The sequence below is a fragment of the Cucumis sativus genome, chromosome 7, assembly GCF_000004075.3.
Source record: "Cucumis sativus cultivar 9930 chromosome 7, Cucumber_9930_V3, whole genome shotgun sequence".
NCBI lineage: Eukaryota > Viridiplantae > Streptophyta > Magnoliopsida > Cucurbitales > Cucurbitaceae > Cucumis > Cucumis sativus.
The window spans coordinates 7,455,121-7,574,989 of record NC_026661.2 but is presented as its reverse complement, the minus strand read 5'-3'; the positions used below and the strand labels follow the sequence as shown (position 1 = coordinate 7,574,989).

At 36.4% G+C, this 119,869-nt stretch overlaps 1 protein-coding gene and 1 long non-coding RNA gene across 4 annotated transcripts; one reads left to right on the top strand and one right to left on the bottom strand.

Annotated features, from left to right (window-relative positions):
* Positions 1-46,546: 46,546 nt before the first annotated feature.
* On the top strand, positions 46,547-48,450 carry LOC116404973. 2 transcript variants are annotated; one of them, XR_004217998.1, is made up of 3 exons: positions 46,547-46,940; positions 47,036-47,159; positions 48,030-48,450. It is a non-coding gene; the product is annotated as an uncharacterized LOC116404973 (long non-coding RNA). The 2 variants fall into 2 exon arrangements; XR_004217997.1 differs by lacking the exon at positions 48,030-48,450 and having other exon boundaries at positions 47,036-47,376.
* A 6,013-nt stretch (positions 48,451-54,463) lies between these two features.
* Positions 54,464-113,447, bottom strand: LOC116404971. Of its 2 annotated transcripts, XR_004217990.1 has the most exons (4): positions 68,660-68,688; positions 56,381-56,439; positions 56,086-56,273; positions 54,464-54,984 (listed from the first exon to the last, which is right to left on the bottom strand). XR_004217990.1 is itself a non-coding variant. In XM_031888434.1 (3 exons), coding segments are annotated over exons 1-3 (579 nt in total). In that variant the 5' UTR covers positions 113,403-113,447; the 3' UTR covers positions 55,921-56,272. The 2 variants fall into 2 exon arrangements, 1 of the variants encoding a protein (XP_031744294.1); XM_031888434.1 differs by lacking the exons at positions 54,464-54,984; positions 68,660-68,688 and adding an exon at positions 112,884-113,447 and having other exon boundaries at positions 55,921-56,273.
* Positions 113,448-119,869: the final 6,422 nt, after the last annotated feature.

Sequence of the window (119,869 nt, the reverse complement as noted above, 5' to 3'; positions counted from 1 at the left end):
AAAACCACAAAGTAGGTTAGTTTTGAACGTGGAAGTAGCTCTTCAAGTTCTATTGCACAAATGGAAGAGCGTGTCGAAGATTTTGACTTTTGACAAGCTCCAACATAATCAGTTATATTTCAAGAAAGAGAAAAGTGTTTTTGCTAAATAGCGTATCAATTTTCTAGGTCACATCATCGAATGTAGAAAGATTTGAATGGACGAACATAAGTTGTAAGCTATTAAGGAGTGGAGAGCCCCCACTTCCGTGAAAGAGTTACGTTTCATCCTTCAATATATTCTAAAATAGGGTTCACCTACTATCCTCTAGACTCAGTACCGGGAGAAAGAAATAGATGGAAAAAGAAATGGGCTTGGTAATTTTTTTCTATGTAAATAAGAAAAAGAAATCCAATTTGGTACAAGAGCCCAAATTCAATAGCCAGCCCATCAAATGAGGTCAACGACCCTATTTATAAGGATTTTCCATGCAAAATTGCATGTCCATGGAATACTAAAAGCCCAACAACTCAAAGCTCTATTTCTAATATGAAATTCGATGGCTATAACACATATACTTGTCAGTTTCTCTCTCTTCTCCCAATTCGAACAATTCGACTTATTCCATCACACTGTTTTAAGTTTATTCCATATGAGCTAGCAAGGGAACCTAATGGACCTATATATCATGGACTCCAATGATTCAAGATTAATTGACAAAATTCTTATAGACTGAGTTAATCAACATTCGTTAACTAACGGGTCATTCATGTATGTACTGGAACGATTCAGAATCACCTCGTTTGTACTAACTACAAAGCGGCGGCATCCACAATTTCTCTGAAAAAATCTGGGTTACTACAACGTCACCACGATGTACAATTTTCCTGATAAGATGGTACTTACGTTCGATATGTTTTCCCCATTTACGGCTTTTAGGTTCTCTTGAATTTGCAACTGCACCACTGTTGTGACAGTATAAAGTGATTGATAGATGCATATTTGGAACGACTTTCAGATCTGTCAAGAATTTTCTTAGCCATAATGCTTCTGTTGTTGCTTCAAAAGTTGCTACGTATTCTCCCTCCATTGTGGAATCAACTATACAAGTTTGTTTTATGCTTCTCCAAACTACTACTCTTCTATTTAGAGTGAATACTAATCCTGATGTAGACTTTCTAGCATCTTTATCAGTTTGAAAATCATAATGAGTGTATCCAGTAAGGATCAAATCTTTTGTACCATACACGAGAATGTAGTGTTTTGTTCTTCAAAGATATTTTAGAACATTCTTAACGGTTGTCTAGTGATCACGTCCAAGATTGGACTGATACCTACTGACCATCCCTACTAAGTAGCAAATGTCAGATCTAGTACACAACATTGCATATATCAAACTTCCAACAGCGGAAGCATAGGAAATTTTTCTCATATCCTCAATTTCTTGAGGTGTCTTAGGACATTGTTCCTTTGACAAATGAATTCCGTAGATGTATAATAGCATACCCTTTTTGGAATTCTACATTTTATATCTAGACAACATTTTGTCTATATAAGATGCTTGAGACATGGCTAGTGTTTTGTTCTTGCAGTTCTGTACAATTTGGATCTTAAGAACGTATTGTGCATTTCCCAGAACTTTCATTTGAAATTGCATAGCTAGCCATTTCTTGATATTAGTATGAAATCCTATGTCCTTTTCCAATAAGTAGAATATCATCTACATACAAGACTAAGAATACTACAATGGAATTGACGACCTTTTTTGTAAACATAAGGTTCGTCAACCTTTTGTATCAAAGCCATAAGATTTGATCATAGTATCAAATCTTATATTCCAGGATCTAGATGTTTGTTTTAATCCATAAATGGATTTTTGAATCTTACAAACCTTTTGTTCTTGATCTTGATCTATAAACCCCTAATTGAGTAATATAGATACTCTCTTCAAGATTGTCATTCAAAAAAAGTTGTCTTGACATCCATCTGCCAAATTTCATAATCATAAAACGTGGCGATGCATAAGACTATTCTAATTGACTTTAGCATGGCAACGATAGAGAAAGTTTCTTCATAGTCTATGTTAGAAAGAGACATGCGCAGTGGAAAAATGGAATACAAAATTCCCCTAATTGCACCTATTTAACTTGCAACCCTAAATTAAAAGAATTAGGGTTTAGGAAATATTATACCTTTGTATCTATTCGAATATGAACGTCTATACCTCTCACAAAATTCCAAAAGTTTTTGAAACCAAAATGTAACACCTTAAACTTAGGATTTGGAATTCGTATCTCCAGCATTCTCTGCATCCCCTGCCACCTGGCAGCATCATCCTTACTATTCTTAAAAACTTATTAGAATGAAATTCCTCTTCACAAAACAACACGAAATCTTTCAGCATGCTTTTCCTCACTCACATGCATCCTAGGAAAATTTCCAAGAGGTCACCCAACATAGAATTTCTTCAAGCTAAGCACGCTTAACTTTGAAGTCCCTATAATCGAGCCACCGAAAAAAAAAGGTTCACATTGTTGGTATAGGTATTAAGTTTTAATTCTTTTCAGTCTTTCTTAACATGACTTTCATGTCCTCAAGGTGCACCTTGTCGGTATACTTGTCGATTTCTCTCTCTTCTCTCAATTCGGACAATTCGACTTATTCCATCACAGTGTTCTAAGTTTATTCCATATGAACTAGCAGGGAAACCTAATGGACTTATATATCATGGGCTCCAACGATTCAAGATTAACCATGATCAATAAGTTAATCCTTCACATGTTATTCGTAACCTCGAATGGATCAAATTACTGTTTTATCCTTGAGACTACATCTTATTTCTTAAGTCTCATTGATCCACTATTGAACAATTGGTTTAAGGTCCAACCTATAAACTTAATCCCTCTCGGGCTAATGTGAGGGTGGGGCCCCTTGTTCAAGACATGGATTTAGTGCTTAAGAGAACAACCTATCTACTAACCCTAAAACAGGTAGAAGTGAATTTTTTCTTGCATCCTATGTTCCCAGCCATTCATCTGATCTTACCCTTGAAATAGGAGGCTTATTGGGAAACGTTGATGAGATACCCTCACCTATGCAGATGTAACCCTAAAACAAGTAGAAGTGAATTCAGTCTTATGTAAGTACTTTATAGTGTTTAAGAGAACAACCTATCTACTAACCCTAAAACAGGTAGAAGTGAATTATGTCTTGCATCCTATGTTCCCAGCCATTCATCCGATCTTACCCTTGAAATGAGAGGCTTATTGGGAGAACGTTGATGAGATACCCTCACCTATGCAAATGTAAGGATAATCTCATGTGAACAGGAGTTCATAGTTAGCTTAGGATTAAGATTAAGCTACCTAAGTCATCAATAAACGAAATAGTCAGTTCTAAACAGTAAACGGTGTTTAACGTAAAAGTGACTATTTCATGGATCAGTCTTATGTAAGTACTTTACATAGGATGCCCCCACTTTCATGTCTCTACATGAACAATTTAGGATCACCTCGTTTGTACTAATTACAAAGCGGGTCACATCTGTAGTTTCTCTAAATAAGGCACTATAGACTATTGAGGCTATATACTCGAACTTGATCCACATTTATGTCTCGACATAAAGTTCAAATGTATTAAAAAATAGCATCAAGACTTAGTTTATTGGATTTAAGATTATAATTTTTAATTTTTCAATAATGATTTTATTGAACTGAATATGATAACAAACTACGAGTTTTAGGACATAAAATCCCAACATATGTATTTTTGCCTCTAATAATAATGTTGAAAGATGTTTATTGATGTTGTCTCTTTGATTTGGAGTCGCCATGTAGGAGTTTCTCTGATTGTGAGTTTCGTAAGAAATTTACATAACCACAAGCCTACCCTCCATATACAGTTTGGTAAGCACATTCAGAGCCTAAGTGAGGAGGTTCGTATTGCTAAAGAGTCCATGGATAAAGCTCAGAGAAAGGTTGGGCAAAATCCTATGTCTGATGTTTTGAGTCGCAAGCAGGTCTTGCCATTGAGGCCTTTTGGACGGCTGTTAAATTGGAGGAAGCCTTCATGTGTTAGAAGTCCAAGAGGTTTGTGAGTTTCCTTAGAACTTGTGTTACCTCCTCGATGTTCTCCATTATGATTAATGGCTCTTTCAAGGGTTTTTTAATGGGAAGAAAGGTTTGCGGTAGGGTGATCCTTTATCTCCTTTCCTTTTTATCATGGTGATGGAGGTCCTCTCTCGTATGTTAAATCGGCCTCCTCCGAGCTATCAGTTTCACAGGCATTGTGAGAAGGTTAGCTTAACTCATCTGACCTTTGCTAATGATCTTATGATTTTTTGTGCTATGATTATTCCTCTTTGAGTTTTATTAACGAGACTATTCGAAAGTTTGGTGATCTCTCGGGGCTATTTACTAATCTTAGTAAAATTTCTATGTTTGTTGTAGGGGTTAATAGTGATGATGTTTATCGTTTGACTACCAGTTTGGGTTTTGTCCTCAGGCATCTCCCTGTTCGTTATCTTGGGCTTCCTTTACTTTCTGGAAGGTTACGACCTACTGATTGTGCTCTCTTATTCAACGTATTACTAGTCAGATTCATTCTTGGTTTGCTAGAGTTTTATCATTTGCAGGTAGATTGCAACTGGTTCAATATGTGCTTGATAATCTTCAGGTTTACTAGGCTAACGTGTTTGTGCTGCCTGTGAGTGTGCATCATGAGGTTGATAAAATCTTGAGGTCTTATCTTTGGAGGGGTAAGGAGGAAGGTAGAGGAGGTGTTAAGGTGGCGTGGGCTGAGGTGTGTTCCTTTTGAGGAGGGTGGTCTTGCTATTCTTGATGGGTCTTCTTAGAATGTTGTGAGTACTATGAAGAATCTTTGGTTGTTGCTGACTAGTTCGAGTTTTCTATGGGTTCCTTGGGTGGAGGCTTATATTCATAAAGGAAGGTCATTGTGGGAGGTCGATTCTTGTGTTGGTCGGTCTTGGTGTCTTTGCGTTATCATGTGGAAACGAGATAGTCTAAAAGAGCATGTTCAGATGGAGGTTGGGGATGGTAGGCATTGTAAACTGTGCCTGGATCCGTGGTTGCAGGGTGGTCCTATCCTTCAACAAGTTGGTGAGAGAGCGCTTTATAATGTAACGAGTAGATAGGAGGCTAGGCTCTCTAAGTTTATTGGTTCGAAAGGGGAGTGGAGGTGGTCGAGGGTGTCTTTGGATTTGATTAATTTATGGGATAGGGTTCAAGTTGTAAGTTCGTGTCCTAATGTTGGTGATAGGTGGGTTTGGGTTCTTGGTCGTCATAGTGGTTTTTTGATTGCTAGTGCATGGGATACTATTCATCCTCGTAGTGTTAAGGTTCGTTGGACAGGTTTCTTGTGGGGTGGGGATTGAGAGTCTCGTTATCATTTGTTTTTTCATGTCCTTTTGGGTGTGATATTTAGTCTCGGGTCCTTCAGGTTATGGCTTCCTCTCACAGGATTGGGTATTGGAGGGTTGAGTTGTTTGGGGTTTGTCATTAGAGTATTGGTAAGGGTGTGAGAAGGAAGTTGTGGTATGTTCTCTGGTGTGCTACGATTTATTTTATGTGAAAGGAGCATAATCATTGTCTCCATGGTGGTCAAGCTCGTGAGCTCATTGTTCTGTTTCAGCTTATTCCATCTTGTATCAGTGCTCGTGTTGTTTATTTGCGTGAGGATGCTCATGGTATTATTTAGCTTGTTTTCTTTTGATTTTTGTTTTATCTGCTTGTTCTCGGGCTGTGGGGTTGTTTGGACTTTTTATGTTTTTGTTGCTCTTAATTTTGTTGGGTTTATTATTGTTCTTTCTTTTGATACTTTGGATTCTTCCTATTTTTGTGAGCATTGTCCGCTCTTGTGAGGTCATCCTTGTTGTATTATGATATTAACTTTTCAAAAAAAAAAGAAAGATAATGCAATTCAACTTTAGATAAAAACATGATTCGAATTTTCATTTCAAGAAAATACAAGGGACAGAACTTTTCTTTCACTATTTCAATTACTAGAATCTAAATTTCAATTCTCACTTTTTTATTTTGAATTTACAAGCCTCTTTTTTCTTTCTTTGGTATGAAAGGTGGCAACTAGGCCTTGCTAGAACGAGTGGGGTAACCTTTCTATGGTTCTACACTTAGTTTCGAAGTTCGAAGTTTTCCTCCTACAGTGGATCATCGCTATTGATTTTTCTACTGTTAATTCGACCTCCCACGAATTCTCTTCTTCTAAGGATTCACTTTTCTTTAAGGCTCTGCACTCTACTAAAAAGCCTTGATCTTCTTCCCCCAATGTTTTCATAAACTTCTTAAGAGACCTGACCTTGGTTAGGCTCGGATCTCCTTGGATTATCACCTTCTTCCCAACTTCAAGGGTAAAAACTCATTCACTACCTTCTAGTCTCCCAGCATTAACTCAACATCTTCACAAATTACCTTCCCTTTGACTACAGTGCCCGAGCCCAAAATGACTCCATAATTCGACGTTTCTCTTGTACTCAGTTGCAACTCTTTCACTATTTTTTTTAAATGAAATTGCGTGTGACTCCACAATCAATTAGTACTATAGCCACCTTCCCTTGTATCATCTCTTTTACCTTCATTTTCCCTAGGTTGGATAATCACCACATAATTAATGGATAATTCCACCATCACTTGACTCTCCTCTACGATCTCAGGGGCATTCAATTCTTTCTGATCAATTCCTCCTTCTTCAATAATTTCATACTCCTCGCCTTCTTCCTTGACAACAATCATTCGCAATTCCCTTTGCTCTTTCATCTTGCATTTGTGGTCATGAGAATATTTCTCATTACAACGAAAGCACAATCCCTTCTTTCTAGATTGAAATTCAGCATCAAATAAGCGCTTCGTCTGTCCCTTTTTCCGTACTTCCTCTTTTGTTGTTCCTCGTAGAGTAATAGTTCTCATCGGCCAATTCATTCCTCCTTTACTTTCTTCTGTATTCGCAATGGTATTAGCCTTGGTGCTATTATGGGAGTTTATCACCTTTTCTCCAGAATATCCAGAAAGATTTGCTTCCTGACGTATATCTTCCTTGTTCTCTACCTTTTGCGCGATTCGTATCATTTGTGCTAATCCCTTCGACTCACATAAATCCATCTCGCGTAGATCCATAGTTTCAATCCCGACATAAATGTCTCTTTTACCACCTTCTCTAATAGGTCCGACAAAGGAGCTACCCACTTATCGAATAAATTTTGATATTCCTCTATCGTTGTCTTTTGTTGAATTTGCAAGAACCTTACATACAGCGATTCCTCCCTAACGGATCGAAATCGCACCAATAATCTTTCCTTCATATTCACCCAATCTACAAAGTTCTCTCGTTCTTCTTGAGAACGGTAAAAGTTCAATGCTAGTCCCTTAAAACTAATAGTGGATACAGTCATTTTCTCAAATTCAGTAAGTTTATGAATGTGCAAATACCTCTCTACGCGAAACAGCCAAGAATCAGGATCATCTCCATTGAATATCGACATCTCCACCTTCTTAAACTTATTGCAGTCACTATTACTTTCATCATCTATTTTCTTTCCTTCCTTCCTTGTTTCGTTCTCCCATCTTGGTCACCCTTCGCCTTCGTCCACATTCTTCGTCGATGAATTGTGCATTGTTGTCGATTCCATAATTCGTAACATCATCTGATTCTACCTCTCCATATTTTTGGATATTTTGGCCAACGTCTTTTCGATCACCAGTATCTTACTAATCTCTTTCTTAATGTCCTGTATTTCCTGGTCAAACGTCTCCATCTCTTCGATCCGAGTCTGAACCATTTGCATTCTTCTTGCCCAAGATCAATGCTCTAATACCAATTTGATGGAAACCAGTCTTGGAATAAAATTGCTACTATATTATTAATGATAGAATAGGAATGAAATCCTAATTACAATATGAAATCCCTCTCCTGTTATCCTCTCTCTCAAGGAAGAATAGAAATTCACTTTCTCAAACAAAACCTAACTTTCCCGCCACGATTACTTTTTATTTATACTAACAATAAGGTAACTAACCCTTCCCTTTACTAACCCTCACATGCTATTCATGTGCACGTGATATTTTTTTTTTAATTTCTTTATCCCTCTTCTGCTGTACAGATGTAATATAGGGGGTCTATCAGATTCCTCCTCTTTTCAAAGCCTCCAATCAAACTCAATGCTAAGTTTGACTGCTCCCTTCAGAGTGACGACCCTCATTTTCCCCCTTCCGTGGTTTGGGGAGGATTCCTCCTCTTTTTAAAGCCCTCAATCAAACTTGATGCTATGTTTAGAACGCTAAGAATAGGTGGTTTAGTTTTGGTTAGGCCAAAAGTGAAATTTTCCCCCACAAGCACTAATAGTTAGGGAACTCAACACATTCTACTTGACTTAATCGACTTGACTCTCTAATTTTTATGAGCTTTTTTCAATGCATATTGCATATGTTTTTTTTATAGTTGTTGATTGTCTCACATTTTTATGGTTTGCATTTACAAGCCCCTTTTTTCTTTCTTTGGTATGAAATATGGTAATAGGCCTTGCTAGAACCGGTGGGTAATCTCTCTATGGTTCTACACTTAGTTTCAAAGTTTGATTACTCCCTTCGAAGTGACAACAAGCCTCGTTTTCCCCTATTGTGGATCAGAGAGGATTCCTCTCTTTTCAAAGCCCACAATCAAACTCAATTAGAGTAAAAAGGAAAAATTTTCATCTCGGCGCGTGTACCTCACACGCATCTCTCTAGGATTTCCAAGTTCTCTCACTCGGCTGGTGAAGGAGGCGAACGGTTGGTGAGTGCTGCGGCCAGCAAGGGATCAAATTCGAAGGTAATTCGTTCAATTTTGGCAGATTGAATGTGAAAACTAATGTCATTTGGTATCCATTTCGAAATTGATTACAATTGATCAATTGAACCATTACGAATGATATTCGTTTTGATTCGGGAGAATTAACGTCTGTCCAGAAATTGTTTAAATCGGTTTCCAAGCTGAATTGATTTGAACTATCTTGAAAGTATTGCGTGTGGTACAAAATCGATTTATTGGCTATCAGTTCTGGGTTTGGAGACTGTGATTTAATTCACTCGCTGGAGGGATCTCGCATGAATCTCCTCGGTTGAATTTCAATTCTTTTTTAGTTCATTCATGTTCCCAAATTGGGCCGAAAAGATCATCACGGGTGTTGGGTTGATGTCTTAAGCATGAAACAATGAAGAAATTATCCAGTGACATTGAGGAGGTGAAGAAACGCGATGTCAAGCCTTCAACGCGTACATGATATGGCGGCGAACGACCGAAGGGCGGCGACTGCAAAGGCTGACCTAATTTCTGTGAGGAAGAAATGGTCGGACATGAGTGGACCCGAACCGGTTTACGTGAACCATGAAACATATAGAAATCGAAATACAGGAAATGGACCGAGCGGAGATGGTCCCATGAAGATTGTTGGCCCAAAGGCGTGTGGACCGATTGTTTCGAATGAAAACTTGATGAAGCCCAGTGAGCCGGTAAAGGGTGAAGCCGAATGGTGTGTTCACATTTACGAATGGAATTGGTCATGGATCTCTGGTTGATGGGCCATCGTTGAATGATGGGCCGTCCATCTCACACGAAATTGGGATCTCACAGAAGGAGTGCTTACCTGCTGGTGCTTCATGTGTTCAGCATGTTGGGCAAATTGCAGCGGCCGAAGGATATGGACCTCGACTGGATGCTATTGCAAGTGCCCCAAAGATTGGGCCGGTTGATGGGCATTTGAATGATGGGCCAGCCATTAGAGAACCGTTTGGTACTAATTCCAATGGTAGGCCGCCTGTTTCGATTCGTGGGCATGAGGTGCAGAAATCTAATAATTCTAGAGGTGCAGGCAAAAATTCATGGGCTTCCTTATTTGGCTCAACAAGAGGTTTCTCTATGACCTATACACCTCTGACTACCGTGGGAGAGAAAATTGTGGTGACCCCGTTTGAAGAAGTTATTAGTTAAGGAGTTAGAGTGTGGGAGAACTCCCTCGTCAGCCAATTAATTGATGCAAAATTGTGTATCTAGTCATCTATCGTCTTATAGAGAAGATTTGGGGTAGAATTGAAATGCCAACAATTACTCTGATGGAGAATGGGCTCATCTGCTTTCAATTCAAACATCTGAAGTCAATACAGTGGATCTTATCCCGTGGCCCATGGCACCTTGGAGGCAAACCTATGCTCCTCCGCAAATGGACTCCAGGTATAGTTCCTGAATCCTTCGTCTTTGATTCAGTTCCTGTTTGGATAAAGTTAGGGAGGATTCCGTTGGAGCTATGACGGATGCTGGTTTGGCTGTGGTAGCGAGTGCAATAGGAAAACCTCTTTTAGTTGATCTTGCTACTAAAGAGAGGCGTCGTCTTTCTTATGCCCGTATATGTGTGGAATTGAATGTGGACAATATTATGCCTGCCGAAGTAACAGTCAACCTTAGAGGAGAGGAATTTATTGTAACTGTCACTTATGAGTGGAAACCGAAAAAATGTAACTTGTGTAGATCTTTTGGACACTTGCAGAACACCTGCCCTAAGAAAAGAGGCAATGAAGATAGTAAAAAGGAAGCTGCAAGTAAAGAGGTTCCTGTTAAAGAGGTTGTTCCTACTAAAGAGGTGGTTCCAGATTGTGGGGAGTATGGAGATGTTGTGTTGGAATCCTTCCAACACATGGAAGAAGGAGAAATTATTACCCATAAACTTCCTGAAAAGGTGGAGGTGAATCGGGAGGAATTTACCCCAGTTGACAGGAAAAATAGGGGAATGATCTCTATTCGGGACAGAGGGAAAAGGGCAGAAGTGAGTATCACTAACTCCTTTAAGAACCTCATGGAGGTGGATAAAGGAGATAAATGGCTTTTATCTATAGTGGATGGCTCCCCTCCTCCCTTACGAGTAGATGACTCTTCTATGGTCCTTTTGAGTACTACAGGTGATGTAATTCCTATGGGAGAGGCGGCTCCCATATGACCTCATGGTTAGTTGGTGTACGTGGAACGTGCGGGGCCTTAAGAGCCCTGTAAAGTGTAGAGCGGTGAAGGACCGGGTATGGTCTTGGGTGATTTTAACACCATCAGACTCCACTCTGAAGCCTTTGGGGGTGCTCCGAACGTGGTGGATATGGAGGAGTTTGACATGGCTATTAAAGAGGCGAACCTTGTTGAACCCGCGGTCCAGGGGAACTGGTTTACTTGGACTAGTAAGATACATGGGTCGGGTTTGATGAAGAGACTTGATCGTATCCTAGTGAATGATGAGGGGCTTAGTACATGGCCTAACATGAGGGTTAACGTCCTCCGTGGGGTATTTCTGATCATTCTCCCATACTTGTCGATCCTAGTAATCAGCGAAGCCAACAAGTGGTCTCTTTTCGTTTCTTTAACCATTGGGTTGAAGAAGCGTCCTTTATGGATGTTGTGTCCTCTACTTGGACCAAAGATACTAGAGTTTCTCCAATTGTGAATATTGTGAGGAACTTAAGAAATCTCAAGTCGATTCTTCGCAGACATTTTGGTAGGCATATCCGGACCATCAGTGAGGATGTTCGTCTTGCCAATGATACCATGGACCGAGCTCAAAGAGAGATGGAGACGAACTCTCTGTCGGAGGAGGCGAGTAATCACGCGAGCTTAGCCACGGTAAACTTTTGGAAAGCGGTTAGAGTGGAGGAAGCCGCTATGCGCCAGAAGTCGCAAATCAGATGGTTGAAGCTAGATGACCAGAATACTGCCTTTTTCATCGATCTGTTCGATCAAGGCAGAGCAGCAATGCTTTGAGATCAGTTATTGACCCAGATGGAAATCGGTTGACTAACTATGATTAGGTGACTCGGGTGGTAGTGAATTATTTCAAAGATATATGGGTTCTCAGAATATTAGCTATAGAGAGCTCTCTACTAGTATTGAGGAGATTGTTCAGTTTAGATGGACTGAGAAGTGTTGTCAGGCCCTCCAGTCGCCTATTGGTAGGGAGGAAGTGAGACTTGTTCTGTTCTCCATGGATGGTGGAAAGGCTCCAGGCCCCGATGGGTATTCAGTTGGCTTCTTCAAAGGAGCTTGGACGGTGGTTGAAGAAGGTTTCTGTGATGTCGTCTTACACTTCTTTGAGACCAATTACTTCCCTCAAGGGGTGAATACGACTGCTATTACACTTATTCCTAAAAGGAATGGTGCTGATCGATTGGAGGATTTCAGCCCTATATCTTGTTGCAGCGTTATTTATAAGTGCATTTCAAGAATATTGGCAGATAGGCTTCGTGTGTGGCTTCCTTCTTTTGTTAGTGGAAATCAGCCAGCTTTCATCCCTGGGAGGAGTATTATTGACAATATTCTTCTTTGTCAGGAGCTTGTAGGGGCATACCATTTGTACAGAGGTAAACCTCGGTGCACTATGAAGGTTGACCTTATGATTTTGTTAATTGGGATTTCCTCTTTGGCCTGCTGATTGCCATAGGTACGCCTTTAAGATTTGTGAGTTGGGTTCGAGCGTGTGTGACCTCTCCGATGTTCTCCATTATGATTAATGGATCGTTGGAAGGTTTTTTCCATGGGAGGAAAGGACTTAGACAAGGTGACCCTTTATCCCGTTCTTATTTGTGATGGTCATGGAGGTGCTTTCTCGCATGTTGAACAACCCACCTCAGAATTTTCAATTCCACCAGTTTTGTGAGAAGGTCAGATTAACTCATCTTACTTTTGTAGATGACCTGATGATCTTTTGTACTGCTGATAATCATTCTATGAGTTTCAGAAAAGAGACTATTAAGAGGTTTGGTGAGCTTTCGGGACTGTTTGCTAATCTTCCTAAAAGCTCAATTTTTCTTGTCGGGGTTAATAGTTCGAAAGCTTCTCGGCTTGCTGCTAACATGGGTTTTTCCATTGGTCATCTCCTTGTTCGTTATCTTGGGCTTCCTCTCCTCTCTGGAAGATTGCGGAGCTCTGATTGTGATCCCCTTATTCAGCGTATTACCAGTCGTATTCGGTCTTGGTCTGCTAGAGTGTTATCTTTTGTAGGTAGACTTCAGCTTGTTCGCTCAGTCCTTAGGAGCCTTTAGGTTTATTGGGCTAGTGTGTTCATGCTTCCTATGAAAGTCCACAGAGACGTTGATAAGATCTTGAGGGCTTATCTGTGGAGAGGTAAGAAGGAGGGAAGAGGTGTTGCTAAAGTTGCCTGGGATGAGGTTTGTCTTCCTTTTGATGAAGGAGGTCTTGATATTCGCGATGGATCTTCTTGGAATATAGCAAGCACGTTGAAGATATTATGGTTGCTACTTGTTAAATCTGGTAGTTTGTGGGTTGCTTGGGTGGAATCTTATATCCTTAAAGGGAGATCGCTGTGGGAGATCGATGCTGGGTGGGTCGATCTTGGTGCTTTAGGGAAATCTTGCGTAAGCAGGATATCCTTAAAGCTCATGTTAAGATGGAGGTGGGCAATGGAAGGAAGTATAGAGTGTGGTTGGTTCCATGGATTCAGGGTGGGCCGATTATCCAGCAGTTTGGGGAGAGGGTGATCTATGATGCGGGTAGTCGGTGGGATGCGAGGTGGATTTCATGGGTCGGGATGGTGATTGGAGGTGGCCACTTGTTTATTTGGATTTGATGGACATTTGGGATAGGGTTCAGGGAGTGAGGCCGAGTCCGAGTGTTGAGGATAGGTGGGTTTGGGTGCCGGGGAGTCATGATAGTTTTTCGATCACCAGTGCGTGGGAGACTATTCGTCCTCATAGTAGTAGGGTTGGCTGGTCGGGTTTACTATGGGGTGGGGAAATATTCCTAAGCACTCCTTTTGTGCTTGGTTGGCCATCAGGGATAGGTTGGGTACTAGAGGTAGGTTAAGTCGGTGGGATAGGTCGATTCCTTTATCGTGTTTGCTTTGTGGAGGGAACTATGAGTCTCGTGATCATTTGTTTTTTTCTTGTCATTTTGGGTGGGAGATTTGGTCGAGGATCCTTTTGCTTATGTCATCTTCTCATAGAACCGGTTATTGGGGGGTTGAGTTATCTTGGATTTATAATCAGGGTATTGGGAAGAGTGTGAGGAGAAAACTGTGGCGCCTTCTCTAGTGCTACAATTTATTTCATTTGGCAGGAGCGAAATCATCGTCTTCATGGAGGTGCTATTCGGGAGCCTCTGGTTGTATTCCAGCTCATTCGGTCGTGTATTAAAGCGCGTGCTGCTTCTTGGTCGGATGGTGTTCATGGTCTTATTTAATGTTCTTTTCGTTTGCTTGTCCCCGGGCTGTGGGGTTTCTCTTCTCTTTATTAACTTTGTTGTCTTTCTCTCTTCTTCTTGTCCTTTTAATGTTTGGAACACTAGTTGGTTTCTTTTGGTTTTAGTTATTGTTCCCGAGATGTGGGGTTGTTTTGGGTACTTATGGGTTGTTTTGTCTAACTACTTGTTCTGTGAGTGTTGTTCGCTCTTTTGTCTTGACCTCAGGCTGTGGGTCCACATTGTTGTTGTATAATATTATCATTACCTTTTCAAAAAAAAAAAATCAAACTCAATGCTAAGTTTGACTGCTCCCTTCGAAGTGACAACAAGCCTCGTTTTCGCCCTACTGTGGATCGAGGAGGATTCCTCCTCTTTTCAAAGCCCTCAATCAAACTTGACGTTATGTTTAAAACACTAAAAATAGATGGTCTAGTTTTGGTTAGGCCAAAAGCGATGTTTTCCCCAAAAGCTCTAATAGCTAGGGAACTCAACATGTTCTACTTGACCTAACCGACTTGACTCTGCATTTGTTATGAGCTTTTTTTAATGCATATTGCATTGATTGTCTCACTTTTGTATGGTATGCATTTACGAGCCTCTTTTCTTTCTTTGTTATGAACTGCGGTAACTAGGCATTGCTAGAACCGATGGGGTAACATTTCTATGGTTCTACACTTAGTTTCTAAGTGTGATTGCTCACCTCTAATTTTCAAAACACTTAATTTCTAAGCACATACAATGTTCACCTAGAAAAAATTGAAAATTGTTGTAGTTAAGATCAAAACTAAATAGTTATGAAATAAGACATAAGAGATTTGATTTTAACAACCTTCCCGTTGTACTTGGGATCCACTCTGGCTTTGTGCTGGAAAATTGGTTTGGAGCTGATCGTAAGCTTTCGGTTGCTCTTTATAACCTTTAGATACTCTTCAAAGCTATAAGCTTTGCTTCCTGACGAAGAATCTTCTACTATTACAATACATAAGAAAATTCTATTTCATAAACCCTGTATCATAATTGAGGCTGATAGAATGATTATTCTATAACCCTACCGATAGTTTCATTCTTAACATTCATAGACACGATGCATGGCAGCTATCCAATTCTATTTCATGTTCTCGAGAATGGCTCGGTTTAACAATAATGTTAATTTTTGTTTTCTATTTTAAAATAATAACGCTGCTTACTAATCTTTTTTTTTTTTCATTTGGCATTCTACTTTTTCTACTTAGCTTTCTTTCCCTAGTGATAACAAATAACACGGGTGATAAAAAACTTAATCACTCACTTGTTTCAGCCACCGAAAGCCCTTCTGTTCATTGAACTCTCAATTTCATCGAGACTAATTTCTCACTCAAACATGGTCTTGCATTCTCTAGAAACGTCCTACAAACAAAAATGAAGAACAAAAAACTACAATAAGGTCTATGAAAAAGTTACAAAGGAAAATCTCAAAAACTGATATGTAAGTCATAACAACCTTAAGTCCTCTTATCGTGGGTTAAAATGCACGTAAGGTTTTTCCAAGAGTCCGAGCAACTAGCATGTAAATAAGTTAAGTCAACTAAATTTGCTATAAATTTACTCGTATTAACATTATCATTGTTATAGACTTGACAACTTCAAATTTATCAATATAAAATATGCTTTAACAAAACGTACCTTGAGGTTCCTCCAACCTCATTAAAAAAGCAAATAATCCAAAAATTTAACAAATTTATAGTGCATATTATGTATATCAATTGATCACAACAAAAAATAAGATCGAACAAATACCCATGAGTAATATTTAGCCACCAAATGAATAACGATGAAAACCTGAAAACAAAATCGAGAAAAAAAAGGAAACAATTCATCAACAAAACAAATTTAGGGGACTAAAAAATTGCTTACCTTATTACACACTTCAAAATATTAAGAAAAGTGGAGGGAAAAAACCAACCAATAATCAACAAATAAACTTCAACACAAATAGCCATAAATTTTCTTCTTTAAAGGTATCACAAATAAGTCCATCAGTAATAACAAAATAAAAAAGGGCAATGTGCAATTGAATTCTGCAGTCGTAAAGCTATGCTAAAGGCAATATGAAATCAAACTTGAGCACTAACAAGAAAATTTGCAAAACAAAAATTACTAGACATCATTAACTAAAGTACCAACACAACAATGAATGTGTAACCTCCGCAAGAGCAAACCCGAATGGAGAAGAACATGAAGAAATATATAAATAGAAGAAACATAAAAGACAAACATGAAACACATGGAAATATACAAAGGGGATAAATAAAAGTACAATTATAAAGTGATGAAGCACAAATATAGGTATCAACAGAACCAGAATACAAGTCTTACCCTATCTCGACTGTCGAGGAGTGTTAACCAACCGTCGGAAGGTTGGTTTTATTTTTTAGAAAAAATTAATGTTGTCTGAATTCTTTTCCAAGCCACTAACCAGCCCCTCCTTATCTATGATCGGCGATCAACTCCTCAACATCTAATTACATTTAAAAGAGTGATGCAAACATTGTGTGAAATCCCAAACCTTTGATGGATCCCACCATCACTCTCTTTCTATCCCCTTCAAAACCTCATTATTTTCAAGAGAGGCCTCAAAGCTTCTTCCAATTAACATAAAAGAAGAATGAAAGAGAAGGAGAGAAAGGGAAAGTGGTTCAAAAGCTATGGAAAAAAAAGTAAAAGAAAATGGTCTACTCATTGGCACATCCTACACAGATGATAATGTTAGGGCCAGGCAATGAGAGACAGAATGCTTTTGGAGCCTTCTCCTCTACTTTCGAAGATTTTAACAAACTAAAATATGCAAATGTTACAAGAAAGATCTTTGGAGATTTGAAATAATCCAAAATAAAGAAAAAGGAAAACCCCAATATATACAAATTTCAGAATCTAAAACTTGAAAAGTGATCGAATGATGAGATATGTTTGTACAATCAATTATAGAGACAGTGAAATATTAAAACAAAAATGAAACGTATCAAGATAAAAAGAATAGCAACTAGTATTATGACCTTTGTATGTCTTCAAAATACAAACATCAAAATGAATCAAGAGATCTACCACACAAATAATGGTATCAACACAAATAAAGCAATTGTTTTAGTAACAATATTTGAGTACAATTAAACTAAGCATGCTATTGTCCTTGACAAATTTACATTCTTCTAATCGAACAAAATCTGACCTTTAAATAGTGATAGAAACTGAAGATGAAAGCAAGTTTAGCTACAACTTCAGACCGTGATATATATGACGAAACCTATAAAAAAAAGAAGAGTACCTAACTATATATACACAGAGGAGATCTGATGCTTACTAGCATATCAGAGGCTCAATCGATTTAAATTTAATTGAAAAACAATCCCTATATTTTAATGCATACACATTGAATAGCCCCTGTTTCAATCCAATTTACAAAACTACCTCCATAAAATTACATAATGGGGGAAGTTCGACCGGATGCACTGTGCTTTACCAGAACCACATGAAATTATTGGAACATAGTTCATTCAATTAACTTTCTATTCAATAAATGAAACAAATGGAAAGAGGACAATTGAATATTAAATAAAGATGGAATTAATTGGGAACTCACGGAGTAATGCGATTTGTTCGGGGCTCACCACTGGAGTTGGAAGAGAGACAAGGATTAGAAAGGAAAGGAAGAGGAGCGTCTGATAATCCAGCGGATTCTTTGATGAGTGTACTAGTAGTAGTAGTGGAGGTTCCAAGGACATTGAAGTCAATCCGGTGAGTGAGGGAATCTAGAAGGTTGAGGTTGAAGAGAGTAGAAATTGCAACCAATATCGGTGACGATGGTGGGAATCGAAATTGCGAGGGAAGAAGAAAAGAGCATCACAGGTCGAAGTAGAGGAGGAATCAACACTGGAGAAAGGAGAAAGATGAGGAGAACCTGCCATTAATGGAAGAGGGAGGAAGTGAGAGAGAAAGGAGGGAATTAATTAATTAAAGAGAATTAGGGTTTGAGAAGAGAAAGGGAAAATGGAGTGTACGAAAAGAAGAAGAAGAAGAAATGGAAAGGACGCGCTAAGAGAAGAAGATGGAGATGGATCGGTGAAATGGGTATGATAGGGTTTCTTCCTTAAAGAAACGGAAATTGAGAGATAGGCCTTAGGGTTTTGAGAAGAGAAAGGAAAAATGGAGTGTACGAAGAAATGGAAAGGACGCACTAAGAGAAGAAGATGGAGATTGGATCCGCGACTAAGAGAAGAAGATTCAGATGGATCCGCGAAATGGGTATGATAGGGTTTCTTCCTTACAGAAAGGGAAATTGAGAGATAGGCCAAAGAAGACAAGAGAGCAAGAGAGAAGGGGGGAGGAGAGGGAGGAGAGGGAGACTTGGCCCTTAGAGAAGAGGAGAAAGAAATTTTAAATGAGAGAGACTGTACATGTAGGGTTTTTATTAGATTTTTAAGCCATTTACAAATTAGATTTCGATAAATCGATAATCATATTCTTTTACAATATAGGACTAAAAAAGATAACTAATATATATATTATATATATATACATACAACAGTATTTAGTTAAATTACAAAAAAAAATTCTTTTGAATTTTGTAGTTTGTGTAAAAAAATAACCTTAAACTTTGAAATGTTAAAAAAATTGTTTTGAACTTTTAAAAATTATTCAGAAATACATCTACATACGTAGGATGAAGGTATTGGCATGCTTCTCTAAAAAAACTTTCCAAAAAGATGTTGTGTGACTTTTGAAAAGAAAAATTACAAATGGTGTCGTTTTTAAACAAATTAGATATATCGAGTTATATTTCTTTAATTTTTTTCCTTTTTTCACATATTATCAATCACATCTTACTTTTTCTTTTTTCTTTGGAACCCTGCAAAAATAACAAAAACATTTATAATCACATGACTCATGTCACTACATTTTCTAAATTTTAAAAGTAGTAAATTTAAAAGTTGATAACCTATGATTATCGTTTGATAGTCATCTAATATCACTAATTTTGTCATATTCTTAATATCCAAATAAGGTTTCTTGGTAAGTCTAGAGTCAAACGTGAGGACTTATACTAAAAATATATTTATTTTGAAATTATCTTAAGGTGATTAATAACATACGCCTAAGAACAATAGCGGTATCATCCACTTGTAAGGGGGGAGGGGAGTCATCCACTATAGATAAGGTCCACTTGTCTCCCTCACCCAACTTCATAAGGCTGCCAAAAGAGTTAGGCATAATCACATCCACATGTTTACCCTTCTCTCGAACATAAACCAACTCTCTTTTCTTCCTAATAACGAGTAATTTCATCTCAATTACCTACCTCCTTTTCCTTAATATGCCTAATGGTGGAGCTATTAGTCTTACTTTCCTCCAACTATTTAAAGTCTAACACCACATCAACAAGACACAATTGTCCGTTCCTCCTCTTTGTTTGAAACCACCTTGCTCACATCCTCCTCTTGATGAACTTTATTTTCCACAATCTTAGGACACTTACCACTAGAATGCCCAAAAGACCGGCACAAATTACACCTTCGAGGCTTCCACTCATAATTCACAGCCATAACGAAATCCTCTCCCTAAGGTGAATTGTAAATCCAGCAGGCATAGGAGAGTCCACATTTGATTCAACACATACTCAAGCATGTGACAACCTTCGTCTTTCCTTAGTAGCTAGATCTAAAGATAGAGGTTTGCCTATAACACTAGCCACAACAGTCAATCTGACATCTGTCCATAACTCCATTGGAATCCTACCTAGTTTAATCCATATAGGAACATAATAAAAACAAGGATTTAGGGACAATACCTGAAGTCCTTACGGAGGAGCATACTTTTGCCAGCAAGATGTCGCGATCAACGAGATAGGATCCATTCAACAAGTTTGGGCATCTGAATTGGAAACAGATGAGTCCGTTCTCAAGAATTATAATCGTTGGCATTTTAATTTATCAACAATAACAACGAGCTAAACAAATCCTCTATCCAGGACGCACTAATGAAAACTAAAATGTAAAATAAGTACGAAGTAATTAATTTAAAACAAAATACAAAAGAAACCCACAGTAAGTTGACAAAATGCTCACAATAAGCTTCAAGATGAGTGAGAGGGAACACCAAGAGAAACATGAATAGCCTTGCTAACTTTTCACTACTAGCCAACTACATATTTTTTACAATACGTGTTAGGGAAATCTTCCCTTTGCAAAACAGACCAATATATAATCAATCATTGGCTCCTTATGGGAAAATACAGAAGCCCTATACATGTATGTTTCAAGCCTGTGTTGAACAACTTTTAATTCCCTAAGATAAGGAGATTTATCTGAAGGTTCGAGAATAATGACATGTCCTAAACTAACCACCATTTCGCAACAGTGAACCAGTTTGATCGTTAGGGACAACTTTTGATAATAAGTGCACAACCATGCCCCAATTCCAATGTTGCCCAAAAGTAAAGGCCTTTCTTCACAAGGCTCCATAAAAAAAAAGTTCGACTTTCACATAAAGATCTTATTTCTTTTTTATTGCTCCAAGAGATCTAATAGATCTATTTTCGCCACGCAAATCCCTTATGTTATCATGGAAAATGTGTTGGTTGTGCTCAAACCAAATCTCTGCTTGCAACACTTTTATCAAATTAACCCATATTGTTTTTCTTAAAAAAAAAAAGGATATGAGTCTCACTATTATTAATATTGAAAAATGAAGAGACAAAGTTCAATGTCATGAGGATTATACAAAGAGCAATAGGATGGAGGATCAACAGACGCACCTGGACATCTCAACTAGGTTGACACCCCCTTAGCGCCCTCATCACATCCAAAAAGCGCACAAGAATCAAAACCAAAAGCCACAAATAGAAGGCTTTTTTTGTGTTTGTTTTGCCTTGGACATTACTCCTTTGTTATGGATTTTAGCTTGGTTGGATATGTGAGGGTGCTATGGGGGTGTCAACCTGTTGAGATGCCAAGGTGCACCCCCTGATCCATGGTTACATGTTCCTTGTATAACTCTCTTGTACTATGAGCTTTTGTCTAATTATTATTATTATTTTATTATTAATAAAGAGGTTGTCTCCTTTTCAAAAAAAAAAAAAAAAAAAAAACAAAACAAAACAAGCACAAATATAAAAAACCAAACAAAATGATAAAATAATATGTCCAAAACAAAATCATAAATCATAGTAGCAGGTCGAGAACAAAGAAGAATAAGCCTTGATGAGCAAAAAAATCCCAACAAATATTGAATGTTTGGAGAAGACGGAACCAACTTTTGATACAAAGACATAGTCAATTAAAAGGTGCTAAATATTTTTCATGTTATCAACACAAATGGGGCAGACATGAGGTGAGAGGACATGGGAGGGAAGTTTTCTTTGAAGTACTAAAGCACAGTTTAATTTTCCAAACAACGTAATCCATATGGGGATATTTATCCAAAGAGTGAGCTAAATAGCCCAATGAGTGATTGTTTTATAAACATCGTTTTGAAATAACAAGTATTTAACAATTAACTCTTAACATAAATGAAATCAAACTCAAACAACTTATCTCAAACTTTCCCTCTCAGTTGCTAAACCTAGAATGGTCGAGACGAAAAACAATAAACTAGGCATAGAAGCCCTATCCCGTGATACGATACTTACGAGATGAAACTCTAGGCATCAATTGTGCCCTATCTCGTTATAACTACAATGAGATGGAAAACTAGGCATTCGTACAGGGTCTCGTCCCTTGAGATGGGAAACTAAGCATCTTTAGAAGTCTTCATCTCTTATCTAATACCAATGATGGAAAGCTAGGTATTTACTGAATATCCAAATCAAATGACCTCTATGCACAAGAAAATCTCTCCCGAAGGGTTGCTATATATCTTAGAATATTTTAGGTATAGACTAAAACATGCTAATATTATTTTCAAGCTTAAACATTTTGAAAACTTAGCACAATCATGATTGCTTATAATTTTCATTAGTAAATTCATCAATAAAAACATTTTTACCAAAATGTTTCTAAATTCATGCTTTGGAAATACATTATAAGTCAGTATCCTCAAATATTCAAACATCAAAGCATGCTTGAAACATTTGATAGTAAATTCATGTTTAGAAATCAACTTTAAACTCATTTTTGTCACTTATCGAGAGTAGCTTGGACCCTTGGCTTATAAACTTGTTCTATCTCCTTCAGATCTAAAATATCAAAACTTTGCTTAAAATTTCCAAAAACCACAAAAACAGCCCAAAGACATTAGCTTGCGTACAAAATATTGTGGCAGAAGTTGGCAGGCGCGCGTAGGGCTTGCCTTGCCATGTCTCATTCTAACCTCATGTGCAGCGTGTCACAATCACAACTTTTCAAACACGGAACAGACAATTGTGCGGCACTTGTTGTAACTCGATGAACACGTCAGTTGTATGAAATTCGATACGATGTAGCCTCCCTACAGGTTTTAAGAGAAATTGGTTTTATTAAACATGAGAGAGAAAGGAAAGCATTGGAAACATCGTTAAAAAAAACTTTGAAGACTGTCCATTGCAAAGAGAGCTTAAATAGCAAAGAGTACCTCTGTGATGAGATTGGTTTGTGGAACCAATTGGGATGGGAAAAAGTTTAGAGATATTTGAGAGAAACTCTTTTCTTTTTGCAAAGAGCAATAGCGTTAGCCTTATTTTTTTCTTTTTTATTAATTCATTTTTTTAAGAAAATTGTTTTCTTCTAGATATTATAACTCTCTTTCCTTCTAGGAATAGAAAATGAAGTAGAAGAGAACCATGAGATTCTATTAATTTACAAATAATTAAATTAATATATATATTTCAAATCTACTGATTAATTAAACATTAATCAATTAGTTAATAATTAATGAAATCGAATTTAATTAAATAATATTAAACTAAACTATTAATTAATTCTCCAATTAACTAATAACACTAAATTATTTATCTTATATTTAACTTAAATTAAATTTGAATCATATTCAAATATAAGTTTCTCTCAATAATTTTAATATGAATCCAATTCACATTAAATTAATATTTGAACTCATTCAAATATTTTATCTCTCATAAATTAATTTTGAATCATCCCAAAGTTAAATTTATATAGTAAAGTTTGATAAACTTTATATTATAATGTATCACTATACATTATACTAATTCCCAAGTTAAATTTAAACATTTTAAATTACAACCAATATAAATAAATTTAAACATTGGTTAAACTCATTAACCACATTAATCAATATTCGTTAGCTGTGTGTACACTCCATTAAAAACTCACAACTGAACTCTTCTCACTAAAAATATATGTCTGTGTCCACGAATATAGACCAATAATAGTAAGTTAGTCCTTCACGAGTGTTTGTAACACCAGTTGGATCAATTTACCGCTTTACCCCTATGTTACCTCTAATCCTTAAAAACTAGTGCTCCTCTAATGAACTACTTGTTTATGGTCCTACTAATAAACAAAAACCCCTCTCATGTCATAGAGAGGGTACGAACCCTTTGTCCAAATTTTGGAGCCACCATTTAAGCTAACATTCATCTACTTACCCTAAAGTAGGAAATGAGTGAATTCTATTTTGTTTAATTATAATCCCAACTCCCCACTCAGTCTTGTCCCCAAAATCACTACTACAAAAATAGGCTCTCTTGACGGTTGTAGTTTTCCTTTCTTGATGTTTTTAAATAAAAAAACCTCAAGAATTTTTATGAAAGGCCAATTTTCAACTTCTTGACGTTTATTAAACGTCAAGTAAGATGTATTTTTTCTTGACGTTTAAAAAACGTCAAGAATGTTTATGAATTCAACATTCTTGACGTTTTTTAAATGTCAATAATATATAGTTTTCCTCGACGTTTTAAAAACGTCAAGAAATTTATAAAAAATTCTTAACGTTTTTAAAATGTTGAGATAATTCTAAAAAGTTCTTGACATTTTTAAAAACGTAAAGAAATTTATAAAAAATTCTTGACGTTTTTAAAACGTCAAGATAATTCTAAAAAATCATTGATGTTTTTAAAAACTTCAAGAAATTTTAATTTGTTTTTGAGTCTTTAAAAACATCAAGAAATTTCTAAAAAATTATTGTGTGAATATTCTTTTACAAAACGCAACGTTTCAATTAGATCACTTCCCCTTTTTTTAATTAAACCTAATTCGCCGCGACTTTGTCCCTTCTCCACCCGAAATCAAAAGTGTCGTTCACCTAACCTTCCCTTCGCGTTCATCTGTGCATTCATCTGCGTTCATCGCCGAAAAAGACTTCCCTTTGCGTTCATCAGCGTTCACCTTCATCCATTTGCGTTCATCGTCCGTCACCGTTTGTCTGCTTTGCGTTCCCTTCACCTTCGTTGATTTGCGTCTGTCTGTTCACCGTTCGAAATGTGTAAACACATTCTCTGTTTGAAAACGAGTAAACACGTTCACCGCCCTTCTGTCGCATTCCACTTTCGCTAAACCTCTATTCGTTTCCAAATCCTTCATGGTTACTCATTCATTTTCTTCCCTTTCTAAAGGTAATAATTTTCCTTTTTTCCTTTGTGATTAAAATTTGTAATTTGTTATTTAAAATTGGAATGCAAAATTAAAGAAGAGGAAATGTGCCTTAGAGAATGGAAGAAAGGTTTTGCATTTAGGCTTGAAAAGGGGGGATACAAGTTATTATAGTTGTAATATATAATATTTTGAACAAGGCTACAAGCATGCAAATATGATTCATTGGTTAGTTTAGGGATTGGAAAAAGAAGGATTGTGGAGTTTGTGATAATATTTTGGTACACTGGAGCTGGAAACAGAGAATATTAAAAAAAACACATACTATTATACACAGTATTATAATAATACGAATCACTAGCTTTTCTTCTTCGTTTTCTTTTTCTTCTCCTTGAATTTTTGTTATGGGTGTTGTATTCCATTTTGTGTTTTAGATTGTGAAGTATGGGGTAGCTAAACTCTTAATCCTAGGGATAGATGTAGACAAAGTTTATGAATTATTCTTTGTAATGCATCTGATTATTTGCTCTTCATCTTTTCATGTTTTTATGTGAATAACGTTCATAATATCTTAATCACAGATTAATTGTTGATTGGCCATGAACCTTAATCTTTGCATGACTAGAGGTTATGAACTTGGAAAGAGATAATTAAGGATCCTTGAGGAGGTTGTTGAAAGAAGTGGACCTAAAAACTTTTGTTTGTTAATAAAAAGAAAAATGAACAGAGATTCATCTTCGTCATGGTCTTGATGTTTAATTTAATTTAAATTGTGTATGAATTTTTAATTACGAGAATTTTAATATGTTGCAAGAGCACTATAGCCAAGGTATAGAGTGAGGGAGATAAGGTTTATATGTCTTAGAGAATGGAAAGATGGAATTTGTGCTAAAATCATTAGTGTTCCAAATACAATTATGAATTGGGTATAGTTGCATTCCCCCTTCTGGATTGCATAGCACATAAATATACTCTCATGGATTGCATAGCACATAAATATACTCTCATGGATTGCATAGCACATAAATATACTCTCATGGATTGCATAGCACATAAATATACTGTCAAAAACACAAACTTGATTTAGTTTCATTCACACTTGTACACCAACATGTTTCAAGTAATGATCATATATTAAAAATCATTTTCAAATTTGGTAATATAAAATGGAAGAAGTGAGACCTTGAGGTTTTGACCACCAATACTATCTAACTGATGAGTTTATGATTTTTGTTTTCTATTGTGTTCTTTCCTTAAGCTTTAACTTGTTTTAGGGCAAGATGGTGAAGGTCTAGTCCACAACCTTTCCAAGAATTTAATGATGTTTGGGTTGACCCAATTATTGTTATTGGACACCGTTTGATGGTAATTGGTTGTTATGGTTTTTAAGTGTGTTTTGATATCTTGTGTTAAAAGTCAGAAAAGTTTGTTAAAGATTAGGTGTTTTTAAGTTTGTCATTCCACTTTAATTCTCACCAGTACTTGCTGAATGGAAGCCTCTTGTCTAAGACAATTCGAGTGGAATAACTCTTGTGACTACCACAACATTTGGGAACTCACCAAATGTAAGACTATTCCTTTATCCTAGCATTTGATCTCTCTCTATAATTTGGTTTGCTATCGTAAGTTTCATTAAAATAAATGCTGATAATTCAACTCCAATGTTCTTATTTTCTTAACTCCCATTCAGTCAGTTAGAATCAGAACTCATTTATTTATCTTGTCTCCATAATTTGGATTCAAAGATTCATCACAATAATCTTCTCAACAACATTCTTGAAAAGGTATTGAATTTTCAACTGTGTGACCTTTATACACAAATTTCTTCAAAGAAATTTACATTCTTTAGAGTTTAGAGCTTTGAATTCTAGTACAACTTATAAAGCTTTTGATACTTGTTAGAATTTTTTGCTTGGTGCGGATAAAACCTTATTTACATTCTTTCTTTCCTGCATGTTCTCTTTTGATATTTGTTAGACTTTTTTGCTTGGTTGTCCTTAGTGTTTTCCTCTTTAGCTGAAATTTTTCTATCTTGAAAAAAAAATAGAGCTTTAAAATTCAACTTTAACTTTATTTGATACTATCTTAGTCCATACTTATTTTGGTATTTCTTTCCTTTCTCACAAACAAATCTAAGAGGTTGCCTTCACAATATGGCCACATTAACAATATGGCAACCTTTTTCATTGCAAAACATATTAGAGGTTGGTTACTTAGTTAGCCTTATTGGGTAAATAATTGACATTTAGGTACTTTTTAGTTTGTATATTTATAGATGCCAAATCGATATGTGAATTTTAATTGTTGCTTATTTGAAACATTGCAACCATTTGATAAAATGTTGCTATGTGAATCCATCTTAACTTGATATATTATTTTATTTTGGTTTAGGTTGTGGAATCCAAGTTTGTATTTGAAGTCAAATTCATCCAAGATCATTGAGTTTCAAAGCTTCTTTAATTAAGATTTTGTTTCTTGAACTAGAATTGTAGTCTTGTGATTTTTGGAATAGCATAGTTGGATTGGTTTTGTAATTTTGGTTTTGTAGATTCATCCAAGATCACTGAAGTAGTGTTTTGTATATGACAATATCGAACAAACATGTAAAGTTTTCGAAATGTTCATACATATATGATTAAATGTTAATATATGTTAAAGTTTTGGAATTGTACTCGTGCATATTTATGAGATTGTTGGGCCACACTACAGGAATTATAGAGACAATACAGGAACAAAAATATAAATAAATTATAATTTAGAAAAAAAATGAAACAAGCTTGACGTTTTTTAAATGTCATAAACAAATACATTCTTGACGGTTTTTCAATGTCATTAACAAGTAAATTCTTGATGTTTTTTAAACGTCATAAACAATTGTGTTCTTGACCGTTTTTAAATGTCATAAATTACATTCTTGATAGTTTTTAAATGTCATGAATACTCATTCACTTGACGATTTTTAACTGTCATGAATATTTGTATACTTGACGTTTATAAACTATTAAGAATCGCTATTCTTGACGTTTTATTAACCGTCAAGAACTTTGACTTTCTTGACGCTGGCTTCAACGACGGTTTTAAAACCGTCAAGAATAGTGATTCTTGACAGTTTAAAAACGTCAAGAGAATCTGTTTTTGTAGTAGTGAATGATAAGCTTATTGAGTCGGCGATCTAGCCACTCTCACTCGTACAAATCAAAGGACAATCTCTCGTGAACAAGAGTTCATAATACACTCAAGATTAAGACTAAGTTATCTAGGTCATCCTAGTGAAATAGAAACCTAACTAGTTAATGTAGTAACACCAAGTGGTTACTATTTCACGATCTGGTCTATTGCAATCTCATTGCATAGGATACCTTCACTCGCATGTCAACTACATGAACACATTGGATCATTGTATTTGTATCAAATACAAAGTGAGTCGTATTCATAATGTTACCATGATAAAGGTACCCAGTCTTATCCCTATACTATAGACCCTTTAAGCTGATCTCGAACATTGATCCCTGTATGTCTCTACATACTATTCAATACTTATTAAACAGTTTAGGATGTTAGTTTATTGGATTTGAGTTATTAAGACAAAACTAATAATATAATCAATAACAAATATTACAATAATAACACTTTATTAACAATGGTCAATGGATTATATTTACAATCTACGAGTTTTAGGACATAAATTCCAACAAACTCCCACTTGGACTAAAACTCTAGTCTCTTTGGGATGTTCATAATAAAGTAATCATCTAACATTGAAAATGGTAAAATGTACAAGTGTATTACATAAAATGTGTATATACAAATACAATAAACTAGGGCATCCTCATACCCATTACACATCTGCCACTTTTCCTAGATTACCAAATGTACATAACTCGCAGATCTAGACTTTCTAGAAGACCCTCGAACACTTTAGCCATGAGAGTCTTTGTAAATGGATTAGTAATATGCCCCACTATTATCACAATATAAAGTGATGGGGCATGTTCATGTTTGGAACAACTTCCAAATTATGCAAGAACTTCCTTAGCAAAACTGCTTCTTTTGCTGCTTCACAAGTAGCAATATACTCAACTTTCATAATAGAGTGTGTAATGATGCGTGGCTCAGGCTGCTTGATCATGCCAGGACATGCTTCTTGCATGTCCCAAGCCTAAATAACCTCTTTCGCTCAAAACACACGCTCATCTCACCTTGTCATTCTGGCAATCAACCCACCCTTGGCCTTGCCTAGAAATATGATTTTTCTACCAGAAACTTAACTCGACTTTGAAGCTTAAATCAATAAGATTCCTTCTACAAACTTACTTAGAATGTCTTCACTAGCTTACCACAAAGTGTCACTACCAAATTCCAAGTATTGAGTTATGTAGCTCCAAAATACTCTACATTGTTCAAGTTTTTTTTTTTTTTTTTTCTGAAAATGACCTTTGAGTCTTTCTTCACTTCAATGCCTTTCTTCCTGGTAGCCTTTCTCCTGATACTACACTCAATTTAGGAGATTTTTGAAGTAGAGTTACCCAATTAACACAAGTTGATTGTTAACATAATTCATCCAAAGTTGTACATATAGTGATCCTTGCATGCTCTTTGGTTGACACTTTTATTCTCACCTCTTACGCCTATACTTGCCACTTTCCACCTCATGCAAGACACTTATTTGGCAAAACTTAGGTATCTTGTATGTTGTCCACTTGTACTCTACCGCACATCTTACCTCATATTGCTTAAGTCATCCTTGGACGCATATCCCTTTTTCTATGAGGGTTCTTTAGTAAATTCTTACTGCCAAGATTGCCTAAGACTTTTTTTTCTCGCCTAATCTCCCAAACATCCCTCAATGCCTTCAACAAACCATGCCATCCTGACTAGCATTTGGTTGAATTGCCCCATTGGCCGCATGGCCTATGTCCACATAGCCCACCTCTTTGTTGCATGACATTCCTTATCCACGTTCTAACTTCTTTAGAGTTTCTTGACATTTCTTAGATGCTTAGCTTCCTTGCCTAGCGCATACCCTTGGTCATATAGCCTTGTCTTATAGAGGTTGTCTTGACACCTTTCGGCCATACCACATCTCAACCTTTGGCCACCCAACATGTCTCTTTAGAGGTTCGCTTGACACTTTTGGCCGCCTAGAGTATGCAACATGCCCTAGCCAACACTTAGCCATATTTCAAACACCCTTTAGGCCTTTCTTTGTTACGATGACACTTTTCTTTTGTCATCTTAAAAATATTAACACATCTTCCATAACACTTCAACTAAACTATTTAATCTTAAACCATCTTTCTCCTAACATCAACCCCTAATGTCCTATTGAGTTCTTTAGATGAATTAAGGATTATTGAGTATCGGGGTTTACACGCGAGATGTAAGTCTTCCTCCTTGGAATTACGTATAGTAGTGTGCGGAGGGAGAGGAATGTGATGCAGGTCTTCCTCCTCAACTAACAATGCCCTTTTGATCGGGTAAGGGCTTGTTCGGTCAGGTCGTGAGGTGAAGGATGTTGTTATAATGATGGGGGATTTGGTGGTGAGAGGATAATAGACATGCGAGAGGACTTGGGTAAGATTGATGAGGGGGAGGTTCAATTTTTGGATGAGGACTGGAATTGAAGGATTTGGATTTTGGAGGAGGCGATGAGAGAGTTAAGGGTCGGATTGCAAGAGCTTTAGGGTCGATGACCAAGATGTTTATTAATAACATGTGTTTGATACATAATTACAACACTTTGACCAAACAACCAATGCTTAACTATTTTCAAAACGTCTGGTCATCTCGCTGCAAATCCTTCAACCTTCTTCTCTACTTGGCCTAAACACCTCATCTTGGAAGATGAATTTTTGAAAGAATGTCTAAAAGACTAAGGTTTTATGAAATCCTTTTCGCAATACCTTTTCATAAACATCATTTCGCATAAACAACATCAAATAATTTTATCTCGCATAAACCTTTCTTTATCCTTAACATACTCATAACATAACAATTTCACATAAACACACATTAGTTAACATTCATTCCTTTCACCAAAGATTTTGAATTGTTCTCTACACTTTGATGTAGAACATCTCCCTTCTTGATGTTTCTTGAGTTTTATCCTAGAGGAGGGGTTTGAATTACCATTTTTGTAGTTTAGGATTAGTTATTTGAATTACCAATTTTGTATCTTGAGTTAGTTATAACTAACTCAACTCCAAGTTAAACTAACTCAACCCCAAGTTAGTTTAACAACTCTTGTAATCTCCAGCCTATAAAAAAGCTTCTCATTTTCATTAATAAGACATAAAAAAAAAGAGGCATTATACATAAAGATTTCTAGCTTTGCAATTACTGCATCAATTGGTATCAGAGCATGATCCTAGCTCACTCTTCCCTAAAAAAACTTGGATCCTACCACTCTTATCCATGGACGCGGAAGCCTCCTTCAACCAACGCTTGCAGTTGGTAGAACAAGCTATTGAAGAACTTCGAAAAGGGCAGTCGGATATACAACAATCGTTAGTAGAATTAACAAACCTTTTTACCCGATTTCATGTCCAACCTTTAGAAGAAGCAATTTAGCCCCCAAGAAACCCAATTGCAGGAAACACAAGAAAGACAAGAAAGACCAATAAACTCTGTTGTAAACCAAGAACTACTAAGAAATCAACCTATTCACATCCACAATAATCGATTGTATGGAAACAACGTACCTGGAAATTTCTTAAGCGATTCTGACTCTTCCGATGAAGACAACTTGCTGAACATTCATCAAGAACCTCAACAAAGGCTTGGACTTCGACCATACTTTCAAGAAGATCAAGAAATACGTATGAAAGTGGATCTCCCTACCTTCAATGGTCGAATTGACGTGGAGAAGTTTCTTGATTGGATCAAGAACGTAGAAAATTTTTTCGACTATGCCAATACACCCAAACACAAGAAGGTTCGATTAGTTGCTCTCAAACTTTAAGGTGGCGCAAGCGCTTGGTGGGATCAATTACAAAACAATAGACGATTATTCGGTAAACAATCTAAAGATTAGCTGAATATCTTATAAAAAGATGTTGCCGTAGGCTTAGTGGTGACAGGTGAGAAAGTAAGCTGTGTCTTTTATGACTCTTAAACGTTGAAGTCAATCAATGAGTTCCAAATGCAATATTGGAAGTTTTCTTAAATATTTTGATGCTTTTGCATGTTATGAAAGAACTTGGTTAGATGTGAGAAAGGGGTTTATGAGATTAGTTACTTACTATTCCCTTTTTCACTGTCATTGCTACTCAGTAGACATGCTATGGGCTCGTGTTTCTGTAGAATATAATTCAGATGCTCTTTCTCTAGATTATAATTTATATGTTCTCTCTACAAATTTGAAGTAATTTCTACTGCTTTTGCTAATATTCTCTAAAGCTTATTCAAAATGTAGTTGTTTAATAACTGTTCAGATTTAAAATATATTATAGAGTTAAATTTAACACAGTTAATCAGCTTAAGCATTTGACTCTGGTGTTCTTAAGATATAAATTCAAATCCCTATAATTTTATCATGTGGATCTTTTCAATCTTCTCACATACTGTCTTCATTTCATAATCTTGCCTACTAGTGCGTATCATCAATGAAATTACCATAGGAGTCCACATGTGGTAATTATGGATCTAGCACGATATACTGCGTATCATGTTGTTGGAGATCATTTTAAATGATTAACCAGTCTATTGGTGGTTTGAGTCTTTCCTTTTGAATCTATAGGTTGTTCAATGGTCTAATATTAACTGTGTTTAGATTTATGGTAATTTTCATTCTTTTACAGCCTTAATAACCAAGAAAAGGTGTGCTTTGATAATCTTTTCTTTCTCTTCGGCAGGTTGGTAATGTAGAAAGGATACATGTATACTATGCCCATGGACTAGATAGCCCAACCTTTGTTCGCCGATGTTATTGGCTCCTAGATAAGTATGTTATGGTTGAAAGAAAATTGTTAAATTTCTTGCTACCAGTTGTTTCAGTGGGGTCTATCCCCATCATGCCACAAGCAAAGAAAAATGAAATTAAACAGGAAGTATATCGTGTTCTACTTATATAATTTATGACTTGCTTCTGCTTTTTGTTCAGGACCTTTGAACACATTGTCCTTGTTTATTACCGTGAAACACAAGAGGTTAGGTTCAGCACAATGCATCTGCAGTTACTGAAATATTATCTTGAGACAAACTTTTATCATTGGACTACTACATCTATTTAAGATTTGCTAATTTTTCCTCCATGGTTGCAATATTAGAACTTCATCCAAAATAATGTTGTCATGTGTGTCTTTAAATTTTTACTGGCAGTCTGGCACCATATAGATCTAGTAGTTGTGCATGCATGTCTTCCTCTCTATCCTCCATTGAAAAACTCGATAATTATCTGTTTGTGTTTTATTTTGATGATTTAATCCAACATTTATTATGGATAAAGTCAGCCATAAAATACATATGTTTACTACTGCTCTTTGTACATTTTAAATACTAGATTTCTTGATGATTGTTGTCTTTAAGTTGCTCTTAATGTTGTTGCATATCGAGAAATGCACTGTAATTTCTGTACCAATTTTATCACTGCTTTTAACTAAATCTTCAAAAATCAAGGCACCACCTGGATGTAGAGTGCTATATGGTGATTCAAGTGTTGAGAGTTCTCTTTCTTCTGCTATCCATAAATTTATGGAATGGAAAGGCAATGATCATGACACTTTTTTTGTCAGATAAACACTGGTTTCATATGCTTCAACTCTGTGGTGCTTCACAGCACACGGATAAAACTTCCAAACATTCTGCACCCAATATTACCATAATGCATTTGGACATTTCATTAACAACTTCTTACAATTAGCCTTTCTATATTGAAAATAATTCGTTGTCTTAACTTCCTGTTGCTCCTAGTTTCAGAATTTTCCATCCACATCGTTGAACTCAAATTCTGGTTCTGTCTCTAACCATCAACTCCGTGGCTTTTATCGGAGGAACTTGATTCCAAGGCTACTCATGTTTATTCTCTTGGTGAAAATGAATTGTCAGGTGATACTGCCGAACCTGTCAAAAATAAATGAGTCATAGTTTGTTTGATCATTCATTTTCTAATCTTTCTTCTTTATATTTAATTAGTTGTTTAATTTCTTAAAAAAGAATTCTGGTTTATTTATAGTATATTTGGTAGTATGCATGCCTCAGCTCCTTTAATGCATGTCTCTTACAGTATATTTGGTAGTCTTTTATAATGTTACACCCTTTTTTTTAATTCCTAAAACCTTTTAACTTTCCAAATTTTCATTCATTCTTTTAGAAAATTATTTTCATTATTTTTTTATGGTTACAAAACCATCCATTAACTACATTAATTAGACAATTCACTCCAATAATAAATAAATAACTTTTTTGGATCTAAGGTCTTTTCTCATTCTACAAATTTAATTTACTATATAAAGGTTATTATGCTAATTGAAAAATATATTTCTCTCAAGTATGCAATGACAGAAAATTAGGTTATAACTATATAAAAATATATTTTTAGGTATTATAATTTTTTTAAAAAAATTATATTTTAAATTTTTAATAAAACCTTGCATTTGGGGATTCACATGTTGTTACTTGTCGAACCAAAAAAGATAAATTCGTGGTGAAAACTCTTTAAAAGCCCAATTCGTGGAAGGAAAAATTGAACTGTGGCGTTGAGTTATTTTGTTGTTGAAGAAGATCGGTAAAAAACCCACAGCATTAAAACTTCTTTTTGTTTCTTTAAGTATATTTTAGATTGCAGCGTATTTTCTATTTGGGTTTAGTTAGGGTTTCTCTTGTTTATTCCAAGATATGCATGGATAATTCATGTTCGACTATTTGGAAAGAGGGATTTATGTAGGCACGGGTATTATATTATGGTTTTGGAAGTGTCGAGATAAATTAAGGACTTTTTTAATCTTCTTCAAACAAACCTATACGAAGGCGAAGAATAATTTGTGCTTGTATTTTAGTCGGAATAAGAAGAAACATGAAGAGAATGCCCACGAGGAAAATGACCATGAGAAAAAGTTGTGTATTCCTCCATCCATAACTGAGCTCTCTAATGTGTATTCCTCCCTCCATAACTGGCTTACTTTGGACTGTTTGGATAGAAAGAAACAATAGAATTTTTAAGGATAAATCAAGGTTTATTGTTAACTTGTGGGAAGACATATGTAACTTGATCGGAGTTTGGTCTAGGCGTCATTCATCTTGTAACCAATATGATGTTAATTACTACCAACTCTTAACTTTAAGCTTTGTTAGATTAGGTTGTTCCGGGCTTCCCTCTAGCCTTCAACCTTGTAACTTTAACTCATTTGAAAAACGTCAAGAATGTTTATATATTCAACATTCTTCAAAATTTTCAAACGTCAAGTAATATGTACTTTTACTTGAGATTTTAAAAACGTCAAGAAATATCTTAAAAATTCTTTATGTTTTAAAACGTCAAGAATTTTTATAAAAAGCCGGAGAAGAGTTATTTTTTAAATATCTTGATGTTTTTTAGACGTCAAGTAAGATCGTTTTTCTTGACGTTTTAAAAACGTCAAGTGTTATTACTATATATTATATATATATATATATATATATAAAAGAAATATTGGGTTGAATCCTTCGAAGCCCTAGACTTGTCTCTACCGCATTCGAAAATGCCAAGTTCTCTCAGAGGATCTCTCACTTCTGCCGTGTTCACCGTCCGTCCGTCCGCGTTCACCACGCCCTCTCCGAAAATGCGTACTAGATCCTTCGCTTTCAGTCGTTCACCATCCACTGAGTACGAGATCCCTAAGACTTCCGCCATCTGCCATCTCTAATACTCTGAAATCGTCGTCCGTTGTCCCTCAAAGTTGTCGTCCTTCTCTACGAAAATGTCGTCCTTCTTTCGAGTCTTCATTCCCCTTTATGTCGTCCTTCTGTATTTAGAGGTTATACTTCATTCCCCTAAAACTTCCATTGGTTTCCATATTTCAAGAATTTGAAATTTTTATAGGATATTGCTAGTGGAAATTAAGTCAATTCTGTTTGCTCCCAACTACCTCCTGATTATGCTGTCTGGTTGGGAGAAATAAAGTCTTTGTCATATTTTAAGGTAGTGTATGTTAACCAACACTTAGTGCATTTTCGTGTTTATGAGCTTATTTTAGTTAATATGTTTTTGTAGGAAAAATATGATGTCAATATGGCATATTATACGATGAAATTGTAGTCGTTTAACACAAAATTTTGAGGTTCTTTTTCAACTAATTATGCTTTATCTAATATATTTTTCCAAATCTTAAAAAAGAACTTTTGATTTCATTGGAGTTTATCATTAGAGGCATTACTATATTGGCTGCCTCTCAGTGGGCTATAGGTTTTCCAATGGTCATTTGAGACTGATTGATAATAGCAAAAGTTAGAGCTTAAGAAGAAGGAGCGAAGAAAGTAGTGAAGACAAAAGAAGAAAGAAAGCTGAGTGAAAAACGAAAATTGACAAGGTAGAGATGTGACATGAAAATGATGATGAGAAGTGAAGGAGGCACGACACAATACTGGTACACAATGACAAAGCCTTGATAATTAAAAAAAGGATGGTGCCAAGAAAATTTAAATACAAAAAAAATGAAGGTTCTTGCAAGTGTATTGAGTGAATGGGAGAAAGAATGGATAAAAAAGGTAGAAAGAGAGAAAGAGAAGTCAAGGTAGAGATACATAGCTTTGTATATAGAAATTTTATGTTTATACTCCATTATACGTTGTGGAGAATATAACATCCTTATATGTTTGATTCAATTTGAATGATGCAATTATTTATTTTTCTCCAATAATTCTACTTTTAGAAACTAAATTTTGAAAGCCTACTAATTTTGCAGAATTAATTCGAGACCCCACTTTTGCTCCCCTTCCTACCTACGGTTACTTTTTGCTTAAACTTTAAAAGTTGTTTGAAAATTTTTGCTGAAACTTGTAAAATTTGTTTGAAGTTCGTATATCTCTCACATATTGCAAGGTTTCTTAATTATTTTATTGAATTTCCTCTAGAAATGCATTCAAACATGAGTTGACATTATTGGAAAAGATTCGTCACCCTAATGTAGTTCAGTTTTTTGGTGTCGTTACCCAGAATTTGCCTATGATGATTGTTTCTGAATACCATCCGAAGGTATGGATATATTTTCTTACCCTTTATTTTATTCTAATGAAAATTATTTCATCATGTTTCATTCCAAGCATTTCATTACATATTTTGTTCATATATGATGAATGGTGATTAGTTTTTGTATCAACTTATTCCCTCTTTCATGTATATTTCATCTTCCAGGGTGATATATATCAATTTATTCCCTCTTCAATTGATTCTTGTTTTTACTCTTGGCTTATAGGTTGCTACATGATCGTATATTAGGAGCAAAATTGTGCAATTAGTTTATAGTTAGGGAGATTTCAATAGTAAAAAGCAAAGAGAGTAAATGGTAACAAAATCATATTGTTCACATGAAATGATAAAATAATCATTACACATTTACAAGAACAATAAATAAATTATGTGATTTTCGTGAGAAAAATGAAGAAGAAATAACTTCTAACAAAAGTGAATATAAATTAAAGGAGAATATAAAATTGTTGAAAATATTTATTTTCAATAATTTGGAAGTTCTTTGGCTATATATAATGAAAGAGAGCCTTTCCAAGGTGTGATGCCTGGCGTCAACAATGACGCGCTTAGCACAGATACGGAACCGGACACCATCTTCTTGGTGTTTGTCTGTGCAAAAGCCTCGAGTGGCTATGGTCTTCTTCTTCTCTGTGAGGGAAATGGTTGAAGTTGCTAGACTATTTCAATTACTATGTGAGAGGTGGCTGAATTTTATTGGACCTCTCTTCTTGGGCTTACTTTTTACAATTGTTTAACAATCTCTCTCCGAATATACCTTCGTCCCCTTAGCTGCTTTCCACTTTGGTAAAATCGCCAAAGCTTTATGTGTACATTGCAAGAGACAGAGGAGCAAGGCAAAATAAGGTTATTGGAACAAGGCGAAAGTTATCATTGCTAGCTGCAACTTTCCTCATTCTTCTCACCCTCCTTCAAACCATATTGTCTGCTATGTATGCATTTCCTAGCTAGCCTTCCCCGGCATATTCTATTTTAGCTTTTTTCCTCTCCAGTTTCTGTTATGTATTTTTACTGAATATTGATCTCCTTTTTGCTATCAAGATAGTATACCATACATGCATGTGTAGGACTTTAATTTTATCCCTTATATTTTATAATTTGTCTTACTACTGTTATTGACTGATATACCAATATACATGTGTAAAGTATTGATCATATAATTAATATTAAATTTATTACATTCACTCATCAATTTAAGTTTTTTAGTCAATGTATGTTCATGATGTACCATGGTCATATCATAATAGAATAGATCCAAGATTATATATGTTCAAACCAACTGGTGATTTAATTATCAAAGATATTATGATTTTGTCCAGTTTTTTTTCAGTCACTACTAGAAAAATGGATTTTAATCAAGACATTGTGTCGTTGAAAATAAAAGAAAAAAGAGGTGGGATGAGGTACATTGTGTTGTTGAAAATAAAAATATGGATTATTTCTTAAAATTCTATTGATACAATTTAATTTATTTCAACACAATTTTTGCGTCATTAATTAACGACAATTTTTTTGTCATTAAAAACATTTTCAAATGAAAAAACCTCAAATTTCAAAATTTTATAATTTCCCTCTCTCACGCAATTACAACAAAGTAAAAACCTCAAATTTTCTCTTAAGCAAAAACGATGTCGTCGAATGAAGTCTTAATGCAATTTTTTTCTCACTCTACCAAAAATGCAAAAAAATTCTCGTCGAACGAAGTGGGCTACCGAGTCGTTATGAAGAACCCTTGCCTTCCAATTTTTTGCCACTTGCCGTCGTCGATTCCACACTCCAACCACTGTTGTCGTTGCTGCCACAACAAGCCTTCGCCGTCGAACCCACCAATCTAGCCACTTTCGTCGAATAAATTTATTTAGAAATATAAGTTTTAATGACACTTGAAATCAAGAAAAAGGGATATGAGGGAATAAAATGTGTCGTTAAAAATAAAAATACAAAATTTTTCGTGACACAAATTGAGTTTTCATCCCACATCGTCGTTGTCTTTCTCTTTCGCAAATGCTCTCTGGCGACGTTCCCCCCTCTCTATCAATTACTCTTCACGACTTTTCCTCTCTCTCAAAATTAAGCTCTCCGCCCACCGTTTGAAGGAACTCACCAAATTTGCAAGTAATTGAAGAATTTGTGGTCCATGAGATCGATTAAGTCCATTTATGAGTTAGTTTGATTAGATTATGTCACATATACATGTATTACAATTAAGGGACACTTGCGAAAATGGCAAAATAAGTTATAATAATTAAGTCCATCGAACACATACTTTATTATTTGAGAAAGTGACAAGAACAAAGACCAGCTCACACATCAAGAGGTAAAATGTCACAAATGCCCTCGTTATTGATGTACATTTGATACACCTTATACACGTTTGATACACCTAATACCCCTTGATACACTTGATACTTCTTGCTGATACACTTGATACATTTGATAGTTATAATTCATGCACTCGGTATTCATTGATACACTCGATACTTTTTGATACACACCTGAAACATCTTCATATACATAATACTTCTCGTTCCACATAATACTTCTCGTTACACATGATTCTTCTTGATACACTTGATACCCCTGAGGCCTTGATACACTTGATTAGTTTGATACACTTAAAGACTTCACTTATAAGTTTGATACGCTTGATACACCACTAATAAACTTCTTATACTTCATTGGTACACTTAACAAATTTGATATGTTTGATGTACATGCACTACAAGAAATTTACCCTTTCTCGATGACAAATATCGTCAGTAAATCTTCAAAAACTCATCGACTTTTCTTTTGCCAACGAAATTAAGCTGTCAACACACACGTCACGTAGGTCTGTCCGAAGATCCTCTATCGATGGCAAAAAATAAACTGTCAGCAAAAATAGGAACTATCAATGAAATTGAACCATCAGTGTGCGTGTGTGTGTGCGCTCGCGTGTGCGCATGTCCACATGTGCTTGGGTGTGTGTATGCGCACATACATGTGTACGTGAGTAGGTGTGTGCGTGTTTGCATGTGCATTTGTGTGCGTGCAGTTTGGTGTACGTGTGCATGTGTGCGTTTGTGTGTGTGTGCCTACGTTTGTGTGTGTGTGCGTGTGTACACGCGTGTGTGTGCGTGTATGGGTGCACGCGTGTGCAAGTGTATGTATGTGTGTGCGCGTGTGATTGTGTGTGAATAAGTTGATATTTTTTAATGTTGAGTTTCTCCCAATTTTAAAACAATAATTTAATTATCTTGATATTCAAGCCATTAATATTATTGTGAGATAAAGAGAGTGAATAAGTTGATATTTTTAAATTTTGAAATTCAATTAAAGTTATTTTGATACAAAATCTATTGTTGAGATTATCAAATTCTGAAAAATAATAATTTTGTTATGTTGAAATTCAATTTGGTTATTTTGAAATTCAAATTCAATTAGGTTATTTTGAAATTAGTAAGATTAAATAAAGTTAAAGTCTTGAATCCATTAGTTGAGTCCCGAGATATTAAGAAAAAAATGATATGAGTTGATGTATCTTTTTCAGGTAAAAAATAATTAAAAGCTGATAAATGCATAATATAAATTAATTACAACATAGAAACAAAATAATTTTAGTTGGAGAATGTGGATATTTTGGTATTTTATAAAATATTATGCACGTGCAAAAAATGTTATTTGCTAAAATTAAAAAAAAAATAGTTTTGCCTTTTTTCAAAATGACCCATAAAAATGTTGCTATATCTCTTATGACAGAGTGTATATCTACTGGTTCATATTCGACCTGTTTGTTGCTAATATAATTGGATAAAATCGCATTATATTGAAATAATTACACGAATGACACTTTTAAGCCAATATTGATAGAAATTATAGTTCATTTAATGTTATTAAGTCAAATGAACATTGTTTAAAAGTCCTTCTAAACACAATTAATGTAGTTGTTTTTTAATTTTAACTCATTTATACATCTTTATGCATGCATGTGCGTGTGTACGTGTGCGCGTGTAGGTAGGTGTGCATTTGTGTATGTGCGTGCGTTCGTGCGAGTGTCGTGTGCATGTGTGTGTGGGTGTGTGCATGTTTGTATGTGTTTGTGCGTGCGTGTGTGCTTGGGTGTGTGGGTGTGCTCGCGCGTGCGTGTTTGTGCACGTGTGCGTATGTGTTTACGTGTGTGCGTATGTGTCTACGCGTGTGTGCGTTTGTGCATGTGTGTGTGCTTGTGCGCGTGTGGATAGGTGTGTGTGTGCATGCGTGCGCGTGTGCATGTGTGTGTGCGTGCGTTCGTGCGTCTGTGGGTGTCTATGTGTAGGTGTGCGTGTGCGCTGTGTGTGTAAGTGTGCATGTGTACGTGTGTGCACAGTGCTTCTGTGCTTGTGTGCGAACAAGTTAATATTTTTTAATGTTGAGTTTCTTCCAATTTTAAAATAATAATTTAATTATCATGATATTCAAGGCATTAATGTTATTTTGAGATAAAGATAGTGAACAGGTTTTTTTTTTTTTGAAATTCAATTTTTTTTAATACAAAATCTTCGTTGAGACTCTCAAATTCCGAAAATAATTTTGTTATTTTGTTATTTTTGAAATTCAAATTTAATTAGGTTATTTTGAAATTAGTATGATTGAATAAAGTTATTAATATGTTGAATTAATTAGTTGAGTCTCGAGATATTAAGAAAAATATTATGATATGAGTTGATGTATCTATTTCAAGTAAATGAAATTAAAAGTTGATAAATGCATAACATAAATTAATTACAATGTAGAAGCGAAATAATTACAGTTGAAGAATGTTGATATTTTGGTATTTTATAAAATACCATGCACGTGCAAAAAATGCTAGTTGCTAAAATTCAAAGGAAAAAGTAGTTTTGTCATTTTTCAAAATGACCCCTAAAATGTTGTTATGTCTCTTATGACAAAGAGTGTAGATCTACTGATCCATATTCGATTTGTTTTTGTTGGAAAAATTGGATAAGACCGCATTATATTGAAATAATTACACGAATGACACTTTTAAGCCAATATTGATAGAATTATAATTTAATCAATGTTATTAAGTCAAATGAACATGGTTTAAAACTCTTTCTAACATAATTAATGTATTTTTTTTAACTTAATTAATTTACACTTCTTTGTGTGTGTGCATATGTGCGCGTGCGTGTGCGTTGGGTGTGGTGGTGCGTGTGCGTGCGTTGTGCACGTGTGCTTGTGTGTGCGAACAAGTTGATATTTGTTAATGTAAAATTTCTCCCAATTTTAAAATAATAATTCAATTATCTTGATATTCAAGCCATTAATGTTATTTTGAGATAAAGATAGTGTACAAGTTGATATTTTTTAATTTTGAAATTCAATTAAAGTTATTTTGATACAAAATCTATCGTTGAGATTCTCAAATTTCGAAAAAAATAATTTTGTTATTTTGAAATTGAAATTTAATTAGGTTATTTTGAAATTAGTAAGATTGAATAAAATTAAAATCTTGAATCAATTAGTTGAGTCCCGAGATATTAAGAAAAAAGTTATGATATGGGTTGATGTATCTTTTTCAGGTAAAAAATAATTAAAAGCTAATAAATGCATAACATAAATTAATTACAACGTAGAAATGAAATAATTATTGTTTGAGATGGTGAATATTTTGGTATTTTATAAAATATCATGCACACGTGCAAAAAATTCTATTTGCTAAAATTTAAAAGAAAAAGTAGTTTTGTCATTTTTCAAAATGACCCATAAAAACGTTGCTATATCTCTTATGACAAAGAGTGTGCATCTACTGGTACATATTCGACTTGTTTTTTGTTCGTAAAATTGGATAAGACTGCATTATATTGAAATAATTACACTAATGACACTTTTAAACCAATATTGATAGAAATTATAATTTAACTAACGTTATTAAGTCAAATGAACATGGTTTAAAAGTCTTTCTAAACACAATTATTGTAGTTATTTTTTAATTTTAATTCATTTATACATCTTTGTGCATATGTGCGTGTGTGCGTGCGTGTGCGCGACTGCGTATGCGCGTGTCCACGTGTGCGTGGGTGTGTGTGTCTACGTGTGCGTGGGTGTGAGTGTCCACATGTGCGCGTTTGTGCGTGTGCGTGTGTGTGCGTATACGCGCGTGCGTGTGTACGTGAGTAGGCGTGTGCGCTTTTTGTGTTTTTCTTCCAATTTTAAAATAATAATTTAATTATCTTGATATTCAAGTCATTAAAATTATTTTGAGATAAGGTTATTTTAATATAAAATCTATCGTTGAGATTCTCAAATTCTAAAAAAAATAATTTTGTACTTTTGAAATTCAATTTGGTTATTTTGAAATTCAAATTCAATTAGGTTATTTTGAAATTAGTAAGATTGAATAATGTTATTAAAATGTTGAATCAATTAGTTGAGTCCCGAGATTTTAAGAGAAAAGTTATGATATGAGTTGATGTATCTATTTCAAGTAAAAATTAATTAAAAGTTGATTAATACATAACATAAATTAATTATAACGTAAAAACAAAATAATTATAGTTGGAGAAGGTGAATATTTTGGTATTTTATAAAATACCATGCACGTGCAAAAAATGTTGTTTGCTAAAATTGAAAAGAAAAAGTAGTTTTGCCATTTTTCAAATTGACCCCTAAAAACGTTGGATTTTTGTGTATTCCCTTGGGCTTTCTTGTTCAATATTTAGTCAAATTGCAGTATACATAAAATTTGTGTTTGTTACGTCACAAGATTTCATTCACTATTTGTGTGTATTATTTTATATTTTATACAGGAGACTCCGTTTGAGTGTTGAGCTAGTAATGGGAGGGACTACCGTTGACCCCAAAATTACAAGGTTTCATGTTGCTTACTGGATCATTAATGATTCGTCTCTATCTTTGGCTCATCGAGTGGTGGAGTTGGAACCCCCTGAAAGTGTAGATTTAGACTCTCTACCGTTGTCAAGAGCTGTTAAGTATGCAAAAATGGCCTTGAGAAATCCTATAAACTCTCTGAACAGGAGACATTCTAGTGTAAGATGAAATGCTCAAGTCCTTGAAGAAATTGAGGACACAACTCCAATTCCTAGCATGCTTTCTCCCTAAGACTATGCTGGTCCTAGCCGGGAGTGGCATTTACATCCCAGAAAGACACACATGTATCACCTCGTGTTGGCACTTCCATTGCAATGCACAACTCTGACATATATAGTGCTGACATTTCCTTCCTTAAGCTTGAAAAAATGTGATTTGATGTCCATAAAAAATTAACTGAGCAGTTAGATATTTTCTAATACGTATCTCACGTAATTTGATGCTCATTGATACTGCATTACTGTGTCAGGAACGTGTTGATGTAAAATCTTTCAGCTTTGATGGATCTTATTACAAGCTTTCAACTCTTCTTAGCACGACTTCTGACAGAACAAAGGTTTGATATATCTTTACACGATCGCATATCACATATGAACGATCGCATATCCCATTTGAAATATCGATCACCCTTCGTAAAACAACCGTTTAGATATTCTACACGATTGTTTGCTTAAGGATACACGATCATTTTGTAACTATTTTTTTATTATCCATTTTTCTTTCTATACTAGAATCAGAATCAATTGTTTGATGATATTAACAACATGTATGATGATCTTCGTGATGATTCTAGTCATCACAATCTGGACAAGAATGATGACCATCAAAATAACAAACATGTGATCATCCATGAGAATCCATCTGTTCAAGAGTCACATCTTCAAGAATCTACTGTAGAGACTCAACAGTTAGTGTTTAATTCATTAGTTACTGCTTTATATTGTTTAAAATTGCTTAGATTATAAATAAACAACAATAATTTTTTTCTTTTCTGTGTAGGGAACAAAAATGAACAACGCCTCAACATCAAGAGCAGTCAGGCAGTGATATTAGCATAGATGGCAGAGATGCACATTTGATATTAACTATAAGTAATATAGCAGAAAATATGGAAGGTCATACTCAAACAGAAAAGGGACTGCTAGAAATGATTGAAAATCTTTCGTTGGTAAGCCAACCACTTCCACTTTGTGAGATGCTACGTTAACTACTGTCAAAGGTCTTGCATTAGTTTAATTGGTATGTGTGCCCTAAAGGGATAAAAGCTCTTGGCAGTGAAAGACTTTACAAAACCATTCATCAATTTTAATTTGAAAATTCCAAAATACCAGTACATTGACAATATTTAGAATCAAAGTTCTAAATAAAGAACTAAATATGCTTTTAAATTAAAAGATACATAGAACTTACTCTTGTTGACGTCTCTGAATCTATAATCCACCGAATTGGGGACACCACCCGTTGGAGACCTTCCTATCTTCGAATACTAAATGTTAAATAATAATAATATATAATAATAATAGAATTAATGTTATTATTAATTTAAAATATCAATTCTTTATTGATTCACGTGCAACCCCATCTCTTTCTCCTTCACTCTTCCTCTTCCCCGTGCCCACCGCCGCCTGCCTCCCTTAGCCATTTTATATTACTCTTGGACGTCAGCCGACCACGCCGTCACCGATCGCTTCGTCTCCATTGAAGCCAAAACACCGTTCGTCGTGAGTTCGAACTCTCGGCATCGCGTCTCACCTCTGTTTTCCAGCCAAGCTGTGATTCATTCGCGCGTAGCTCCTTCGACGTTCGCGCCACCACATTATGCTTCAGGTGACGAGGAACGTTACCGATTGACCTATCATCTCACGGCGTTGTTACTTAGTTGAAGCAGTCGTCGAGCAGACCTGAGCCGTCGCGTCTGTCGAAGTGCCGTCGCGCGGCTCTTCACCTCCAGCCATGGGTTGTAAGCTGAAGTTTGTTTTTCGTTTGTTGATTAGATCTGATCTATTACACGCGTCGATTCTAGTTATTCGAAGTTGTTGCCCCCATTTTACTCTAATTTTTGGGATTTTTGTGGTAAGTTGTATTGGTGAGTGTGGTGGTTTTACATTGTAATTATCCTTGGGTTGTAGTTTTGGATAATTAGTTAAATTGTTAATTGATTCTTGAAGTTAGCGTTTGAGTTCTTTGGATTCACAACTAAATTGTAGATTTGTTGGAGTTCGATTCGCCAATACTTTGATAAGCTAGAATTTACATTGAGGAAATTAAATGAAAGAAAGTATTGTGAAAGTAATTGAGTTCCATATTCTTAGTATTAGGTTTCCTTCGTTTGAGAAATTTGAGTAACATTAAAGTAAGGGGTTTCTATTACTGGACTCTTTGAAAGTTTTGAAATGTGTTGACTGTTTGGATCTCTGGACTTAGTATGGTTTACTAATATATGTAGAAGTAGATATGATGACAAATGTATTGTAACGCCCCAAACTCGAAGGTAATTTATTTTAAGAAAATTATTCAATTTGTACAAGATTTATTTTTTGAAGAAAATATGTTGAAGGGGAAAAAGAAGATTTGAAAATGTGATAATATAATTATATATATATTTATTTATATTTTAGTTTTATTATTTAATTTAAATAAAAGAAAAGAAGAAAAATTTTCCTTTCTTCTTCCTCCCGCGCGCAACCCCTTTCCCCTTCATTTTCTTTTTCTATTTTCTCCTTCACCGTGCCCTACCTCCAGCCGCACCCTTCAACCGACCACCATCGCTCTCCTCCTTCTTTTCTTCTCCGATCCACGGCCGCCCCCCTATTCTTCTTCCATTTCTCTTTCTTTTCTACCATACCCAGCCGCCGCTGCAACCGTCGGTCGCCATCTCTGTTCGCGAAGCAAGCCGTACGCGTCGCCTTGCAGTTGTCGTCCAGATCTGCGTCGCCGTGCCCCGTCCTAATCGCCTCTGTCTCCGTCGAAGCCAAGCCCAGCCGCCGCCCATTCCTTTCCTCTCCGTTCGTGAAGCCCGGTCGCCGCGTCAGATCGTCGATCGATTTTGAGGCAGCGCACGTCTCCTTCCAGCCGCGCGTTTCCTCTTCTTCCAGCAGCGTGTTCTTCTTCCAGCCGCAATTCACAACCGACGTACACTCTAATCTGCTTGTAGTTCGATCGTCGCTGCCGCCGTTTTTGTTGTGAGTTCTCTTATAAGTAAAATTGATAGTTTCTGTTTGATGGATTGTTAAGATAAAATATCAAATGAAACGTTTGGTTAATACTGTTCTTGAAGGTGTTGGAAGTGACATTGGGTCCCTCGTGTTCATAACCGAAATTGTGAATTTTGGAGTTTGGCTCGCCAATACTTCGTATCTTTCGTGGGATATAGTTTGTTTAAGAAATTGAGCAACCTTGAGGTAAGGGATTTTCTACTGGACTCAACAACAAAATTAAGATATAATGACTAATTAAGATGTATTGACTGTATGGACCGTATTATATTATTTGAACTGAGTAGAGATGACTGTTATGATGTATGTTTGGACATTGACTTAAAGTTTAATGTTTGCTGTGTTTGACTGGGAGAAATTAATACATATATGTGCATGGGTTGATGTGGACTGTGGTTGAGTATATGTTGTGACTGTCTGGTTATGTATGTGTACAAGGATAAGGATGTGGAAACGACTGAATCTCGTAGATGTTGCTTATATAAAGTGTGGATTTGATTAGTAGATTGATTGTTGTCTAGACTGAATATAATATCTACTGTTATGTTGTGTGCTTGTGAACGGAAGAAACGTCGTGGTTGTGCCCTTGGTGACTGAGGAGGAGGTTATGATTGTTTAGCTTGTTAACTGATGTAATGATATGCTTTTTACTGACCTTGGGCTAAATTAGAGTAAGACGACTGGTTGAGGTTAAATAAGGAGTTTACGTGATGAGAATGTTTAACTGATTTGTGAATGACTGTTAAGATGTTTAGAATGGACTGAGGGAAAAATTGTTAGCTTTTATTGGGATGTGTGCCTTGTAGGTGTCCCACGGGATCACCAATTATTCTGCACCTTCGGGAGCATTAGACTGATATGTGTTTCTGCAGAACACTAGACTGAAATGTACGTCCCTTGGGCGTTAGACTGAAATGTGCATCCTACGGATCACAAGACTGCGACTGTACAGGGTGTCCCAATAGAATGTTAACAATTTATTTTCCCCTGACGGGACTAGTAGAGGGTCTCTTACTGGGTATTTTTATACTCACCCTCCTTATGTTTAATTTTCAGGCAAAGGTAATAAAGACGGCAAACCGGCGAGGGGCAGGAAGGAAGCGTGATTGCCATAGGGGTTATTTTAAATTGCTTATGCTAAATGTTTTGTTTCACGTGTTTTGTTTTAGTACTTGAGATTGTTTAGAAAATTTTATAGTTGAACTGTATTCACGAATTAGTAAATTTTTCTTGAAAGTGTTGGTTATTTTAAACAGGGCCCAGATATAAATTTTTGTTTTCTTGAGACTTTGAAATTGTTTGAGATTGAGATTTTGAGTAAACTCAGGTCTTTATTTGAAATTAATGACTTCGACTTACCTAGAAAAGTTGGGTCGTTACATGTATATTATGCCAGACTGGTATAGAAGTAGATACGATGGATAATGTATTTGTAAACTGAGAAAGGTGTTATGTATATATATATATCTTGACTGTCTGGTGTGTTGTTATAGTATCAACTGATTTTGTGATAGATTGAATAGATTGAACGTAAGTGTGTTAAGTTGGATTGATGATATGATGGAGTAGTTTGACTATACTAGGAATGGATTGATTAAATGTTTATAACGGACTAAGGGAAAATTGTTAGCTTTGTCGATTGGGTAGTGTGCCTTGCAGGTGTCCTACGGGATCACCACCTGTTGTGCATTCTTCGAGAGCACTAGAATGACATGTGCATTCTTCGAGAGCAATAGACTGACATGTGCATTCTTCGAAAGCACTAGACTCATGTGCTTCTGCAGAGCACTAGACTACATGTGCTTTCTGAGAGCACTAGACTAATATTTGTGTCCTTTAGGGCATTGGACTGATTATGTGTATTCTACATGATCACAAGACTTTTAAAGTGCAGGGCACCTCCAATAGGAAGTTAACAATTTTATTTTTCTTCTAACAAGATCAGTAGTGGGTCTCTTACTGGGTATGTTTATACTCACCCTTTTATGTTTAATCTTTTTCCGCGAAACTGCCATAGGGAAATGTCCTTCAAATTGCTTCTACTTTATATATTTTTTTATTTTGGTTTTCTTTAGTAATTGAGACTGTTTTGGGTTTCATGATTGAACGATTTTATGTTCTTGAACTTTCTTTATTATCGATACTTTTACACTTTCAAAATTTTATTTGAAATAGAGCCCGAATAAAAACTCTTTAATGTTGTTAAAAAATATATTTTTTTAAATTATAAAGTCTTATGGTTAAAGGACGAATCTAGTCTTAAAGTAATAACTTCAGCTTAATTCGAAAAATTAGGTCGTTACAATCTATTTTGCAGAAAAGAAAATCATCGATTTTATTTTGGTTAAGAAAATGTTTTTCTTCTACATATTTATAACTCTCTTTCTTTCATTGAGTAAGACGGGTAGGAGAAAATCATAGGATTCTATTAACTTAAAAAATATTAAATTAATAGAAGTTTCAAATCAACTAACTAATTAACCATTAATCAATTAGTTAATAATTAATTAAATCATATTTAATTAATATTTCATTTAAATCTTATTGAATGAATATCTCTCCAATACCTTATAGTTTTATATTAATTTAATTAAATCAAATTTAATTAAATAATATTAAACTAAACTATTAATTAATTAATAACTAAATTAAATATTTTATATTTAACTTAAGTTAAATTTGAATCATATTCAAATATAACTTTATCTCATAATTAATAATTTTAATATCAAACAAATCCACATTAAATTAATATTTGAACTCATTCAAATATTTTATCTCTCATAAATTAATTTTGAACTTTATCTAAAATTAAATTTATATAATAAAGTTTCATTAACATATAAACTTTATATTATAATGTATCACTATATATTATACTAATTATACTAATTTCCAAGTAAATTTGAATATTTCAAATTAGAACCAATAAATATAATCACATTATCATTTTGTATCATCCATTTGTATTCAATCATACTAATTGGATCAACCTAATACATAAAACAAATATAGATTAAAAAAAAAGCATGCACAAATAGAGACAAATAGACATTGATAGCTATCTATCTCTATCTATCTGAAACAAGCACACATAAATTGTTATATTTCTCTATCGGATGGACAAAAATAGAGTCTATTTATATCTACCTGAGATACAAACATTAAAAAAAAAAAAAAAACCTTACCAATAAAATTCTTGACTTTTCATGTTATTCTAAATGCAACACGTTCTCACCCAAGAAGTCAAACAACTCTTCATTGTAAAAGTAGCTTTACTTCTTTCATCAAACCACTTTTGCAATACATCTCTAAGATCTTTAAAAACTAAATTTACACTGTCTACACAATTTGATGTCATCATTCTATATATGAAACTCATTATACTGAGATAGATTCAACCAATTTATCAAAGAACCTTGGAATCAACATGTATGATTTAACTGTGTCACCTTTTAATATCTTTTACTATGTGTTCTTTTGCCCTGCAAGCTTTCTACTAACTTATATTAACTCCATTGTACATGCCTTATGCAACAATTGCTTTTGGAATGAAACGATCAAGACATGACCTGAACTCATCTATCAAGCAACTGTCAATTACTGTTGAAGAAGCATGCATGTGACAAACTAGTATTCAATGAACAGCCGTGTTCATAATGTATTTTTCATAGCACCACAACTCGCTCTTCTTATAACGAGATGTCCTAATAAACCATTTGCACCATTCTAGTAGTCATCTAAATCAAGAGACCTCAAATTTGATATTGTAGTTTCTAAATTGAAAGTTGTTATTCACTTCTATTATGCCAAACACTTTGAAAGCACTTCTTTACTTTCAAATAAACTATTTTCCTTCAAATCACAATGATATGAGATGTCTCTTATAATTTCATCATTTGAAACATAAAAGAAGAACCTACATTCATGACATATCAACATTCTATCGTACACTACTAGAAGAAGAAGACCTTCTAAAAACAACAGTTACGTGAGCAAGCACTAATGGATGTATGTTAGTTGCATCTTTAGCAAAAGATAAATACCAAGCACATCATTGTCTTTCTTTACTGGCACCACACAGTTGGACCTTGCTTTTACCAAAATCAAGTAAAACAATAATTCTACTTATCCATCCAATTGAATCTGTTCACATATAAATTAAATCAACTAGAGAATTAAAGCTGACTCGGACATCTACCAAAATTTCAGCAACTAAGTAATTCTCATAATATTACATCCATTCCATTGACCTCCATAAAAAACACAATAGGAAAAGACATTAATAATCTGTAAAAAAAAAAAAATTAAGTATTTAATTGTGATAGAAAGAAATAGATAGACATAGATATACATTTATTACTGAATAAAAGAATAAAATGTACAAAATGATAATACTAAACACAATGCAAGAATAAGTAAACCATCGTGCAATGAAATAATATACATTAAACGATCCTATTAACCGTGATAAACGACCATTTAACAACGGTAAATGATAATATTGATTAAAAAAATTATCATGTTGACATGGGTACACGATCATATGATATTGGTGATCGTATTGAATAGTGTAAACAATCGTCTTGTTATCGGTACACGATTGTGTTAATATTTGTAAGTGATTCTATTGATAGTGGTAACTGATCATGTAATTCCATGTAAATTATCGTCAAAAACTTTAAACTATCGATCTTTATAATGAAGTACATAATTCTTACATTAATACTTAAAATTTGTTGTAACGACCCAACTTTTCTAACTAAGTTGAAGTCATTAATTTTGACAAAGAGACCTTGATTGACACAAAATATAATAAAATTCACTTGAAATCATACGATCAAAGAAAACAAACTTAAGTTCGGGCCCTATTTCAAATATCCAAAACTTTAAAAGTACTATTTACAAAACAACAGTTCGTAAACTCAGTTCCATCACAAAATTTTTAAACAACCTCATGTACAAAGGAAAAACAAGAAACATAAAGCGGAAGCATTTGAAGGACATTCCCTTATGGCAATCACGTCTCCTTCTTGTCCCTCGTCAGTCTACCTCCTTTGTTACCTTTGCCTGAAATAGTTAAACATGAAAGGATGAGTATAAACATACCCAATAAGAGACCCGCTATTGGTCCCGTTAGGGGAAAAAGAAACTGTTAACTTTCTATTGGGGTACCCTGCACAGTCACAGTCTTGTGATCCGTAGGATACACATAATCAGTCTAACGCCTCAAAGGACGCATAAATCAGTCTAGTGTTCCGCAGAAACACATATCAGTCTAATGCTCCCGAAGGATGCACATATCAGTCTAGTGCTATCGAAGGATGCACATATCAGGTGGTGATCCTGTAGGACACCTGCAAGGTAACTACCCAATAGAAATCTAACAATTTTCCCCTCAATCCATTCTAAACATCTTAAAACTCATTCATAGTACAGTCCAACTACTTCAACATATAATCCTTTCACTGAACACCCTAATAGTCAACTTATCTCACTTTAGCCCAATGTCCGCCAGTAACATATCAATACATCAGTCAATCAAACTATATAGTCATAACACCCCTCAATTCACCAGTACACAACCATACTTTAGTATAACATACACCCAATCTAAACGACAATCACAAGTTCACATCCACATTCCATACAAACACAATCTACAATTGTCGTCCTGTCTACATCCATACATATTTATATATATATATTCCCAGACAATCACAATATGCATTCAACATCAAGTCTACATTCATACGTATATATATCGTTTCGACATCTTTACTCAATCGGAGGTAACTATACAGACAGCACAATTCAAAACTATAGGTGAGTCCAGTAGTAGAGAATCCCTTAGCTTATAACCTTACTTAAGCTTCTTTTTCAAACTAAAGTGCAACGAACCGACCTAAACATAATTGAAGAGAAATCAATCACTTCCACAAACAATTTAATCCATTCAATTCACTCTATATGTAAATTCCATAACTTACCCAAATTGTGGAGAATCAAATTCTAACGGAGACGGATCGGTGCAACAAATAACCAAACAATTCAAATCTAAACATACATGGCGTGACGGAACCGGAGTGACTCGGGCTAACGGTGATGCGACGATACGACAAAATTTGCTTGACGTTCGATGTAGGTGGAAGACGGTGGTGAAGTTGATTGGAGAATGAAAAGAGAAGGAAGAAAAGAGACGGTGGTGTGGCCGTAGGTTGAAGAGGAAGAGAAAGGAAGAAGATGAATAGGAAAAGAGAAAAATAAGATTAAATATTATAAATATATATATATATGAAATACAAAAATAAAAGTAGAATAACGATGAAATTTTGAAAAATGAAAATTTGGATAAAGTAAAATTTGAAAATAAAGATTTGATATAAATCCAATATTTGGAGGAAAAAAAAGTGTGTTAAGATAATGTAGGAGAAAATCAATATTTATGCTAAAATTTTGCATATTTCAAAATTAGTTACAGTTTAACTAAAAAGCAGGCGAGGAGATTTTAGGGTTAATGAAAATTCAAAACACATGAAATGCTCGTGTTTGCTATTCTTCTAATAAAATTTTGCTATTTTCTCAAATGAGTGTAATCCAACAAAATGAAGTTGTGTGTGTGTGAACAAAAATGAGGTAAATAGCTTTGATGATGATGGCAAATGGGTAAAGAAAATCTTATCTTATTCTTCACTTTTCATTTAATTGACAAAAAGTAACCAACCATATGAAGGGAAAAACAAAATGCTCTCTCAGTTACTTTACTCATTTCTTTGTTCTTTGTGTGGGAGATATTTGAAATGGAGATGAATATCAAAATGAAAGAGAGATTATGCATACACTGTGAGAAGCACACAGAAAAATTGAAAATAAATTGAAAAGAAGAGAGAGATAAGTCTGAGGGAGAAATATTCATTTCCTTTTCAAAGTGAATTGCAAAGAAATTTTCTCAAATTGAAAAGAAAGGAGAAATATACAAAGTCAGCCACCGCTTCTTCTCCCTTCAGTCTGCAATTTTCGTCTCCCTCTCTTCTATTATTAAAATAAATAAATAAAATATCACAACCCGACTTAACACAAACTATTTACTCCAACTTTTTAAACTACAAATTTAATTTCTCAACTTTTAAACTATTTTAAACTTACAAATCTACTTTATTCATTTCTTCAGATTTATATCTAACAAATAAAAAAAATCAAAATTTATAGACACTTAAAACATAAAATTGAAAGACCTATTAAACAATTGAAAGGTTTAAGAGGTAACTAGACAAACTTTAAAATTTCGAAGGGAAAGAATCTTTTGTTTAACTATTACAGTAATTAATTTTGAAAATATGTTATTTTAGAAAAACTACAAGTGTTTGACAACTCTTTGAAAGCTATTGAAATACTCTCAAATTGTATTTTAAGCAATTTTAATAAAAAGAAAGTCTACATAAAAAAATTACCCTTTTTAAAGGAACATCTTTTCTCTAATCACTCCAATGGAACTCAAACACGTACTTCAAGTTAATTCTGGTATCCAAGAATCAGTCTCATCTAACATAAACAAGAACATTCAACTTGATAGAACTTCATTACCTCATTTTTACAATTCCCAAAGTTACTAAATGAAGGACCATTCCTAAAACATACTTACATCCAACTTTCTCCATGAATAAACTTATCGTCTTTTATGTACTGATGAATATAGAGATGGAGCGATCAGAGTTTGTTTATGTACCAAATTAGAGTGAGTTGAGAAAAGAGTGGATTTACACAAGGACGAAATGGCTGGCTGCTGCTTGTTCAAAACTGAAAGTTAGGGTGACCTTGTTTCTCATAGGGACTCAGCAAATTAAGGGGCCTCCAAGTCTACTTCTTGTCTCATTATACATGCCATTAACCATTCAACGTTGAAAGTCCATATCCCTTTTTCTACGGCCACCAAGGCTTCCTCCACGTCTTCCTCACAAGCCACAAAGATCATCTTCCATACGTTGTTTACTTTATCTAGCTCATGAATCACCTAAATTTTCAAGCATAATGAATTTGCCAAATGAGAGAAAAAATTATGTATATACGACAAGGAAATTGCAAGAATTCACCCTATCAAAAAATATTAAACAAATTCTTGTTCTAGTCCCTAAAATTTTCCATCTTTTCCCAACTTTCAAAATGCTTCCTATGAGATATATTCCAATCACATATAGCAGAAATGACCGATGAGTATTGGATAAATGAATATTAATTGATAAAATAATTTACAAAATACTAAAACCGTTAGTTGGCTACGTTTTGGAAGCTCGATGACTAAAATGGATGTTTTGAAAGTTCTAAGGCTAAAATGGAATTTAAATCAACATAATAGTAAGTTCAAGATCAAAGACAAGCTAAACAATAAAATGTTGCGAGCAGAAAACAATCTAATCATAATTAGAAACATGGATGTATGTATTTGTACACCAAATCACAAAAAATAACTCCAGATTTTGATCTAGAGACAATTAAAAACTTGAACAAATTTGATAATTAAAGAAACACGGAGATGGCCATATGACCCCTTGTGCATAGACTTTTTACATTACATGCTCAATTCCTAGGATCAAAACAAACATAAATATTAAAGACTTAAGAAGCACATACACAAGTTTGGCTAGTGTATCAATAAACAATATGTATGGAACACTCGGAGAACACATGTTGAACACTAGTTAGTACAGTAGATGTGTTAGACAACAAGTATTCCAATGCAATAAAGGTCAAGATTGGTCACACACACATATTAAACTCTTGGCTTTGAATAAGTTTTGAGTGAAGGAAAGCTTATTTTTAAGCATATAAATACATAAACTTATTGACTTTGAATTTCTATATAAATATGATACATACTTTTTAAATTATATATATTAAAACTGTGTTCTAGCACTATCCTATATTTTTAAGAAAAAAATGACATGTCACCATGTCTATGATTTATTGACCCATGTCTAGAATTCGTATACGTGCTTGTTTGTTGAGAACTTCACGTCTTCATTAGATGGGAGGATAGCCATATTATAGTGGTTGTATATGTAATATAGAGAACCAAACCTAGTACTCGAGATTTGTACAATAACAGAGAAATTACATTTCCACCGGCTGACTTGACTATCAGGGATAGAGTTTTAGGTGGTGGTTGAGCGTGAGCTGATATGCAAACATCATACCCTTCAAATAAAGCTCAAGAACATGCTTTTGCCCTGAGAACTGCAGCTTTTAGGCTGGCTCGATACTTCGATATGTAGTCATCATCATTTAGTATGTAAGGCAACTCGTCTGCAGATCCATAAGGAATTAATCAATCACAAAAATTAGGTAGGATGAAAAACATAAGTGGAAGAAAATACATTACGCTTTGATACTAGCAAGCCATTCGAACTTACCAACAAATCTGCCTTCCCGGTAGCTTTCCTTTAACCAACTGGAGGAGACAATCCAAGCTCTGAGTAATTTGCAATTATGAGCAAGAGCACACTGACACGCTTGAAGGCACATGGTAATGCATATGCTCGATAATCATTGAGAACATTAACAGGAGAAAATAAAGTTAAGAACAGTAGCTTGAAGAACAAAAAACATTCTACAACATAAAATCTTCAAAAACACATTGCTTAAAATCAAGTTTACTAATATAAAAGGTAAGATATTACGTTCCACTCTCCACACTACTGAAGTTCAACATTTCACATGAAAGAAATGAAATACTATTCTCAAATATAACTAAAAAAAAGCATAAATCGGTAAAGAAAAGGCATAGAGAAATACAAAAGAATCCTTGGCTTTGATATATTGAAAGGTAAAGAATATCAACAATAGATGCCCGGGAGAAGAATTCCTACAAATACACACTTAACGCAGATTATCATTCGCTAACATGAGACCTTCTAGAGTTATTCTGTTAGGATACTTCCTAACAAGAACAAGATCTTAATTTATTATAATGAACTATAAGAAAATACAAGATAAAACCAAGTATAAAGCACTTGGAACCTCCCTCTTGAGTACTCTCACCCAAGCCCTAAATCACTCCCCAGAATTCTCCCCTCACTTACCCTCCCTCCATTTATAATAAGATGTAACCACCCTAGTTACCACACTTACATAATAACTACTAGTAACCACACTTACACAATAACTACTAGTAACTTCCTAAATATCTAATTACCCTTATACCCCAACCCTATACTAATCTAGGTATCTAACAAATTCCATAACATAATGTATTAGGGGAAGAAGGAAATCGAGGATAATAACACTAGCTAGCCAACAAATATCTTTCATTAGTGAGCTTGAGCCATTTTACACGTAAAATGGGAAAAGTAAGCCTGAAACCCAAATTAGCCTAATGGTTGTCTTAACAACCACTATGAGATAATTAAGCAACATATGGAGAATAATTTAAATTGTACTATCTTGTGGAACAAAACTTGAATTACATATACCCTGAATTTCATTTTCTTCTCCAAGGGGCACTAAAGTTACAAACTCGTCATGTTTGAAAATTCAAATTTTGAATGGTATGCTGATCAGTTGAATTTGAAACGTTGCAACCTCGATTGGCACACTGATTCTTGCAGCATACGGGGCTTCAGGCTTTAGTAGAGAAAGTAACTTTGGAAAGTCAGTCGAACACATTGAAATTCCCTGAATGTGCGAAATCCATGGATTTTATTACACATCCCAAAGGTTATAATCAATTGGTTCTCGAAGTATGCCACCTTCATCCCCATTACAAAACTATGTTCTGTCGAGCTGATAGCACACTTGTTCTTTAAGAATGTCTTGAAGTGATGGGGAGTTCCATCAAGCATTGTGAGTGACAGGGATGGTAGATTCATTGGTACTCTCCGAACCGAACTATTCGCCTTCTTGGGGACACGCCTAAATATATCCTTAAGCTGCCATCCTCAGACGAATGGCCAAACTGAAGGATTCAATTGTATGCTTAAGGAATATCTACGACATTTTGTTGATTTTGGACAAAAGAATTGGGCCTAGTTGATGGATGTGGCTCAATTTTGTTTTAATGCACAAACTAGTCTATCCACAAGAACGAGTCCTTTCGAAATCTTAAGTGGAAGACAACCTATACTGCCTCATATTTTGATCATCCTTATGCAGGAAAAAATCCTCAAGCTCATAACTTTACGAAAAAGTGGGAGAAGACTACGAACATCACTCGAGCATACTAAGAGAAAGTCTCGAAGCGTATGATAAGAAGCATCATCCTCTCAAGTTTTGAGCTGAAGACCAACTCTTCATAGAGTTTAAAGCAAAGAAAATTTGATTTAGAGGACATCAACATCAGCATCTCACTAGAAAATACGAAGGGCCTGTTGAAGTTCTGAAGAAAATTGAAATGCATCCTATGGGGTATCGTTGCCTGCATGGATAAAAAATCATCTAGTAGCTCATGTGAGCAACTTGAAACCTTACCATCAATATGCAGATGACCAGTAGTGCAACAATGGTGTATGGTCATCTAGTGACCTAAAGCAGAAAGACGATAAAGAAATGGAAGAAATCCTTCCTAAGAGAGTGAGGAAGGGTATACCCATGAAGAGGATACATGAATTCCTACTGAAGTGAAAGAACCTCCATGTGGAAGAAACACGTTAGGAATGTGCTGAAGACCTTGAAGCGTGAAATAAGAAGATCGAGGAATTCTAACTTCGCCAGTCGACAGGGACGTCAATTGTTTAAGTGGGGGAGAATGTAACAAGTATGCTTGTCCAAGGCGCTGTTTGCTTATGGCCGCATGCCCAAACACCCCCAATTTACATTGTTTTAATGTTTTGTATTTAGTTTTACTTTTTGCTTTTCTTTTTATTTCATAAACCTTGTTACTAAAAAAGTCTAAAATGTACTATAGATGGGACATAGTAGTTGAGTCCCTGCCCAAGCCTTGTTGCACTCTTCGCAATCAAAGTTTTTCTTTGCAATTGACAGTCTTCAATGCTTGCTTTAACGATATTTTCATTGAATTTCTTTCTCCTCACGTTTTATAAAACATTTCTCTCAAGAACGTGAAGAGAGGCTACATCGTATCATGTGTTTGTCTGTGGTTTTTAGATTTTGATCAGCTAACTTGTTGTCTACGTAAAACAAGTGCAACATAATCGCTCCTCTCGTGTTTCAAAGTTCACGATTGTGACACAAGAAATGCACTAGCCAAGAATGCACACGAGGAGGGCTACACAAAATGCCAAGCACGCAACCAAGTGAGGTTCACAATGTGCTTGTGTGTGAGGTTAGCACGCAGGCATGCCCAACGCGTGTGAAAAGCCTCTTGTGAGATTCACACACAGTAGCCAGCGCCCAACCAAGGCCCTGCCGCCCACCCATTCGTGCCAGGCAATGTCATATTGCGGGTTGAGCTATTTTTGGTAATTTTTTGAGTTTTTTAAGTATACTTTTGATATTTTCTTGGCAAAAGATAATTAATTGTACTATTTTACCATTATTTCAGGACATGAGAAGATCGTACAAATTTATAAACCAAGGATTTGAGCTTGTATCTGTTAGTGGAAAATGTTTTATTTAAAGTGATTTCAAGCATGTTCTTAAGTCATGATTTATGACGGATTTATGATAAAATGTTTAAGTTATGTTATAAAAAGTCTTTCAAGCGTGTTATTGTTTAAAGGTATTTATTCAAGCATATTGTTTACTCTTCAAAATGCATAATATTTAAAATGTTTTCCCACTTTCTAGGTAGAGATCGTGTCCTCTAAGCCTAACTTGCTGCTACCTGTCTACTAAAGGATTTCATTTTGTTATCGTATGTGCCCTGTTATTTTGCACTAATGATAAATTAGAGTCTTTTGTGCTATCAGACTTAGGCTTTTGGGAAGGTTTTATAAGGTTTTGTTCTAGATAAATAAGATTACGTTTTGTCTATGTAAAACTTGTCTAAGGTTGTTAAATGAAAAAGGTTTAGCCCAATTTGTTTTAGTAAAATTTATGTGTTATGTTTCCGCTGTTATTTAGGTTTAAAGGTTTCAGGCTAAGGGTCAGATGGTGTCGTTTTGACGTGGGTGCTATCGATTGGCTTCACGCCATATCTCGAGCCACGCAAGTAGGTGCTCGTGGTGGGGTGTGATAGCCTAAGTTGCTTATTAACGGTTAAAATGTAAACATGTCCATAACAAAATAGTCGGGCAAGGCCCATGTGGACCGACTGTAAAGGTTGAAGATCAAATGCTCTACCTAATGAAAGTTCCTAACTCAATTCGCTTCTTGGAAACCCGCCTTGAAGAAATTTTTAGAAAGCTGATGCTATTAATTAAACCACCACCCAAAATCTTAAGCTAGTGATTAAAAGTAAATTTAATTATATATCACTAACAATCCCCCACTTATGGGTTCGAAATATCTAAAAGGTCCAACAAGTGAAAATCAATTTTAATTGGGAAGGAAACACCCCATCTGCTCTAATACCATATTAAACCCCAAATTCACCCAAAAGCTTAAGCTAGTGATTGAAGGTAAATTTAATTATATATTACCAAAGTATGAGGTTTCATGACAATACCAATTGGCAATGAGAGGAGTAGCTCATCTATTTTATAAGGAGTCTAAGTTTCCTTGGTTTTTCAATTGTGGGAACATGCCCCTTCAAGATGGTGCCTCTTTGGTTTCACCTATCTTGAACCAAATATCCGTTTAGGCTTAATGAGCTCTAATACCATATTGAAAGCAATATATATGAAACAAAAGCTTACGTGAAAAGCCAAGAATCGAAAGAAAAGCATTGTGTTTGTAGTTTTATTATTTTTATGATAATTACAGAGGTACAGTTGGTGGATTACCCATTTAAGAGTTGTTGACAAGAGTTGACACTCTAGAATCAAAAGTTGTAAGAACTAGATGTTGTAATTTATGTCCTAAAACTCGTTGTAATCATAATCTATTCAATAAAGTCGTTATTGATACTATAATCTTAAACCTGTCATTTGCAAACCTGTCAAAGCTCAAAAAGTCTAAATTGTACTATAGGAGAGACCCAATAGTTGAATCCCCAACCATGTCTTATCGTATTCTTTATAATCAAATTTTATTTGCAATTGAAAGTCTTCAACGCTTTCTTTAATGATGTTTTAATGATATTCTCTCTCACATTTTATAAAACAATTTTTTCAAGAACGGGAAGGGAGGTTATATCATATCGTGTGAGTTTGTTCGTGATTTTCGAATTTTACATGACTGACTTATAGACTGAGCAAAACAAGTGTTCTTCAATTGTCCATTCCATGTTTGAAAGATTTCGATTGTGGCACGCGCAGAGTGTCACAAGTGGGCTTGTCCAAGGCATTATTTGCCTATGGCCGCATGCTCGAATATCCTCAAACCACTTTATCTTTATGCTTTGTACTTAGTTTAGTCAACTGCTTTCCTTTTGTTGTCACCGACCTAAGGTGCGTCGTTTCGCAATTTTCATATGCAAGGTTGTCAAAGCTAAAAAAGTTTAAGATGTATTGTAGGGGAGGCATGGTAGTTGAATCCCAACTAAGGCCTATTGTGATTTTTGCAAATCTAAGCTTTCTTTGCAATTGACAATATTCAATTTTTTCTTTAAGGATGTTATCAATGTTTTTCTTTATCTCTCACGTTTTATAAAACCAATTTCACAAGTTTGTCCGCAACTTTCAAATTTCACAAGGTTGCCTTGTTCATCAATTTAGAACAAGTGTTGCACAATCGCCCGTCCCGTATTTGAAAGTTGCATTTTGTGACAAGTGGTATTAAAGCTTTGTTAGCTCCTTCGCTAAGCGAGATGCAATTATGTCGACAATGAAACAACTATCAAAGTTGCAATCTAAGCGACTGACTGAGATTGAAGAGGAATTCTTGGATATGAAAGAATTGCCAAAAGAAGTAAGATTTCTCCAGACCGGCTTGAGATGTTTAAAGAAAAAGTCAGAGAAATAGACGCATTGAATGCCTAAATAGACAAACTACCCATAAATGAATTGGCGCTGAAGGTTGATTCGTTAGAACATAAACCACCAAAGTAGGTAGTTTGAACGTGGAAGTAGCTCTTCAAGTTGTATCGCACAAATGGAAGAGCGTGTCGAAGAGTTTGGCTTTTGACAAAATCCAACATAATCAGTTATATTTCAAGAAAGAGAAAAGTGTTTTTGCTAAATAGCGTATAAATTTTCTGGGTCACATCATCGAATGTAGAAAGATTTGAATGGACGAACATAAGTTATGAGCTATTAAGGAGTGGAGAGCCCCACTTCCGTGAAAGAGTTACGTTCATCCTTCAATAATATTCTAAATAGGGTTCACCTACTATCCTCTAGACTCAAGACCTATACCAAAGAAATGGGCTTGGTAATTTTTTTTTCTATGTAAATAAGAAAAAGAAATCCAATTTGGTACAAAGCCCAAATTCAATAGCCAGCCCATCAAATGAGGTCAACGACCCTATTTATAAGGATTTTCCATACAAAATTGCATGTCCATGGAATACTAAAGCCCAACAACTCAAAGATCTATTTCTAATATGAAATTCGATGGCTATAACACATATACTTGTCAGTTTCTCTCTCTTTCCCAATTCGAACAATTCGACTTATTCCATCACACTGTTTTAAGTTTATTCCATATGAGCTAGCAAGGAAACCTAATGGACCTATATATCATGGACTCCAATGATTCAAGATTAATTGACTAAATTCTTATAGACTGAGTTAATCAACATTCGTTAACTAACGGTCATTCATGAATGTACTGGAACGATTCAGAATCACCTCATTTGTACTAACTACAAAGTGGACGGCATCCACAGTTTCTCTAAAAAATCTGGGTTACTACAACATCACCACGATGTACAATTTTCCTGATAAGATGGTACTTACGTTCGATATGTTTTCCCGTTTACGACTTTTATGTTCTCTTGAATTTGCAACTGCACCACTTTTGTGACAGTATAAAGTGATTGATAGATGCATATTTGGAACGACTTCCAGATCTGTCAAGAATTTTTCTTAGCCATAATGCTTCTGTTGTTGCTTCAAAAGTTGCTACGTATTCTACCTCCATTGTGGAATCAATTATACAAGTTTGTTTTATGCTTCTCCAAACTACTACCCTTCTATTTAGAGTGAATACTAATCCTGATATAGACTTTCTAGCATCTTTATCAGTTTGAAAATCATAATGAGTGTATCCAGTAAGGTAAATCTTTTGTACCATACACGAGAATGTGTGTTTTGTTCTTCAAGATATTTAGAACATTCTTAACGGTTGTCCAGTGATCACGTCCAAGATTGGACTAATACCTACTGACCATCCCTACTAAGTAGCAAATGTCAGATCTAGTACACAACATTGCATATATCAAACTTCCAACAACGGAAGCATAGGAAATTTTTGTCCCCTTTCTCCCTCCTCTTTCCTCCATTTTATTTTGCTTTACTAACAAACTAATGGGAAAGATCTCCTCCGATATTCTCTCCTCCTATAATCTCTCATATATTCTTGTGTGGGTCAATATTACCCTTTTTAATTCTCCTACTGTAGTTAAATAATATTGGAGACATATACTTCCTAACAAGAACAAGATCTGAATTTATTATAATGTAACTATAAGAAAATACAAGATAAAACCAAGTATAAAGCACTTGGAACCCTCCCTCTTAAGTACTCTCACCCAAACCTTATATCACTCCCCAGAATTCTCCCCACTTACCCTCCCTCCATTTATAATAACATGTAACCACCCTAGTTACCACACTTACATAATAACTACTAGTAACCACACTTACACAATAACTACTAGTAACTTCCTAAATATCTAATTACCCTTATACCCCAACCCTATACTAATCTAGGTATCTAAAAATTCCATAACATAATGTATTAGGGAAGAAGGAAATCGAGGATAATAACACTAGCTAGCCAACAAATATCTTTCATTAGTGAGTTTGAGCCATTTTACACGTAAAATGGGAAAAGTAAGCCTGAAACCCAAATTAGCCTAATGGTTGTCTTAACAACCACTACCCACCATCACGATAGAAACAACTGAAAAGGAAGAGCATGATACAATCCAACTCAAACATAAGAATTGATTTTGATGTTTAACTAAAAGTAAATAGGCCAGTAGAATAAGAAACTATGACCTTTTAGATCTAGAAGGTTCACAACAATTTCCAGCCTAAGCACAACTACGGCAATGGAAGAATAACGGCAAAGGCCTTGTGTGCATGGAATCGCTAACTTTGGTGCAAATGAGATGATTATCAGTATTCAAAGGCCAAAAGACACATAGAAGAGTGTTCGTCTAAGGTTGCAAGAGAGCAATACAAAAGTTTAGAGTTTTCCGCACTTTTCCTGTAATGCATGAGCGCTTGTACTCCATCAGCAGTGAGAGAACCACGAAGTTCCTCAATCATCTAAATCATAAAACAACTGCACATTAGAGCAGTCACAATTTGGAATAAAAGAACTTTTTATTGTTAGAATCTTAGAATATTTATGAAAAGTTTATGGAATATTTTTCTTAATTCCTAAATATTTTCCTTTTTTATTCCTCTGTATATTCTATTTATCCTCCTTGTACCTATTGTATTTTTCATCAGAAAAAATAAGAAGAAAAATATAGTGTTTTTCTCCTGGTACACAGGTTTCCACGTAAAGTTGTGTGTTTGTCTCCCTTTCATATGGTATCCGAGCAGGTGGTCCAAGAAGGTCTCGTGTTCAAGTCTCGTATTTTTCGTTTCCTCCCCAATTAAAATCCATTTCCAGTTGTTGGGCCTTTCAAATATTTCAAGCCCAAAGTGAGGAGAGTGTTGGTGATATATAATTGAATTTTCTTTCTTTTTTTAAAAAAGGATACGAGTCTCACTATTATTAATATAAAGAAGAGACAAAGCTCAATGTACATGAGGATTATAAAAGAGCAAAAAGGGGAGAGGGAAGATCAACAGCGCATCCGGGCATCACAAACTAGGTTGACACCCCCTTAGTGCCCTCAAAACATCCAAAAAGCGACAACACAAGATCAAACAAAAAGCCACAAAAACAAAGACAAACAAAATGATAAAAAGAATCTTTCCAAAGCAAAATCATAATCAAAGGCAGCATGCTGAGAACAAAGAAGAATAAGCCTTGATTGGTTGAGCAAAAAACTGTTTGAAGCAGAGGGCTGATCCGAAAGTCCTGAATCATCAAAGACTTCAAAGTGGGGATGCTGTAAAGGCTGGCCAATATAACACAATATCCTACGTCGAAGATCTTCTTTGCATTACATTTTCTAAAATTTCCAATCCACTCTGTTAAAGGCCTTTTCAAGGTCTAATTTAATGATCCATCTTTTCTTTTTTCGGATAATATATACCTCCAAAGTTTCTTTTGCTATTAAAATAGGATCCAAGATTTGGCACTCTTCCAGAAAGCCACATTGTAATGGAGAAATATCTTAGGATTCTAACAATAAAACACAAAATATCCTAACCAAATGGCTAAACAGAGGCAGCACTCTGTAATTCTTTATTTATGTAAAAGCCAAAACACATTCAACAATAGTAGATATGAAAAATAAAGGAAGAACAACATAGAAAACTTACCCAGCTCCTTTATACAGGGCTGGATACCCTCAGGCTACAGCAGCCTTTACTCTCCTGGAAATAACAAAAAAGACCTAGCCTCCCCTACCCCAACATTACATGTTTATACCTCTCTCTCTCATCCCTCCTAGTGGGCCCCACCTGCACGATCCTCTCCCATTATTCTCTCATCATTGGTTGCTAAGGAATTTCCCTTTCTACCCTTCCTTTTATAGGTATAGATAATAGGAGGTCTTACAAAGTAATACCTGGCCTGGCTTTCTTTAATCTTTCTACGAGAACCTTTCCAAACAACTTATAAATTAATGTTGAAACAACTTATAAGCCACACTGTAATGACCTTCCTTCTCTTGACCGAACTTCAATAATCGACAACTTATATTTATCCACATAATCAGCAAAACTCTTAATCTGCCACTAGCTTCAAACAAAGACCCAGCCAATTCCTTTTGAACTCCATAGTGCCTTTATAATACAACTGGCAATCTCTTCTCTTTTGGTCCCGGAATCAATGCTCTATCTGGATTAGCTTTCTTCAAAAGATTTTTAATAGCCAATTGTTTCGAATGGCCCATGAATCCTCTAGTGTTCCATGATATAATCTTCATCTTTGCAACCTCTGCCTTATATCAATTCAATTTCACATGCTGCCAAGAAAGGAACCAACTCTTGAGGGGGAAGGATACTTGCTGACCTGCACAAAATTTCTTTTTATGGGGAGGAAAACAATTTAATAAAATCTGGACCGAGAGAGTCACTGTCCTCTTGTTTCTCTGTCTCTGATTGAATTATTTCTTCCTCAACTGGTTCAAATTCTGCACTACTTACACTGGTGACTGATTAAACTTCCATGAATTCATCTTCTAGGCTCTCAACTTTTTTGAGACAAGAAGTATCTTGCACAAAATTAAAGAATGAACCAGAAAGTTTGGAGGAGGATTGAGAAAATTTATTACTTAAGGAGGAAGGCAGTACTGACCTTTTGCCAACTGAATTTGGAATTTGTATCTTCACACAACTTTCCTCTAATAAATCAGAATTAGCCAAGCTCATCCAAATGTTGCGAAAAGAAGTTCTCCCTTTGGTATAGGTCTTGAGGTGCTTAGAAAAATTTCTGGCATGAAATGGAATAGCTTTCATTGCAGATGATATTTTAGTCTTGGGAGAGGCTGGTAATTTTGGTTGAGAGCTGAAAACAGGAGATGGCCCGCAAGTGAAGTTCCTTGATGGAGGAGAGGACTCTGATTCTTCCTCCAATTCGTCAGAATACCAAAAGCCATTGGAATTCTGATTAATAAAATTCTTGGGGCCTACCATCTGTGTGTCAGCTTTTAAAATGTCTGCAGATACATTAAGTTTGAAAAAATCTGGTTGGGGAGGGCTAGGTGAGCTGTTTTTTGAGATAATAAAATGTCGGTTGGCTGCCTTTTCTTCTTTTGAGGTCTGTTTTTCTCTCTTTTCTATTGAAGTCTTTTCCCCTTCTAAGTACGTGGAGATCCCAGCTATACCCAAATTTGAATTTTTCCTTCTGAAAATTATTTTTTTCGGCGAGGATTCAAGGGCTGAAACTCTTTCCGGTCGAACAAGGTTTTCTTCTTCATCACCCAACTTCCTAAGTGCTTCGAAAGGATTTCTTGAGATGGATGGGGCATTCTGTTTGAGAAAATTCAGGTATCTGGGAGACCATCACTTTGGAGCCCTTCATCTAAAATCACTGAATTTATTCTACATAAATCAATAGGATTGGAAAAATCACTTTGAAATAGATCAGATTGGATTATTACAGGAGCTTATAAGGGTTCAAAATCCCCAAAATTAAGGGAAAAATTTCCTCAGTTCTCACTCTTTAATTCTATAGTTGCTGGTAAGAATCCGCAAAGATTTTTCCGAACTTTAATTCTTGCTTCAGAGAACTTGATCAGATTGAGTGTTTCTAAGATTATACTCTCTAGTCCACCAAAGTAGCTTAAGCTTAAGGCTATAATTGAATTTTCTTTCAACCACCAGCTTAAACTTTTTGGTGAATCGGTGGTTTAATATTTATATTAATATTTTATAAAAAAATGTACACAGCTAATGCCATATAAAATAAATAAAGAAATACTATAAAATCTACATCCATAAAATATGCATGTGAACACATATCAGAAGATGGATATTTGTAAGTTAGAAAGACCGATAACAAAATGTCATAATTAAACAACAACATTAATATTATGGGTAGTTTCAAGCTTCATTTGTCTATTCTAGGTAGGGATATTGAATAACTCTTAAAAATAATATAAAGATTGAATCCCTAAACTTCATGTGCTTGCTAGTATACAACCTAAAAGTTCAACAGTTAAAGAAACTGATTAATCATTTTTGGCAGGATGTCAGATTCGCCTTTCGAAATCCTACATGAGTAGAGCCAGCCAAATAAGCCAAGCAAGATATGCCTCTTAAGGAATATGGAGAAGTTCAATGACTGGGTATGTATATGATAAGCCTTAACCTCAATTTTATTTATCAATAATGGAGGGAAGGAATCAGAAGCTTCTCTAGCTCTCCCAATTATTCTAAGAAACCTGATACAAGCTATGCCAAAACATACCCTCCCCAAACAATCATAATAGCATTTATATGAAAGCATAAAAGACTCATGGCTCCCTTAACTAGCAACATTCAGACCAACAAATACAGCTTCCCATCCTCCTCACCTGAATCCTTTCTTGTGCCTACGGGTGTACACCTTCACTACCATGGGCCTATCAGTATTTAGAGATCGTAGAGGCTGTATGAGCCAAGGAGTTGGAAGAGTAGGATTAGGGAAGTGTGGAGTTTTCCGCTCTTTGTTTGGCCAAAAGTGTTTGTGGACTCCCGACAAGAAAATTTCAATTTTATGCCTTATTGACTTCGTATGTCCTAGGCCCTAAGAGTTCAAAACTTTCTAGATTTCACAACTTCTTGGACCACTCCTTCTGTCAAACACCCCTTTAAAGAATACTAAGCCAAGGATATAAAACTTCAATACCATCAATAGAAAATCTCATAAAAGAAACATGATTGATGAATATTTTAGAAGACTATAAATTGGTACCGTACCTTCATGAGCTGAGTTTTCTTAGTTTCGTTTGCAATGTTCATCAACATAATTTTAAATGATTTTCCTAATGTGTTCTCTTCAGAATTGAGGTCCTCTGATGCCACATTTACACTTCCAAATTCTTGATAGAAATTTTGTGTACACTGATTGGTTGGATTTTTAGGATAAATACTTGATAAAATCTCATGCTTTGAATTGGCTAAAGAGCATCCTTGAGAGCAGGTATCGTATACATCACTTTTAGCTGTCATACTAGCTGTCATGTTGTTCTCTATTTCTGCAAAAGAAACCGGACCGTTGCTGTCATGCACTGCATCCTGGTTTAAATAAACCGTTCTGAGATAATTAAGCAACATATGGAGAATAATTTAAATTGTACTATCTTGTGGAACAAAACCTGAATTACACATACCCTGAATTTCATTTTCTTCTCCAAGGGGCACTAAAGTTACAAACTCGTCATGTTGAAAATTCAAATTTTGAATGGTATGCTGATCAGTTGCATTTGAAACGTTGCAACCTCGATTGGCAACACTAATTCTTGCAGCATACAGGGCTTCAGGCTTTAGTAGAGAAAGTAACTTTGGAAAGTCAGTCGAACACATTGAAATTCCCTGAATGTGCGAAATCCATGGATTTTATTACACATCCCAAAGGTGAACGACTTTGAGGCATCTTGGTTATAATCAATGTTGGATCGGTATGGCAACCCTAGAGGGGGGTGAATAGGGTTTAAATAAACTTTTTGACAAATAAAAAGTAAAATCAACTAATTAGATATTTTTTAATATTTAAATAAAGAACTTTGTAAACTTTGTTAAATAACAAGATTGATAAAAAGATATGAATGGAAATATGCAATCAAACTCAACCAATAAGAATATGTAACTAAAATTAAATTAAAAAATAATTAGAAAAGAGTTAGAGAAGAAGACACCGTAATTTTATAGTGGTTCGGTTAAACTCAACCTACATCCACTTTCCCAAGCACCTCTTGGGATTTTGATTGAAAATCTTCTTTAGACTCTTTCCACGGATTTGAGCCGAACCGATTCTTGCTCCTTTTTCGGTTCAAGAGCAAACCCGATCCTTTCCACGGGTTAGGATCCAACCGTTACAATATGTTGAAGTTTTTAAATCACACAAAAGAAAACTCTCTAAAAGAGTGAGTATACAATTTGAAGCTCACAAATTTAATCCTCACAATACAATAAGAAGCTCTCAAGAATAAGATGAAAAGAATAAAAATTGGAAGCTTTAGAGAGAATAACAATGTTGGCTTTTTGCTTGAGGATTGTAAAGATTTTAATGATCTTGTGTAAATGTGAAGTATTTAAAAAGAGAGGAAAGATAAATTCAAAATCATTTGGGTCATTAGATATAAGTAAAAGAAAAATGAATGGTTGAGATTTAAACTTAATTAGCCGTTAGACACAATACAAATAATAATATAATAATATGTCTTTTCAAAATACTTTGTTTAAAAAGAAATCAATAAAGCAACTTCACCCTCTTTTAAAAAAACTAGCCGTTAGACACAAAAAAAATAATATTAAAATCATTTTCCTTTTAAATTCATTTTCTTTATAAAAGCCAATAAAACATAACAAAAAGCCACATTTGTTACTCCTTCAAAGTGGCTTTCTCTAATTCAAATTGAATGCTTGGTCGCCACGTCACCATCTCGGGTATTTTTTCGTTAAGCTTCTTTTAGCAATATTTTCTTCATTTGAACTTCGATTTGGGTGATTCAAGAGGCGTTAGAATCATTTTTCCAAGCTCTACGATATGGTCTATTCAAATTAATAAAATTGTCAATAAAAAAATCAGATTTGTTATCATCAAAACATAAATTAATTGAATAATTAAAATAAATTAATTTGAGATTAAGGGCCAAAAAGCCAACAATCTCCCCCTTTTTGATGATGACAAATCATTGAAGAAAAATAACTTGAAACACACATGATCAACAAGTAATTCTATTATCAAGATGTATAACCATAAAGCTCATGTATATATTTCACCACAAAGATCATACTTGAAAACAATTGATAAGAGAACCTTCTTTGTCCTTAATTAATTTTTCTCTAAAAAAATATGCATTATTCAATAGAAACAATTATGCAACAAATTGATAAAAACATATTTTTCTTATACTTCTCCCCCTTTGGAATCATCAAAAACAATACCAAGGAAGTTAGCTCTCCCAAAAAAATATGAACACATACAAAATGTCTAATTCTCCCCCTATCAATATGCATTAGGGTAACAATATCAAGTAAGATATAAAATCAAGATGCATCACAACGAATAATTCCAAGCTCAAGCCTATTTTTACAAAAGCTTTCTTCACTCAAAGGTTTGGTAAATATATCCGCTAATTGATTATTGGAACTTACAAACTCAAGAGTAATATGACCATTTTGTACATGCTCTCTAATAAAGTGATGCCTAATATCTATATGCTTAGTTCTAGAATGATGAATAGGATTCTTAGTCAAATTTATGGCACTAGTATTATCACAAAATATAGGCACATTATCAAATTTTAATCCAAAATCACAAAGAGTTTGTTTCATCCAAAGAATTTGTGCACAACAACTAGCAACCGCAATATATTCCGCTTCGGTAGTGGATAAGGCAACCGAATTTTGCTTTTTACTAAACCAAGATACTAAGGAACTACCAAGAAATTGACAAGTCCCACTAGTACTTTTACGGTCAAGTAAACTACCGGCAAAGTCCGCATCGGAATATCCTACCAAATTAAACTCAACATTTCTAGGATACCATAATCCAACATCAATAGTTCCAAGCAAATATTTAAGTATCCTTTTAACGGCATGGAAATGTGATTCTTTAGGACAAGATTGAAATCTAGCACAAAGACATACACTAAACATGATATCGGGTCTACTAGCGGTCAAATAAAGTAAAGATCCGATCATACCTCGATAAGTCTTTATATCCACACACTTACCTTTTTCATCTTTGTCAAGCTTAGTGGTAGTGCTCATAGGAGTTTTTGCAACTTTACCTTCATTTAATTTGAATTTCTTGAGCAAATCCCTTGTGTATTTTTCTTGACTTATGAAGATGCCATCCTTGAGTTGTTTGATTTGAAGACCAAGGAAGAAACTAAGTTCTCCCATCATACTCATCTCAAACTCATTATGCATACACTTGGAAAATTCTTCACACAAAGATGAATTAGTAGAACCAAATATAATATCATCCACATAAATTTGTACTATAAGCATGTCATTATTTTTAACTTTAATAAATAGAGTATTATCAATTTTTCCCATCTTAAAGTCATTCTCAAGTAAAAACTTGCTAAGTCTATCATACCAAGCTCTTGGAGCTTGTTTTAAGCCATAAAGAGCCTTTTTCAACTTATAAACATGATTAGGTAAATCAAAACTTTCAAAGCCCGGAGGTTGTTCTACGTAAACTTCCTCCACAATATAACCGTTTAAAAAAGCACTTTTTACATCCATTTGATACAAAATGAAATTTTTATAAGAAGCAAAAGCAAGCAACATTCTAATAGCTTCTAATCTAGCAACCGGTGCAAAAGTCTCTTCATAATCTATACCTTCTTCTTGACAATAACCTTGAGCTACAAGTCTAGCTTTATTTCTAATGATATTTCCATTTTCATCCATCTTATTTCTAAAAACCCATTTAGTTCCGATTATAGATGCATTAGAAGGCCTAGGGACTAATTTCCAAACTTTGTTTCTTTCAAATTGATTTAATTCTTCTTGCATAGCTAAAATCCAAAACTCATCACATTCGGCATCTTTAAAACTTCTAGGTTCAATTTGAGACACAAAAGCAAGATTACTAAATAAATTAAGAGAAGAACGAGTTTTGACACCTTGTTCGGGATTGCCAAGAATTAGATCCTTGGGATGGGATAGAGCATATCTCCACTCTTTAGGCAAGGATGAAGAACCCTCTTCTTTCTTTTCTATGATGTTCACATCTTGCATACTTGGAACAATTTCTTTGCCTTTGTCATTAACAAGTAAATCTCCAAAATCTTTTTCTAAATCATCACTACAAATAGACTCATTAGAAACATTATTCCAAGATTCATCAAATACAACATGAATAGATTCCTCAATAACTAAAGTTTTCTTATTGAAAACTCTATAAGCTTTACTAGTAGAGGAATATCCTAGAAAAATACCAACATCTGTCTTAGAATCAAATTTTCCAAGTTTTTCTTTATTATTCAAAATAAAACATTTACAACCGAAAACTTTGAAATACCCAATATTTGGAATTTTTCCATGCCAAAGTTCATAAGGAGTTTTATCTAAAGAGGGTCTAACTAAAACTCTATTTGAAACATAGCAAGCGGTGTTAACGGCTTCCGCCCAAAAATATTTAGGTAAACCATACTCATTCAACATTGATCTAGCAAATTCTTGCAAAGTACGATTTTTCCTTTCAACTACACCATTTTGTTGAGGAGTTCTTGGAGAGGAAAAATTATGGGAAAAACCATTTTCTTCACAAAAAGCTTTAAAAGCATCATTATCAAATTCTCCTCCGTGATCACTCCTAATTTTGGAAATAAAAAATCCTTTTTCATTTTGTACTCTTTTTGCAAAACTAATAAAACTTTTCAAAGCATCATCCTTATATTTTATCATCAAAACCCAAGTAAATCTAGAAAAATCATCAACTATCACAAAAGCATAATAATTTCCTCCATAACTAGCAATTCTAGAAGGGCCAAATAAGTCCATGTGTAATAGTTGTAAGGGTCTAGTAGTAGAGATCACATTTTTAGATTTGAAAGAGGACTTAGTTTGCTTACCCATTTGACAAGCATCACAAACTTTGTCTTTTTCAAATTTAAAACTAGGAAGACCTCTAACCAAACAATTTTTAGAAATATTTGAAATTAAGTGCATGCTAGCATGTCCTAGTCTTCTATGCCATAACCAAGAATCATTATGCAAAACCGAGAGACATTTATCAATAATAGGATAATCATTCAAATCAAGAGTGTACACATTTTCATCCCTATTTCCAACAAACAAAACTTTTCTATCACTAACATTTTCAATTATGCAATTTTTTTATCAAATATTACTCTAAATCCTTTATCACACAATTGACTAATACTAAGCAAATCATGCTTTAAACCATCAACCAAATGAACATTTTCAATCAAAGTAGATGAATCATTTCCTATATTACCCTTACCAATTATTTTACCTTTCTTGTTGTCACCAAAGGTTACCATGCCTCCATTCTTTTTGGAGAAAGAGATAAGCTTGGATCGGTCTCCCGTCATGTGTCTTGAGCAACCACTATCCAAGTACCATTTGTTTTTCTTGGAGGCTTTCAAACAAACCTAAAAACAACTAATTTCAAGTTTGATCCTTTGGTACCCATACTTGTTTGGGTCCTAGAATGTTAGCATTTACATATTTAGGGATCCATTTCATTTTTTCATAGACATTACAAGCACTAGATCTAGATAGGTAACAAGAATAAGCTTTATGTCCATACTTGCCACAAGAAAAACAAACAACATTATGCAAAGATTTATTTTTCATAACAAATTTATGTACTCTACTTTTATTGGAGAAATTCTTCCTTGGAGCAATGTAAAACTTTGCTCTTTGCGAAAAATTTCTTCTTGAATAAGTATTTTGAGCATACTTCAATTTAAAGCATTTAGGTCTAATGTGACCTTCAACACCACAATTATGACATATGGGTACAAAACTAGATTTAACATGATTAGACACATGATTAGACATGTTAAACTTAGGCACAATAGGTGATGCTTTAACGAATGTAGTTTTAGAACTTGATGGAGTAGATGATTCATCAATATAGCCTAAACCTCTCTTATCACCATAAGATTTTCCTACTTCAATAATTTTGTCCAATCTTTGAGCACCTATTGTCAACTTTTTAATAGTTTCTTTAGCTTTATCAAGTTCTTGTAAAACACTTAGTTCATTTTCTTTAAGCACTTTAATCAAGTTATCTTTTTCACAACTATCATGCTCAAGAAATCTAACTTTATCAAGCAAAGCATCTTTCTCAATACAAACATGCTTATCACTAGAGACATTCAATTCTTCAATTTGCTCAAAATTTTCATTCTCTTTAAAGCAAGCAATTGTATCAAGTAAAGACTTATTTTCACTAATTAAAACATTGTATTTCTTCTTAAGCACAACATACTTAGAACTAAGTTTTTCTAGGTCATTTTGCATGCTTTCAAAATTTTCAAATAATTCATCAATAGAAAGAGGTTCTAGAGTTACCTTATCATCATGTTCATCATCTTTGTCACTATGAGCCATGAGACCAAGATTTGCCATTTCTTCAACTTCACTTTCACTTTCACTACTATCATCCCATGTAGCCTTCATTGCCTTCTTCTTGGATTTCTTAGATGATTTGAGGAGAGGACAATCCGTTCTTATATGACCCGATCTTTTGCATTCATAACAAATCACCTCATCCTTTTTGCTTTTCTCACCTTTTGACTCTTTTTGGGTTGATAGGTGTTTCTTGAAATATTTCTTTCTTTTTATGAAATTTTTGTACTTACGTGAGAAATAAGCAATGTCATCTTCATCAAGGCCATCCTCATCTTCGGGATCAACTTCCAAGGAGATAGTCTTTAATGCAATGCTCTTCTTCTTTTTGGACTCATCCTCCAAGTGCTCCTTCATGATGATCTCATGAGTCATGAGTGAGCCAATAAGCTCCTCTAGTGGAAGTTTGGTGAGATCCTTTGCTTCTTGAATCGCCGTTACCTTAGCTTCCCAAGTCTTAGGTAGAGACCTTAGAATTTTTCTAACATTTTCGGAAGTTGTATAAACTTTACCAAGACCCTTCAAAGCATTTATGATGTTAGTAAATCTAGTAAACATATCGGTGATAGTCTCATTAGCATCCATCTTAAACAATTCATAATTATGAACAAACATGCTAATTTTAGACTCTTTAACTTGATTTGTTCCTTCATGAGTAATTTCAAGAGTATTCCAAATTTCTTGAGCGGAAGAACACATGGATATTCTATTAAATTCATCTTTACTCAAGGCACAATACAAACAATTAATAGCCTTAGCATTAAATGAACACTTTTTCATTTCATTTTCATCATACTCTTCTTCTAATTTAGGCGTATCAACATTATCAACATTTTTCATGGGTACATAAGGACCTTTAGCAACAATTAACCACAAATTATAGTCAATAGATTGCAAATAAATTTTCGTTCTAGCTTTCCAATATGCATAATTTGAACCATCAAAATAAGGAGGTCTAGAAGTAGATTGACCTTCAACAATACCATTTGCCAATAGGTTTGCCATAATGCTCTAACAATAAAGTTTATCAAGAAATTAAAATTTCAAGATGAGCAACCTTGCTCTGATACCAATTGTTGGATCGGTATGGCAACCCTAGAGGGGGGTGAATAGGGTTTAAATAAACTTTTTGACAAATAAAAAGTAAAATCAACTAATTAGATATTTTTAATATTTAAATAAAGAACTTTGTAAACTTTGTTAAATAACAAGATTGATAAAAAGATATGAATGGAAATATGCAATCAAACTCAACCAATAAGAATATGTAACTAAAATTAAATTAAAAAATAATTAGAAAAGAGTTAGAGAAGAAGACACCGTAATTTTATAGTGGTTCGGTTAAACTCAACCTACATCCACTTTCCCAAGCACCTCTTGGGATTTTGATTGAAAATCTTCTTTAGACTCTTTCCACGGATTTGAGCCGAACCGATTCTTGCTCCTTTTTCGGGTTCAAGAGCAAACCCGATCCTTTCCACGGGTTAGGATCCAACCGTTACAATATGTTGAAGTTTTTAAATCACACAAAAGAAAACTCTCTAAAAGAGTGAGTATACAATTTGAAGCTCACAAATTTAATCCTCACAATACAATAAGAAGCTCTCAAGAATAAGATGAAAAGAATAAAAATTGGAAGCTTTAGAGAGAATAACAATGTTGGCTTTTTGCTTGAGGATTGTAAAGATTTTAATGATCTTGTGTAAATGTGAAGTATTTAAAAAGAGAGGAAAGATAAATTCAAAATCATTTGGGTCATTAGATATAAGTAAAAGAAAAATGAATGGTTGAGATTTAAACTTAATTAGCCGTTAGACACAATACAAATAATAATATAATAATATGTCTTTTCAAAATACTTTGTTTAAAAAGAAATCAATAAAGCAACTTCACCCTCTTTTAAAAAAACTAGCCGTTAGACACAAAAAAAATAATAATATTAAAATCATTTTCCTTTTAAATTCATTTTCTTTATAAAAGCCAATAAAACATAACAAAAAGCCACATTTGTTACTCCTTCATTGCTCCAAGTGGCTTTCTCTAATTGGTTCAAATTGAATGCTTGGTCGCCACGTCACCATCTCGGGTATTTTTTCGTTAAGCTTCTTTTAGCAATATTTTCTTCATTTGAACTTCGATTTGGGTGATTCAAGAGGCGTTAGAATCATTTTTCCAAGCTCTACGATATGGTCTATTCAAATTAATAAAATTGTCAATAAAAAAAATCAGATTTGTTATCATCAAAACATAAATTAATTGAATAATTAAAATAAATTAATTTGATATTAAGGGCCAAAAAGCCAACAATCAATTGGTTCTCGAAGTACGCCACCTTCATCCCCACTACAAAACTATGTTCTGTCGAGCTGATAGCACACTTGTTCTTTAAGAACGTCTTGAAGTTATGGGGAGTTCCATCAAGCATTGTGAGTGACAGGGATGGTAGATTCATTGGTACTCTCTGGACCGAACTATTCGCCTTCTTGGGGACACGCCTAAATATATCCTTAAGCTGCCATCCTCAGACGAATGGCCAAACTGAAGGATTCAATTGTATGCTTAAGGAATATCTACGACATTTTGTTGATTCTGGACAAAAGAATTGGGCCTAGTTGATGGATGTGGCTCAATTTTGTTTTAATGCACAAACTAGTCTATCCACAAGAACGAGGCCTTTCGAAATCTTGAGTGGAAGACAACCTATACTGCCTCATATTGTTGATCATCCTTATGCAGGAAAAAATCCTCAAGCTCATAACTTTACGAAAAAGTGGGAGAAGACTACGAACATCGCTCGAGCATACTAAGAGAAAGTCTCGAAGCGTATGATAAGAAGCATCATCCTCTCAAGTTTTGAGCGGAAGACCAACTCTTCATAGAGTTTAAAGCAAAGCAAATTTGATTTAGAGGACATCAACATCAGCATCTCACCAGAAAATACGAAGGGCCTGTTGAAGTTCTGAAGAAAATTGGAAATGCATCCTATAGGGTATCGTTGCCTGCATGGATAAAAAATCATCTAGTAGCTCATGTGAGCAACTTGAAACCTTACCATCAAGATCCAGATGACCAGTAGTGCAACAATGGTGTATGGTCATCTAGTGACCTAAAGCAGAAAGACGATAAAGAAATGGAAGAAATCCTTCCTAAGAGAGTGAGGAAGGGTATACCCATGAAGAGGATACATGAATTCCTACTGAAGTGAAAGAACCTCCATGTGGAAGAAACACGTTAGGAATGTGCTGAAGACCTTGGAGCGTGAAAGAAGAAGATCGAGGAATTCTAGCTTCGCCAGTCGACAGGGATGTCAATTGTTTAAGTGGGGGAGAATGTAACAAGCATGCTTGTCCAGGCGCTGTTTGCTTATGGTCGCATGCCCAAACACCCCCAATTTACATTGTTTTTATGTTTTGTATTTAGTTTTACTTTTTGCTTTCCTTTTTATGTCATAAACCTTGGGTGTGACTTGGCTTTTTCTTATGCAAGCCTACCAGAACTAAAAAAGTCTAAAATGTATTATAGATGGACATAGTAGTTGAATCCCTGTCCAAGCCTTGTTGCACTCTTCGCAATCAAAGTTTTTCTTTGCAATTGACAGTCTTCAATGCTTGCTTTAACGATATTTTCATTGAATTTCTTTCTCCTCACGTTTTATAAAACATTTTCTCAAGAACGTGAAGAGAGGCTACATCGTATCATGTGTTTGTCCGTGGTTTTTGGATTTTGATCAGCTAACTTGTTGTCTACGTAAAACAAGTGCAACATAATCGCTCCTCTCGTGTTTGAAAGCTCGCGATTGTGACACAAGAAATGCACTAGCCAAGAATGCACACGAGGAGGGCTACACGAAATGCCAAGCACGCAACCAAGTGAGGTTCACAATGTGCTTGTGTGTAAGGTTAGCACGCGGGATGCCCAACGCGCGTGAAAAGCCTCTTGTGAGATTCACACACAGTAGCCCCAAGGCCCTGCGCCCACCCATTCGTGCCAGGCAGTGTCATATTGCGTGTTGAGCTATTTTTGGTAATTTTTTAAGTTTTTTAAGTATACTTTTGATATTTTCTTGGCAAAAGATAATTAATTGTACTATTTTACCATTATTTCAGGACATGAGAAGATCATACAAATTTATAAACCAAGGATTTGAGCTTGTATCTGTGAGTGGAAAATGTTTTATTTAAAGTGATTTCAAGCATGTTCTTAAGTCATGATTTATGACGGATTTATGATAAAATGTTTAAGTTATGTTATGAACAGTCTTTCAAGCGTGTTATTGTTTAAAGGTATTTATTCAAGCATATTGTTTACTCTTCAAAATGCATAATATTCAAAATGTTTTCCCACTTTCTAGGTAGAGATCGTGTCCTCTAAGCCTAACTTGCTGCTACCTGTCTACTGAAGGATTTCATTTTGTTATCGTATGTGTCTGTTATTTTGTACTAATGATAAATTAGTCTTTTGTGCTATCAGACTTAGGCTTTTGGGAAGGTTTTATAAGGTTTTGTTCTAGATAAATAAGATTACGTTTTGTCTATGTAAAACTTGTCTAAGGTTGTTAAATGAAAAAGGTTTAGCCAATTGGTTTTAGTAAAATTTATGTGTTATGTTTCCTCTGTTGTTTAGAGTTTAAAGGTTCAGGCTAAGGGTCAGATGGTGTCATCCTTGACATGGGTGCTATCGATTGGCTTCACGCCATATCTCGAGCCACGCAAGTAGGTGCTCGTGGTGGGGTGTGATAGCCTAAGTTGGCTTATTAACAATTAAAATGTAAACATGTCCATAACAAAATAGTCGGGCAAGGCCCATGTGGACCGACTGGTAAAGGTTGAAGAGCAAATGCTCTACCTAATGAAAGTTCCTAACTCAATTCGCTTCTTGGAAACCTGCCTTGAAGAAATTAAACCCCAAATTAAATCCACCAGCTCTAATACCATATTAAACCCCAAATTCACCTAAAGCTTAAGCTAGTGGTTGAAGGTAAATTTAATTATATATTACCAAAGTATAAGGTTTCATCACAATACCAATTGGCAATGAGAGGAGTAGCTCATCTATTTTATAAGGAGTCTAAGTTTCCTTGGTTTTTCAATTGTGGGACTCCACATATCTCAACATGCCCCTTCAAGATGGTGCCTCTTTGGTTTCACCTATCTTGAACCAAATATCCGTTTAGGCTTAATGAGCTCTAATACCATATTGAAAGCAATGTATACGAAACCAAAGCTTACGTGAAAACGCAAGAATCAAAAGAAAAGCATTGTGTTTGTAGTTTTATTATTTTTATGATAATTACAGAGGTACAATTGGTGGTTTAATATATATCACTAACACTATTGCTGCAATGATTGATCATCTCGATGGATTACCCATTTAAGAGTTGTTGACAAGAGTTGACACTCTATAATCAAAAGTTGTAAGAACTAGATGTTGTAATTTATGTCCTAAAACTCGTTGTAATCATAATCTATTCAATAAAGTCGTTATTGATACTATAATCTTAAAGCCAATAAACTAAAGACCCGAGGTTATTATTAAGTAAACTTGAACTCTATGTAGAGACATAAAAGTTGATCAAGTTTAAGTATAGAGCCTAAATAGTATAGATTGTACGAATAAAGTTAGGCACCTTATTCCAGGACACAATGAATGCAGTTTGCTTTGTATTTAGTATAAACGATGTGATCCTAAATCCTAGAGACATGAAAGTGTGGACATCCTATGTAAAGAGTTTACAAAAGACTAGAACCATGAAATAGTCACTTTTAAGTTATAACACCGTTAACTTTGAAAAACTTACTATTTCATTGATATCTAAGAATGTGGCATTTGTTGACACAAATATTTTATTTTCTTGAGGATCATAAAACAAACCACCTCTTGATTCTTTTGGATAACCTACGAAAAAGCATAATTTTGAACGATGTTCCAATTTCTAGGATTTGTACCAACACGTTTGCTGGACAACCCCAAATTCTAAAGACGTAAATCTCCTTACGCCCTTTACGTAGGCTCATAAGGTGTTTCTGAAACACTTTTAAAGGGAACATTATTCAAAAATAAGCAGCTGTTTCTAAAGCATATCCCCAAAAGAATCTGGCATCTGAGAAAAATCATCATAGAGCGAACCATGTCTAACAAGGTCCAGTTTCTTCTTTCTGATACACCGTTCTTTGAGGTGTACTAGGTGCAGAGATTTGTGACTGGATTCCATTTTCTATTAAATAGTCTCGGAATCGTAAGTCCATATACTCTCCACTCGATCTGATCGAAGTATTTTTATTGTTTTACCTAATTCGTTTTCTACTTCAGCCTTATATTCTTTGAACTTTTCAAGACTATTAGACTTATGATGTATTAGGTAATATGACATACCTTGAATAATCATCAATGAAGCTAATGAAATATTCATATCCACCTCGAGCTTTGACATTCATTAGTCCACAAAGGTCCGAATGTAACGAGCTCTAAGGGTCCTTTGGCTTAGACCTTTTCCAGTAAAAGATCTCTTAGTCATTTTTTCCTTCAAGACAAGATTCACAAGGAGGTAAAGTATTATTTTCTAACTGACTTAGAAGCCCACTTTTAACTAATCTCCAATCCTATTGAGATTATGTGACCAAGTCTTTAAGTGCCATAAATAGCATTAGAAGAAACTTTTTGTCTTTTATTCTGAGTCAGCTGTTCTGAATATTTCAGTATTTAAGACAAAATTTGATCTGGTTGGTCTTAACTTATAAATAAGTTGTCTTCAGAGTATGGCAGAACAAACTAGAATACCTTTATAGAAAAACGAACGCTTCATTAATTTCAAAAGATATTCTATACATTTGTTCCAAAGTACAAAGAGATAGATATTAAATTTCTTCTCATTTGAGTACATATAAGACATTCTTAAGTATGACATATCTATCTCTAAAAAACAACTTTAAATCTCCCACTGCTGAAGCTGAGACCATCTCTCTTGTTCCAACCTTGAGAGTGATCTCGCCTTCTGAAAGCCTTTTCCAAGAAACTATTTTCGTGAAATGAGAAGCAAATATGGTTAGTGCTCCTGAATCTAGTATCCAGGTACAATTTTTCATATTCCACTAAACATGTTTCTACAACTAGTAAATCATATTTACCTTGTGTTTCCTTCTCTGCCTATTTTTCTGCAAGGTATTTTGGGCAGTTTCTTAACCAGTGCCCGTTTTGGCCACAATGGTAACACTTACCTTTTTCTGCACCTTCTTACCCTTGTTTGTTTGGAGTCTTTCCCTTTCCCTTCTTTTTATTTGAGGCATTAGGTTTTGAGGGTCCAACTTTGTTTTAGAGGACGATCCTCTTATAAATTTTCTTTTTATGGTAGCAACATTTTCTTCCACTTGTTTTCCTTTACCCATAGTAAGGTTTTTGGAATCGCTGGAGTTCATTCAGAAGGTTGTCAAGTTAAATTCTATCTTGTTCAAAGACGAATTCGTTTGGAATGGAATGAAGCTCTTCGGAAGAGACTCTAAGATAAAACTAACTTATGATTAACCTCTTCGATGGGACCACCATTCACTTCAGCGATGTTGAAGTTGCATCATATGTCCAGAACATGTCTCTAACAGAGGTCCCTTCCTTCATACGCTTAGTGTAAATGTATTTGACTGCCTCGTGTCTTAAGGACCATTTAGTTGCCCAACCCTTAATGAATCCATAATATTCTAGCCGTGGCTAAGATTCATGTTTTTTTGCCAATACATCAGACATGCTGGCAAGAATGTAGACACGGGCTTTTTCATTAGCTTTTATCCATCGATCATATGCATCGACTAGTTCGGTTAGCATTAGAGGCGGGTTTTGAGGACATTCCTCAGTTAAGACAAATCTTAAATCGTCACCTATTGTGTTAAGATTTGATTTCCAAGCCGCATAATTATCGCATTAAGTTTTTCGAAGCTAAAAGTTGAACTATTGAGCTATTCATGCTGAAAACAAACATATTCTTTTTGTGAAAAAACTATAATCATAAAAAATATCCAATCTTATTACTATAATGTACCTTTCATATTTTTGTATTTTGCAACAATATTTCAAAGGTTTTAGAACAACCTTCTCCGAAGGGTAGTTGATTATTCCTCCTTTGAACCAAGACAATCTTGACTAGATGCTATCTCTATAACTTATTCTTTATAGCACTTAGTTATCGCTACTTTAGTCAAGAATATACTAACAACTTAGTAATTCTTGTAAGTGTTACCCACCATTTTCAGATTTCATAGATTAGAATCATTTATGAAAACTAATCTAAAAATTATCAGATTTGGAGTTCGCGTTCGTTCCGATCCTATAATACAACCCTCCAAAGGGAACGTCGCTCCAGGGCAGACAAGTAGGCATATTATAGAAATCGCACGGTGCGACTAATGGAAGAGACCATGGGATGTGTGCCACAAATCCCTCACCCACTTACTATGAACTACTTCCCTATTCACTTGATTTTGATCCATGCAAACACTCTCGAAGGAGTCCGCTCCTATGCACGGCACAAAGCCCTGCATGGACCTCACGGTGTGAATTCTTAGGGACAGAAGCTAAAATACATTATTTTTCTCTAGTTGAAGTGTTTATTTTAAAGAAGAAGAAATATAATAGGGTAATCCAAGCTTCAAATTATATTTAGGCTAACTTAAACAAATCTTTAAGTCTAGAATAAAACATAAGTATAACATTATACAGGATTTTAACCTATGATGTCTAGGTGATAAACCATTTTTATTACTCACACCTCTCACGAATGCTCATAAAACTAGGTTAACTGGGCTCAAGAACTGATTACGATCTTCAGGTAGGAGGTGTTCTGTAAACCGTCAACTTAAGAACCTTCAGCCTTAGTCATCTTATCTGACTTGTTGACAATATTGAACTAGGTGAGCCTTTTGTAACCAGTTTTACAAGATATCGGCCTATTTCTATGAAAAATGGAAGATATGTTTAACCTAAGTGAGCATGCATTTAATCTTTGTTATTGATTTTAAAAGTCTAATTTATTTTATAACACTTATAAAAACTTTTAGACTTAATCAATCATTTTATCAATATATAACCTTATAAAAACAATCAATTAATATGGATTTTAATTTATTTAACTTTAATTAAATCATATTTAATTTTTAATTTAATTAAATCATATTTAATTTTTAATTTAATTAAATCATATTTAATTTTTAATTTAATTAAATCATATTTAATTTTTAATTTAATTAAATCATATTTAATTTAATTTAATTAAATTAAATCAAACAATAATTAATTAATTTGATTAAATCATATTTAATCAAGAATAACTTAATTAATTAATCATATTAATTAATTTCCATATTAATCAATTAACATGCATACAATACAATATAACCTTTATATCATATATTTAATGCATGAACATGTTAACCTATGGGATTTTAAATCTATATCACATTCAAAATGCACATACAAATTTAAAGTAATTTAATCATACATCACATGCATAAATAAAAAAAACACCCTAAAATGGACTAATTTTTTTGCTCCTAAATTAAGCTAAGTACTAAATTATTACATAATTAATTTGGTGTAGTAGAGAACCACTCCCAAAAACTTCGAACCGACTGAAAAACCAACCGAAACAGCTTGAACCGGCCCAAAAACCAAATTTATTGGCTTGAACCGGCCCAATTAACTAAACAGGCCCAGGCGCACACGGGTCGCGCAGGCGGGTCAAGGCCGGGTTTTCGGGTCTGTGACCTTCTTTTCTTCATTTTTTTCAATTCTCTCACTCGGTTGAACCAGTTACAGCCTAACTTCAACTCTAATGACTTTTTTTTATTTTAAAAAAATTACAAACACTTTGCAACAATAAAAATAAGCCATTAACAAGGCTAATTACAATAATTAGAACAAAAACACTTAATCTAGAGCCAAAATCATAATATATCCATTTTAGTTCAAACCAAAATTTATCTAATAAATATGAATATGAACCCACCACATGCAATTGGGTAAAAATGAAGCATGCTCTGATACCACATGAAAGAACTAAGTCATGCACAGCGGAAAAAGAATCGAATTTCTACCCTAATTGCCACAATTAACATGTAACCATAAACTAATCAAATTAGGGTTTTAAGAAATATTACCTTTGAAGCTTTCAAAAGGTTTGATATCTTCTTACCAATTCTAACCGAGACCACCACTAGTACTCAACTGCTATCCTCTAGACAAAGAACCGGGTTGTGGGACCCAATTTTGGTGTAGAAAGAAATGGAGATAAAATGGGATTGGAAGGTTTTTTTTTCTTTTGTTGAGATGATGAAAATGATAAAAGAGGCAAAAGTCTTTTCAACATTTGAAAACACCTCTATTTATAACCTAATTACATGCAAAAATGCATGCAATTCATTTGTCAAATCTCAACACCTAATGTTCCACTAACAATTAGTGGAACTTAGTGGGCTAGGTGTCTATATCTCATATAGCCACATATCCCACTAAGAGTTAGTGGGATTATCCAACAAAATGTTGGATTTTCCCACTAACTTAGTCCAAGGGTAAAATGGTCATTAGATATTTCTAGTCAAAAGTCAAACTTTGACTTTTCTTAGTCAAAAGTCAATATTTTGACTTTTTACCATTTTGTCCATCTTGACTAATTCCAACCTCCCGAGCATGAATCCGCATTCATTTTTCCAAAATTCAAATCACATTTGAATATAAGGCTGGTCAGAGTTTGACTTTTCAAAGTCAAAAGTCAACATTTTGCCTTTTTACTATTTTTGACCAATTCCATCAATTCCGAGCTTCTTAGTATGAATCCGCCGCATTCATACTTATAGTATGTAAAACATAAACCTCTATTTCTAATTAGAAGACCGACGACTATATCACTATATTTGTCGGTTTCCCTTTCTTCTCCCAATTCGAAAAATTCGATTTATTTCATTACACTATTCTAAGTTTAATCCATATGAGCTAGCAGAGGAACCTAATGGACCTATAGATCATGGGCTCCAACGATTCAAGATTAACTAGCTAAACTTTTTAAACCGAGTTAATCAACATTCGTTAACTAACGGGTCATTCCACTAAAGTCCCGTAGTTGCACTCCCCTCACTATAGATATATTTGTGTCCATTTGATAAAACCATAATCAGTAAGTTAATCCTTCACAGGTTGCTCATAACCTTGGCTGGGTCAAAATACCGTTTTACCCCCAAGATTACATCTTGCTTCTTAAGTCCCACTAATCCACTATTGAACAATTGGTGTAAGGTTCAACCTATAAACTTAATCCTTCTCAGGCCAATGAGAAGGTGGGGCCCCTTGTTCAAGACTTGGATTCAGTGCTTAAGAGAACAACCTATCTACTAACCCTAAAGCGGGTAGGCGTGAATTCCATCTTGTACCCTATGTTCCCAGCTATCCACCCGATCTTACCCCTGAAATGGAAGGCTTATTGGGCTAACGATGATGAGTTGCCCTCACCTATGCAGATCTAAGGATAATCTCGTGTGAACTGGAGTTCATAGTTAACTCAGGATTAAGACTAAGTTACCTAGGTCATCAATAATTGAGATAGTCAGTTTTAAACAGTAAACGGTGTTATAACGTAAAAAAGACTAATTCATGGTTCAGTCTTATGTAAACATTTTACATAGGATGCCCCCACTTTCATGTCTCTACATGAACGATTAGGATCACCTCGTTTGTACTACAAAGTGGGCCGCATCCATAGTTTCTCTATATAAGGTGCCCAACCTTTATTTCATATATTATAGACTATTTAGGCTATATACTCGAACTTGATCCACGTTTATGTTTACACATAAACTTCAAGTTTATTCAAAAATAGCCTTGGAACTTGATTTATTGGATTTAAGATTATATATTTAATTTCTCAATAACAACTTTATTGAACAGAATATAATTTACAAACTACGAGTTTTAGGACTCGAAAGTTCACGTCTAGCTACTGGGTGGTCCGATTCTGAGTGGTCTCGAAGTTTCTTACCCACAGAAGCCGAACGGTGATGCCCCGGACTTGGTTTCTTGGTTCCGTCCGAAAACGCCGAAAGAAAGGCACAATGGCCTAGAAAGGAACGATCGGACTTAGAACGGGGTCGGAGGCCTCGAAAGTTCACGTCTAGCTACTAGGTGGTCGATTCTGAGTGGTCTTGAAGTTTCTCACCACAAAAGCCGAACACTGATGCCCCAGACTCAGTTTCTTGGTTTCGTCCCAAAACGCCGAAAGAAAGGCACAATGGCCTAGAAAGAAACGGTCGGACTTAGAACGGGGTCGGAGGTCTCGAAAGTTCACGTCTAGCTACTGGGTGGTCTGATTCTGAGTGGTCTCGAAGTTTCTTGCCCACAAAAGCTGAACGGTGATGCCCCAGACTCGGTTTCTTGGTTCCGTCCCAAAACGCCGAAAGAAAGGCACAATGGCCTAGAAAGGGGTCGGAGGCCCCGAAAGTTCACGTCTAGCTACTGGGTGGTTCGATTCTGAGTGGTCTCGAAGTTTCTTACCCACAAAAGCCGAGCGGTGATGCCCCTGACTCGGTGTCTTGTTCCGTCCCAAAACCGAAAGAAAGACACAATGGCCTAGAAAGGAACGGTCGGACTTAGAACGGGGTCAGAGGCCCCGAAAGTTCACGTCTAGCTACTGGGTGGTCTGATTCTGAGTGGTCTCGAAGTTTCTTGCCCACAAAAGCCGAGCGGTGATGCCCTAGACTCGGTGTCTTGGTTTCGTCCCAAAACGCTGAAAGAAAGACACAATGGCCTAGAAAGGAATGGTCGGACTTAGAACGGGGTCGAAGGCCTGAAAGTTCACGTCTAGCTACGAGTGGTCCGATTCTGAGTGGTCTCGAAGTTTCTTGCCCACAAAAGTCGACGGTGATGCCCCAGACTCGGTGTCTTGGTTCCATCCCAAAACGCCGAAGAAAGGCACAATGACCTAGAAAGGAACGACCAAACTTAGAACGGGGTCGGAGGCCCTGAAAGTTCACGTCTAGCTACTGGAATGGTCCGATTCTGAGTGGTCTCGAAGTTTCTTACTCACAAAAGCCAAGTGGTGATGCCCAGACTCGGTTTCTTGGTTCCGTCCCAAAACGCCGAAAGAAAGTACAATGGCCTAGAAAGGAATGGCTGGAGTTAGAACGGGGTCGGAGGCGTGGAAAGTTCTTGTCTAGCTACTAGGTGGTCCGATTCTGAGTGGTCTCGAAGTTTCTTGCCCATAAAAGCCGAACGAGGATCCCAAGACTCGGTTTCTTGGTTCCGTCCCAAACGCCGAAAGAAAGGCACAATGGCCTCGAAAGTTCACGTCTAGCTATTGCGTGGTTCGGTTCTGAGTGGTCTCGAAGTTTCTTGCCCACAAAAATCGAACGGTGATGCCCCAGTCTCGGTTTCTCGATTCCGTCCCAAAACACCGAAAGAAGGCACAAAGGCTTAGAAAGGAACGACCGGACTCAGAAGGGGGTCGGAGGCCCCGAAAGTTCACGTCTAGTTACTGGGTGGTCTGATTCTAAGTGGTCTCGAAGTTTCTTGCCCACAAAAGTCGAACGGTGATGCCCAAACTCAGTTTCTTGTTCCATCCCAAAACGCCGAAAGAAAGGCACAATGGCCTAGAAAGAATGGCCGGACTTAGAAAGGAGTTGGAGCCCCCAAAGTTCACGTCTAGCTACTGGGTGGTCCGATTCTGAGTGGTCTCGAAATTTCTTACCACAAAAAGCCGAGCGGTGATGCCCAAGACTCGGTTTTTTGGTTTCGTCCCAAAACGCCAAAAAAAGCACAATGGCCTAGAAAGAAAGGCCGGACTTAGAACGGGTCAGGGTCGGCGAAAGTTCACGTCTAGCTACTGATGGTCCGATTCTGAGTGGTCTCGAAGTTTCTTACCCAAAAAGCCGAACAGTGATGCCTCAGTCTCGGTTTCTCGACTCCGTCCCAAAAACGCCGAAAGAAGGCTTATAGGCCTAGAAAAGGAACGACCGGACTCAGAAGGGGGTCGGAGGCCCCGAAAGTTCACGTATAGCTACTGGGTTGTCTGAGTCTTAGTGGTCTCGAAGTTTCTTGCCCACAAAAGCCGAACGGTGATGCCCCAGACTCGGTTTCTAGGTTCCGTCCCAAAACGCCGAAAGAAAGGCACAATGGCCTAAAAAGGAACGGCCGGACTTAGAAGGCGGTCGGAGGCCTCGAAAGTTCACGTCTGGCTACTGGGTGGTCCGATTCTGAGTGGTCTCGAAGTTTCTTGCCCACAAAAGCCGAACGGTGATGCCCCAGACTCGGTTTCTTGGTTCCGTCCCAAAACGCCGAAAGAAAGGCACAATGGCCTAGAAAGGAATGACCAGACTTCGGGATCGAAGGCCTTGAAAGTTCACGTCTGGCTACTGGTGGTCCGATTCTAAGCGGTCTCGAAGTTTCTTGCCCACAAAAGTCGAACGGTGATGCCCAGAATCGGTTTCTTGGTTCCGTGCCAAACGCCGAAAGAAAGGCACAATGGCCTAGAAAGGAACGACCAGACTTAGAACGGTCGGAGGCCTCGAAAGTTCACGTCTGGCTACTGGGTGGTCCGATTCAAGTGGTCTCGAAGTTTCTTGCCTACAAAAGCCGAACGGTGATGCCCCAGACTCGGTTTCTTGGTTCCGTCCCAAAACGCCGAAAGAAAGGCACAATGGCCTAGAAAGGAACGACCAGACTTAGTAGGCGGTCGGAGGCCTCGAAAGTTCACGTCTGGCTACTGGGTGGTCCGATTCTGAGCGGTCTCGAAGTTTCTTGCCCACAAAAGCCGAACGGTGATGCCCCAGACTCGGTTTCTTTGTTCCGTCCCAAAACGCCGAAAGAAAGGCACAATGGCCTAGAAAGGAACGACCGGACTTAGAACGGGTCGGAGGCCTCGAAAGTTCACGACTGGCTACTGGTGGTCCGATTCTAAGCGTCTCGAAGTTTCTTGCCCACAAAAGTCGAACGGTGATGCCACAGACTCGGTTTCTTGGTTCCGTCCCAAAATGCCGAAAGAAAGGCACAAAGGCCTAGAAAGGAACGACCGGACTTAAAACGGGGTCAGAGGCCTCGAAAGTTCACGTCTGTCTACTGGGTGGTCCGATTCTTTGCGGTCTCGAAGTTTCTTGCCCACAAAAGCCGAACGATGATGCCCCAGATTCGGTTTCTTGGTTCCGTCCCAAAACGCCGAAAGAAAGGCACAATGGCCTAGAAAGGGGTCGGAGGCCCCGAAAGTTCACGTCTAGCTACTGGGTGGTTCGATTCTGAGTGGTCTCGAAGTTTCTTACCCACAAAAGCCGAGCGGTGATGCCCCTGACTCGGTGTCTTGCTTCCGTCCCAAAACTCTGAAAGAAAGACACAATGGCCTAGAAAGGAACGGTCGGACTTAGAACGGGGTCAGAGGCCCCGAAAGTTCACGTCTAGCTACTGGGTGGTCTGATTCTGAGTGGTCTCGAAGTTTCTTGCCCACAAAAGCCGAGCGGTGATGCCCTAGACTCGGTGTCTTGGTTTCGTTCCAAAACGCTGAAAGAAAGACACAATGGCCTAGAAAGGAATGGTCGGACTTAGAACGGGGTCGAAGGCCTGAAAGTTCACGTCTAGCTACTGAGTGGTCCGATTCTGAGTGGTCTCGAAGTTTCTTGCCCACAAAAGTCGAGCGGTGATGCCCCAGACTCGGTGTCTTGGTTCCATCCCAAAACGCCGAAAGAAAGGCACAATGACCTAGAAAGGAACGACCAAACTTAGAACGGGGTCGGAGGCCCTGAAAGTTCACGTCTAGCTACTGGATGGTCCGATTCTGAGTGGTCTCGAAGTTTCTTACTCACAAAAGCCAAGTGGTGATGCCCCAGACTCGGTTTCTTGGTTCCGTCCCAAAACGCCGAAAGAAAGGTACAATGGCCTAGAAAGGAATGGCTGGAGTTAGAACGGGGTCGGAGGCGTGGAAAGTTCTTGTCTAGCTACTATGTGGTCCGATTCTGAGTGGTCTCGAAGTTTCTTGCCCATAAAAGCCGAACGAGGATGCCCAAGACTCGGTTTCTTGGTTCCGTCCCAAAACGCCGAAAGAAAGGCACAATGGCCTCGAAAGTTCACGTCTAGCTATTGCGTGGTTCGGTTCTGAGTGGTCTCGAAGTTTCTTGCCCACAAAAATCGAACGGTGATGCCCCAGTCTCGGTTTCTCGATTCCGTCCCAAAACACCGAAAGAAGGCACATAGGCCTAGAAAGGAACGACCGGACTCAGAAGGGGGTCGGAGGCCCCGAAAGTTCACGTCTAGTTACTGGGTGGTCTGATTCTAAGTGGTCTCGAAGTTTCTTGCCCACAAAAGTCGAACGGTGATGCCCAAACTCAGTTTCTTGGTTCCATCCCAAAACGCCGAAAGAAAGGCACAATGGCCTAGAAAGGAATGGCCGGACTTAGAAAGGAGTTGGAGCCCCCAAAGTTCACGTCTAGCTACTGGGTGGTCCGATTCTGAGTGGTCTCGAAATTTCTTACCCACAAAAGCCGAGCGGTGATGCCCAAGACTCGGTTTTTTGGTTTCGTCCCAAAACGCGAAAAGAAAGGCACAATGGCCTAGAAAGGAAAGGCCGGACTTAGAACGGGGTCAGAGGTCGCGAAAGTTCACGTCTAGCTACTGAGTGGTCCGATTCTGAGTGGTCTCGAAGTTTCTTACCCACAAAAGCCGAACAGTGATGCCTCAGTCTCGGTTTCTCGACTCCGTCCCAAAACGCCGAAAGAAGGCTTATAGGCCTAGAAAGGAACGACCGGACTCAGAAGGGGGTCGGAGGCCCCGAAAGTTCACGTATAGCTACTGGGTTGTCTGAGTCTTAGTGGTCTCGAAGTTTCTTGCCCACAAAAGCCGAACGGTGATGCCCCAGACTCGGTTTCTAGGTTCCGTCCAAAACGCCGAAAGAAAGGCACAATGGCCTAAAAGGAACGGCCGGACTTAAAAGGCTCGGAGGCCTCGAAAGTTCACGTCTGGCTACTGGGTGGTCCGATTCTGAGTGGTCTCGAAGTTTCTTGCCCACAAAAGCCGAACGGTGATGCCCCAGACTCGGTTTCTTGGTTCCGTCCCAAAACGCCGAAAGAAAGGCACAATGGCCTAGAAAGGAATGACCAGACTTAGAACGGGATCGGAGGCCTTGAAAGTTCACGTCTGGCTACTTGGTGGTCCGATTCTAAGCGGTCTCGAAGTTTCTTGCCCACAAAAGTCGAACGGTGATGCCCCAGAATCGGTTTCTTGGTTCCGTGCCAAAACGCCGAAAGAAAGGCACAATGGCCTAGAAAGGAACGACCAGACTAAGAACGGGGTCGGAGGCCTCGAAAGTTCACGTCTGGCTACTGGGTGGTCCGATTCTAAGTGGTCTCGAAGTTTCTTGCCTACAAAAGCCGAACGGTGATGCCCCAGACTCGGTTTCTTGGTTCCGTCCCAAAACGCCGAAAGAAAGGCACAATGGCCTAGAAAGGAACGACCAGACTTAGTAGGCGGTCGGAGGCCTCGAAAGTTCACGTCTGGCTACTGGGTGGTCCGATTCTGAGCGGTCTCGAAGTTTCTTGCCCACAAAAGCCGAACGGTGATGCCCCAGACTCGGTTTCTTTGTTCCGTCCCAAAACGCCGAAAGAAAGGCACAATGGCCTAGAAAGGAACGACCGGACTTAGAACGGGGTCGGAGGCCTCGAAAGTTCACGACTGGCTACTGAGTGGTCCGATTCTAAGCGGTCTCGAAGTTTCTTGCCCACAAAAGTCGAACGGTGATGCCACAGACTCGGTTTCTTGGTTCCGTCCCAAAATGCCGAAAGAAAGGCACAAAGGCCTAGAAAGGAACGACCGGACTTAAAACGGGGTCAGAGGCCTCGAAAGTTCACGTCTGTCTACTGGGTGGTCCGATTCTGAGCGGTCTCGAAGTTTCTTGCCCACAAAAGCCGAACGATGATGCCCCAGATTCAGTTTCTTGGTTCCGTCTTAAAACGCCGAAAGAAAGACACAATGGCCTAGAAAGGAACGACCGAACTTAGAACGGGGTCGGAGGCCTCGAAAGTTCACGTCTGGCAACTAGGTGGTCCGATTCTGAGCGGTCTCGAAGTTTCTTGCCCACAAAAGCCGAACGGTAATGCCCCAGACTCTGTTTCTTGGTTCCGTACCAAAACGCCGAAAGAAAGGCACAATGGCCTAGAAAGGAACGACCGGACTTAGAACGGGGTCGGAGGCCTCGAAAGTGCACGTCTGGCTACTGGGTGGTCCGATTGTGAGCCATCTCGAAGTTTCTTGCCCACAAAAGCCGATCGGTGATGCCCCAGACTCGGTTTCTAGGTTCCGTCCCAAAACGCCGAAAGAAAGGCACAATGGCCTTGAAAGGAACGACCGACTTAGAACGGGGTCGAGGCCTCGAAAGTTCACGTCTGGCTACTGGTGGTCTGATTCTGAGCGGTCTCGAAGTTTCTTGCCCACAAAAGCCGACGGTGATGCCCCAGACTCGGTTTCTTGGTTCCGTCCCAAAACGCCGAAAGAAAGGCACAATGGCTAGAAAGGAACGACCGACTTAGAACGGGTCGGAGGCCTCGAAAGTTCACGTCTGGCTACTGGTGGTCGATTCTGAGCGGTCTCGAAGTTTCTTCCCCACAAAAGCCGAACGGTGATGCCCCAGACTTGGTTTCTTGGTTCCGTCCCAAAACGCCGAAGAAACGCACAATGGATAACAAAAGAATGACCGGACTCAGAACGTGGTCCGAGGCCTCGCAAGTTCATATCTAACCACTGGACGGTCTGATTCTGAGTGATCTCGAAGTTTCTTGAACACAAAAGGCGAACGGTGATGCCCTATACTCGGTTTCTTGGTTCCATCCCAAAACACCGAAAAAAGGCACAATGGCCTAGAAAGGAACGACCGGACTCAGAACGGGGTCGGAGGCCTCGAAAGTTCACATCTAACAAACTGGTCGGTCCGATTCTGAGTGATCTCGAAGTTTCTTACCAACAAAAGCCGAACGGTGATGCCCTAGACTCGAGTTCTAGGTTCCATTCCAAAACCCCAAATAAAGGCACAATGGCCTAGAAAGGAAGGACCCGACTCAATACGGGGTCGGAGGCCTCAAAAGTTCACATCTAACCATTGGACGGTCCGATTCTGAGTGATCTCAAAGTTTCTTGCCCACAAAAGCCGAACAGTGATGCCCAAGACTCGATTTCTTGGTACCGTCCCAAAACGCCAAAGAAATTCACAACGGCCTAGAAAGGAACGACCGGACTCAGAACGGGGTCGGAGGCCTCGAAAGTTCACATCTAACCACTGGTCGGTCCGATTCTGAGTGATCTCAAAGTTTCTTCCCCACAAAAGGCGAACGGTGATGCCCCAGACTCGGTTTCTTGGTTCCGTCCCAAAACGCCGACGAAAGGCACAATGGCCTAGAATGGAACGACCGGACTCAGAACGTGGTTCGAGGACTCGAAAGTTCACATTTAACCACTGGGCGGTCCGATTCTGAGTGATCTCGAAGTTTCTTGCCCACAAAAGCCGAACGAAGATGCCCAAGACTCGGTTTCTTGGTTTCGTACCAAAACGCTGAAGAAAGGCACAATGGCTTGGAAAGGAATGACCGGACTCAGAACGGGATTCGAGGACTCGAAAGTTCACATCTAACCACTGGGCGGTCCGATTTTGAATAATCTCAAAGTTTCTTGCCCACAAAAGCCGAACAGTGATGCCCCAGACTCGATTTCTTGGTACCGTCCCAAAACGCCGAAGAAAATCACAACAGCCTAGAAAGGAACGACCGGACTCAGAACGGGGTCGAAGGCCTCGAAAGTTCACATCTAACCACTGGTCGGTGCGATTCTGAGTGATCTCAAAGTTTCTTGCCCACAAAAGCCGAACGGTGATGCCCCAGACTCGGTTTCTTGGTTCCGTCCCAAAAACGCCGACCAAACGCACAATGGCCTAGAATGGAACGACCTGACTCAGAACGGGGTTCGAGGACTCGAAAGTTAACATTTAACTACTGGGCGGTCGATTCTTAGTGATCTCGAAGTTTCTTGCCCACAAAAGCCGAACGAAAATGCCCAAGACTCGGTTTCTTGGTTCCGTATCAAAACGCCGAAGAAAGGCACAATGGCCTAGAAAGGAACGACCGGACTTAGAACGGGGTCGGAGGCCTCGAAAGTTCACGTCTGGCTACATGGTGGTCGGATTCTGAGTGGTCTCGAAGTTTCTTGCCCACAAAAGCCGAACGGTGATGCCCCAGACTCGGTTTCTTGGTCCCGTCCCAAAACGCCGAAAGAAAGGCACAATGGCCTAGAAAGGAACGACCAGACTTAGAACGGGGTCGGAGGCCTCGAAAGTTCACGTCTGGCTACTGGGGTGGTCCGATTCTGAGTGGTCTCGAAGTTTCTTGCCCACAAAAGCCGAACGGTGATGCCCCAAACTCGGTTTCTTGGTTCCATCCCAAAACGCCGAAGAAAGGCACAATGGCCTAGAAAGGAACGACCGGACTCATAACGGGGTCGGAGGCGTCGAAATTTCACATCTAACCACTGGTGGGTCCAATTCTGAGTTAGCTCAAAGTTTCTTGCCCACAAAAGCCGAACGGTGATGCCCAGACTCGATTTCTTGGTTCCGTCCCAAAACGCCGAAGAAACGCACAATGGATAACAAAAGAATGACCGGACTCAGAACGTGGTCCGAGGCCTCGCAAGTTCATATCTAACCACTGGACGGTCTGATTCTGAGTGATCTCGAAGTTTCTTGAACACAAAAGGCGAACGGTGATGCCCTATACTCGGTTTCTTGGTTCCATCCCAAAACATCGAAAAAAGGCACAATGGCCTAGAAAGGAACGATCGGACTCAGAACGGGGTCGGAGGCCTCGAAAGTTCACATCTAACAAACTGGTCGGTCCGATTCTGAGTGATCTTGAAGTTTATTGCCCACAAAAGCCGAACGGTGGTGCCCAGACTCGGTTTCTTGTTTCCGTCCCAAAATGCCGAAGAAAGGCACAATGGTCTGGAAAGGAACGAAAGGACTGAGAACGGGGTACGAGGCCTCGAAAGTTCACATCTAACCACTGGGCGGTCCAATTCTGAGTGATCTTGAAGTTTCTTGCCTACGAAAGCCAAACGATATGCCCTAGACTCGGTTTCTTTGTACAGTCCCAAAACGCCGAAGAAAGGTACAATGGCCTAGAAAAGAACGACCGAACTGAGAACAGGGTCAACGGCCTCGAAAGTTCACATCTAACCACTAGGCGGTCTGATTATGAGTGATCTTGAACTTTCTTGCCCACAAAAGCCGAACGGTGATGCCCAGACTCGGTTTCTCGTTTCGTCCCGAAACGCCGAAGAAAGGCACAATGGCCTAGAAAGGAACGACCGGACTTCGAACGGGGTCAGAGGCCTCGAAAGTTCACATGTAACCACTGTTTGGTCTGATTTTGAGTGATCTCGAAGTTTCTTGCCCACAAAAGCCGAACGGTGATGCCCGAGACTCCGTTTCTTGGTTCCGTCCCGAAATGCCGAAGAAAGGCACAATGGACTAGAAAGGAACGACCGGACTCAGAAAGGGGTCGGAGGCCTCGAAAGTTCACATCTACCCATTGGGCGGTCCGATTCTAAGTGATCTCGAAGTTTCTTGCCGACAAAAGCCGAACGGTGATGCCCAGACTCGGCTTCTTGGTTCCGTCCCGAAACGCGGAAGAAAGGCACAATGGCCTAGAAAAGAATGACTAGACTCAGAACAGGGTCGGAGGCCTTGAAAGTTCACATCTAACCACTGGGCGGTCCAATTGTGAGTGATCTCGAAGTTTCTTGCCCACAAAAGCCGAACGGTGATGCCCCAGACTCGGTTTCTAGGCACAATGGCCTCGAAAGGAACGGTTGGACTTAGAACGGGGTCCGAGGCCGCAAAAGTTCACATCTATCCACTCGGCGGTCCGATTCTGAGTGATCTCGAAGTTTCTTGCCTACGAAAGCCAAACGGTATGCCCTAGACTCGGTTTCTTTGTACCGTCCCAAAACGCCGAAGAAAGGTACAATGGCCTAGAAAAGAACGACCGGACTGAGAACAGGGTCAACGGCCTCGAAAGTTCACATCTAACCACTAGGCGGTCCAATTCTGAGTGATCTTGAACTTTCTTGCCCACAAAAGCCGAACGATGATGCCCAGACTCGGTTTCTCGTTTCGTCCCGTAACACCGAAGAAAGGCACAATGGCCTAGAAAGGAACGACAGAACTTAGAATGGGGTCAGACCTCGAAAGTTCACATGTAACCACTGTTTGGTCTGATTCTGAGTGATCTCGAAGTTTCTTGCCCACAAAAGCCGAACGGTGATGCCCCAGACTCCGTTTCTTGGTTCCGTCCCGAAATGCCGAAGAAAGGCACAATGGACTAGAAAGGAACGACCGGACTCATAAAGGGGTCGGAGGCTCGCTCTACGTTCACATCTACCCATTGGGCGGTCCGATTCTAAGTGATGTCGAAGTTTTTTGCCGACAAAAGCCGAACGGTGATGCCTAGACTCGGTTTCTTGGTTCCGTCCCAAAACGCGAAGAAAGGCACAATGGCCTAGAAAAGAATGACCAGACTCAGAACAGGGTCGGAGGCCTTGAAAGTTCACATCTAACCACTGGGCGGTCCAATTCTGAGTGATCTCGAAGTTTCTTGCCCACAAAAGCCGAACGGTGATGCCCATGACTCGGTTTCTAGGCACAATGGCCTCGAAAGGAACGGCCGGACTCAGAACGGGGTCCGAGGCCTCAAAAGTTCACATCTATCCACTGGGCGGTCCGATTCTGAGTGATCTCGAAGTTTCTTGTCGACAAAAGCCGAATGGTGATGCCCTAGACTCGGTTTTTTGGTTCCGTCCCAAAACGCCAAAGAAAGACACAATGTTTTAGAAAGGAACGACCGTACTCAGAATGGGGTCGGAGGCCTCAAAAGTTCACATCTAACCACTAGGCGGTCCGATTCTGAGTGATCTCGAAGTTTGTTGCCCACAAAAGCCAAACGGTGATGCCCAGACTCGGTTTCTTGGTTCCGTCCCAAAACGCTGAAAAAGGCACAATGGCCTAGAAAGGAACGACCGGACTCAGAACGCGGTCGGAGGCCTCGAAAGTTCACATCTAACTACTGGGCGGTCCGATTCTGAGTGATCTTGAAGTTTCTTGCCCACAAAAGCCGAACGGTGATGCCCCAGACTTGGTTTCTTGGTTCCGTCCCAAAACGCCGAAGAAAGGCACAATGGCCTAGAAAGGAACGACCAGACTCATAACGGGGTCGAAGTTCTCGAAAGTTCACATCTAACCACTGAGCGGTCCGGCTCTGAGTGATCTCGAAGTTTCTTGCCCACAAAAGCTGAACGGTGATGCCCTAGACTCGGTTTCTTCGTTCTGTCTCAAAATGTCGAAGAAAGGCACAATGGTATAGAAAGGAACGATCGGACTCAGAACGGGGTCGTAGGCCTCGAAAGTTTACATCTAACCACTGTTGGCTTTTTGGCCCTTAATCTCAAATTAATTTATTTTAATTATTCAATTAATTTATGTTTTGATGATAACAAATCTGATTTTTTTTTATTGATAATTTTATTAATTTGAATAGACCATATCGTAGAGCTTGGAAAAATGATTCGAACGCCTCTTGAATCACCCAAATCGAAGTTCAAATGAAGAAAATATTGCTAAAAGAAGCTTAACGAAAAAATATCCGAGATGGTGACGTGGCGACCAAGCATTCAATTTGAACCAATTAGAGAAAGCCACTTGGAGCAATGAAGAAGTAACAAATGTGGCTTTTTGTTATGTTTTATTGGCTTTTATAAAGAAAATGAATTTAAAAGAAAAATGATTTTAATATTATTATTTTTCTTGTGTCTAACGGCTAGTTTTTTTAAAAGAGGGTGAAGTTGCTTTATTGATTTCTTTTTAAACAAAATATTTTGAAAAGACATATTATTATATTATTATTTGTATTGTGTCTAACGGCTAATTAAATTTAAATCTCAACCATTCATTTTTCTTTTACTTATATCTAATTGACCCAAATGATTTTGAATTTATCTTTCCTCTCTTTTTAAATACTTCACATTTACACAAGATCACTACATCTTTACAATCCTCAAGCAAAAAGCCAACATTGTTATTCTCTCTAAAGCTTCCAATTTTTATTTTTTTTCATCTTATTCTGAGAGCTTTCTTATTGTATTGTGAGGATTAAATTTGTGAGCTTCAAATTGTATACTCACTCTTTTAGAGAGTTTTCTTTTGTATGATTTAAAAATTTCAACATATTGTAACGGTTGGATCCTAACCCGTGGAAAGGATCGGGTTTGCTCTTGAACCCGAAAAAGGAGCAAGAATCGGTTCGGCTCAAATCCGTGGAAAGAGTCCAAAGAAGATTTTCAATCAAAATCCCAAGGGGTGCTTGGGAAAGTGGATGTAGGTTGAGTTTAACCGAACCACTATAAAATTACGGTGTCTTCTTCTCTAACTCTTTTCTAATTATTTTTAATTTAATTTTAGTTACATACTCTCATTGGTTGAGTTTGATTGCATTCTTCCATTCATATATTTTTATCAATCTTGTTATTTAACAAAGAATACAAAGTTCTTTATTTAAATTTAAAAAGTATCTAATTAGTTGATTTTACTTTTTATTTGTCAAAAAGTTTATTTAAACCCTATTCACCCCCCTCTAGGGTTGCCATACCGATCCAACAACCACTGGGCGGGATGTGTGTGTCTACGTGTGCGTGGGTGTAAGTGTCCACGTGTGCGCGTTTGTGCGTGTGCGTGTGCGTGTGTGTGCGTTTACGCACGCGTGCGTGTGTATGTGAGTAGGCGTGTGCGGTTTTTGTGCTTTTCTTCCAATTTTAAAATAATAATTTAATTATCTTGATATTCAAATCATTAAAATTATTTTGAGATAAGGTTATTTTAATATAAAATCTATCGTTCAGATTCTAAAATGCTAAAAATAATAATTTTGTAATTTTGAAATTAAATTTGGTTATTTTGAAATTCAAATTCACTTAGGTTATTTTGAAATTAGTAAGATTGAATAATGTTAGTAAAATGTTGAATCAATTAGTTGAGTCCGAGATTTTAAGAGAAAAGTTATGATATGAGTTGATGTATCTATTTCAAGTAAAAATTAATTAAAAGTTGATAAATACATAACATAAATTAATTATAACGTAAAAACAAATAATTATAGTTGGAGAAGGTGAATATTTTGGTGTTTTATAAAATACCATGCACGTGCAAAAAATGTTGTTTGCTAAAATTGAAAAGAAAAAGTAGTTTTGCCATTTTTCAAATTGACCCCTAAAAACATTGGATATTTGTGCATTCCCTTGGGCTTTCTTGTTCAATATTTAGTCAAATTGCAGTATACATAAAATTTGTGTTTGTTACGTCACAAGATTTCATTCACTATTTGTGTCTGTATTATTTTATATTTGATACAGGAGACTCCGTTTGAGTGTTGAGCTAGTAATGGGAGGGACTACCGTTGACCCCAAAATTACAAGGTTTCATGTTGCTTAATCGATCATTAATGATTCGTCTCTATCTTTGGCTCATCGAGTGGTGGAGTTGGAACCCCTTGAAAGTGTAGATTTAGACTCTCTACCGTTGTCAAGAAGCTGTTAAGTATGCAAAACTGGTCTTGCATTAGTTTAATTGGTATGTGTGCCCTAAAGGGATAAAAGCTCTTGGCAGTGAAAGACTTTACAAAACCATTCATCAATTTTAATTTGAAAATTCCAAAATACCAGTACATTGACAATATTTAGAATCAAAGTTCTAAATAAAGAACTAAATATGCTTTTAAATTAAAAGATACATAGAACTTACTCTTGTTGACGTCTCTGAATCTATAATCCACCGAATTGGGACACCACCGTTGGAGACCTCCTTCTTCTTCTTCGAAGATGAGATTGGTTTGTGGAAAACAATTGGAATGAAAAAAAAATTTAGAGAGAAACTATGTAACACCCCCAATATCAAGGTATTTCTCTCAAGCTAAATTTTTTAAATTTTATTAAGATTTTAAGGAATTTGGTTGTGGTGTGGATTTAGCAGGAAGTGAAGGGGGCTTTTATGAAAAAAAATATACTAATACTAAAGGTTAAATAATAATAATATATAATAATAATAGAATTAATGTTATTATTAATTTAAAATATAAATTCTTTATTGATTCACGTGCAACCCCATCTCTTTCTCCTTCACTCTTCCTCTTCCCCGTGCCCACGCCGCCTGCCTCCCTTAGCCATTTTATATTACTCTTGGACGTCAGCCGGCCACGCCGTCACCGATCGCTTCATCTCCGTTGAAGCCGAATCACCGTTCGTCGTGAGTTCAAACTCTCGGCATCGCGTCTCACCTCTGTTTTCCAGCCAATCTGTGATTCATTCGCGCGTAGCTCCTTCGACGTTCGCGCCACCACATTATGCTCCAGGTGACGAGGAACGTCACTGATTGACCTATCATCTCACCGGTGTTGTTACTTAGTTGAAGCAGTCGTCGACCAGACCTGAGCCCGTCGCGTCTGTCGAAGTGCCGTCGCGCGGCTCTTCACCTTCCAGCCATGGGTTGTAAGTTGAAGTTTGTTTTTCGTTTGTTGATTAGATCTGATCTATTACACGCGTCGATTCCAGTTATTCGAAGTTGTTGCCCCCATTTTACTCTAATTTTTGGGATTTTTTGGTAAGTTGTATTGGTGAGTATGGTGGTTTTACATTGTAATTATCCTTGGGTTGTAGTTTTGGATAATTAGTTAAATTGTTAATTGATTCTTGAAGGTAGCATTTGAGTTCTTTGGATTCACAACTAAATTGTAGATTTGTTGGAGTTCGATTCGCCAATACTCTGGTAAGCTAGAATTTACATTGAGGAAATTAAATGAAAGAAAGTATTGTGAAAGTAATTGAGTTCCATATTCTTATTATTAGGTTTCCTTCGTTTGAGAAATTTGAGTAACATTACAGTAAGGGGTTTCTATTACTGGACTCTTTGAAAGTTTTGAAATGTGTTGACTGTTTGGATCTCTGGACTTAGTATGGTTTACCAATATATGTAGAAGTAGATATGATGACAAATGTATATTATGCCAGACTGGTATAGAAGTAGATACGATGGATAATGTATTTGTAAACTGAGAAAGGTGTTATGTATATATATATATCTTGACTGTCTGGTGTGTTGTTATAGTATCAACTGATTTTGTGATAGATTGAATAGATTGAACGTAAGTGTGTTAAGTTGGATTGATGATATGATGGAGTAGTTTGACTATACTAGGAATGGATTGATTAAATGTTTATAACGAACTAAGGGAAAATTGTTAGCTTTGTCGATTGGGTAGTGTGCCTTGAAGGTGTCCTACGGGATCACCACCTGTTGTGCATTCTTCGAGAGCACTAGAATGACATGTGCATTCTTTGAGAGCAATAGACTGACATGTGCATTCTTCGAGAGCACTAGACTGACATGTGCTTTTGCAGAGCACTAGACTAATATTTGTGTCCTTTAGGGCATTGGACTGATTATGTGTATTCCTACATGATCACAAGACTTTTAAAGTGCAGGGCACCTCCAATAGGAAGTTAACAATTTTATTTTTCTTCTAACAGGATCAGTAGTGGGTCTCTTACTGGGTATGTTTATACTCACCCTTTTATGTTTAATCTTTTTCCGCGAAACTGCCATAGGGAAATGTCCTTCAAATTGCTTCTACTTTATATTTTTTTTATTTTGGTTTTCTTTAGTAATTGAGACTGTTTTGGGTTTCATGATTGAACGACTTTTATGTTCTTGAACTTTCTTTATTATCGATACTTTTACACTTTCAAAATTTTATTTGAAATAGAGCCCGAATAAAAACTCTTTAATGTTGTTAAAAAATATATTTTTTTAAATTATAAAGTCTTATGGTTAAAGGACGAATCTAGTCTTAAAGTAATAACTTCAGCTTAATTCGAAAAATTAGGTCGTTACAATCTATTTTGCAGAAAAGAAAATCATCGATTTTATTTTGGTTAAGAAAAGTGTTTTTCTTCTACATATTTATAACTCTCTTTCTTTCATTGAGTAGGAGACGGGGTAGGAGAAAATCATAGGATTCTATTAACTTAAAAATTATTAAATTAATAGAAGTTTCAAATCAACTAACTAATTAACCATTAATCAATTAGTTAATAATTAATTAAATCATATTTAATTAATATTTCATTTAAATCTTATTGAATGAATATCTCTCCAATACCTTATATTTTTATATTAATTTAATTAAATAATATTAAACTAAACTATTAATTAATTATTCAATTAATTAAAACTAAATTAAATATTTTATATTTAACTTAAGTTAAATTTGAATCATATTCAAATATAACTTTATCTCATAATTAATAATTTTAATATGAAACAAATCCACATTAAATTAATATTTGAACTCATTCAAATATTTTATCTCTCATAAATTAATTTTGAACTTTATCTAAAATTAAATTTATATAATAAAGTTTCATTAACATATAAACTTTATATTATAATGTATCACTATATATTATACTAATTATACTAATTTCCAAAGTAAATTTGAATATTTCAAATTAGAAGCATAAATAAATCACATTATCATTTTGTATCATCCATTACTTTGTATTCAATCATACTAATTGGATCAACCTAATACATAAAACAAATATAGAATTTTTTTTTAAAAAAAGCATGCACAAATAGAGACAAATAGACATTGATAGCTATCTATCTCCATCTATCTGAAACAAGCACACATAAATTGTTATATTTCTCTATCGGATGGACAAAAATAGCAGTCTATTTATATCTACCTGAGATACAAACATTAAAAAAAAAAAAAAACCTTACCAATAAAATTCTTGACTTTTCATGTTATTCTAAATGCAACACGTTCTCAGCCCAAGAAGTCAAACAACTCTTCATTGTAAAAGTAGCTTTACTTCTTTCATCAAACCACTTTTGCAATACATCTCTAAGATCTTTAAAAACTAAATTTACACTGTCTACACAATTTGATGTCATCATTCTATATATGAAACTCATTATACCTGAGATAGATTCAACCAATTTATCAAAGAACCTTGGAATCAACATGTATGATTTAACTGTGTCACCTTTTAATATCTTTACTATGTGTTCTTTTGCCCTGCAAGCTTTCTACTAACTTATATTAACTCCAAGATTTGTACATGCCTTATGCACAATTGCTTTTGGAATGAAACGATCAGTAGACATGAACCTGAACTCATCTATCAAGCAACTGTCAATTACTGTTGAAGAAGCATGCATGTGACAACTAGTATTCAATGAACAGTCGTGTTCATAAATGTATTTTCATAGCATCCACAACTCGCTCTTCTTATAACGAGATGTCCTAATAAACCATTTGCACCATTCTAGTAGTCATCTAAATTCAAGAGACCTCAAATTTGATATTGTAGTTCTAAATTGAAAGTTGTTATTCACTTCTATTATGCCAAAACACTTTGAAAGCACTTCTTTACTTTCAAATAAACTATTTTCCTTCAAATCACCATGATATGAGATGTCTCTTATAATTTCATCATTTGAAACATAAGAAGAAGAACCTACATTCAATGACATATCAACATTCTATCGTACACTACTAGAAGAAGAAGACCTTCTAAAAAAATCAACAGTTACATGAGCAACTAATGGATGTATGTTAGTTGCATCTTTAGCAAAAGATAAATACCAAGCCACATCATTGTCTTTCTTTACTGGCACCACAGTTGGACCTTGCTTTTACCAAAATCAAGTAAAACAGATAATTCTACTTATCCATCCAATTGAATCTGTTCACATATTAAATCAACTAGAGAATTAAAGCTGACTCGGACATCTACCAAAATTTCAGCAACTAAGTAATTCTCATAAATATTACATCCATTCCATTGACCTCCATAAAAAACAACAATAGGAAAAGACATTATAATCTGTAAAAAAAAAAAAATTAAGTATTTAATTGTGATAGAAAGAAATAGATAGACATAGATATACATTTATTACTGAATAAAAGAATAAAATGTACAAAATGATAATACTAAACACAATGCAAGAATAAGTAAACCATCGTGCAATGAAATAATATACATTAAACGATCCTATTAACCGTCGATATAACGACCATTTAACAACGGTAAATGATAATATTGATTAAAAAAATTATCATGTTGACATGGGTACACGATCATATGATATTGGTGATCGTATTGAATAGTGTAAACAATCGTCTTGTTATCGGTACACGATTGTGTTAATATTTGTAAGTGATTCTATTGATAGTGGTAACTGATCATGTAATTCCATGTAAATTATCGTCAAAAACTTTAAACTATCGATCTTTATAATGAAGTACATAATTCTTACATTAATACTTAAAATTTGTTGTAACGACCCAACTTTTCTAACTAAGTTGAAGTCATTAATTTTGACAAAGAGACCTTGATTGACACAAAATATAATAAAATTCACTTGAAATCATACGATCAAAGAAAACAAACTTAAGTTCGGGCCCTATTTCAAATATCCAAAACTTTAAAAGTACTATTTACAAAACAACAGTTCGTAAACTCAGTTCCATCACAAAATTTTTAAACAACCTCATGTACAAAGGAAAAACAAGAAACATAAAGCGGAAGCATTTGAAGGACATTCCCTTATGGCAATCACGTCTCCTTCTTGTCCCTCGTCAGTCTACCTCCTTTGTTACCTTTGCCTGAAATAGTTAAACATGAAAGGATGAGTATAAACATACCCAATAAGAGACCCGCTATTGGTCCCGTTAGGGGAAAAAGAAACTGTTAACTTTCTATTGGGGTACCCTGCACAGTCACAGTCTTGTGATCCCGTAGGATACACATAATCAGTCTAACGCCTCAAAGGACGCATAAATCAGTCTAGTGTTCCGCAGAAACACATATCAGTCTAATGCTCCGAAGGATGCACATATCAGTCTAGTGCTATCGAAGGATGCACATATCAGGTGGTGATCCTGTAGGACACCTGCAAGGTAACTACCCAATAGAAATCTAACAATTTTCCCCTCAATCCATTCTAAACATCTTAAAACTCATTCATAGTACAGTCCAACTACATCAACATATAATCCTTTCACTGAACACCCTAATAGTCAACTGGAGGAGACAATCCAAGCTCTGAGTAATTTGCAATTATGAGCAAGAGCACACTGACACGCTTGAAGGCACATGGTAATGCATATGCTCGATAATCATGGAGAACATTAACAGGAGAAAATAAAGTTAAGAACAGTAGCTTGAAGAACAAAAACATTCTACAACATAAAATCTTCAAAACATATTGCTTAAAATCAAGTTTTACTAATATAAAAGGTAAGATATTACGTTCCACTCTCCACACTACTGAAGTTCAACATTCTCATGAAAGAAATGAAATACTATTCTCAAATATAACTAAAAAAAAGCATAAATCGGTAAAGAAAAAGCATAGAGAAATGCAAAGAATCCTTGGCTTTTGATATATTGAAAGTAAAGAATATCAACCATAGATGCCGCCGGGAGAAGAATTCCTACAAATACACACTTAAACGCAGATTATCATTCGCTAACATGAGACCTTCTAGAGTTATTCTGTTAGGATACTTCTAACAAGAACAAGATCTTAATTTATTATAATGAACTATAAGAAAATACAAGATAAAACCAAGTATAAAGCACTTGGAACCTCCCTCTTGAGTACTCTCACCCAAGCCCTAAATCACTCCCCAGAATTCTCCCCTCACTTACCCTCCCTCCATTTATAATAAGATGTAACCACATTTACATAATAATTACTAGTAACTTTCTAAATATCGAATTACCCTTATACCCGTAACCTTATACTAATCTAAGTATCTAACATTACCCGATCCTTCAAAACACCTTGTCCTCAAGGTGTGCTTACAAACATTAAATAGTAAAACCCAAGATTGTTCCTTTTGTCCTAATCCTCTTTCCTACCAATTTCTACACGTCATTGGAACCATCATGTGTGCAGCAACTTCTTCCTCGTCACGTGATTCACCCCTATTTCAGACCACCTTCTCGAGCCTCTGGAGACCGGTAATTGTCGGCTTCTTCTTTCTCCATTGCAAACAGCCATTTTGTGTTTCTTTGAGCAACAAATTTTTCTTCACTCGAGTCTTCATTTCGAGCCTCACAAGTAATCCTTATCGACCTTCCTCTATAGTTTCTTCTTGGTCACTCTTTGCCATCCTCTTCACCTTCATTGTATAACCGTTGCAATCGCGTTTTCCTCGATTCTTCTATGGATTCAGCAACATCTTAGAGTCCATCGATTTATGGACCTGAAGATTCCAATCCGTTCTAAATAAACATAATCCAGATCAGTGCCACTGAACACCGACATTTCAACCTTCTTGAATTTGCTATGATCGTTCGAGTTTTTATCCCTTTCAAACTTGTTTGTTTTACCTTCTACCTTGATTTCCTTCAATGTCTTACTCCACCTTCGATGATACTCTCAATCATTGGTCCTTTGCTCGACGATCCTTCCATTCTTCCGGAGATTGTCGAATAAAAAGAACTTGACTTGGACCCTCTACTTCTCCCGAGCACGAAAGACGACAGCCTCTACTTCTTTGGAATATTTTGTCCCCTTTCTCCCTCCTCTTTCCTCCCTTTTATTTTGCTTTACTAACAAACTAATGGGAAAGATCTCCTCCGATATTCTCTCCTCCTATAATCTCTCCTATATTCTCGTGTGGGTCAATATTACCCTTTTTAATTCTTCTACTGTATTTAAATAATATTGGAGACATATACTTCCTAACAAGAACAAGATCTGAATTTATTATAATGTAACTATAAGAAAATACAAGATAAAACCAAGTATAAAGCACTTGGAACCCTCCCTCTTGAGTACTCTCACCCAAGCCTTATATCACTCCCCAGAATTCTCCCAACTTACCCTCCCTCCATTTATAATAACATGTAACCACCCTAGTTACCACACTTAAATAATAACTACTAGTAACCACACTTACACAATAACTACTAGTAACTTTCTAAATATCTAATTACCCTTATACCCAACTTTATACTAATCTAGGTATCTAACAAATTCCATAACATAATGTATTAGGGGAAGAAGGAAATCGAGGATAAAAACACTAGCTAGCCAACAAATATCTTTCATTAGTGAGCTTGAGCCATTTTACACGTAAAATGAGAAAGTAAGCCTGAAACCCAAGTTAGCCTAATGGTTGTCTTAACAACCACTACCCACCATCACGATAGAAACAACTGAAAAGGAAGAGCATGATACAATCCAACTCAAACATAAGAATTGATTTTGATGTTTAACTAAAAGTAAACAGGCAGTAGAATAAGAAACTATACCCTTTTAGATCTAGAAGGTTCACAACAATTTCTAGCCTAAGCACAACTACGAGGCAATGGAAGAATAACGGCAAAGGCCTTGTGTGCATGGAATCACTAACTTTTGTGCAAATGAGATAATTATCGGTATTCAAAGGCCAAAAGGACACATAGAAGAGTGTTCGTCTAAGGGTGCAAGACTAACCCTAAAAAGAGAGCAATACAAAAATTTAGAGTTTTTCGCACTTTTCCTGTAATGACATGAGTGCTTGTACTCCCATCATCAGTGAGAGAACCACCAAGCTCCTCAATCATCTGAATTAGAAAACCACTTCACATTAGAGCAGTCACAATTTGGAATAAATAGAACTTTTAATTGTTTGAATCTTAGAATATTTATGAAAAGTTTATGGGAATATTTTTCTTCATTCCTAAATATTTTCCTTTTTTATTCCTCTGTATATTCTCCCTTGTACCTATTGTATTTTTCATCAGAAAATAATAAGAAAAAAAATATAGTGGTTTTTCTCCTGGTACACAGTTTCCACGTAAAGTTGTGTGTTTGTTTGTCTCCCTTTCAATATGGTATCCAGCAGGTGGTCCAAGAAGGTCTTGTGTTCAAGCCTCGCATTGTCGTTTCCTCCCCAATTAAAATCCATTTCCAGTTGTTGGGCCTTTCAAATATTTCAAGCCCACAAGTGAGGAGAGTGTTGGTGATATATAATTGAATTTTCTTTCTTTTTTTTAAAAAAGGATACGAGTCTCACTATTATTAATATAAAGAAAGAGACAAAGCTCAATGTACATGAGGATTATACAAAGAGCAAAAAGGGAGAGGGAAGATCAACAGGCCGCATCCGAACATCTCAAACTAGGTTGACACCCCCTTAGTGCCCTCAAAACATCCAAAAAGCGACAACACAAGATCAAACAAAAGGCCACAAAAACAGAGACAAACAAAATGATAAAAAGAATCTTTCCAAAGCAAAATCATAATCAAGGCAGCATGCTGAGAACAAAGAAGAATAAGCCTTGATTGGTTGAGCAAAAACTGTTTGAAGCAGAGGGCTAATCCGAAAGTCCTGATCATCAAAGACTTCAAAGTGGGGATGCTGTAAAGGCTGGCCAATATATACACAATATCCTACGTCGAAGATCTTCTTTTGCATTACATTTTCTAAAATTTCCAATCCACTCTGTTAAGGCCTTCTCAAGGTCTAATTTAATGATCCATCTTTTCTTTTTTTGGATACTATAGACCTCCACAGTTCTTTGCTATTAAAATAGGATCCAAGATTTGGCACTCTTCCAGAAAGCCACATTGTAATGGAGAAGTATGTTAGATTCTAACAATAAAACACAAAATATCCTAACCAAATGGCTAAACAGAGGCAGCACTCTGTAATTCTTTATTTATGTAAAAGCCAAAACACATTCAACAGTAGTAGATATGAAAAATAAAGGAAGAACAACATAGAAAACTTACCCAACTCCTTTATACGGGGCTGGATACCCTCAGGCTACAACAACCTTTACTCTCCTTGAAATAACAAAAAAAGACCTAGCCTCCCCTACCCCAACATTACATATTTATACCTCTCTCTCTCTTCCCTCCTGGCGGGCCCCACCTACACGATCCTCTCCCATTATTCTCTCATAATTGGTTGCTAAGGAATTTCCCTTTCTACCCTTCCTTTTATAGGTATAGATAATAGGAGGTCTTACAAAGTAATACCTGGCCTGACTTTCTTTAATCTTTCTGCGAGAACCTTTCCAAACAACTTATAAATTAATGTTGAAACAACTTATAAGCCACACTGTAATGACCTTCCTTCTCTTGACCGAACTTCAATAATCGACAACTTATATTTATCCATAGTGCCTTTATAATACAACTGGCAATCTCTTCTCTTTTGGTCTCCGGAATCAATGCTCTATCTGGATTAGCTTTCTTCAAAAGATTTTTAATAGCCAATTGTTTCGAATGGCCCATGAATCCTCTAGTGTTCCATGATATAATCTCCATCTTTGCTACCTCTGCCCTTATATCAATTCAATTTCACATGCTGCCAAGAAAGGAACCAACTCTTGAGGGGGAAGGATACTTGCTGACCTGCACAAAATTTCTTTTTATGGGGAGGAAAACAATTTAATAAAATCTGGACCGAGAGAGTCACTGTCCTCTTGTTTCTCTGTCTCTGATTGAATTATTTCTTCCTCAACTGGTTCAAATTCTGCACTACTTACACTGGTGACTGATTCAACTTCCTTGAATTCATCTTCTAGGTTCTCAACTTTTTTTAGATAAGAAGTATCTTGCACAAAATTAAAGAATGAACCAGAAAGTTTGGAGGAGGATTGAGAAAATTTATTACTTAAGGAGGAAGGCAGTACTGACCTTTTGCCAACTGAATTTTGAATTTGTATCTTCACACAACTTTCCTCTAATAAATCAGAATTAGTTAAGCTCATCCAAATGTTGCGAAAAGTTCTCCCTTTGGTATAGGTCTTGAGGTGCTTAGAAAAATTTATGGCATGAAATGGAATAGCTTTTTTAGAGGATATTTTAGTTTAATTTTGGTTGAGAACTGAAAACAGGAGATGGCCCGCAAGTGAAGTTCCTTGATGGAGGAGAGGACTCTGATTCTTCCTCCAATTCGTCAGAATACCAAAAGCCATTGGAATTCTGTTTAATAGAATTCTTGGGGCCTACCATCTGTGTGTCAGCTTTAAAAATGTCTGCAAATACATTAAGTTTGAAAAAATTTGGTTGGGGAGGGCTAGGTGAGCTGTTTTTTGAGATAATAAAATGCCGACTGGCTGCCTTTTCTTCTTTCGAGGTCTGTTTTTCTCTCTTTTCTGTTGAAGTCTTTTCCCCTTCTAAGTACATGGAGATGCCAGCTATACCCAAATTTGAATTTTGCCTTCTGAAAATTATTTTTTTCGGCGAGGATTCAAGGGCTGAAACTCTTTCCGGTCGAACAAGGTTTTCTTCTTCATCACCCAACTTCCTAAGTGCTTCGAAAGGATTTCTTGAGATGGATAAGCCATTCTGTTTGAGAAAATTAAGGTATCTGGGAGACCATCACTTTGGAGCCCTTCATCTAAAATCACTGAATTTATTCTACATAAATCAATAGGATTGGAAAAATCACTTTGAAATAGATCATATTGGATTATTACAGGAGCTTCTAAGGGTTCAAAATCCCCAAAATTAAGGGAAAAATTTCCTCAGTTCTCACTCTTTAATTCTATAGTTGCTGGTAAGAATCCAAAGATTTTTCCGAACTTTAATTCTTGCTTCAGAGAACTTGATCAGATTGAGTGTTTCTAAGATTATACTTTCTAGTCCACCAAAGTAGCTTAAGCTTAAGGCTATAATTGAATTTTCTTTCAACCATCAGCTTAAAATTTTTGGTGAATCGGTGGTTTAATATTTATATTAATATTTTATAAAAAAAGTATACAGCTAATGCCATATAAAATAAATAAAGAAATACTATAAAATCTACATCCATAAAATATGCATGTGAACACATATCAGAAGATGGATATTCGTAAGTTAGAAAGACCGATAACAAAATGTCATAATTAAACAACAACATTAATATTATAGGTAGTTTCAAGCTTCATTTGTCTATTCTAGGTAGGGATATTGAATAACTCTTAAAAATAATATAAAGATTGAATCCCTAAACTTCACTTCATCTTCAACAGTTAAAGAAACTGATTAATCATTTTTGGCAGGATGTCAGATTCGCCTTTCGAAATCCTACATGAGTAGAGCCAGCCAAATAAGCCAAGCAAGATATGCCTCTTAAGGAATATGGAGAAGTTCAATGACTGGGTATGTATATGATAAGCCTTAACCTCAATTTTATTTATCAATAATGGAGGGAAGGAATCAGAAGCTTCTCTAGCTCTCCCAATTATTCTAAGAAACCTGATACAAGCTATGCCAAAACATACCCTCCCCAAACAATCATAATAGTATTTATATGAAAGCATAAAAGACTCATGGCCCCCTTAACTAGCAGCATTCAGACCAACAAAACAGCTTCCCATCCTCCTCTCCTGAATCCTTTCTTGTGCCTACGGGTGTACACCTTCACTACCATGGGCCTATCAGTATGTAGAGATCGTAGAGGCTGTATGAGCCAAGGAGCTGGAAGAGTAGGATTAGGGAAGTGTGGAGTTTTCCGCTCTTTGTTTGGCCAAAAGTGTTTGTGGACTCCCGACAAGAAAATTTCAATTTTATGCCTTATTGACTTCGTATGTCCTAGGCCCTAAGAGTTCAAAACTTTCTAGATTTCACAACTTCTTGGACCACTCCTTGTGCCAAACACCCCTTTAAAGAATACTAAGCCAAGGATATAAAACTTCAATACTATCAATAGAAAATCTCATAAAAGAAACATGAATGATGAATATTTTAGAAGACTATAAATTGGTACCGTACCTTCATGAGCTGAGTTTTCTTAGTTTCGTCTGCAATGTTCATCAGCATAATTTTAAATGGTTTTCCTAATGTGTTCTCTTCAGAATTGAGGTCCTCTGATGCCACATTTACACTTCCAAATTCTTGACAGAAATTTTGTGTACACTGATTGGTTGGATTTTTAGGATAAATACTTGATAAAATCTCATGCTTTGAATTGGCTAAAGAGCATCCTTGAGAGCAGGTATCGTATACATCACTTTCAGGATCAAGATTTTTGTTAGAGTGAGAATGAAAATGGTCCAGATTGACTCCTTTTACTTTCTTTGACTTCAAGGAAGAAAGTGATGCTTCCCAAACTCTCTTTGCGCTATGTTTAGAGCAAGAACAATGTGTCTCATCCAAATTACCAAGAGTATTGGATAATTCTACAATACTAGCTGTCGTGTTGTTCTCTATTTCTGCAAAAGAAACCGGACCGTTGCTATCATGCACTGCATCCTGGTTTAAATAAACCGTTATGAGATAATTAAGCAACATATGGAGAATAATTTAAATTGTACTATCTTGTGGAACAAAACCTGAATTACATATACCCTGAATTTCATTTTCTTCTCCAAGGGGCACTAAAGTTACAAACTCGTCATGTTGAAAATTCAAATTTTGAATGGTATGCTGATCAGTTGAATTTGAAACGTTGCAACCTCGATTGGCAACACTGATTCTTGCAGCATACGGGGCTTCAGGCTTTAGTAGAGAAAGTAACTTTGGAAAGTCAGTCGAACACATTGAAATTCCCTGAATGTGCGAAATCCATGGATTTTATTACACATCCCAAAGGTTATAATCAATTGGTTCTCGAAGTACGCCACCTTCATCCCCATTACAAAACTATGTTCTGTCGAGCTGATAGCACACTTGTTCTTTAAGAATGTCTTGAAGTGATGGGGAGTTCCATCAAGCATTGTGAGTGACAGGGATGGTAGATTCATTGGTACTCTCCGGACCGAACTATTCGCCTTCTTGGGGACACGCCTAAATATATCCTTAAGCTGCCATCCTCAGACGAATGGCCAAACTGAAGGATTCAATTGTATGCTTAAGGAATATCTACGACATTTTGTTGATTTTGGACAAAAGAATTGGGCCTAGTTGATGGATGTGGCTCAATTTTGTTTTAATGCACAAACTAGTCTATCCACAAGAACGAGTCCTTTCGAAATCTTGAGTGGAAGACAACCTATACTGCCTCATATTGTTGATCATCCTTATGCAGGAAAAAATCCTCAAGCTCATAACTTTACGAAAAAGTGGGAGAAGACTACGAACATCACTCGAGCATACTAAGAGAAAGTCTCGAAGCGTATGATAAGAAGCATCATCCTCTCAAGTTTTGAGCTGAAGACCAACTCTTCATAGAGTTTAAAGCAAAGAAAATTTGATTTAGAGGACATCAACATCAGCATCTCACTAGAAAATACGAAGGGCCTGTTGAAGTTCTGAAGAAAATTGGAAATGCATCCTATGGGGTATCGTTGCCTGCATGGATAAAAAATCATCTAGTAGCTCATGTGAGCAACTTGAAACCTTACCATCAATATCCAGATGACCAGTAGTGCAACAATGGTGTATGGTCATCTAGTGACCTAAAGCAGAAAGACGATAAAGAAATGGAAGAAATCCTTCCTAAGAGAGTGAGGAAGGGTATACCCATGAAGAGGATACATGAATTCCTACTGAAGTGAAAGAACCTCCATGTGGAAGAAACACGTTAGGAATGTGCTGAAGACCTTGAAGCGTGAAAGAAGAAGATCGAGGAATTCTAGCTTCGCCAGTCGACAGGGACGTCAATTGTTTAAGTGGGGGAGAATGTAACAAGCATGCTTGTCCAGGGCGCTGTTTGCTTATGGCCGCATGCCCAAACACCCCAATTTACATTGTTTTAATGTTTTGTATTTAGTTTTACTTTTTGCTTTCCTTTTTATTTCATAAACCTTGGGTGTGACTTGGCTTTTTCTTATGCAAGCCTACCAGAACTAAAAAAGTCTAAAATGTACTATAGATGGGACATAGTAGTTGAGTCCCTGCCCAAGCCTTGTTGCACTCTTCGCAATCAAAGTTTTTCTTTGCAATTGACAGTCTTCAATGCTTGCTTTAACGATATTTTCATTGAATTTCTTTCTCCTCACGTTTTATAAAACATTTTCTCAAGAACGTGAAGAGAGGCTACATCGTATCATGTGTTTGTCCGTGGTTTTTGGATTTTGATCAGCTAACTTGTTGTCTACGTAAAACAAGTGCAACATAATCGCTCCTCTCGTGTTTGAAAGCTCGCGATTGTGACACAAGAAATGCACTAGCCAAGAATGCACACGAGGAGGGCTACACAAAATGCCAAGCACGCAACCAAGTGAGGTTCACAATGTGCTTGTGTGTGAGGTTAGCACGCAGGCATGCCCAACGCGTGTGAAAAGCCTCTTGTGAGATTCACACACAGTAGCCAGCGCCCAACCAAGGCCCTGCCGCCCACCCATTCGTGCCAGGCAATGTCATATTGCGTGTTGAGCTATTTTTGGTAATTTTTTGAGTTTTTTAAGTATACTTTTGATATTTTCTTGGCAAAAGATAATTAATTGTACTATTTTACCATTATTTCAGGACATGAGAAGATCGTACAAATTTATAAACCAAGGATTTGAGCTTGTATCTGTGAGTGGAAAATGTTTTATTTAAAGTGATTTCAAGCATGTTCTTAAGTCATGATTTATGACGGATTTATGATAAAATGTTTAAGTTATGTTATAAAAAGTCTTTCAAGCGTGTTATTGTTTAAAGGTATTTATTCAAGCATATTGTTTACTCTTCAAAATGCATAATATTCAAAATGTTTTCCCACTTTCTAGGTAGAGATCGTGTCCTCTAAGCCTAACTTGCTGCTACCTGTCTACTAAAGGATTTCATTTTGTTATCGTATGTGCCCTGTTATTTTGCACTAATGATAAATTAGTCTTTTGTGCTATCAGACTTAGGCTTTTGGGAAGGTTTTATAAGGTTTTGTTCTAGATAAATAAGATTACGTTTTGTCTATGTAAAACTTGTCTAAGGTTGTTAAATGAAAAAGGTTTAGCCCAATTGGTTTTAGTAAAATTTATGTGTTATGTTTCCGCTGTTATTTAGAGTTTAAAGGTTCAGGCTAAGGGTCAGATGGTGTCGTTCTTGACGTGGGTGCTATCGATTGGCTTCACGCCATATCTCGAGCCACGCAAGTAGGTGCTCGTGGTGGGGTGTGATAGCCTAAGTTGGCTTATTAACGGTTAAAATGTAAACATGTCCATAACAAAATAGTCGGGCAAGGCCCATGTGGACCGACTGGTAAAGGTTGAAGATCAAATGCTCTACCTAATGAAAGTTCCTAACTCAATTCGCTTCTTGGAAACCCGCCTTGAAGAAATTTTTTAGAAAGCTGATGCTATTAATTAAACCACCACCCAAAATCTTAAGCTAGTGATTAAAAGTAAATTTAATTATATATCACTAACAATCCCCCACTTATGGGTTCGAAATATCTAAAAGGTCCAACAAGTGAAAATCAATTTTAATTGGGAAGGAAACACCAATACAGGGACTTGAACATAGGACCTTTTGGACCACCTGCTCTAATACCATATTAAACCCCAAATTCACCCAAAAGCTTAAGCTAGTGATTGAAGGTAAATTTAATTATATATTACCAAAGTATGAGGTTTCATCACAATACCAATTGGCAATGAGAGGAGTAGCTCATCTATTTTATAAGGAGTCTAAGTTTCCTTGGTTTTTCAATTGTGGGAACATGCCCCTTCAAGATGGTGCCTCTTTGGTTTCACCTATCTTGAACCAAATATCCGTTTAGGCTTAATGAGCTCTAATACCATATTGAAAGCAATGATCGTTGGTGGTTTAATATATATCATTAACACTATTGCTGCAATGATCGATCATCTCGATGGATTACCCATTTAAGAGTTGTTGACAAGAGTTGACACTCTAGAATCAAAAGTTGTAAGAACTAGATGTTGTAATTTATGTCCTAAAACTCGTTGTAATCATAATCTATTCAATAAAGTCGTTATTGATACTATAATCTTAAACCTGTCATTTGCAAACCGCTGTCAAAGCTCAAAAAGTCTAAACTGTACTATAGGAGAGACCCAATAGTTGAATCCCCAACCATGTCTTATCGTATTCTTTATAATCAAATTTTTATTTGCAATTGAAAGTCTTCAACGCTTTCTTTAATGATGTTTTTAATTATATTCTCTCTCACATTTTATAAAACAATTTTTTCAAGAACGGGAAGGGAGGTTATATCATATCGTGAGTTTGTTCGTGATTTTCGAATTTTACATGACTGACTTATTGACTGAGCAAAACAAGTGTTCTTCAATTGTCCATTCCATGTTTGAAAGATTTCGATTGTGGCACGCAGAGTGTCACAAGTGGGCTTGTCCAAGGCATTATTTGCCTATGGCCGCATGCTCGAATATCCTCAAACCACTTTATCTTTATGCTTTGTACTTAGTTTAGTCAACTGCTTTCCTTTTGTTGTCACCGACCTAAGGTGCGTCGTTTCGCAATTTTCATATGCAAGGTTGTCAAAGCTAAAAAAGTTTAAGATGTATTGTAGGGGAGGCATGGTAGTTGAATCCCCAACTAAGGCCTATTGTGATTTTTGCAAATCTAAGCTTTCTTTGCAATTGACAATATTCAATTTTTTCTTTAAGGATGTTATCAATGTTTTTCTTTATCTCTCACGTTTTATAAAACCAATTTCACAAGTTTGTCCGCAACTTTCAAATTTCACAAGGTTGCCTTGTTCATCAATTTAGAACAAGTGTTGCACAATCGCCCGTCCCGTATTTGAAAAGTTGCATTTTGTGACAAGTGGTATTAAAGCTTTGTTAGCTCCTTGGCTAAGCGAGATGCAATTATGTCGACAATGAAACAACTATCAAAGTTGCAATCTAAGCGACTGACTGAGATTGAAGAGGAATTCTTGGATATGAAAGAATTGCCAAAAGAAGTAAGATTTCTCCAGACCCGGCTTGAGATGTTTAAAGAAAAAGTCAGAGAAATAGACGCATTGAATGCCTAAATAGACAAACTACCCATAAATGAATTGGCGCTGAGGGTTGATTCGTTAGAACAAACACCAAAGTAGGTAGTTTTGAACGTGGAAGTAGCTCTTCAAGTTCTATCGCACAAATGGAAGAGCGTGTCGAAGAGTTTGGCTTTTGACAAAATCCAACATAATCAGTTATATTTCAAGAAAGAGAAAAGTGTTTTTGCTAAATAGCGTATAAATTTTCTGGGTCACATCATCGAATGTAGAAAGATTTGAATGGACGAACATAAGGTGTGAGCTATTAAGGAGTGGAGAGCCCCCACTTCCGTGAAAGAGTTACGTTTCATCCTTCAATATATTCTAAAATAGGGTTCACTACTATCCTCTAGACTCAGTACCGGGAGAAAGAAATAGATGGAAAAGAAATGGGCTTGGTAATTTTTTTTTCTATGTAAATAAGAAAAAGAAATCCAATTTGATACAAAGCCCAAATTCAATAGCCAGCCCATCAAATGAGGTCAACGACCCTATTTATAAGGATTTTCCATACAAAATTGCATGTCCATGGAATACTAAAGCCCAACAACTCAAAGATCTATTCTATGAAATTCGATGACTATAACACATATACTTGTCAGTTTCTCTCTCTTCTCCCAATTCGAACAATTCGACTTATTCCATCACACTGTTTTAAGTTTATTCCATATGAGCTAGCAAGGGAATAATGGACCTATATATCATGGACTCCAATGATTCAAGATTAATTGACTAAATTCTTATAGACTGAGTTAATCAACATTCGTTAACTAACGGGTCATTCATGAATGTACTGGAACGATTCAGAATCACCTCATTTGTACTAACTACAAAGCGGGGCATCCACAGTTTCTCTGAAAAAATCTGGGTTACTACAACATCACCACGATGTACAATTTTCCTGATAAGATGGTACTTACGTTCGATATGTTTTCCCCGTTTACGACTTTTAGTTCTCTTGAATTTGCAACTGCACCACTTTGTGACAGTATAAAGTGATTGATAGATGCATATTTGGAACGACTTCCAGATCTGTCAAGAATTTTCTTAGCCATAATGCTTCTGTTGTTACTTCAAAAGTTGCTACGTATTCTACCTCCATTGTGGAATCAACTATACAAGTTTGTTTTATGCTTCTCCAAACTACTACTCTTCTATTTAGAGTGAATACTAATCCTGATGTAGACTTTCTAGCATCTTTATCAGTTTGAAAATCATAATGAGTGTATCCAGTAAGGATCAAATCTTTTGTACCATACACGAGAATGTAGTGTTTTGTTCTTCAAAGATATTTTAGAAGATTCTTAACGGTTGTCCAATGATCACGTCCAAGATTGGACTGATACCTACTGACCATCCCTACTAAGTAGCAAATGTCAATCTAGTACACAACATTGCATATATCAAACTTCCAACAGCGGAAGCATAGGAAATTTTTCTCATATCCTCAATTTCTTGAGGTGTCTTAGGACATTGTTCCTTTGACAAATGAATTCGTAGATGTATAATAGCATACCCTTTTTGGAATTCTACATTTTATATCTAGACAACATTTTGTCTATATAAGATGCTTGAGACATGGCTAGTGTTTTGTTCTTGCAGTTCTGTACAATTTGGATCTTAAGAACGTATTGTGCATTTCCCAGAACTTTCATTTGAAATTGCATAGCTAGCCATTTCTTGATATTAGTATGAAATCCTATGTCCTTTTCCAATAAGTAGAATATCATCTACATACAAGACTAAGAATACTACAATGGAATTGACGACCTTTTTTGTAAACATAAGGTTCGTCAACCTTTTGTATCAAAGCCATAAGATTTGATCATAGTATCAAATCTTATATTCCAGGATCTAGATGTTTGTT

Bases quoted from the DNA above. Each gene is read 5' to 3' on its own strand.
- LOC116404971 (XM_031888434.1), bottom strand. From the start codon at position 113,402: ATGTTGCTTAATTATCTCATAACGGTTTATTTAAACCAGGATGCAGTG. The intron at 56,440-112,883 runs GTACGGTACCAA...CAAATTACTCAG, and splicing joins AGAAAACTCAGCTCATGAAG to AGCTTGGATTGTCTCCTCCA.